General features: G+C 42.6%; 1 protein-coding gene, 1 non-coding gene and 1 pseudogene across 2 annotated transcripts; 2 read left to right on the top strand and 1 right to left on the bottom strand.

Moving 5' to 3' along the window:
* Nucleotides 1–41,629: 41,629 nt before the first annotated feature.
* Nucleotides 41,630–143,462, top strand: LOC124595804 (farnesol dehydrogenase-like). Its single transcript, XM_047134695.1, has 6 exons — nucleotides 41,630–41,776; nucleotides 63,606–63,768; nucleotides 71,254–71,383; nucleotides 80,450–80,579; nucleotides 109,059–109,205; nucleotides 143,198–143,462. The coding sequence occupies exons 1-6, from the start codon at nucleotides 41,645–41,647 to the stop codon at nucleotides 143,255–143,257; spliced, it is 762 nt and encodes a 253-aa protein (XP_046990651.1). The 5' UTR covers nucleotides 41,630–41,644; the 3' UTR covers nucleotides 143,258–143,462.
* On the top strand, nucleotides 44,262–44,336 carry Trnas-cga. The gene has a single exon. It is a non-coding gene; the product is annotated as a tRNA-Ser (tRNA).
* On the bottom strand, nucleotides 50,563–50,680 carry LOC124597532 (annotated as a pseudogene).
* Nucleotides 143,463–144,179: the final 717 nt, after the last annotated feature.

The following is a 144,179-nucleotide window of genomic DNA, read 5'->3' as shown; positions in this document are numbered from 1 at the left end:
CACAGGACAAAATTAAAACCATATGGTAAGTTTTGAAGGAAGTGTCTGGTCAGCAGCACAAGGTCGACGATATAAAGTCAGTTCGCAGTAAAAATATTTCTGATAAATCAAATATATGTACAGTATTTAACAATCATTTTCTGAGCATTCCTGGTGAATTAAATAAAAATTTAGTTTCTACAGTGAATCATATAACTTTATCGGCAAATGCCTTTCTGAGATTGATGTCTGAAATACTCATGTGTGATATAGGCAAGAGGGAGATTGAGTCAATAACTAAATAACCGAAGACTAAGGACTCTCATGGTTATGATGGAGTGCCTAGCAGAATATTAAAGTACTGTGCTGCACATGATCACCCTTTATTTAGCCATGTTTGTAATTTTTCCTCTAGGAATGGTCAGTTTCCTGAACGTTTAAAGTACTCAGTAGTAAATCCGCTTTGTAAAAAGGGAGAAAGTGATAATGCAGATAATTTTAGACCTATTTTTATGCCATCAGTCTTCGCTGAAGTTATTGAAAAGGCTGTGTATGGAAGGATAATTGATCATTTTATATCAGACGATTTGCTATCAAATGTACAGTTCGGCTTTAAAAGTCGTTTAACAACTGAAAATGCTATATTTTTTCTCTGTGAGGTACTGGATGGGTTAAACAAAAGGTTTGGAACGCTTGGCATATTTTTTGATTTAACTAAGACATTTGATTGTGTTGATCACAAAATCGTGCTCAAGAAGTTGAACCATTATGGAATATGGTGAGTAGCTCTCAATTGGTTCACAACTGACTTTAGCAACAGAGAGCAAATGAACCATTATGGAATATGGTGAGTAGCTCTCAATTGGCTCACAACTGACTTTAGCAACAGAGAGCAAAAGGTCATTATTCACAATGTTGAGAATGGCTGTGATATTGGGTACACCCAAGGTGGGGGGGGGGGGGGGGGATGCTCCTGGGATCAGTGTTGGGGCCACTCCTGTTCCTTATTTATGTAAATGATATGTCCCCTAGTGTTACAGGTAACTCTAAAATATTTCTGTTTGCTGTAGTAAAAGATGTTGTGTGCAATATTGGCTTGGTTTCAAATAGTGCAGTTCATGACCCAAGTTTATGGCTTGTAGAAAATAAACTAACGCTAAATCACAGTAAGACTCAGTTTTTACAGTGTCTAACACACAATTCAACAGAACTCAATCTTTTAATTTCACAAAATGGGCATATGATTAGTGAAACTGAACAGTTCAAATTTCTAGGCGTTCAGATAGGTAGTAAACTGTCGTGGATAGCCCACATTCAGGATCTTTTTTAAAGACTTAATGCTGCCATATTTACTATTCGAACGGTATCTGAAGTGAGCGATCGTTCGACACAAAAATTGGTCTACTTTGCTTATTTTCATTCGCTCATGTCATATGGTATTATATTTTGGGGTAACTCTTCTTATTCTAAAAGGATATTTTTGGCTTAGAAATGGTCAGTTCGGGCAATAAGTGGTGTAATTTCACGAACGTCTTGTTGACTCCACGAGTCCGGGTACTGTGACATTGGCCTCTCAGTATATATATATATATATATTGTTGTGACTTGGCAAGACAGCCAAGCCACTAGGAGATAGCCGAAAGGCACGCGTTTACGCTCACGCAGGCTGGCGTGAGGTCTGGAACAGTTAAGGGAATTTATAGTAGCAAAGAAGGTAAGTAACTACTGGAATACTTAACTTTAATTCATAATTGGTGAACATCGGTCTGACGGTACATGCATCACAAGATAAATAGCAAATGATAATGGCGCCTGGCTAGGTCGTAGCAATTGACGTAGCTGAAGGCTACGTCTCGGCAAATGAGAGCGTAATTTGTCAGTGAACCATCGCTAGCAAAGTCGGCTGTACAACTGGGGCGAGTGCTAGGAAGTCTCTCTAGATCTGCCGTGTGGCGGCGCTCGGTCTGCAATCACTGACAGTGGCGACAAGCGGGTCCGACGTATATTAACGACCGCGGCCGATTTAAAGGCTACCACTTAGCAAGTGTGGTGTCTGGCGGTGACACCACACACACACACACACACACACACACACACACACATACACACATATATATATTCCGTGACACCACATATATATATATATATATATATATATATATTCCTTACTGTCATTTCTTGTTAACAGTATTAGCTTATTCCCAAGAATAAGCAGCTGTCACTCAGTTAATACTCGGCAGAAATCAAACCTGCATTTGGATCAGACTTCCCTAACTTTTGTGCAGAAAGGTGTGCAGTATACTGCTGCATCCATTTTCAATAAGTTACCACTCGAATTTCAAGTTGACTCTTGTTGTATTGTTCTTGTTGTATTGTTGATTGCGTTTAATTAAACTTATTGACTGACCTTTTCTGGTTCATAAACATTTATTTTTATTGGGTATTACTTTTAAGTTGTAATTTCATGTACTGACAAGTTCCATGACCTTGAAGATTTGCTTCTGAATTTGGTCCTACGGAACTTGTTGTGTAACTAAAAAAAAAAAAAAAAAAACTTCTTTGCCGCAGGGTTACTGCATAAGTTACAACTATTATTGAATATTGAAGCATCATGTGAAGCACAAATTAACAAACTGTTCTCTTGTAGTACAATGCTCCACATTTAAATGAACAAATCCACCAGAAATTTTCACTATCACGTTGGTCGTGTACTGTGATTTTGATTCCTTCAGATGAGGTCACGAACTGGGCCGAGCTCTTGCTCGCTCGGCACTGTGTTACCCTGAGCGTGAGACCGCTGCTGTTTCGAGAGGGAAGACGTGCTCTGCAGAAGAGCCTCCCATACTTACTGCTGCAGCTTGTGGTGAGTCCTCGCTGATTTCTGTGCTATCGATTCGTGTTGCCAACTTTGGTGTGCCACCGCGATGTCTCTGTAGTACCACAGATTTACAACTCAATAGTGACATGTGAAAAATTTTAGACTAATTTGTAAGGGTGTGACACATTGAGGTTTGTGTTCGCTGGGATAAGCGTGCACTAACACGACCACTTACGATAAGTGGGGAACCTGGGTTTGAGTCCCAGCCGGCACAAATTTTGATGTGTTGCTGTTGGGTAGTAGGTTTGTACCTAACACCGCTGATTTCAGCAAATTCGCAGTCAGAGAAATAATTTCGAAATATTCTTACTGTTCCCTTTTGTACAATCAATATTTTCTTTAAAAGCGATTAGTTATTCCAAAAAATTATTCTGTAAGATATTATTGAGTGGAAATATACAAAATGTGCTAGGAGGTTGATTCGTTTGTTTCCATGACCAGCAACTATCCAAGAAACAGAAGTAACTGAACTTAAAAGTGTGAGCAACTCAGTAATATGCTTTGTTCAGTTCCATTTTTCATTGATATGTACCCTAAAAATTTTGAGCACTTTGTCCTGGCCATTGTCCCCTGTTCTGTTGCTGCAACAGTTGTTCGTATGACTCTGCTTGTTGTAATGAATTTAAAGTAGCAATTTTGTCTCAAAATTAAGGAGTGTCATTTTCAGAAAACAAGTTAGCAATTCTTTGTGAGGAACACCATTAAGAATTTCTTCTGTTGCATTCTCTGTAATGGGAGTTATTTTCAGACTAATATTATTTAGAGAAAGTACCAAGTCTGCTTGATGAATGTTAAGTGGAAGGTCATTCACATATACATATAACAAATAAGAGTTGACCCAAAATTGAACCCTGTGGGACACCCTTTGTCATTTCTCCCCCGTCACTGTTAAGTATCAGTCGAAGTAGGATTTTGTGAGTTACCTCTGTAGATGGACTAGGCTTGCTCAGCATTCTTCCCAAGGGTCTCAGATGGCAACTGCCTTACCTCTGATTAGTTTTATGTGGTCATTTCACTGTAAATCGCTGTCAAATACGATTGCCATTGCAAAAGTCATGGCAAATATTTTTTGTCTCGAAAATGGCAACGAATTACAAATTAAGAAATATATAAATTAGTGGTTAGTTCATATTAAACATTACATGTAGGGAGATGGATGAACACACACATGCTGCCATAAAGGTATAGCACGAGAGAAAATACGAAAAAAAAGAATGTTTGTCGTTACAAACGTGATATACTCTCAATTGAAACTGTACACAATAGTACGTTACAAACTACGCGTATTCCATGGCACCATGAGTCTCCCCAAGAATGCACAGTAACATGACGTGACGGTAGACGACAGTCCTCTCCAGGAGAATGAAGTGTGAAGAGAGACGACAGTGCGAATTGAGCAGCCATTGACAGTGGATGTTACCCGACTTGAACAGTGCTCTTACGTAATGATTGCAGTCAACCGTGGAAGGAATATGACACAATGCCACGAGGAGCTTGTGGAAGAGGTAGGAAATGCGGATCTATCGTACCGAATGGTTGCTCGGTGCACAGTAGATGCTTTCATGCGTGGCAGAGCTACAACGGCCGACAACCACCAACCCGGGCAGGCGGCCTGTCAGTGTATGTACAGGGTGTGTTCGTACCCAGATCACCCAATGCCTGGAGAATAACAGAAGGTTGGCGCTACAGGAATTACAGCGCCATACTGGTATTTAGAAGGTAAGAATCTACAGGACTGTATGCAACGAGCTAGACATGCGTACCGTGCGAGGTAGCGCAGTGGTTAGCACCCTGGACTCGCATTCGGGGGGACGACGGTTCAAACCCGCGTCCGGCCATCCTGATTTAGGTTTTCGGTGATTTCCCTTAATCGCTTCAGGCAAATGCCAGGATGGTTCCTTTAAAAGGACTCAGCCGACTTCCTTCCCCATCCCTCCCTAATCTGACGGGACCGATGACCTCGCTGTGTGGTCCCCCCCCCCCCCCCCCAAATCATCCAACCAACCTAGAAACGTTGAACCTTTTGCAAAGTGTGTGCCTCATGCGCTAAGTGAAGTGGAGAAGTGGACAGCTTACGAAACTTGTCGTGTGCATCTAGCACATTATGAGGAGGAGGGAGACAATATGCTTGAAAGAGTCACCCCAGAGATGAATTTTGGGCCAGAGCCTATGAGCCAGAATCGAGAAGCCAACACACGGAATGGTTCACCACGCGCCACGCAGACAGAAATTTCTTCGGGGTGCCTCTCCTGTCAAGTTAATGGTCATCATAGCCTGTGACATTACAGGACTGATCTTGCGCCATTTCGTCCCACACGGACAAACTATTACTGCACTGTAGTGCTGTCGCACTTTCCGGCAGCGATACCTACGAGGGGCTATTCGGGAGAGACGTGCTGGAAGTCTACACGACGCACTAATTCTCCAGGACGGACGCGTGGGGTAGCCGCGCCGTCTCGGACGTCTTGTCACGGTCCCATGTCGGAAGTTGGAATCCTCCCTAGGGCATGGATGTGTGTGCGTCGTCCTTAGCGTAAGTTAGTTTAAGTTAGTGTGTAAGCTTACGGACTGATAACCTCAGCAGTTTGGTCTCATAAGACCTTACCACAAATTTCCAAAAATTTCTTCAGGACAAGGCGAGAGCCCATACGGCAGCGTGTGCGCGGAATCTGCTTGCGAGATGGGAATGGGAAGTACTGGAGCATTCACCACATTTGCCGGACTTATCGCCTTGCGATTACGGTTTCATACCAAAACTGAAAGGGCCATTGCGTGCAACACGCTTTTGAACACGTGAATACATTACCACAGCACTGACGCGTGAGATCTGACGATTCGCTCACGGTGAGGCCAGGGGTGTTCGGCGCCTTCCCTAGCTTTGCCAGCGCGTGATGGATTCGTTGTGAGACAAGTACGAGGGACTGCAAGATGTCACAGGGTGGTGTTCCTGCCCTGTACTGCTGCAAGTGGCAGTAAAACACATTCGAAACGACAAAGTTCAATTGTCTTTTTTCTCGTGTTATATCTTTATGGCGGTGTGTGCGTTCATCCACCTCCCTCATGTAATGTTCACATATGAACTAGCCTTCCATTTGCATATTTCAGAATTTCTTAAATCGTTACCATTTTCGAGACGAAAAATAGTTGGCACGGCTTTTGCAATGACCCTCGTATTTCACAGATGTGAGTGCTCCCAGTGATGGTTAGGCAATTGTGTGATCAGACAATAATTAGTTTCTTCCGCCTGTTGACGCGCAGTACGGTACAGTTGTTTAATTTGAGGATCAACTGGCTGTTGCTACTGCGCCAGGCAGCGGTTCGCTACAGATCTCCCAGCATTTCGCTGCTGTTTTCTACCGTTGTAACTTCTCTACGACAAGGGAACAAAAAAGACGTACAGGAAGAAGGCTTTAGTGTCAGTCCTGCCACAAATCAGAATGCGCGGGAAGAAGATATTTAGGAGCGTGTACCTGTCACGGAGCGAGTGGCTGGAGATGCGAGGAGCGCTGTCGGCCGTCTGCTGGTTTCTCGCAGAAGCCTCGGCTTTCGTCAGACTTTCTACAGTCAAGCCCGGCTTATATTTCAGACACCGAAAGTATTACCCTCGGCGGCGGCGGCCCGAATCAGCATACGCGTTCGATGAAATATTCAGCCACACGTAAACGCCGACGCCGATTGCAGCTGTGTCTACGACTGTGCCCCACCGCCTCTGCGGGGAGGGTGTCATTTGCCTCTGGTAGCGGCCGCGCAGCTCATGCAGTATTGACAGCATACTGAGGTCGTGGCCATCAACAGGCGGTCCGTGACCGTCTGCAGACGCCCGGCAGGGTCTTGTGTCGTCCAGACAAAAGGCGAACGCAACCGGTATTCCTTCTTAAATTTTTTATTGGCCTTGGAAAAGACCCTGTATATCAACCTACGTAAACAACACAGGTATACGTACAGTTTGTACGTCTGGCGAACAAAACAAACTGAATATAAATAAGAAAATGTCTAAGTTGCACTTTTTTTTATTAATACGTTCCCGTTTCTGATCCACTAACCTTCATTAGAACTCTCCATGAACGGTCTACGAGCATAATGCAACCCCTGAGTTGGATATTAGTACCAAAAAGGTACATTTCATGTAATTCTGGTGTTATCCTCCCGCCGGCCGAGGTGGCCGAGCGGTTCTAGGCTCTACAATGTGGAACCGCGCGAGCGCTATGGTTATAGGTTCGAATCCTGCCTCGGGCATGGATGTGTGTGATGTCCTTAGGTTAGTTAGGTTTAAGTAGTTCTAAGTTCTAGGGGACTGATGACCTCAGAAGTTAAGTCCCATAGTGCTCAGAGCTATTTGAACCATTTTTTTTGCTATCCTCCGTTAGGTCAAGTGCCTTTTTTTGATTCCATCAGAAAGCAGTAAAGATATTCGACACGAGATCGCTGGCGGACACAACAAAGCCTCGCTGATGCCGCGTCTCCACCGGCGGCCACGACCTCTGCTCGTACAGCAGCAGAAAACCCCGAATTCTTTCAGAAATTGAACTCTCCTTTGTAAAACTGCTTCAGACGTCTGATTACTTTACAAATGAGTTAATATGTTAAATATTTGACGTTACACACGTAAGCGAGAAAAAGTTTAAAGATGTAGTACCGGTACACTTATCTGGGCTGAAAAAATGAAAATTTCAGCCGGCCGCGGTGGTCTAGCGGTTCAGGCGCTCAGTCCGGAACCGCGCGACTACTACGGTCGCAGGTTCGAATCGTGCCTCGGGCATGGATGTGTGTGATGTCCTTAGGTTAGTTAGGTTTAAGTAGTTCTAAGTTCTAGGGGACTGATGACCACAGATGTTAAGTCCCATAGTGCTCAGAGCCATTTGAACAATTTTTTTTGAAATTATCAAAATTTGCCCCAAAAAATTCTTTGTCTCTTCACCTTTGCGTACGTGAAGATTTCAGCACAAAATCTTTATTGGTTGCTGAGTTGTAGCCGGCCGAAGTGGCCGTGCGGTTAAAGGCGCTGCAGTCTGGAACCGCAAGACCGCTACGGTCGCAGGTTCGAATCCTGCCTCGGGCATGGATGTTTGTGATGTCCTTAGGTTAGTTAGGTTTAACTAGTTCTAAGTTCTAGGGGACTAATGACCTCAGCAGTTGAGTCCCATAGTGCTCGGAGCCATTTGAACCATTTTTTGCTGAGTTGTAGAGAAATAAATACCGTGAAATGTATTCGCGAACTCCGAATGGGGTACCGTCACAACTATACAAGTTACTGCAGACGAATGAAAATTTTTGCCGGACCAGGACTCGAATCTAGAGTTCCCATTTTCGCGAGCGGTCGTCTTAACCGCTTTTTTTAGCAAAATGTTTTGATCATTGTTATTCTCCGTATTTGGTCTGCGCGGATGTCAAATGACGCCTGTTCAAGTTGATCATTGAATACTTAACTCGTTTCTTTGGTTTATTTTTTATTTTATTTTTTTATTACAGAGGGCAGACAGCCCTCTAACCGAACACACTGTTCGCTTAGGCTATCCGACCCCGTTTCACAGGCAGACCCAGACATCCGTATCTCCCAACTATTGCTACCAATAGTGCTCGTAGTCGGCCGGTGTGGCCGAGCGGTTCTAGGCGCTTCAGTCCGGAACCACGCTGCTGCTGCGGTCGCACGTTCGAATCCTGCCTCGGGCATGGATGTGTGCGATGTCCTTAGGTTAGTTAGGTTTAAGTAGTTCTAAGTTCTAGGGGACTGATGAGCTCAGATGTTAAGTCCAATAGTGCTCAGAGCCATTTGATCCATAGTGCTCGTACAATTACGTGATTCCCGCACAGGGAGAGAATTATTTAGTTTTATCGTCAGATTCGCTTGGCTTCGGCATGAAATACGTTAGTGCCAAGGCAGTCTGACGAGGAAAACAAATAAGTTTCTACAGTTCAGTAGTTTTGGTACACTACATCAAAGACGTCATAAGTGGGAGGATTACCACTAGTATTGATAGAATTGGATCGCATAATTGTGCAAGCAATATGGGTAGCAGATATTGGGATATATGGAAGTTTGGGTCTGTCCGTGAAGCGTGCTCGGATAGCCAAAGCAGTTAAGGCTACCGCTCGCGTAAAGAGGGAAATCTGGGTTCGAGTCCCGGTGCAGCAAAAGTTTTCATTTGTTTCTTGTAACTTATACAGCTGCGGTGTTTTGTGAATACATTTCACGAAGTAATATAGCTATAAATCGTCAACAATGTATCGAACTTTACAGGCAGTATCAAATGTAGGCACTGCAATAATGCATAGGAATTACAGTTGCGCTCTACCGAAACTACAGTTCAGTAGTTTTGGCACACTACATAAACGGACTGGGTCTGCGGATAGGCGGCGCTCGGTGGGGGCGTGGACCGGCCTTGAGACGTACCGAGATAGTACGAGCAATTGCGATAATGCTGCGTCCCACATGGCGCAGTAGTTACCTCACCTGCCTAGTAAACAGGGGATCCCGGGTTCGAATTCCGGTCCAGTACACATTTTCGCTCGTCGCCGCTGATTCCGCTTAATACCCCGCTGCAGCTGATAACAGTGATCCCCCCTTCAAATTACAAATACTGTTTCGCAACTACGGGATCTGCGTGCTTTCTGTTCTTTCGAATGAACAGACACCATGCATTCAAATAAGAAAACGGTTGTGTTGGTATTGGTGATAATGGAGTGCAAGAAATCTACAGCAAACAGGAATTTAGGCAGCCACAACTGTGAACATGGCTAGATTGATAACACTTCACCAACCCAAGATTACATCGACAGGCCAACTTCTCCCACAGTATATTTTTCATCAACAAGCTACATGTGACTGGGAATGTGTTACATCCAAAAATATGTTCTATTAAACATAGTGGATCTTTTGCTCACCGGCGGGGACTGAGACTTTTCTGTGTCCACTGGCGACCTCGTGACAGCCAGCTAATGCTAAAGGGAAAGATGGATAGTATCCATTATGTAGAACAGCCAAGAGCAACTCTAACGACGGGGGACCAAGAGAAAAGTGCTTCATTTAAAAAGAATCTAATGCAGGGATGCTGTGTTTCTAAGGTACAGCTTGTTCGTCGAAGAAGGGATGACGGAAATAAAAGCTGCAAAAGTGTGATTAGAATTTAGGGCAACACAATATCAGCGATACAACTCGCTGATGACATTGCTGTCGTCAGTAAAACTGGGGTGGAAGTACACGACGCGTTGAACGGAGTGCACAGTGTACTGAAGACTAAATAGGGATTTAAAATAAACCAAAGAAAGACGAAAGTAATGAGGAGCAGCAGAAATGACATGAGCGGCAAAACTTAATGTCATAGCTGGAAACCATGTGGCTGACGAAGCGAAAGAATTCTGTTGCCTTGGAAGAAAGATAAGGCGCAAGGAGGATATAAGAAACAGACTAGCATAAAACAGAGAGCATTTCTCTCCAAAATTAGTCTGTTAGTATCAAACGTTATCATTAATTTGAGAAAAAATCTAAGAATATTCTTGTGAAGCTAAGAGTTATTTGCAAGTGAATTATGAACTGTGGGAAAACCAAAGCAGAAGAGAATCCAAGCATATGAGATGTGGTCAAAATGATGCTGAAAATTAATGGACTGATAAGGTAAAAAAATGAGGGAAGTCTCTTCTACAGAAACGGCGCAGACTCGAATATGCTCCATCGGGTTTACATCAGGCGAATTTGGTGACCAAGACATCAACTTGAGTCCACTGCCATGCTACTCAAACAACTGTAGCACGATTCTGGCCTCGCACCACAGACATTTATCCTGCTGGAATGTGCCATAGCCGCTGGGAAAGACAAGCATCAAGGGATGCAGGTGCCCCCGCAATAACGGTTACGTAGTCCACAGATGTGATGGTGTCTTCGGTTACTAATGCAAGTCCTATGGAAGCCCAGGTGAACGTCCCCTGCAGCGCAACGCCCGTCTGCTCAGACAGCGTGCGATGAACATTGGGCTCCGACACACTTGTGCCTGCACAAGCTTTGTACTCTACCGCCAGACGTGTCACGCATCACTTCCTGTCGTGCTTTACGCTGCGGTCGTGCTTCCGACTCCTACGTTCGGCGATGAAGAATGGACAGCCAACATTTCATCACCAGCTTGTGCTTTCACCGTCATCCAACCACCTCCTGTTAGGTTGGATTAGATTAGATTAGATTCAGTTTTCGTTCCATAGATCCAAAAAATGAGATGATTCTTGTGAGTGTGGAACTTGCCAGAAAATATAACACAAAAAACATAAAACATTTGAATATAATACTTGCTACCCTGATAATTTGTCAGTAGGTTGTAAAAATAGGTGAATACAACACAGTAAAGTGGAACAGCTAATATTTACAGAATTAATACGCTGTCAGAATGAGACATTGTTATGCACTATTGATGAAGTTATCATACACAAAATACATAATCTTGACTCTGCTGTCAAAACTGAAAACTAGCAGACATTTTTACTTAAGCTGCCCTAATAGCCTCTGTTAAGATATTCATCTATAGAGATGAAGAAGGTGCCTATCAAAAATTTTTCAAACTCTATGTAACCCTTGCTTAATGTGAAAGCACGTTTTTAATGGTTGCTGGCAATGTATTGTAAATGTGTGTTCCTGAATATTGAACCTCTTTTTGGACTATGGTAAGTGATTTTATGTCTTTATGTAGATTGTAATTCTTCCTAGTACTGATACTATATATTAAGCTACTGGTTGGAAATAGAAATATATTACTTACAACAAACTTCATTGAGGAATAAATATACTGAGAAGCATTGGTTGAAATACAAAGTTCCTTGAACAGGTTTCTACATGATGGTCTTGAATTTACACCACAAATGATTCTTATTAAACGCTTTTGCATGCTAAAAACTTTTGCTCAGTTTCATGAGTTACCCCAGACTATGATTCTGTATGACATAATAGAATGAAAGTAAGCAGCGTATGCCTTTTTTTATATTTATATCTCATACATCTGACATCATTCTCACTGCAAATACAGACTTTTTAGGCGTTTCAGTAATTCTGTGGTATGCCCTTCCCAACTAAATTTATTATTCAGTTGTAATCCCATAAATTTAATACTGTCAACCTCTTCGATCTGCATGTCTTCATATGTTATACACATCCTTCAAGGATATCTCTTACAGGTTTTGGACTGCACATAGTGGGTCTCTTCAAAGTTTAAAGACAGTGAATTAGCTTTAAATCATTTGTTAAAGTCAGTGAAAATTTGATTAGCAGCTATTTCTAAAACTGTACTTGACTTGCTGCTTATTGCAATATTTGTATCACCTGCAAACAAAACAAACTTACCACTGGCAATGTAACTCACGAAAGGTCATTAATGTACACAAGAAAAAACAATGGACTCAAAATGGAACCTTGAGGAACACCACATGTAATTAATACCCAATCAGATGAAAACTGCTTGGTCGATAGATTGATAGTGTCTCTTTATCCCCCTTCTTGTAAAGAGGCTTTGCTCCAGCAGTCTGGAAATGTTCCGCTGATAAGAGATTGATTACACAAATAATTTAAGATAGGACTCAACTCGCATGAGCACTCTTTGATTAATTTTGTTGATATGTTATCATACCCTCAAGAATACTTAGATTTTAAGGATTTTATGATGGACAGTATTTCTTTGGAAGAAGTGAGTGTCATTTTCATTTTACTGAAGTGATTTTTAAATACTGTTTTCAGATACTTCATTGCACTGTTCACCGAACCTGATAACCCAAAGCCATCGGTACCAGAAATGAAGTACTTGTTTAAGAGGTTTGCACCACTGCATGCACTTGTTACTAAATTCACATTTATTTTTAAAGCTATATGTTCCTCTTCCTTTTTGGCCAAACCTGCCTCTGTCTTCACTATATCCCATACAGTTTTTATTCTGTTGCCCAATGTAATTATCTTTTTCTCATAATAAAGCTGCTTCGATTAATGGATTACTTGCTTCAATATTTTGCAGTATTTTTTGTAATGCGTTACAAGGCTAACATTACAGCTGTTCCTCGATAGTAGATATAGTCTCCTTTGTGCCCCACATGATATCTTTATTCCTTATGCAATGTAAATGTGGGCTGGCCGGAGTGGCCGAGCGGTTCTAGGCGCTACAGTCTGGAACCGCGCGACCGCTACGGTCGCAGGTTCGAATCCTGTCCCGGGCATGGATGTGTGTGATGTCCTTAGGTTAGTTAGGTTTAAGTAGTTCTAAGTTCTAGGGGACTGATGACCACAGCAGTTAAGTCCCATAGTGTTCAGAGCCAATGCGAATGTGGACGTGCTGGGCTGTACCTAACAGCAGCATTGCGATTCAAATTCTCGCAACGCCTATCATTGGTTGGACTATTTCTATACTGATAACTCGTATGTTGAGTCTCAGTAATTTGACGATACCTATTGTCGTTGTTCTCAGCACTGCCCTGGCATAAGCTGCGATAATTCATGCCCATCCTACGGCAGCCGTGTACTATGTTCGTTTTCCTCGCAACTCGCCGCAGTATTCATACGCTGCAGAGTCACGGCTACTTCGGTTTCAACCTTTCTATCTAAGCTGATAGACAAATCGTCTACAGACGTCATAGTCTTTTTCACCTGTTCTTCAAGCGCTTGATGTGCTTCCCCTAAGGCAGTGACTCTTGAGTCTAGTTTGTTTTACGTAACAACTTCTTCGATCTAGGTGCGCATTTTATCCGATCCACTTATCTCGCGCACCTAGGAACTTATTAAGCCGTTCTGCTAACCTCTTGTCTCTTTCGGTATTTTCTTCCCATTCCTTGTCCTTGGCTTATTCTTCCTCCACACGTTCTGTCTCCCTAATCCTTTCCCTCTCTTCTCTTTCCCTTTCTTTCGCCTTCTCATTCTCCTCGCTTTCTAGCTCCCTATCAGCTAGCATTTCCTTTGCACAATGGAGTCATTCCCTACGACCTTAGGTGGTATCACATTTCCTGCCGCTACGGCGTGTTCGATTTGACCTTGGTGTCAGCTGATATGGCGCCCGTCTGTGGTTTTAACGTCTCCACATTAGAACCAGACATTAGTTCCCTAATTCAGACTTTTCAGTTTCTAAAGCTTGGAATTCTGGGCTAATGTCATCTGAATCACTAGACGGTAACTCTCTGGTATTCCGTCTCCTCTAAATCTGTAATATTGCCACCTTCCGCTCTATCCTTTCTCTTTGGCCTATCCATCTTTGATGACTTATGTACAGAGTACACACTAGATATGTAGACAAATATAACATATAAAACGCAGAAAGTAATATGACCTGAAAATGTTGCAACAAACTGAAAAAAAATCTTTTCTCCCTTACTAAACCTACTCTCTAATAACATATTGAAACAAATCTGTGAATGAAACTACCTCCCACAGCGCTGCAGTATGTGCAGCAACAAGGAATACTTTTAGAAAAAATGTACATACACAAATCACTTATTGCACGTCCTCAGGACACTAGTTTCATGCATCCTTGAAGCTTGGTGGGCATTCAACCGTCCCCTTGCCGTGAATGTTCTGCCGTATTGTAAATTTTCTCAAAATCTGGATTAGCAATGGCTCCTCTCTCTTGTAGAATCTTTATCAATCAGTATCTTGTTGCTGTAGTCGACGTGGCACATGAAAATAAATACAATGCGTATTATAACAAAGTACAAATATTTTATTACCTAAGCACACAAATATTTCTGGCCACACGGCAGGGCGCCAGTGCGTTGTTTTTAATATGTAGTGTATGTTGTGTCCTGTTCTGTACATCAAGTGGTGTACTTTAATTATTTGTACATTTGCAGTTTATTAAACTGTATGATCAGTAGGCACATATACGTATAGTTACACACCAAATGACGCCATACACACTAAAGTAACAACACAAGACTATACAGTCTTTTCCTTATATGGAAATCTTATTTGAAGGTTTGATGCACGCAATATGGAACACGTAAAGAGCAGCGTGAAGCGTCGTCTAGCTCATATGTTAACAATATATCTCAGGCTCTTTTTGTATTTCAGTTTCATTGAAAAAATGCTGCTTTAATGCCAGGGGTTCTCGTAGAGAAACATTATTGCGTGGCAAATTTATCACTTATCATTTCGGAGCAAGTTAATTTTTTTGAATCTACGTAGCTGAGACAAAAGATAGCCGCTATGCGACAACAAGAATTTAATGAAAACCGCTGTTAATCTTTGCAAATAAATTAAAATGACACTGAAGTTAAATAATATAATTAAAATGCAAACTTTGTAAGTTATTTCCGCAACTCTGTGCCGTTTAATATTGACAATATTCAAATAAGACATTGCTGCCGTGCAAATGACCGACGACAATCTGTCATAGGCTCGCGATGTACTGCTTGTTCTGATGCTCTGAAATACCAAGCTGCTAGTTTCCTAACATGTAGGCATGCTAAAGTCACATAAATAAAGGTTTTAAGAGCAAATAAACGCATATATTTACCCAAAGTGCAACATTAGTACACTTGCAATGTGTCTCACGTCTATCCTCATCCTGGATAAACACCAGAATAAATACGTAAAATCATTCGGCTGTGTCACAGTTATTAATATTTTTAACATAGAACAAGGAATAAAAGACATAATAAATCGATATTTTTTAAAAATACAATTACGTTGAATGAAACATATTTTTCCGTACATTTTTACGCACGTCGTTTAAGAATCATAAAAGTCTTAATTTATTGCGCTGTTCGTAATTCCATATGAATAAATATTGTTCTCACCAGGGCAGGCAGTGCAATGTTGACGGCAGTAGCGTGCGAACAGACGATCATCTTCGCTGCTTCTGAGGATCTTTTCCCCACGCACTGGGCCACAGGGTTGGCGGTTACTGCAGAAACGACAGGTTTTCGGTTTTATCGCTTTTTTCAATTCCAGTTGAATTGCTCAAAATAACCAGTTTCTGGAAAAACTGTTTTCGGTTTTTTATTCCTGTTATATTCTGAAACAAACGTAGAAATCGAACAAAGACTGATAAAATGTTGACTCTCTCAGTTTCAAGATACATAAAATAAAAACACGAAATTAAATAGGCAAATAAAAGAAAACTTAATCCGTTCACCGTTCGCTGCTTTTCTCGAAAAGTGATAAGTGGTTGAATACTACCAAAAATCACCGGTATTCTCCTACTGATTCTTATCTTTTGAAACTCTGTTCAAAAATCATGTTGCAATCGAGGATCATACTGTCGTTTCGGCATTAGTAATAGTGAGCGCTGTAGGGTGAAACTGAAGTAGAGCAACTTTCGTTTTAATTTATCCGCTTTCAAAATGGTTCAAATGGCTCTGAGCACTATGGGGCTTAACATCTGAGGTCATCAGTCCCCTAGAACTTAGAACTGCTTAAACCTAACTAACCTAAGGACATCACACACATCCATGCCCGAGGCAGGATTCGAACCTGCAACCGTAGCAGTCGCGCGGTTCCTGACTGAAGCGCCTAGAACCGCTCGGCCACAACGGCCGGCTTCCGTTTTCAAGGGCTACAAGCAGATAAAGGGATATTACGAGGATACAGGCAACAGATGAGCTACTTTCAATTTTTATTGTAAACTATGAATGAATTGTTAAGTTATATGACGTCATAAATTTGTTGTAGATCCTCCCGTTCTTGACATTTTCAAGGAAATAGAGCATAGCACTCAAATGGCACGACACTTCGTAAAATACTTCCAGACATGGGATGGTGCCTTTCCAACCAATGTGCGACGACAGCAACGTGAAACCACCATAAAGGGTATAACAAAAATTTTTGGCACAAGTTGCAGGGCACATTCCTCACACGTAGACGAGGAAATTACGTTATATGAACATGGGTCCGTGGCCGAGAGGTTCTAGGCGCTTCACACAGGAACCGCGCGACCCCTACGGTCGCAGGTTCGAATCCTGCTTCGGGCATGGATGTGTGGATGTGTGTGTCGTCCTTAGGTTAGTTAGGTTTAAGTAGTTCTAAGTCTAGGGGACTGATGACCTCAGATGTTAAGTCCCATAGTGCTCAGAACCATTTTTTGAACATGGGTCTGGCAACGCTTTGTTTCCACGTTATAACTCATTTTTCCAACTCATTAACCATGGGAAACACATGCGAACAGTACGCACTACCATACGACAAGTAACTTTTTTTCGCAGCTGATGTTCACTGTGCTCTCCGTGGGCATGACATCAACCCGCCGTTGTATTGAATCTCGGATGTGCTGTTGTATCCTTGGAGTATTGCGTATAGTTTCGCAGCCTTCCATAATACGAACACGTAGATTCTGAACATCCCACAAATAAAAGTCCAGTGGGCTTAGGTCCAGGGAGCGTAGAGGCCAGGCAATTGGTCCATTTCTACCTACTAGTATCCATCTGTCACTGAGAAGCCAACGGACATAACAATGAAGTACAGCTCAGCTAAAGACACGTCTGCTAAGAGATCAGGTAGAACATTCTCTACGAAATTATAGTAATTTTGTTCATTGAGCCTGGGTGGAAGAAAGTGAGGCCCTACCAAACAGTCAAGAACAAGGCCGGCCCAAACTTTGACAGAAAACCTTTGTTGATGACTTGTTTCAACAGTTGCGTGAGGATTGGCGTTTGCCGACATATGCCGATTGTGAAAATTTATAATAAGCTGTCGCTGAAACGACACCTCATCTGTGAACAGCACCGTTGCACTAAAATCGGGGTTGAGACTTTGTTGAATAAACCATTCGCAGAATAACACCCGTAGAGGAAAATGAGCTTCCGATAGTGCATGTACATGCTGTAAATGGTATGGATACAGCTGGTCTTCGTGTAACACTCGCCAGACAGTCATGTGGTCACCGTTTAGTGTTGCAGCTGCATGTCTTGTACTGACACTAGGGTCGTCGTCAACTGCATGAAGAATTGAAACTTCCCGGCAGATTAAAACTGTGTGCCCGACCGAGACTCGAACTCGGGACCTATGCCTTTCGCGGGCAAGTGCTCTACCATCTGAGCTACCGAAGCACGACTCACGTTCGGCCTCACAGCTTTACTTCTGCCAGTATCTCGTCTCCTACCTTCCAAACTTTACAGAAGCTCTCCTGCGAACCTCGCAGAACTAGCACTCCTGAAAGAAGGGATATTGCGGAGACATGGCTTAGCCACAGCCTGGGGGATGTTTCCAGAATGAGATTTCACTCTGCAGCGGAGTGTGCGCTGATATGAAACTTCCCGGCAGATTAAAACTGTGTGCCCGACCGAGACTCGAACTCGGGACCTTTGCATTTCGCGGGCAAGTGCTCTACCATCTGAGCTACCGAAGCACGACTCACGCCCGGCCTCACAGCTTTACTTCTGCCAGTATCTCGTCTCCTACCTTCCAAACTTTACAGAAGCTCTCCTGCGAACCTCGCAGAACGAGCACTCCTGAAAGAAAGGATATTGCGGAGACATGGCTTAGCCACAGCCTGGGGGATGTTTCCAGAATAAGATTTTCACTCTGCAGCGGAGTTTGCGCTGATATGAAACTTCCCGGCAGATTAAAACTGTGTGCCCGACCGAGACTCGAACTCGGGCACACAGTTTTAATCTGCCGGGAAGTTTCATATCAGCGCAAACTCCGCTGCAGAGTGAAAATCTCATTCTGCATGAAGAATTGCCGCCTCCCGCTGCGGTGTCCTCATCATTCTAGGCCTTCCCCGGTCGCGAGTTTCGGGCTTAAATCCCCCATGTTCCCTGAGACGACGGTCAGTGGCTTCAAACGTTTTCCTGTCGGGGCGCCTTCGCCCCGGAAATCTCTCCCGGTACACCTGTTCAGCGCGAGCGCCATGCTGTCAGCCAATCCGTACATCAAAAGAGCATCTGGCATCTCTGCATTTGTGTCCGCTGCCACTGCACGAGCCAAGTCTCTCATTAACTCTACGTAGTAAACCGTGTGATTGTAACTACCGTAGTCATCGCTGGAGCAGTTGATGTTACCTGTATACAAGCAGTGACGTACGTCGAATGACGACCGAGGCCTACGAGAAAGACAGGCCGTGGCGCGTACGTCACGAAGGTAGGCCTGCGCTCGCTCCCTCGCTCGCTCAAATCGGCAGACAAACTACGTTTCGACACCTGTTAACTCGTAACTAGGTGTGTCCGTACAAATGAAAACTGAATCTTCTACTAGAATCCGCTATTATGGAATCTTACTGCTATTAGTCCTATAATGATGGGAAGTCTATGGGCCTACTTATAATTTGTTACGGCTGTACTGGCGTACAATAAAATAAAATCATGCTAAAATGATTATCAGTTGCATAAGGCACCACTTCCAGCATGTAATGAGTACTGTTAAGCAGAAGAGACTAAATGTTATAAACAAGCCATTATACCATTTATTAAAGTTGTTGTTATTGTTGTTGTTGTGGTCTTCAGTCCTGAGACTGGTTTGATGCAGCTCTTCATGCTACTCTATCCTGTGCAAGCTTCTTCATCTCCCAGTACCTACTGCAACCTACATCCTTCTGAATCTGCTTGGTGTATTCATCTCTTGGTCTCCTCTACGATTCCTACCCTCCACGCTGCCCTGCAATACTAAATTGGTGATCCCTTGATGCCTCAGAACATGTCCTACCAACCGATCCCTTCTTCTAGTCAAGTTGTGCCACAAACTTCTCTTCTCCCCAATCCTATTCAATACTTCCTCATTAGTTATATGATCTACCCATCTAATCTTCAGCATTCTTCTGTAGCACCACATTTCGAAAGCTTCTATTCTCTTCTTGTCTAAACTATTTATCGTCCATGTTTCACTTCCATACATGGCTACACTCCATACAAATACTTTCAGAAACGACTTCCTAACACTTAAATCAATTCTCGATGTTAACAAATTTCTCTTCTTCAGAAACGCTTTCCTTCCCATTGCCAGTCTACATTTTATATCCTCTCTACTTCGACCATCATCAGTTATTTTGCTCCCCAAATAGCAAAACTCATTTACTACTTTAAGTGTCTCATTTACTAATCTAATACCCTCAACATCACCCGACTTAATTCGATTACATTCCATTATCCTCGTTTTGCTTGTGTTGATGTTCATCTTATATCCTTCCTTCAAGACACCATCCATTCCGTTCAACTGCTCTTCCAAGTCCTTTGCTGTCTCTGACAGAATTACAATGTCATCGGCGAACCTCAAAGTTTTTATTTCTTCTCCCTGGATTTTAATACCTACTCCAAATTTTTCTTTTGTTTCCTTTACTGTTTGCTCAATATACAGATTGAATAACATTGGGGATAGGCTACAACCCTGTCTCACTCCCTTCCCAACCACTGCTTCCCTTTCATGCCCCTCAACTCTTATAACTGCCGTTTGGTTTCTATACAAATTGTAAATAGCCTTTCGCTCCCTACATTTTACCCCTGCCACCTTCAGAATTTGAAAGAGAGTATTCCAGTCAACATGGTCAAAAGCTTTCTCTAAGTCTACAAAAGCTAGAAACGTAGGTTTGCCTTTCCTTAATCTAGCTTCTAAGATAAGCCATAGGGTCAATATTGCCTCACGTGTTCCAATATTTCTACGGAATCCAAACTGATCTTCACCGAGGTCGGCTTCTATCAGTTTTTCCATTCGTCTGTAAAGAATTCGCGTTAGTATTTTGCAGCTGACTTATTAAACTGGTAGTTCGGTAATTTTCACATCTGTTAACACCTGCTTTCTTTGGGATTGGAATTATTATATTCTTCTTGAAGTCTGAGGGTATTTCGCCTGTCTCATACATCTTGCTCATCAGATGGTAGACTTTCGTCAGGACTGGCTCTCCCAAGGCCGTCAGTAGTTCTAATGGAATGTTGTCTACTCCCGGGGCCTTGTTTCTACTCAGGTCTTTCAGTGCTCTGTCGAACTCTTCACGCAGTATCATATCTCCCATTTCATCTTCATCTACATTCTCTTCCATTTCCATAATATTGTCCTCAAGTACATCGCCCTTGTATAGACCCTTTATATACTCCTTCCACCTTTCTGCTTTCCCTTCTTTGCTTAGAACTGGGTTTCCATCTGAGCTCTTGATATTCATACAAGTGGTTCTCTTTTCTCCAAAGGTCTCTTTAATTTTCCTGTAGGCAGTATCTATCTTACCCCTAGTGAGATAAGCCTCTACATCCTTACATTTATCCTCTAGCCATCCCTGCTTAGCCATTTTCCACTACCTGTCGATCTCATTTTTGAGACGTTTGTAATCCTTTATTACAAGTATTGATCTAAAATTAAATTTTGCTGTGGAACTGTTGATCAATAAGACTTCATAATAGCAGATTCCAGTGGCAGGTGCAATTCTCGTTAGTACTTACACGCCCAGCTGCGAGTTAACAGGTTTAGAAACGCATTTTGTCTGCTGAGCTGAGCGAGCGAGTTCAGGACTATCTTCGTGACTTACGCGCCGCGGCCTGTCGTGAATGACGACAGAGACATGTAAAACAAAACACTAGCGGTGTTCAAAGTAACCACACGTTACCAAGATTGCATGTTTCTCATGATTCTAATTACACTCCTGGAAATAGAAATAAGAACACCGTGAATTCATTGTCCCAGGAAGGGAAACTTTATTGACACATTCCTGGGGTCAGATACATCACATGATCACACTGACAGAACCACAGGCACATAGACACAGGCAACAGAGCATGCACAATGTCGGCACTAGTACAGTGTATATCCACCTTTCGCAGCAATGCAGGCTGCTATTCTCCCATGGAGACGATCGTAGAGATGCTGGATGTAGTCCTGTGGAACGGCTTGCCATGCCATTTCCACCTGGCGCCTCAGTTGGACCAGCGTTCGTGCTGGACGTGCAGACCGCGTGAGACGACGCTTCATCCAGTCCCAAACATGCTCAATGGGGGACAGATCCGGAGATCTTGCTGGCCAGGGTAGTTGACTTACACCTTCTAGAGCACGTTGGGTTGCACGGGATACATGCGGACGTGCATTGTCCTGTTGGAACAGCAAGTTCCCTTGCCGGTCTAGGAATGGTAGAACGATGGGTTCGATGACGGTTTGGATGTACCGTGCACTATTCAGTGTCCCCTCGACGATCACCAGTGGTGTACGGCCAGTGTAGGAGATCGCTCCCCACACCATGATGCCGGGTGTTGGCCCGGTGTGCCTCGGTCGTATGCAGTCCTGATTGTGGCGCTCACCTGCACGGCGCCAAACACGCATACGACCATCATTGGCACCAAGGCAGAAGCGACTCTCATCGCTGAAACGACACGTCTCCATTCGTCCCTCCATTCACGCCTGTCGCGACACCACTGGAGGCGGGCTGCACGATGTTGGGGCGTGAGCGGAAGACGGCCTAACGGTGTGCGGGACCGTAGCCCAGCTTCATGGAGACGGTTGCGAATGGTCCTCGCCGATACCCCAGGAGCAACAGTGTCCCTAATTTGCTGGGAAGTGGCGGTGCGGTCCCCTACAGCACTGCGTAGGATCCTACGGTCTTGGCGTGCATCCGTGCGTCGCTGCGGTCCGGTCCCAGGTCGACGGGCACGTGCACCTTCCGCCGACCACTGGCGACAACATCGATGTACTGTGGAGACCTCACGCCCCACGTGTTGAGCAATTCGGCGGTACGTCCACCCGGCCTCCCGCATGCCCACTATACGCCCTCGCTCAAAGTCCGTCAACTGCACATACGGTTCATGTCCACGCTGTCGCGGCATGCTACCAGTGTTAAAGACTGCGATGGAGCTCCGTATGCCACGGCAAACTGGCTGACATTGACGGCGGCGGTGCACAAATGCTGCGCAGCTAGCGCCATTCGACGGCCACCACCGCGGTTCCTGGTGTGTCCGCTGTGCCGTGCGTGTGATCATTGCTTGTACAGCCCTCTCGCAGTGTCCGGAGCAAGTATGGTGGGTCTGACACACCGGTGTCAATGTGTTCTTTTTTCCATTTCCAGGAGTGTATGTTGTTGTGTGTTTGCCATTATTAACGAGTTGGAGAAAATGAGCTGTAACATGGAAACAAAGTGTTTCCAGACTCATGTTCATATAACGTAATTTCTTCGTCTACGTGTGAGGCACGTGTCCTGTAGTTTGTGCCGTACGTGTTTGTTACGCCCTGTAGAGACCAGACGCGGCAAGTCTCGCACACTGCATATAGACGCGCACCATCCAGTACACCATGCGAGACGGTAACGGGTTCATTATGGTCTCAGCAATGTTGTACCAGTTCTTGTGGCAGGTGTCTGTTGCTCGTTTCTGTCGGAATTCTTATTAAAATAGCACTGATCACTTTTCATATTTTCTATAATAACGCAATATTTCAAAGCAATGGAAATTTGACGAATAGAAGTTACTATTTTTAAAAAAAAGGGTTATTTAAAAACCAAAATTTTTTTAGCACTGCTGCTGTAGCTAATTGATATTTCGCCTTTTTTACCCGGTTATTAGTAAAATGTAAAAAAACATCCGTTATAACCGAGACCACACAGATTCAGTTAAATACCGCTTATTCGGAACTAAGATAGCGGTATAAGTTTTAACCGGTTGGTTTTTCCCGCCTCTACTGGACCACAACAATCGGCCCTTTGTCAAAGTGGCTCACGTCAGTGTCTCTCCCTATTTTCGATCTCTAGCGTCGCTAGATTGTTTCCCCATCGCTGCACTGATCCCCCATTCGTCTGTGCTCCGCTTATACACTTTTCTTACGGCGTCTCATGCCCGTGACGCCTCGAGCGGCATTCGACCTCGCGATAGGCAGTGGTTATAATGTTTCAGTCCGGCGGCGTATTTTGTAATGTTCTCAATGAGGGGTTATGTTGCCCATCGCTCGACTTACTTTACAATACCGATATTACTTACAATTTCAGCGAGCCCCTTTCTTCCATTGTTCCAAAACCCATTCTCTGCGAACACCACTGCCAGTGCTTTCTTAATCGAGAGGACGGTTTCGTCTGGGCCGTCTGGTGTTATCGCTGGAGGTCATACGCACTGGGTGAAGGACTGGGGAGTGACTAACGGTAGTCTGTCGCTGACAGTGGCGGAGATAAGAAATCTCTGCGCTCTTGACTTTATTTGCTGTATCCAAACAGATGTCGGGCGCGGGCGTTATCACCTTTCTCAAAGACCTGAAAGTAAATAAAGTGTTTACTGCCGGAGTTACCGACATGTCGCACAGATTCCCCAAAACAGTCAGGTTTGTAGAGCAGCTACTCCGATGAATTAATACGCGTATGTTGAAGTAAATCGGTAATACATTATGCTGCAATTTACGTAAAGCGGAGACTGTACTCCGGAACTATAATATACGATCCCATCGTTTTTCTATACAGCAATTAGCTCGGTTTGCCATAGCCACTAGGCAGCAAACAGAAAAAGTGATGACAAATAAATATGTAAATAAATAAATAAAGACCTCGCCACGAGGAGTCACCACCGCCAGAGTAGCTGTGCACTGGGTCGAGATTGCGTGGACCGCAAATTTTCGGTGGCTTGACGCTCATCATGAATCGTAAGGATAAAACCACCAACAGAGTTGGAAATCGATGATGTGGTCGCCGGCTGTAAGCTCCTACATGCCCCACTGCTCTCATCTATTTATACTTAGTGTATGTTTGGGATTCAATATTATCTACACCTACATACATATAATCCGAGAGCGATTTTACGGTGCATGGCGGAGGGTATTTCACATCAATATTATAGATTTCTCTTCTGTTCCAATCGCGTACTGAGCGATGGAAAAATGGTTGCTTACCTACGTACCTGTGCACGCGCCCTAATCTTTATTATCCTTCTCTTATCATACGTAAGCGAGACATCGACTGTCTGATCCAAAATATCCGAATACCCCCTACGTAATGCTGGATTGCCCACTAGATCTTAAGAGACGAACACTCGACAGTATAAAAGAAGGTGGGGAGTACCGTGTTGTCAGCAGAGAAGCAGGAACAGTTAATGGATCCGTCAGGAAAGCTCAGTGTCATCGATGTCAGCTGATTAACATATCCATCAGGGTCGTTTCTACCCATCTAAAGCTACCCAGTCGATAGTTGGTGCTGTATTCTACGAGGTTTCGGGATTGCAGCCGGATCATGTTGATTCTTTTTCCTTTATTGATTTTCAATTACCCTCCAAAGGGGGCCGGGCTGGCAGCAGCTTGGTATGCCGCTCTTCAGCCTACGGAATTTTAAAACCGCAATAAAAAGATAATAATAATAAAAGCAGGCGATAAAAACAGTGACTTTAAATTTTAGAAATGGTGGAAATTTGTAGAAGTTAAAATATAGAACAAGAGTTGGCGATGATAATTAAAAAAACATTGTAAGCATACAGGTACAATAGTAGACAGACAATTAAAGAACACAGTGACAGTCTGGTTTCTGTTCGCTACACTACGGAAAAGACTCACAACACTTAATACTCACTTAAAATACTGCACTGAAAAGTTAGCATGGAGATGACACACCACGGCCTAGGGCAGAGGGGGGCAGACAGATGAGGGGAAAAAAGGGGGAGGAGAGGAAAAAGCAAGGGAGGAGGAGGAGCCGATGGAGGGAGAGGACTCATGGGGGGGGGGGGCAAGGCGAACACGAGAGGGAGTGGGGAAAGGCAGAGGAGGGGAATGCAAAAGGACTTGGGAGTTAAAGAGAGCGTAGGTGGGGAAGAGGGAAAAACAGGATAGGGGGGAGAGGGAGATCGGGAAAAGGACAGAGGTGGACAGGGGGAGGTGAGGATCAGAGTTGACAGGAGGGATAAATGGAGTGATAGAGGGCATCATCTTGGAGGAGGAGTTGACGGAAGCCACTTTGGGAAAGGAGATGAAGGGTGTAGAGATGAAGGGTAGGTAGGAACAAGGCATGGTAGCAGGTGGGGGTTGGAGAGGAGAGGAGCAACCAGGGGATGGGGAAGGGATCAGGTCCGTTGGAGGTGTAGAGGACTCGGATATGTTTGAGGAAAAGGAGCATATGGTAGAAAGGAATCAGGTCATAGAGGATCCAAATGGGGGACAGGAAGCGATACAGAAGGTGAGGTGGAGTGCATGGTGCTCGAGGATCTGGAGACTTTGGTGGGTGTGGAGATCCAGGTGATACTGGCACAGCAGAGGATGGGATGGATCAAGGATTAGAGGTGTGGAGAATGGTAGAGAGGTTCAACCCCCATGTATGACCAGAGAAGAGTTTAAGGAGATGGAGGTGGTTGTGGGCTTTGGATTGGATAGAGCAGAGATGGGTGGTCCAGGTAAGGTGACAGTCAATGGTGAGTCCAAGGTAGGTAAGGGTGGGGGAGAGGTGGACAGGACAGGCACAGATGGTAAGGGAAAAAGCAAGGGGCCAGAAGGAGGGAGTGGTACGACCTATGATGATTGCCTGGGTCTTGGAAGGATTGAGTTTTAGGAGCCAATGCTTACACCACATCATAAAAAGGTCAAGGTGATTCTTGAGAAGGCATTGGGATTGTTGAAGGTTAAGAGTGAGGGGAAGGAAGCTGGTGTTGTTGTATACTACAGGAGTTGGACTGGAGGGGCAGTGGGTGGGTTGGGGTATATCTGCTGTGTACAGGAGGTAGAGGAGAGAGGAGGAGAGAACTGAGTCCTGGTGCACATCTGCAGAGGGGTAGAACCTGCAGGAATTGGTGTTATGGATGGGGGGTTGGGGCATATCTACTGTGTACAGGAGGTAGAGGAGAGAGGAGAGAACTGAGCCCTGGTGTTCACCCATGGAGGGTTGGAAGGTACAGGAATTGGTGTTATGGACAATGACATAGGAGGGGTAGCAGAAGATGAAGAAGGCAATCAGATGGACATAGTTGATAGGAAGAGCATAGGTCTGGAGTTTAAACAGGAGACCAGGATGCCATACATGGTCATAGGCCATTTCGAGGTCTAGGGATGCAAAAATGGTGGAGCGACGGGAACTAAGCTGGAGGGAGAGGAGTTGGTTGAGGCATAGGAGTTGATTGTCGGCAGAGAAGGAAGGTCGAAAGCTACATTGGGTGTTGGGGAGAAGGCGGTGTTGGTGGAGGTGGTGATAGATCACCAGGTAAGGATGGATGGATTCTAAGAGCTTGCTGAACACTGAGGTAAGACATATAGGGCGATAGGAAGAGGCATCAGACAGAGGCTTGTTAAGTTTGGGGAACATAAGGATACGGGAGGTTTTCCACAGGGTAGAAGCTGATGGCAAGGATTACATTTAAAGGGCGGCAAGGACTACAAGAAAGGAGGGAGGCCAGTGTTTGAGGTGGCAGTAGGTAATGCAGTGGTGACCAGGGGCATTGTTGTGTTTAGTGCAGAGTATGAGGATGATGTCCTGTGTAGTGATGGGAGTGTTAAGTTCTGATGGTGGTGTGTGGCCCAAGTACTGGAAGCTAGGGGCAAGGGGAGGAGCAGAGATATCTGCATGTTCGATCATGTTGGGGATGAGGGAATAATCAAATTGGGGATCATTTGGAATGGAAAAGGCTTTGGGTAGGTGCGAGGCAAAGTGGTTGGCCTTACTTAGGTTGTTAGGAAAGGGATGGTCATCATGAGGGAGAGGGTATTGCAGGGTAGGACAGTTCCCAGTAAGGCAGTGGAAAAGAGACCAATACTTGGAAGAGTTTATTGAGAGTGTGGCGTTGAGTTGTATGCATATCTGTCGCAAGGTATGGTGTTTCTTTGCAGTAAGCATGAAGCAGATTCCATCATGCAGAGGTAGGATCGCTAGAGTCAACAGGATTCACATAAAAGGACCACCTGTGGGGTCAAGGGCTAGGCGGTGAGGGTGGGTGGCTTTGGTTGGGATATGGGTGGCTACAGTGTCAGTCAAGATCTGGTGGAGGAAGGTAGTGTGGTATGGTAGATGTCAGTGGGAGAATGGAGGGTAAGATTGTGGCATTTCCCAGTTGACGTGGGGGTAATCATGGACAAGTTTAGGGGGAATGTCAGGTCGAGGAATGGGGCAGGGACGGCGACCGTCAGAGACAGTGAGAAGGACGGGGCCATGGTTTCTACCAATGAGGTCAAGGAGGTTGGGAGACACTAGCATCACCTCAGGAGTGGTGCTGGATTATGGTTGGGTGTGTTGGGGGAGGGGAATCAGGTCTCCCTGGAGTGTGGTGATAAACTGATCTCACCGCTGGAGGTTGGCAGGATCATCACTGTGGATATTGAGGTCTGTGGCAATCACACAGGTGGAGAAGGTGCTGTCAATGTGGGCCAGGAAATGATATGGGGTTGAGATGTGAGGGCGGATGTAGATGGTGGCACATGTGACAGTAAGGGTGGGGAAGAAGAGGCTGAGAGTGAGATGCTTGGTGGGACTGTGGAGGAGAGGTTGGAGTCAAACAGGGAGATGTTTAAGGTGACCAATAGTAACCCTACCACGCTCTAGGGAGTATGAGTTACTGGTGTGGTGGAGGTTGTAAGGGGCTGTGGAGATGGAGAGATGGGGTTGGAGGAAGGTTTTATTTCGTATGAAGGCATCCATACAGTGTTGATTGAGGGCGTGCAGGAAGAGATGTTTGTGGGTGGGCAGGAAGTAGATACTACTGTAAAGGATACTGTAGTGTTGTCGCACCATGGTAGGGGAGATTTAGACGAGGGTGGTGAGGGGGTTGAAGGTGAACTGGGTGTGGTTGTGGGAGTAGGTGGTGTAGAATGGGCAGCGAGGGGGATTTGGGAAAGGGTGCAGGGGTGTTGGAAATGGTGGATGTTTTCTAGGTCAATGGTGATGTCCTCTGCAGTAAGAGGAGGACAGAGGGAGTTGTTGGGGTGGATGGGATCATCTACTGGGTGGATGGGGACAGTGAGGTCTAGGGTGATGGGATGAGGCTTTGCTTTGCATTTATATGAGTAGGTAGGATGAGATTAATTGCAGGCATTACAGGAGGGGGAAGAGGCGAGGATGGGGCAGTTCTTGAGGAAATGTCTTTGCAGTGGGGACAGGTAGGGGGGCTCTTACAATAGGCAGTGGCATGTTATTTTCAAGACATTGTTGGCAGTGGTAGGATTGGAGGGCAGGAATGGGAGGGGTCAACTTTGTGACGTTTGTTAAATATGAGGGCTCCCTCTCTAAGAAGGCAGTCAATGGTGGAGGAGGATTCAACGAACATTCTCATAAGGTAAGTCGGCCCGGCGTCATTAAAGATGCAATGAGCCGAGTGGATTTCAAGGTCAGGGTGGGAATTGAGTTCCGCCAACCCCTCAGCCTCCGTGACCACAGGGCTAAGCTCCATGATCACGGTGGTGAAGATCGGTGGACGTTGGGGAGGTTGAGGCTGTCGGGGAGAGGAGGGTGTAGAAGGGGGTAAGGGTGGCTTATGGGCCAAAGTGGACACATGGGATTTTTGATAGGCGATTGGTGTGGAAGGGTGTTTGGGGGGGGGGGGGGGGTTGATGAGGACCGAGTCCTTGCGATGAATGACAAGGGAGATGGGACCATTGGGGAAGTATTTACGGACGGCCAGGCTGAGGGTGTGAGTGTCGAGGAATTGAGGGTCAGGATTTGAGAGGATGAAGGTGTGGGTCAAAGGAGATGTAGAGGTGGGGGATGAGGTAGTGTCCATGGGAGAGAGTGTGTCATGGGGATCAGGAGTTTTCTTTGTGCATGGGGCGGGGGCAGGGGCAACATTAGTGTGTTTGGTAGGCTTTTGGGATAGGGCAGGTTGGGAAAGGGGCTGGGGGATGGGTCAGAGGCGTTGATGTCAGGGGCAGATCTTCCCTGAGGGGCAGGTGATTCAGGGGGTGGGGTCGTGGGTGTGGCAGAGACTGTGGCACGGTGCACTGAAATTTGTGCCAGCTGGGAGCCTGTCGTAGAGGTGCAGAGAGTGGTGGGAATTCTGAAGATGACATTGGGATGGCAGCTAAGGGTGGGGGAGAGTCGGGGGAAGTGACAGCTGAAAACAGAGCAGGAGTGTGGTGGACAGGGAGGGAAAGGATAATGGGTTGAGGGGTCTGCTGATGAACTCCATGTGATGGCGGTTGGAGCAGTGTAAGGGGAGGTGAAAATGATGAAGGTGGTAGGGTGGGCCATGTTGGTGGTGGGCATGTGGGGGGTGAAGATGGCGAAGGTGGTGACGGCGACAGTGGCGGTGACGGCGCCAGGGAATAGAAACGGCGGCGGCGTCGATGACAGCGGCCTCGGCGAAGGACAGCGGCGATGGCGGCAGCTGCAGCAGTGGTGTGGTAGCCCTCAGCTAGGGGGAGCTGCGGCGGCTCGACCAGGGCGGGCCAGCAGCTCCTCCAACAAGTGGCGAAGGCAGTCCGGCGAATCCCTCCGGACAGCAGCTGGATGGTGATGGCAGTAGGGGCAGCTTAGTATCGCCGGCTGCAGACGGCGGCGAAGGCAGCAACTGGGGCAGGGCAGAGCCCCATCGGGGCGGTGGCGACGATAGCGAGGTGGCTCCTCTGGGTGGAGAATGGGGCGGCATGTTGTAACTGATACATGCCATGAAAGTTACAACATGTCTTTATCCATCTCAGCACCTATATGATCATGACCATCTGGTGATGGATATCTCCCGAAGCACCTCAAATAAAGTCATTGGTTTCCTAACTAGTAGCGTTTCATTTAGCGACCAACATTTGTACCAAATATTCTGACCTCATATTAATTTAAATGATTATGTTATTTATTTTCTTAAGTTTCCTACGACACAATCACATGTGCATTTCATGGCCTAACCAGTTTCTCGCACACAGTGGTCATCTGTAGACTAAATGCCATGCTGCAAGGGGTGTCTCTTGCATTGTACAGCAAGTGCCTTTAGTCTGCAGATGACCACCGCCTGTGTGCCATAACGTCGCAATATCTTCATAGAGACATCCTCAACCTGAAATTGCCTCCCATAGGTAATACTTGCAATGAACCTCGTCCTACAAATTCCCACTAACGCAAAGCCAAATCTCCCCCACTGAACTCCAGACGCACGGTTCCCGTCCGACCCAACAACCCCTGCAACGGAGGACAACGTAAAAATCGTCACAATAGACCTGCAAAACATTCATTTGCAGTGTCGCCATATTTTTCTAAATGTCCAGTGGATCATACGCAGGACCAGCAGCCATCTGTACCCAAGATGACATACAGTTCTTCAATCTTCTATCCACGATAGTTCAACATTCCCAGTCCTACAACAATGTGACAGGAGCGAACAATCCTTCTCGTTTGATTCAAAAAGTTCTAATCCTTACCTCCAGTCAACCATAACCCCACCTACCGTCTGACACCAAAATCCCAGCCATTAAATCCTTTCCTGATACAGTAACACGCCCTCTTCCGCAAACCGTCTGCGTCAATCCTGTCCCCATGATAATACCTTTCACACAGTTTCCAGAAGCCGTCACGTCATCCCCACATATCATGAAATAAATATTCTGTCGTCACTGTCTTGTTGTTTATTTTAAAAAAAAGAAAAGAAAAGTTTGTGTTGGGAATCTTTAAAATCTATGGCAGAGGGGAAGCGAAGTTGCGAAATAACAGTTCTTGTTGTTTGTTGTGGTCTTCAGTCCAAAGACTGGTGTGATGTAGCTCTCCATGCTGCTCAATTCTCTGCAAGCCTCTTCATCTCTGAGTAACAACTGCAACATACATCCTTTTGAATCTGTCTACACTATTCATCTCTTGGTCTCCCTCTATGATTTTTACCCTCCACGCTTCCCTTCAGTACTTAATTGGTGAACCCTTCATGTCTCAAAACGTGACCTATCAACCGATTCCTTCTTCTTGTCAATTTGTGCCACAAATTGTCCATCTTCCTAATCTTCAGAACTTCCTCATTAGTTACGTGATCTACCCATCTAAACTTCAGCATTCTTCTGCAGCACCACATTTCAAAGCGTCTATTTTCTTCCTGTGTAAACTGTTTATCGTTTATTTTTCACTTCCATACAAGGCTATATTCCATACAAATACTTCCAGAAATGACTTGCTGACACTTAGATCGATACTCGAGCTTAACAAATTTCTCTTTTTCAGAAACGCTTTTCTTGCCATTGCCAGTCTACATTTTATATCTCCTCTACTTCGACCATAAGTTTTTTTGCTGCCCCAATAGCAAAACTAATTTACTACTTTAAGTGTCTCATTTCCTAATCTAATTCCCTCAGGATCACCTGATTTAATTCGACTGCATTCCATTATCCTCGTTATGATTTTGTTGATGTTATTTTATATCCTCCTTCCAAGACACTGTACATTCCGTTCAGCTGCTCTTCCAAGTCCTTTGCTGTCTTTGACAGAATTACAAGGTCATCGGCGAACCTCAAGGTTTTTATTTCTTCTCCCTGGATTTTACTTCATACTTAAAATCTTTCTTTTGTTTCCTTTACTGCTTGCTCAATATACAAATTGAATAATTTCGGGATAGGCTACAATCCTGTCTCACTCCCTTCCGAACTACTGCTTCCCTCGACTGCCATCTGGTTTCAGTACAAATTATAAATAGCCTTCCGCTCCCTGTATTTGACCCCTGCCACCTTCAGAGTTTGAAAGGGAGCATTCCAGTCAACATTGTCAAAAGCTTTCTCTAAGTCTACAAATGTTATAAATGTAGGTTTGTCTTTCCTTAACCTCTCTTCTAAGATAAGTCGTTGGGTCAGTATTGCCTCGCGTGTTCCTACATTTCTCCTGAATCCAAACTGATCTTCTGCGAGGTCAGCTTCTACCAGTTTTTCCATTCGTCTGTAAAGAATTCGCGTCAGTATTTTGCAGCCGTGACGTATTGAACTGATATTTCGGTAATTCTCGCACCCGTCAGCACCTGCTTTCTTTAGAATTGGAATTACTATATTCTTCTTGAAGTCTGATTTATTTTGCCTGACACATATATCTTGTTCACCAGATGGAAGAGTTTTCTCCTGGCTGGCTCTCCAAAGGCTATCTGCAGTTCTAACTGAATCTTGTGTACTCCTGTGGCCTTGTTTCGACATAGGTCTTTCAGTGCTCTGTCGAATTCTTCTCGCAGTACCATATCTCCCGTTTCATCGTCATCTACGTCGTCTTCCATTTCCGTAACATTGCCATGAACTACATAGTACTTGTACAGGCCCTCTATATATTGCTTCTACCTTTCTGCTTTCCCTTCTTTGCTTAGAGCTCGTTTTCCGTCTGAGCTCTTGGTATTTATACAAGTTGTTCTCTTTAATTTTCCTGTAGGTGGCATGTATCGTATCCCTAGTTATGCATATTTCTAAATCCCTACATTTTTCCTCTAGCCGTTGCTGTTTAGCCATATTGCACTTCCTGTCGATCTCATTTTTGAGACATTTGTATTCCTTTTAGCCTGGTTCATTTACTGCATTTCTATATTTTCATCAATTAATTTCAACATCTGTTGTGTTACCGAAGGATTTCTACTAGCCGTCGTCTTTTTACTTAGTTGATCCTGTGCTTCGTTTACTATTTCATCTCTAAAAGTCACCCACTCTTCTTCTACTGTATTCCTTTCCGCTGTCTTGTCAATCGTTCTGTAACGCTCCCTGTGAAACTCTCGACAACCTCTGGTTCGTTCAGTTTATCCAGGTCCCATCTCCTCAAATTCCCACCTTTTTGCAGTTTCTTCAGTTTTAATCTACAGTTCATAACCAATAAGTAGTGGTCAGAGTCCACATATGTCCCTGGAAATGTCTTACAATTTGAAACCTGGGAAAATGTCAGAAGCACTTTACACAGGCTGCTAGGATTACGACGTGTGTAGGTGAATGAATATGTCACATTATTGTCATCCATGGTCTATAGTGGCACAACCCAGTATTTTAGGTAAAAGTATTAAATCTTTAGCGTACGTGACTGAAAGTAGCATGGAGGCCGCTACGGAATACTGCGACGACAGCGCTGGCCGTCAGCCACGCTATGTCGACATGGGCACGATGTCAGATGCGCAAGTGAGCTGCGAAACATGGATAGCTGAGCGCAGTGGCAAACTGCCCCGCGCAGCAAAAAGTGATGTAGTAAGTGGGGCGTTGCCTCCACACTCGAGCGTTGGTAGTAGATGGTCGGAGGCACAACATCGTTGTTACGGGTAGTCTGCGATAACCAGTTAAAGATGTTGGCCACTGACGAAACGTGTGTACGGATGGAGTTAACTCCCTCAGCGTCATTTAAGGGCTGAAGATGGTACAGTGACGTGAAACTGCTAGCCATACAATAAAGGAGATCATAATGAGGTCTATAGGTGTTCCATTTTATTATATACACTACTGGCCACTAAAATTGCTACACCAAGAAGAAATGCAGATGATAAACGGGAATTCGTTAGACAAATATATTATACTAGAACTGACATGTGATTACATTTTCACGCAATTTGAGTGCACAGATCCTGAGAAATCAGTACCCAGCACAACCACCTCTGGCCGTAATAACGGACTTGATACGCCTGGGCATTGAGTCAAACAGAGCTTGGATGGCGTGTACAGGTACAGCTGCCCATGCAGCTTCAACACGACACCACAGTTCATCAAAAGTAGTGGCTGGCGTATTGTTTCGAGCCAGTTGCTCGGCCACCATTGACCAGACGCTTTCAATTGGTGAGAGATCTGGAGAATGAGCTGACCGGGGCAGCAGTCGAACATTTTCTGTATCCAGAAAGGCCCGTACAGGACCTGCAACATGCGGTCGTGCATTATTCTGCTGAAATGTAGGATTTCGCAGGGATGGAATGAAGGGCAGAGCCACGGGTCGTAAAACATCTGAAATGTAACGTCCACTGTTCAAAGTGACGTCAATGCGAACAAGAGGTGACCGAGACGTGTAACCAATGGCACCTCATGCCATCACGCCGGGTGATACGCGAGTATGGCGATGGCGAATACACGCTTCCAATGTGCGTTCACCGCGATGTCGCCAAACACGGATGCGACCATCATGATGCTGTAAACAGGACCTGGATTCATCGGAAAAAATGACGTTTTGCCATTCGTGCACCCAGGTTCGTCTGTCTGTGATGCAGCGTCAAGGGTAACGGCAGCCATGGTCTCCGAGCTGATAGTCCATGGTGCTGCAAACGTCGTCAAACTGTTCGTGCAGATGGTTGTTATCTTGCAAACGTCCCCATCCGTTGACTCAGGGATCGAGACGTGACTGGACGATCCGTTACAGCCATGCGGATATGATGCCTGTCATCTCGCCTGCTAGTGATACGAGGCCGTTGGGATCCAGCACGTCGTTCCGTATTACCCTCATGAACCCAACGATTCCATATTCTGCTAACAGTCATTGGATCTCGACCAACGCGAGCAGCAATGTCGCGATACGATAAACCGCAATCGCGATAGGCTACAATCCGACCTTTATCAAAGTCCGAAATGTGATGGGATGCATTTCTGCTCCTTACACGAGGCATCACAACAACGTTTCACCAGACAACGCCGGTCAACTTCTGTTTGTGTATGAGAAATCGGTTGGAAACTTCCCTCATGTCAGCACGTTGTAGGTGTCGCCTGCGGCGCCATACTTGTGTGGATGCTCTGAAAAGCTAATCATTTGCATATCATCTTCCTGTCGGTTAAGTTTCGCGTCTGTAGCATGTCATCTTCGTGGTGTAGAAATTTTAATGGCCAGTAGTGTACATGGTGGCCGAAGTGCCTCTAACCTCAACCACAAGGACATACAAAAACACTGTAGCCAATCTCTTTGTTACGGGCGACGTGACTAGACACCAGGTTTGGAGAAACAAATGGGCAGTAACGGAGTATAAATGCGTCTGAATTTGTCAGAACAGGAAGGCATTCCGTTTGGGGACTTGGTCATTAATGAGTAGCCGAACCACGACACCGCAGAACCGCCGGACCTCGAAACGACTGGGAAGCGCCAGGAGCAGCCTTCGGTTCGAGACCAGGCTGCGTCCGCCGCCGCACCGGGTCTTCGACGGGTCTTGGTTCCTCAGTCCCGCCGGCCTGCTGCCTCACCTGCTGCCGCTGAGGCGGTGGCCCAGGGGGGATTCGGCGTCACAATGCCAGCCGCCGTTCGCCGCCTGCCCGAGTGTCGGGGTCGAGACCTTCGCACAGCCGCCTCCGCCACCGCGGAGCGGACAGCAGTGGGGCCGCCATCTGACCAGCTGGCGTGTCGGCCTGCTGCGAAGCACATCACAACTGGCCGCGGCGCTGCCTTCGCCGCCGGGCCGGGTAAAGGATGGGGCCCCTCCACGCCCACACCAACGTGGTGAACAAACCAAAAGTTCTACTTTCACCTCCGTATAACATGTTAGTTTTCAAATCGTGAGTCACAGGATGAGGGCTGTCATGTTATCCATGCGTCTGGGTAGGATTACTCATTGACATGGTCCATCATGAGACAGAAAGTGGACGAAAGCGATCGAAGGGTAGCGGTTTGTAAGGGCAGAGGGAAAAAGTGCCAAGGCAAGCGCCAAGGGAAGAAAACCTCTGCGACAGTAGTAAGGGCAGAAGTTGCTTGCTAGCTGCGATAGTGCATGCAAGGTGTGGTTATGTTAGTGCGAGGTATCGTGCATCGTTACCTTTGTCGTTGCGGAAGCTCGTTGTAGGGCTTGCTGCTGCTACTGCGTCTCTGTAACAATTCAAGGTCGTCTTACATTAGTGGGCGATCGGTCATAGATCAGTGTGTAGGGGGTGTGTGTGGCTGGTTTGCGTGCTGTGTACAGTTCGGCTTTCCTGCGATTGCCTGTTTTTCGGCAGGTCGAGCATCTGGGGTTGCCAGTAGTAGCTGTGTTACAGGGGCTCGCCAGTATTGTCGTGTTAGCGTGCTATGGACCATACATGTTTAGTTTCTTGCTAATAGTGTCTTTGGTCTACTATGTTTCCGTCTATGTTTGTGGTCGTAGTTACCAAGAGAAAGGATAAACGGGTTACGCGAGTGTCTCGTGTTACTGAACAGTCGTGTGGAGAATTTTTGGAATATCTGCAAGATGGTGTCTAGCCGATATTTCCGTTGAAGATCCGCGGCGCTTGTGTAGCGCGGAGCGTCGCATGTGATTCTGAGTACTCCGGGCCGGAATCCTGACGCAGCACCGCCGGGCGCCGTCCCAGCAGCCGACACCAGCTGCACCCTCCAGAGATCACGAGGAGAGCGTGTCTGTTTCTTGTAGAAATAAGGGGATAATAAAGTTATATTGGTAAATAGTCCACAGCGTTTCCAATAGTTCCCCACCACCTACAGTACCACCACACACACACACACACACACACACACACACACCAGAATAAAGAGGTGCCACTACAGATTAGTACATAGAGACCGATAATTCCCAACAGAAGATTCAAGTAGCACCACGCAGGAATTTTCGTTAGTGAATTAAGAGTCCAATCCGAGAGCCCACCTGGCACCCACAGGTGTGTTACGTGTACCCTGTATATCATCCCGAAACAGGGGTTCGCAGTTGTCTACATGTTCGTTCTGCAGCTAAGTTGTTCAGCCAGGCGCCGCCGTGGAACTTGCTGCAGTCCTTTCCTACGCCTAGTGCGGTCTTCGACGACCTCCTCCCATTCGTTGCAGTCAATAGTCATATTCCGTTGCTTGACAAATGTCCACAAGAATATATTTTAATAGATCAAGTGATGATGCAGACTCGACTTTCATCTTTTATGAAGGCTGAGAACTTTGCCTAGCGATGCCAACTGTTATGTCTGCGACATGCCGCACTAGTTCTCTATACCATATGACATAGCTTTATATACACCAGAAATGCGACTTAGAAGTTGCGAAACCATTTGGGTGAGTCTCTAATGGACTTCAATAAAAACAGCTGCTGTCAACTCTTGGACTTTTCATTCAGTTTTATATTTTAATAGCTTTAACACATGTATATAAACATATGTTATACTGTATGAATTGGTCAGTGAATTACGTATAATTTTGAATGTGCTCATATCACACTTGGCGCAATGCTTAAAGCGCAATGCATGTCTACCAGGCAGTTTCGTGGCAGGTACTGTCTCACCGAGTGGTGTGCGTCGAGGAAGACGGGAGTGGTCCATACGACTTGAGTGCCACCGCAGGCGACGTTGCTTGAGAGTAGCTACTGGCTGTGGCACTGGGTAGCTTCGCAACACTGACAAGGGACACTTCCATCGCGACCCTCTCAGATGTGATGGTAAGATGGCACAGTGGACAGCCCGTGAGAAACTGAAACCAGATCAAGGATGTAAACATGAAAAAGGCGTACTGAACTATGAGAAAAGAGAAGCAGAATAGATACTGTTAACGGTCCAAGCTCAAGATGTGCAACATCCTGCGAGTTGAAACAGTCGCGTTGTCGTGTTTATGAGGTCACGGTGTTGGAATTGAAAAAGGGAGATCCGAGTTCAAATCTACGTGGTTCCCCATTTTTTTCAAAAATTATGAACTGTTCATCCGGTCACTGAAGTTTCTGTTCGCTGTATGCCAATTGATGTCTCTGTCGCGGAGCAAAGTCTGTTTGCAACAGTGTGGTGTAAGGAAGGGACCTCCAGATGCACGTACCTCCTATTTGTTTCCTCCTAAGTACCACATGTTATTACTCATGCGTTCCGTTTTGGAAGTTTTGACTTTTGAATTCCTTTGTTCTAACATGGTTCACACCCGTTTATTTGTTGTTTTAATTGTTGTTTTCATTTCTGTGACACGTTTCCGCTCCATCTCGTCTACCCTCACTATTCATCACGTTTACTTGCGACAATAATATATTCTTACCACATGACTCATATTTTATAGCCAATGTACAGCATGACAAATGCCATGATCAGAGAAGGAGAACAGACACTTCAATGACCGGACAGACGGTTCATAATTTCGTGAAAAAATGGGAGGGACACGAGGAAGACTTGAACAGAGATCTCCTCGTTCGCAGTCACACACCGTGAGTACACAAACATGACGCCGTGGTTCTGACAACTCGCTCGATGTTGCACATCTTGACCTTGGACTATTCAGTGTTTCTATTTTACTTCTTTTTTCACAGTTCTTCCTGTTTTCATGCTTGATCTGAGTCCGGTTTATGACGGGCTGTCCATTGCGCCATTTTACCACTGCATCTGCGTGCGGTGCGATGGGGAGTTACCCTTGTCAGGGTCATCTCATTTGTGGCATGGTCCCTCCATGTTATGCCTAGATTATTTCTTGGACCCTATTGATTCCGATTTTAGTCATTCTGTTACATTTGCATGGCAGAATCTATCACACATCGGTGGCAGCAGGTGTAATATTTCTCGCTTTACAGCCATCATATTCGGCTACAAGAAGCTCTCTTAGAGCAGTTGAGAAGGCAGCAGTGGCAAACTGACATAATGTGTGAGGTACCGATGACAGATGGTTTGTTCGGTACGGGTATCGTGGGAAAGACCGCCTAAATCGTGGTCCTTCTCCGCGATTGGATGCTGCGTAAGGGAGTTGCGCGCCAAAATGATAATCTTTTGTTATTAATATTAGAAAAACTAAACAGTGTATCTACTTGGATTTCATGTAAAAGCATGTCTCAATAGCAGCCTTCCATTACTTCAAAACTGTTAATTACAAGCAGAATAATAAACAACTGCTAAACGTAGAGGTGGACGAAGCACTTCGTAGATTTTCGGATCGCGCCTAACTGGGATGGCGAGCGAAGTACTTCGGCTGTGAGATCAGAGGTGGTTCTGCACTCTCGGAGAACAGACATGTTGTCTGCCGCGGTCGGTATCAGCCAAGGACTTAAGTACCAACTTCTCATCATTCGAACATGTAGTTGAGAACAATGTGATAATAATTACGGAGTTAAGCAGTTCATTATTTTGTCGAAGAACGGAAAATATTTGTGACTGTAAAGTGGAATGTAATTGAGCAGTTTCTCGTATTCTGTTAATAAAATGCGAGTGGCATCCCGTATAAACAAAATGATTGGAAATTTATTTATTTCTAAAACATCAGTTCCTCGCTAAGAGTTTATTATAGCCTCAAGATAACGTATTCACGACCTAAGTGCTCTTTTCTGCACAGGGGAAAACAACTGTAGAAGATTGTAGGTTGGTGAACATTAGTTAGAACTTACACATTTCACTCAGGGCGGTGGAACCAAATAGGCACCTCACGTGTACTGCAATCATAGTACAAATAAGATTAGTGACACATCATCTGTGGTAACACAGAAGAGGTATGAAGGAGAGAAGTTTTCGGTGGAAGGGGTTTATGTCACAAACACATACACTACTGGCCATTAAAATTGCTACACCGAGAACAAATGCTGATGATAAACGGGTATTAATTGGACAAATATATTATACTAGAACTGACATGTGATTACATTTTCACGCAATTTGGGTGCATAGATCCTGAGAAATCAGTACCCAGAACAACCACCTCTGGCCGTAATAACGGCCTTGATACGCCTGGGCATTGAGTCAAACAGAGCTTGGATGGCGTGTACAGGTACAGCTGCCCATGCAGCTTCAACACGATACCACAGTTCATCAAGAGTAGTGACTGGCGTATTGTGACGAGCCAGTTGCTCGGCCACCATTGACGAGACGTTTTCAGTTGGTGAGAGATCTGGAGAATGTGTTGGCCAGGGCAGCAGTCGAACATTTTCTGTATCCAGAAAGGCCCGTACAGGACCTGCATTATGCGGTAGTGCATTATTCTGCTGAAATGTAGGGTTTCGCAGGGATGGAATGAAGGGTAGAGCCACGGGTCGTAACACATCTGAAATGTAATGTCCACTGTTCAAAGTGTCGTCAGTGTGAACAAGAGGTGACCGAGACGTGTAACCAATGGCACACCTTACCATCACGTCGGGTGATATTCCGGTATGGCGATGACGAATACACAGTTCCAATGTGCGTTCACCGCGATGTCGCCAAACACGGATGCGACCAACATGATGCTGTAAAAGGCACCTTGATTCAGCCGAAAAAATGACGTTTTGCCATTCGTGCACCCAGGTTCGTCGTTGAGTACACCATCGCAGGTGCTCCTGTCTGTGATGCAGCGTCAAGGGTAACCGCAGCCACGGTCTCCGAGCTGATAGTCCATGCTGCTGCAAACGTCATCGAACTGTTCGTGCAGATGGTTGTTGTCTTGCAAACGTCCCCATCTGTTGACTCAGGGATCGAGACGTGGCTGCACGATCCGTTACAGCCATGCGGATAAGATGCCTGTCATCTCGACTGCTAGTGACACAAGGTCGTTGGGATCCAGCACGGCGTTCCGTGTTACCCTCCTGAACCCACCAATTCCATATTCTGCTAACAGTCATTGCGATACGATAAACCGCAATCGCGATAGGCTACAATCCGACATTTATCAAAGTCGGATACGTGATAGTACGCGTTTCTCCTCCTTACACGAGGCATCACAACAACGTTTCACCAGGCAACGCCGGTCAACTGCCGTTTGTGTTTGAGAAACCGGTGGGAAACTTTCCTCATGCCAGCACGTCGTAGGTGTCGCCACCGGCGCCACCCCTGTGTGAATGCTCTGAAAAGCTAATCATTTGTATATCACAGCGTCTTCTTCCTGTCGGTTAAATTTCGCGTCTGAAGCACGTCATCTTCGTGGTGTAGCAATTTTAATGGCCAGTAGTGTACGAGTATGTATCCCTCTCTCCTTTCTCTATTTCAACTTGCCGTTCAGGCACGGACCGCAAGCCGGCGGTGCGGTGCCACGGACTCCCCTGAAGGACCCAGTGCGGCGGCAGATTTTGAGTTCCAACAATTACTGTCAAGCTATCCTGTTACACAGTTGCCCTCTAGCATCACTATGTTTACACAGTGGCTCCGCCGCTGTTCTCACTGCGATAACGGCCACGAATGCAGCCGCTAGAGGGCCTCAGCTGTGCCGGGCGGCGTGTTATCTGCTGCCGTGACGTCAGCAGAGGCGGGCAGGAGGGCAGGGCCAGCTCAGAAGCGCACAGTCAGTCGCCATGGATCGCTGGCGGGGCCGGGTGGCGGTGGTGACTGGCGCCAGCGCGGGCATCGGCGCCGCCGTGGTGCGCGCCCTGCTGCGGCACGGCGTCACCGTCGTGGGCGTCGCCCGCAGGCCCGGCAGGGTGCAGGTCAGTCGCGGGAGCGGCCGCCGCGGCTACAGCTTCAGCTGCCGACACTGCCCCACTAAGCATGCTAACTGTGGTAGCATAGAGTAGAAATATCTCTGGAGAGAGCATTCAGAAACGCAGAATTGATTTTGTGTTGTCAACATACGTTGCCACAATGCTCACGTGATCTCGGGACGCCGTAGATTTGTCCGACATCTGTCCTATAAATTTTGAATGTTGTCATATCGCTAGTAAAGACAGATTCCCTTCGTAAGTGCTGTGGATTTAGTATAGACGTTTTGCAGGCACCATAGCAGTTTACGTCTGATATTTGAAATAAATTGGGCTCTTAGCTTTGAAGAGCAAAATGAACGAGCATGACGTCACAGAAGCTTCACGTCAGCATGTATTTACGTCGTTCATGTCACATCTCGTCAAGTCGCTTAACATAGTTCTGAACGGCGAAATTGGGGTTTTGAGTCACCATCCCGAATATGCATAAAATGTTACAGTATAGTATCAGAACTGAGGAGCTAACAACGACCAAATTTGTCAGTAGCTGAAGCAAACTCTATAACCTATGTTCTTGATCAATTATGTTTGGTAAATTACTAAGAAGTGAGACAACGTTTAAAAACATCGACAATTATTTGCTAGGGAAAATATGTACATTCATACACTTCAAAGAAAGCTTCAAACGAATTAATGAAGCCTGTCAAACTTATCCATTATGTTTTTTCTTACGTAATTAATAACGTCATAAACAACTGTATTTTACTCCTACATTAAAGCTGACTTTTTTGCTTAAAATGTCATATGGTGGAATTTGCTTCGTCTACTTATGTTCTTATACATATACATTGTGGGCGTCAGTGCCGTTGTGTTATCGTAAAACCTAAATAACTTTTCACCTTCAGATATAAGACCTCGGTTGTGTAAGAAAGTGGAAAAAATATCCCAGCCGTCATGGAACATATCCAATTTGTCACTAAAACAAAGCGCTATTATAAAATAGAGATTATGAAGATACAACAGTACAAAATCCACTATTATAAGGAGAATGAGCGCGGCGGAAATAGGTTAACTTAAGATGTTAACAGACAGGTACCGTCAAAATTATCTTCCCGAGAAACCTTGACGTACCGTGCAATGGCGTGACGATCCGTTGACGACCTGTGCGAATTCCTCCATTCGAAAGGTATTGTAGAATATTTTGATGTTATGTGACGAGACGTGACGTCACCTGATGGCGGACGCGAATTGGCGTTAAACAATCGACGTCGTCCCTAGATCACGTGACAATTCCAGTTTAAAGTTGACAACATGCGCAGGACGCAATGCTCACTCCAGAGATATTTCTACTCTATGTGTGATAGGCCCGATACTTAACGCTAGGACTCGGCTGTACGTGTTGCGCATGCGCACAGGGCACTTCGCTCTTCGGTGCATGTAGCGGGCCGCAGCCACCGGAGAGAGCTGTTTATGTACCCGGCAGGGTTTAAAGCCTGTTCCGTGGGAGTGACTTTCTGGTCAAAGCCGACTGCACGTGGTGAACGCGCGTCACGTGTCTGTGCATAGTTCAGCCGCCAGTTACATCGCAAGTGGGTTAGGCACGTCAGTCACCAGTGACCAGTTCAAAAATCTTGAGAATGCTGCTGACTATGCATGCGCAGAAACAGTGGTCTGTGGCGTCGACTGCTAATATTAGAAGAGTGACCAGTTACTTGGTATATGGAAAGTATACATCGGCCATACAAAATGTTCCGACACTGATAAGCGACGTCAGTGCAGTGATTACAGTGGCAGATTCAACTAACTACTGCAAACAACAGATGTGTATTTGTACAGTTAATTGTGAGCAGCACTCCGTCTTCAGGCCACGAGTGACCTACCGGTACCATCCGACCGCCGTGTCATCCTCCGAGGAGGATGCGGACAGGAGGGGCGTGGGGTCAGCACACCGCTCTCCCGGTCGTTATGATGGTATTCTTGACCGAAGCCGCTACTATTCGGTCGAGTAGCTTCTCAACTGGCATCACGAGGTTGAGTGCACCCCGTAAAATGGCAACAGCGCATGGCGGCTGGATGGTCACCCATCCAAGTGCCGGCCACGCCCAACAACGCTTAACTTCGGTGATCTCAAGGGAACCGGTGTGTCCACTGCAGCAAGGCTGTTCCCTCAATTGTGAGCAGGCAGTGTTATTTGTTTTATTTCATTTATTTAACTTAACCTGATGGTGGCCATGAGGCCCTCTCTTACATCGGTCTGTTTTTTTTACATCACAGCTACCTTGAAATGACAGTTTTAATAAGAAAAATAGTATTAGCATGAATGAGATTCTCATTCTGGAAACATCCCCCAGGCTGTGGCTAAGCCATGTCTCCGCAACATCCTTTCTTTCAGGAGTGCTAGTCCTGCAAGGTTCGCAGGAGAGCTTCTGTAAAGTTTGGAAGGTGGGAGACGAGGTACTGGCAGAAGTAAAGCTGTGAGACCGGGCGTGAGTCGTGCTTCGGTAGCTCAGTTGGTAGAGCAATTGCCCGCGAAAGGCAAAGGTCCCGAGTTCGAGTCTCGGTCGGGCACACAGTTTTAATCTGCCAGGAAGTTTCAGTATTAGCGTGATTTTTAGTGTATGAAGTGACAGTGTGAGTAAATTTTACTGTCTATGAATTGATTAAGTTAATAGTGACAGTGCTTGTATGAATACTACATCCAGCTGCTGCCACTAATGTTCGTAGTAGTAATAATAATAATAATAATAATAAACCCCGTGGAGGCCCGGGAAAAGAATCGGCCTCCGGTATGTTCTCCCAGTCGTAAAAGGCGATGAAAAGAACAAACCACTAATAGGGCTAACCCCCCTTTTAGTGTGATTAGTTGGTTCAGGACAGAACTAAAGAAGCCTCGGACAAGCGCCGTCATGGTCGGGGACGACGCTTGAACCCTATGCCCGCCCACAATGGTAACGACACTGCTAGCCAACTGGAAAATGATTTAAATCCAAATAGAGGTGTTTTGCAGGATATGCTTCCTGCAACCACCCTAGAAGGAAAACAAAGACAGAGGATGAGATGGTCAGATGAAGTTAATCGACACCTCATGTTCTGTTATTACCAAGCAACAAACCTAGGAACCAACACAACTGGATACAGATCACAACTATACACAACATTTATTACCAGATACCCAGAATTAAAATTTTTAACAGAACAACGATTAGCTGATCAGATCCGTGTAATAATAAAAAATAACAGGATACCCCAGTCAGAATTAGAAAACATCAAACATCAAGTACAACAAATACTGGAACAAAATAATGTGCAATCAGAAGAAGAAGAAAATACAGTAATGGACTCAAACATCCCTGAGCAAACAAACAAAGAACAACATGCACCAATTAAACAATCAGAGGAAAACGAAATCTTAAGACAGCCACCAGAACAAGCACAAATAGAACACGAAGTGACACAGATGTTAGATATACAAGAAAAATTTCAGCTAACATATATAGAATACAAAGACACAAATACAGACATTAGACCATTCTTGCGTAGACCACCAAATAACCCACAAGTCGAAACAACTATAAAAACTATCAACACAGTCATACACAACAAAATAAATGAAAATACAACTATGGAAGAGTTACAACTACTGGTTTATATAGGAGGACTCACTACACTAAATATACACACTAGGCAGAGATCAGAACCAACCAACACACAGAAGAAACCCACAAAACCAGCATGGCAACACAGGCTACAGATCAAAATAGAAAAACTGAGAAAAGACATCGGACAGCTAACACAATTTATAAGAAATGAAATCTCGGAAAAAAAACGGAAAAGGTTAGGTAAAATCTCACAACAAGAAGCGACAGAGCAATTAGACGAAAAGAAGCAGAAATTACAAGCATTAGCCAAACGACTCAGAAGATACAAAAAAAGTGAAAATAGAAGGAAACAAAACCAAACATTCAACACAAACCAAAAGAAATTTTACCAGACAATAGATAACACACACATTAAAATAAACAATCCACCAAACATAACAGACATGGAACACTTCTGGAGCAACATATGGTCAAACCCGGTACAACATAACAGGCATGCACGGTGGATACAAGCAGAAACAGACACATACAAGATGATACCACAAATGCCTGAAGTGATAATTTTGCAACATGAAGTCACCCAAGCAATTAATTCTACTCACAATTGGAAAGCCCCTGGAAATGACAAAATAGCAAATTTCTGGTTAAAGAAGTTCACCTCAACACATTCACATCTAACTAAATTATTTAAGTTACATTGCAGACCCATACACATTCCCTGATACACTTACACACGGAATAACATATCTGAAACCTAAAGATCAAGCAGACACAGCGAACCCAGCTAAATATCGCCCCATAACATGCCTACCAACAATATACAAAATATTAACTTCAGTCATTAAACAGAAATTAACGACACATACAACACAGAACAAAATTATAAATGAAGAACAAAAAGGCTGTTGCAAAGGAGCACGAGGATGTAAAGAGCAACTGATAATCGATGCAGAGGTGACATATCAAGCTAAAACTAAACAAAGGTCGCTACACTACGCATACATTGATTACCAAAAAGCTTTTGATAGTGTACCCCACTCATGGTTACTACAAAGTAGATCCTAAATTGATACAGTTCCTAAACATAGTAATGAAAAATTGGAAAACCACACTTAATATCCAAACAAATTCAAATAATATCACATCACAGCCAATACAGATTAAGCGTGGAATATACCAAGGAGACTCATTATGTCCTTTCTGGTTCTGCCTTGCTCTGAACCCACTATCCAACATGCTAAATAATACAAATTATGGATACAATATTACTGGAACATACCCACACAAAATCACACATTTGCTATACATGAATGATCTAAAACTACTGGCAGCAACAAATCAACAACTCAACCAATTACTAAAGATAACAGAAGGATTCAGCAATGATATAAGTATGGCTTTTGGAACAGACAAATGTAAGAAAAATAGCATAGTCAAGGGAAAACACACTAAACAAGAAGATTACATATTGGATAACCACAGCGACTGCATAGAAGCGATGGAAAAAACGGATGCCTATAAATATCTAGGATACAGACAAAAAATAGGAATAGATAATACAAATATCAAAGAAGAACTAAAAGAAAAATATAGACAAAGACTAACAAAAATACTGAAAACAGAATTGACAGCAAGAAACAAGACAAAAGCTATAAATACCTATGCCATACCAATATTGACCTACTCATTTGGAGTAATGAAATGGAGTAACACAGACCTAGAAGCACTCAATACACTAACACGATCACAATGCCACAAATATAGAATACATCACATACATTCAGCAACAGAAAGATTCACATTAAGCAGAAAGGAAGGAGGAAGGGGATTTATCGACATAAAAAACCTACATTATGGACAGGTAGACAATTTAAGAAAATTCTTTCTAGAACGAGCAGAAACTAGCAAAATACACAAGGCAATCACTCATATAAATACATCGGCTACACCACTGCAATTTCATAACCACTTCTACAACCCTTTAGATCACATAACATCAACAGACATGAAGAAAGTAAATTGGAAAATGAAAACACTACATGGCAAGCACCCGTATCATCTAACACAGCCACACATCGATCAAGACGCATCCAACACATGGCTAAGAAAAGGCAATATATACAGTGAGACAGAAGGATTCATGATTGCAATACAGGATCAAACAATAAACACCAGGTATTACAGCAAGCATATTATTAAAGATCCCAATACCACAACGGATAAATGCAGACTTTGTAAACAACAAATAGAAACAGTAGATCACATCACAAGCGGATGTACAATACTAGCAAATACAGAATACCCCAGAAGACATGACAATGTCGCAAAAATAATACATCAACAGCTTGCCTTACAACATAAACTTTTAAAACAACACATTCCTACATACAAGTATACACCACAAAATGTACTGGAGAATGATGAATACAAATTATACTGGAACAGAACCATTATAACAGATAAAACAACGCCACATAACAAACCTGACATCATACTCACCAATAAAAAGAAGAAATTAACACAACTAATCGAAATATCCATACCCAATACAACAAATATACAAAAGAAAACAGGAGAAAAAATTGAAAAATACATCCAACTGGCTGAGGAAGTCAAAGACATGTGGCATCATGATAAAGTTGACATCATACCAATTATACTATCAACTACAGGAGTCATACCACACAATATCCACCAGTACATCAATGCAATATAGCTACATCCAAACATATATATACAGCTACAGAAATCCGTAATTATTGATACATGTTCAATTACCCGAAAGTTCCTAAATGCAATATAACACATACCGTACAGTTAAAAGTAAGTGACGCTTGATCAAGGTCCGCGTCACTCCATTTTTAACCGGACTTAATGTCTGAGAAAGTGAAGATAATAATAATAATAATAATAATAATGCAATACAGCTACTTATATGTACAACTACAGAAATCCGTAATTATTGATACATGTTCAATCACCCGAAAGTCCCTAAATGCAATATAACATATACCGTACAGTTAAAAGGAAGTCACGCTTGATCAAGGTCTGCGTCACTTTCCATTTTTGACCAGACATAACGTCTGAGAAAAGAAAGAAATAATAATAATTATAGCGGTAGATATAAAAATAATTATAAGTGTACAAAATGGATATTTTCTGATACAGCGAGTTGGGGAAACCAAATTTAAGAACACACCATCAAGTAAGAATATTGGGAAATGACGAAGATCTGGTTGGAAAGAAGGATGAACAAAGGTAGTCAGTGCTTACAGGGAGAATGCTACTCATTATGGTTCCTTCATTAGACACCTCATTAAGTGTCTCCTGAAGCTGGAGATCTTATTCAGTTCTCTAATATAATGTGGGAGGTTAGTCCACATTCTGGTTTCTGCTATTGAGGAGTTTTCGAGAAACTGGCTGAACGACGGAGTGGAATTTGCTCTAATGGGAATGAGTGTTTCTCTCATGTTGTTCAGATGAAAGCGTTAAGGTCGAGGAAAGATATCAAGCCACACTCTTCACTGATAAGACAGCAGAGATGACAGGGTGGAATGGAAGCCCCTGCACTTGTCTGCACGCAGCCAGGATAGCTGTACACATGATGGGGAAATTGATCATCACATTTGTAGCAAACACAGACATTCATAACCAGTTCCATACGCCGTGAGCTTTCCTCATAAAGACCTTGCAGGATAACATCTCTATAATAAATAATTGGAAGTGTATGAGTTTGTTCAAGTTTCTTTTTTGGGTCAAGAGGGGTGAGCTATTTAGATTTTTGTAGGGCATGAAGAGATGGTGATGCCTTCTTGCACATTATAGTTACGTGCTCAGTCCAATTTAGATTTACATCTGTTGTTATTCCTAGACTGTTCACTAAAGTAAGTCAGTTGATATTTGTCCCATTTAGGATTAAAGATGGTTGGATGGGTTCAGCTTTCACCTGCGCCTATTTTGATACTGCAGTCAGGTCGGCATTTAGACTCTCGGCAGCTGTCCTCAGGTTCGTTGGTTTTGCGATAGATTGTTTAGTAGAGGCCATGCAGCCGTAGTGTGGCAACGCTGTTGCGTAACGAATCCCAGCGGAACAACAGACTGCACATCTCTGAATCAACTGTTTAAAACATTCTACAGAAAATTTTGAAGAAGAGAATAGTGTAAGCAAAGATTGTCCCATACACCTCCCAAAGGAAAACGATGAAGTGTGGTCGCCTGCCACGACTTGACTGAAATGAAAATCGTGTTTCTGAAAAAATCACCATGGGCGGCGAGATTTGGCATTATCAATACGAATCTAGCAGAAAACGGCAATGTGCAGAAATTCACATGAAGAATCAAAGCTCTGACGACGTACCTGACATTCACGCCAATGTGACGGACGAATTGAACGACAGCCCAAAGAGATACTTATCTGACAGTTTCTCATGGATGTATGAACGTTTTGTGTGTTGTACTCAAATGAGGAGAGACTCTATAGAACACTTGAAGTGTGCAAATCATCATCTTAGATTTTCTCTATCTTTTTTATTAACCTTGTCTCGAAACTTTTTGGTTGATCAGGTATAGGACACAAAGGACGAGCTATAAAAGGGACTTTTCTTTTCAGATCATCAGTCTGGTCATTAGGTTGCTGCGGCCCGCCAAGGCATCCTTTCCTGTGAAGTCCTCTTCATCTCAGAGCACCACTTACACCAAATGTCTCTGACTATTTGTTCGCTGCATTCCTATCTACATCTTCCTCTACAATCTTCACCCCCCTATAGCTTCTTGCAGTACCATGGAAGTTACTGCCTGCCGTCTTAACGCATGTTCTATTATCGTGTCCCTTCATCTTGTCATGGTTGTGATGGCAGAGAATGCAAGAGGGAGGGAACAAATGTTAGATGATATAAACACAAAATTAGAAGATTGTGGAATGAAGGCTAACAAGAAGAAAACGAGGAGCATGGTAACTGGAGAAAGGGGGAGAAAATGCCATATGAAAATAAAAGCACTCCGTCTTCAGGCCACAAGTGGCCCATCGGGACCATCCGACGGCCGTGTCATCCTCAGATGAGGATGCAGATAGGAGGGGCATGTGGTCAGCACACCGCTCTCCCAGTCGTTACGATGGTTTTTTTTTCACCGGAGCTGCTACTATTCGGTCGAGTAGCTCCTCAGTTGGCATCACGAGGCTGAGTGCACCCCGAAAACTGGCAACAGGGCATGGCAGCCCAGATGGTCACCCATCCAAGTGCCGGCCACGGCCGACAGCGCTTAACTTCGGTGATCTGACGGGAACCGGTGTATCCACTGCGGCAAGGCCGTTGCCCGTACGAAAATAGGGGGAGAGGAAATAGAGCAAGTGAATAACTTCAATTACTTGCGAAGTGTAATAATGGATGATATGTATTGATCAACAGAAATTAGGAAAAGAATTGGAATGACAAAAGAAGGATTCAAGCGGAAACAGAAATTACTTTGCGGACCTCTAAACAAAGATCTGAGGGAAAGACTTGCCAAATGTTTCATCTGGAGTGTTGCGCTGTATGTGTGGAGACCTGGACATTGAGGAAGGAAGATGAAAGAAGACTGGAGGCACTAGAGATGTGGATATGGAGAGGAATGGAAAAAGTGAAATGGAAAGACCGAGTAAGGAATGAAGAAGTAGTAAGAGTAGTTGGAGAAGAAAGAAACATGCTGAAAGTGATCAGAAAGAGAAAACTGGGTTGGACATTGTTTGAGGAGGGAATGTTTTTTGAAGGAAGGAATAGAAGGAATGGTGGAGGGAAAAAGGGGAAGAGGAAAAAGAAGATATCAGATGCTGGACAATATTAAAGGAGACAAATATTCAGAAATGGCTAAGGACAGACAAAAGTGGAAGAGACTTAACCCATGATAAGACCTGCCGGAAGGCAGAATATCATACTGCTCATCTTGTCAATATTTTGCACGTGTTTTTCTCCTCGCTGATTCTACGAAGAACCTCCTCACTGCTTATCTAATCAGTCCACCTAATTTTCAACACCCTGCTAATAGTGACACACCTCAGTGCTTCGATTCTCTTCTTCTTTTGCAATTTTCTCCCAGTCCATGATTCACTGCTATACAAAGCTCTGCTCCAAACATACATTCTCAGTAATTTCTTCCTAAAATCAAGGCTGATGTTTGATATTAGGAGACTTCCTTCGGCCAGGAATGTTCTATTTGCCTGTACTAAACTGTTTCTTACATCCTCCTTGTTTGGCCGGTTATTTTAATTGCGTGGATCCGAATTCCTTCAGTTCTTCTATTTCGCGATTCCCAATTTTTATTTCACGTGTGCCGATGAAATAATTTCTGCCACTCCTCATTACTTTCATATTCCTTCTATTTACTCGCGATCCATATTCTGTCCTAATTAGACTGTTCGTTCCACTTAACAGCTCATGCAGTTCTTCCTCTAGTTCCCTGAGGACAGCAAAGTCTTCACCTAATTTTATCATTGCTCTCATTTCACCCGGAAATTAAATCTCATTCTTATACCTTTTCTACATCTACATCTACATTTATACTCCGCAAGCCACCCAACGGTGTGTGGCGGAGGGCACTTTACGTGCCACTGTCATTACCTCCCTTTCCTGTTCCAGTCGCGTATGGTTCGCGGGAAGAACGACTGTCTGAAAGCCTCCGTGCGCGCTCTAATCTCTCTAATTTTACATTCGTGATCTCCTCGGGAGGTATAAGTAGGGGGAAGCAATATATTCGATACCTCATCCAGAAACGCACCCTCTCGAAACCTGGCGAGCAAGCTACACCGCGATGCAGAGCGCCTCTCTTGCAGAGTCTGCCACTTGAGTTTATTAAACATCTCCGTAACGCTATCACGGTTACCAAATAACCCTGTGACAAAACGCGCGGCTCTTCTTTGGATCTTCTCTATCTCCTCCGTCAAACCACACTGATGAGCAATACTCAAGTATAGGTCGAACGAGTGTTTTGTAAGCCACCTCCTTTGTTGATGGACTACATTTTCTAAGCACTCTCCCAATGAATCTCAACCTGGTACCCGCGTTACCAGCAATTAATTTTATATGATCATTCCACTTCAAATCGCTCCGCACGCATACTCCCAGATATTTTACAGAACTAACTGCTACCATTGTTTATTCCGCTATCATATAATCATACAATAAAGGATCCTTCTTTCTATGTATTCGCAATACATTACATTTGTCTATGTTAAGGGACAGTTGCCACTCCCTGCACCAAGTGCCTATCCGCTGCAGATCTTCCTGCATTTCGCTACAATTTTCTAATGCTGCAACTTCTCTGTATACTACAGCATCATCCGCGAAAAGCCGCATGAAACTTCCGACACTATCTACTAAGTCATTTATATACACTCCTGGAAATTGAAGTAAGAACACCGTGAATTCATTGTCCCAGGAAGGGGAAACTTTATTGACACATTCCTGGGGTCAGATACATCACATGATCACACTGACAGAACCACAGGCACATAGACACAGGCAACAGAGCATGCACAATGTCGGCACTAGTACAGTGTATATCCACCTTTCGCAGCAATGCAGGCTGCTATTCTCCCATGGAGACGATCGTAGAGATGCTGGATGTAGTCCTGTGGAACGGCTTGCCATGCCATTTCCACCTGGCGCCTCAGTTGGACCAGCGTTCGTGCTGGACGTGCAGACCGCGTGAGACGACGCTTCATCCAGTCCCAAACATGCTCAACGGGGGACAGATCCGGAGATCTTGCTGGCCAGGGTAGTTGACTTACACCTTCTAGTGCACGTTGGGTGGCACGGGATACATGCGGACGTGCATTGTCCTGTTGGAACAGCAAGTTCCCTTGCCGGTCTAGGAATGGTAGAACGATGGGTTCGATGACGGTTTGGATGTACCGTGCACTATTCAGTGTCCCCTCGACGATCACCAGTGGTGTACGGCCAGTGTAGGAGATCGCTCCCCACACCATGATGCCGGGTGTTGGCCCTGTGTGCCTCGGTCGTATGCAGTCCTGATTGTGGCGCTCACCTGCACGGCGCCAAACACGCATACGACCATCATTGGCACCAAGGCAGAAGCGACTCTCATCGCTGAAGGCGACACGTCTCCATTCGTCCCTCCATTCACGCCTGTCGCGACACCACTGGAGGCGGGCTGCACGATGTTGGGGCGTGAGCGGAAGACGGCCTAACGGTGTGCGGGACCGTAGCCCAGCTTCATGGAGACGGTTGCGAATGGTCCTCGCCGATACCCCAGGAGCAACAGTGTCCCTAATTTGCTGGGAAGTGGCGGTGCGGTCCCCTACGGCACTGCGTAGGATCCTACGGGCGTGCATCCGTGCGTCACTGCGGTCCGGTCCCAGGTCGACGTGCACGTGCACCTTCCGCCGACCACTGGCGACAACATCGATGTACTGTGGAGACCTCACGCCCCACGTGTTGAGCAATTCGGCGGTACGTCCACCCGGCCTCCCGCATGCCCACTATACGCCCTCGCTCAAAGTCCGTCAACTGCACATACGGTGCACGTCCACGCTGTCGCGGCATGCTACCAGTGTTAAAGACTGCGATGGAGCTCCGTATGCCACGGCAAACTGGCTGACACTGACGGCGGCGGTGCACAAATGCTGCGCAGCTAGCGCCATTCGACGGCCAACACCGCGGTTCCTGGTGTGTCCGCTGTGCCGTGCGTGTGATCATTGCTTGTACAGCCCTCTCGCAGTGTCCGGAGCAAGTATGGTGGGTCTGACACACCGGTGTCAATGTGTTCTTTTTTCCATTTCCAGGAGTGTATATTGTGAAAAGCAATGGTCCCATAACACTCCCCTGTGGCACGCCAGAGGTTGCTTTAACGTCCGTAGACGTCTCTCCATTGATAACAACATGCTGTGTTCTGTTTGCTAAAAACTCTTCAATCCAGTCACACAGCTGGTCTGATATTCCGTAGGCTCTTACTCTGTTTATCAGGCGACAGTGCGGAACTGTATCGAACGCCTTCCGGAAGTCAAGGAAAATAGCATCTACCTGGGAGCCTGTATCTAATATTTTCTGGGTCTCATGAACAAATAAAGCGAGTTGGGTCTCACACGATCGCTGTTTCCGGAATCCATGTTGATTCCTACATAGTAGATTCCGGGTTTCCAAAAACGACATGATACTCGAGCAAAAAACATGTTCTAAAATTCTACAACAGATCGACGTCAGAGATATAGGTCTATAGTTTTGCGCATCTGCTCGACGACCCTTCTTGAAGACTGGGACTACCTGTGCTCTTTTCCAATCATTTGGAACCCTCCGTTTCTCTAGAGACTTGCGGTACACGTCTGTTAGAAGGGGGCAAGTTCTTTCGCGTACTCTGTCTAGAATCGAATTGGTATCCCGTCAGGCCCAGTGGACTTCCCTCTATTGAGTGATTCCAGTTGCTTTTCTATTCCTTGGACACTTATTTCGATGTCAGCCATTTTTCCGTTTGTGCGAGGATTTAGAGAAGGAACTGCAGTGCGGTCTTCCTCTGTGAAACAGCTTTGGAAAAAGGTGTTTAGCATTTCAGCTTTACGCGTGTCATCCTCTGTTTCAATGCCATCATCATCCCGGAGTGTCTGGATATGCTGTTTCGAGCCACTTACTGATTTAACGTAAGACCAGAACTTTTCTCTTCATTACTTCAGCATATTGAGCCTGAAACCCTTTTTAATCCGAGCACTTCTTTTTTGATCTTCCCTTTTTATTGTCCCTTCCTGCTTCTTCTACACATCATGTATTACTTTCCCTATAGCGTATATCTGTTTTTATGAGAATTTTAAACATTTTTCACCAGTTTACATTGCTGAACGTTTGTTTTGGATCGACAAATACTATCAAAGTGCCTGCATTTTTCGTAAGTCCTGCTTCCACTACGAGGTGGAACGTCAGAACTGCCTCTTGGTGTGTTTGCCTTTCCGAAAGCCGATCTGATCGTTATCTAACACCTCTTCCATTTTCTTTTCTGTGTATTATTACTGTGTATTATTTTTGTTACCAAATTTTGATGCGTGAACTTTTAAGCTGTGAGTGCTATAGCTCTCGCACTTGCTTAGACTTACTACGCTGGGGACTGCGTCGATGATATTTTTCCGACGCTGTGGTGGTATGTCGTTAGTCTACACACGAATCTGAATAGCGACTTGGCTGCCACTTCTCTCAATGATTTCAGAAATTCCAATGTGATGTTATCTATCGCTTATGCCTTATTCGATTACAAGTCTTCCAAGGCTCTGTTAAATTCTGAATCTAATACTGGACCCCCTCTGTCTTCCATATCGATTCCCATTTCTTCTTCTTTTACATCTTTCGTCTCCCTTTTAGACGGCTTCACTATGCGTTTTCAATCTATCCACTCTCTCCTGTGTGTTTAGCAATGGGATTCCTCTTCCGCCCTTTATGCTGCTAAATCCTTTGCTTTTAATTTCGGCGAAAGCTGTTTTGACTTTTCTGTATGCTGAATCTGGCTCTCCTATGTCCAATTTCTTTGGAATTTCTTCTTATTTTTCGTGCAGCCATTTTCCTTTAGCTTTCCTACACTTCCCATTTATTTCAGTATTGAGAGACTTACATCGTTGTGTTCCTGACTTTCCCTGAACACTTTTGTAATTCCTTCCATCATCGGTCAGTTGAAGTATTGCTGCCGTTACCCAAGGTTTATTCGCGATTATCTTCCTAGTACCAATGTTTCTCAGTCCAATTTCTTTTATTCTCCTTCTTAGCGATGCACATTCGTCTTTAGCTTATATGACTAGCGTGGTATTCATCATATATATATCAGAGAACTTCTAACGCGCATCATCATGACCAGTGCTAATGAAGACTGGTTTTGTATGACATTAAACAAAATTTAAAATGAAAATGTGGGTTTTTGTTGGAGTCAGACTGCTCTTATATGGCCCACACACGTTGATTACAGATGCAAGTCCGAACACGGAATTGCTTTGGAGACAGCAAGCTATTACACTGGAGAGCCAAAGTAACTGGTACACCTGCCTAATCTCGCGTAGGGCCCCACCAAGCACGCGTAAATGCCGCGACACGACGTGGCATGGACTCGACTAATGTCTGAAGTAGTGTTGGGGGAAATTGACACCATGAATCCTGCAGGGCTCTTCATATTTCCGTAAGAAACGACGGGGTGGATACTCTTCTGAACAGCACGTTGCAAGGCATCCGAGTACGCTCAATAATGTTCATTTCTGGTGAGTTTGGTGGCCAGCGGAAGTGTTGAAACTGAGAAGAGTATTCCTGGAGCCACACTGTAGCAATTCTGGACGTGTGGGGTGTCGCATTGTCCGTCGGAATGCACTATGGACATGAATGGATGCAGGTGATCAGACAGGATGCTTACGTATGTGTCACCTGTCAGAGTCGTATCTAGACGTATCAGGGGTCCCATATCGCTCCAACTGTACAAGCGCCACACCATTACAGTGCCTTCACCAGGTTGAACAGTTCCCTGCTGACGTGCAGAGTCCATGGATTCACGAGGCTCTCACCACACCCGTACACGTACATGCGCTAGATACAATTTAAAAAGAGACTCGTCGGACCAGACAACATGTTAGCGGTCATCAACAGTCCAATGTCGGCGTTGACGATCCCAGGCGAGGAGTAAAGCTTTGTGTCGTGCACTCATCAAGGGTACACGAGAGGGTCTTCGGCTCGGAAAGCCTATCGATGATGTTTCATTGAGCGGTTCGCACGCTGACACTTGTTGATGGCCCAGAATTGAAATCTTTAGCAATTTGCGGAAGGGTTGCACATCTGTCGCGTTGAACGATTCTATTCAGCCGTCGTTGGTCTCGTTCTTCCAAGATCTTTTTCCGGGCGGAGCGATGTCGGAGATCTGATGTTTTACCGGATTCCAGATATTCACGGTACACTCGTGAAATGGCCGTACGGGAAAATCCCCACTTCATCGCTAACTCGGAGATGCTATGTCCAGTCGCTCGTGTGCCGACTATAACACCACGTTCAGACTCACTTAAATCTTAATACGCTGCCGTTGTAGCAACACTAAACGATGTAACAACTGCGCCAGACACTTGTTGTCTTATATAAGCGATGCCGGCCGCAGCGACATATTCTACCTGTATACATATCTCTGTTTTTGAGTACGCATGCCTATACCAGTTTCTTTGGCACTTAGCCTAATATCCTGGAACAGAATCTCGGTTTTCTGGATGCTGTAGCATATGTAGGTGATCGACAGTACACAACAGAATCAAAGGACAGGTTTTCTGAAATCTGTAATTACCACCACTACGACGCAGACATTAGAAATTTGGCTCAGAGGTGCCTACATCCTTCCTCTGTAATGGTGCAAAAGCGTGCCGCCGCGCGACGTCACCCTTGGGCTCGACGACGCTTCCAACAGAAATGTGTCCACACGTGCAGAAATAACGCCAGAGCTCAGAACTTCATGTAACAAGTAAAGTCCCGATGGCACCAAATTTCACCACAAATCTACCCAAAACCATCGTAGGCGTGTCATATGATAGCAAGATCGTCATAGCCCCCATTAACCTACGTTTCATCCTTTCGTTTTACAGCTCTGCAATGGCGGTCGGAATCGCGACTCCCAGCGCTGAAATCACGAGGTTTTCTTGTGAACGGCCGAAGAAAACACTTCAGACACACCGCCGCTCAGAGGCCTCTGGGAGTGCGAAATGAGCGTCAATGAAACCCCCTTCCCTTTCCTTGCGACGTTGATTTCAACATATTCGAAAAGGACAGTTTGCAGTGTGATGAGCAACAGGAAGATGTTCTTAACAATATCTGATATTGCTGATATCTTCCTCACACTTCAGCTGTACTCTGAGGACATCATGGGCTAGCAAATGCATTGAGCATGATCTCAACCCTTTGGAGTGCAGGGCGACCGCAATTTGTGCTCTAGTGTACAGGTTGGAACCACTAGGGCCCGATGAAACCGATTCGACGAAATTTGAAAATGATCCGAAGCAGCAAAGGTATCTTATGTGTCTGCAGTGCTCCTGTTTCATGCCCTCCTGTGGCGTGATAATGGAGAGTTGTCACATTGTCATACGAGTGAATAAAGCAGCAGAGGGATCCCCTCCATTTCGGCAATAACCTCGGTGCCATCTCTCGACCCGCCCCCCATATTTACTGAGAATTTTAAAAGTGTGCTTTTACTGAGAAAAACTCCAAAGTACAGCTACGCACCTGCAGGTAGGCAACCACTTGATACAGCTGTCTGTAGGCCTCTGCATGATGGGGCAAATAAGGGTGGCTTGGGCGAGTGGCAACATTGACGAGGGTGGAAAAGACCTGCAGTTACTTCCAACAGGATGGAGCAGCTGCTCATACAGACAGCCAAACGTTCTAGCACTTTTACACGTTTACACAATCTTCGCACCTGACAGAGGTCAGTCTGGTCGCAGCCTGTAGTTGGTCACTCAGATCACCTGATCTGCCAGTGTGCCATTGCTTTGTGTGGGAAGCGCTCAAGTCTATGGTGTATTGCAACAACCTTCATAGTCTCCAAGGACTGCAGCAGAGCATTTTGGACTAGACTGCAGCAATTCCAGGCGTAAAAAAAAGGTAAAAAAATAAAAAAGAAAAAGAAAACAGACTTCCATCTGTCTTCAATAACCTGTTGACCAGGGCCCAAAAGTGCCAAGAGATGAATGGTGCTCACTAACTCAGTTCTCTGGGCCACTTTTATTTGCCCCAACCCATAGAAGTACTTTGCAGGTTTCAAAGAGGTTCTTTAAAAAAAAATGTTTCAAATGGCTCTGAGCACTATGAGATCATCAGTCGCCTACAACTTAGAACTAATTAAACCTAACTAACCTAAAGACATCACACAGATCCATGCCCGAGGCAGGATTCGAACCTGCGACCGTAGCGGTCGCTCGGTTCCGGACTTTAGCGCCTAGAACCGCACGGCCACTCCGGCCGGATCTTTTAAAAACTTTATACAGATGACACAGGTACGAAAGTGGTCTAAATTTCTTGGGTCTTTAGGCTGCTTGCCAGGTTTCAGTATTGCAACCACTTTAATCTTCGATAATGTTAGAAGCTCAAGAAATAAATTAAAATTTGTGCCTCAGCCTGAACTCGAAACGGGTCTTCTTGGTTACTAGGCCGGGTTTGAGTCCCTGTCGTGGCACAAATTTTAGTTTATTTCTTCAGCTTCCAACGTTATCGTAGATAAAGACGAGACTTAAATGCCTCAGGGAAAATTTAATTGTAAGGCTTATAACACTTTAGTCTTATTCCTGTTTTTAGCGCTACGGTATTGTTCCAGACAATTATTGAACAGCGGTAGGATCCATTATTTGGTAATATTCCTAAAGAATCTGCTCCATACAGATTGTGAAGATAATGTTAAAGGCAGATATACATTTTTTTTACTTTTTACTATATTTTCTTTTACTTCTTTCCTGCTTTATTTTCATCATACATTGAAAAAATATTTCAGAAGGAGTTTTGTAAATTTAATTCTTTGAATGATTATGTTTCTGTTTACCTAATATAGTCGTTATGAATGTGGCTGCCATCTTCAGTTACTCTGATGTTGTATACTTTCTTATTTGTTAACGTGTTATTGGAATTCATTTTCTGTGGACAGAGTAACAAGAGACTGTGATTTTGTATAAAGCCGTAAATCGAGGTAATCAGAGGTAATCAGAATTTCTGAAAGTGTTATGTGAAGCGAAGTGTATGAGCGACGTAGAGTCATACTGACAGGTCGAAAGAGAAGGCATCACCAAAAGTCGGGAGTGAGCAGAAGAGAGTGGAGGTGATTGTCGTGCAACGTGTATGTACTGTCACACACTGTTTTCGAGGCCACTGAAAAATATCAGTGTTTGGACAGTGCTACATCTATGATCTCGCTGTCTACCGCGATCAAAGAACTAGTGGTTTTACGTGTCGCGTTGTTCGTTTGCCGTAACTGTGTTTTGCCTCAATAAGCATAAAGCTTTGATATGGAGACCGGTAGGCTGTGTACATGCAGTAAAGATTCTGTTCTCGATTGTAGACAACACAAACTGTTTAGTGCATACCACGGACTGTAGAATAAAACAGAAAATATGGTAACAAATTTTCGTGTCGTATACTGATAAAAATAACTTGCAGTGTGATTGTATGGTGCGCTGGTTGCCGCGTAATTGAAGTGATTGCATAGGCGACTGCGCACGGTACCTATTTTTCTGTTTAAGCAACGGACTGGTCATCCACAGTAGAGTTGACTTGATTTGTTTCCGTAGTGCTCTCGGATATACTGTCAAAAGGGCTGCGGCGTGATCGTAAACCATAAAAAGGAAAACTGTGATTAATGTGTGTAGCAAACATTATGACGTCTGAATACCTCAAGCGTTAATGGAAAGAAGCGTGTTTTATTGTCATCATTATATGCAGATACGCAGATTGGAATTAATTCTGCAAACACGTAGCGTACGTATTACATTCACAACTGGCGTTCACCAATAAGGAGGTGAGCAAGACAACAGCAGTTATTGGCTTGCACGCCCAACGACCATGGAGTAACGACGCGGATGAGGACGAGTCGCCCGCCGGTAGCATCAGCTAAGTGAAAACTGTTTTGAAGGAACATTGAATAAGAGATACCACGAACTACATCGCTCTAATCAGTGATGTAAAAACGGCAATAACTTTGTCATTCATTTTACATAATTGTCAATTGCCATATTGTAAAACTGTTGAGCTTTATGTTCAGTAATATTGAGAGCAGCAGTCAAAACTTGGTTTCATTCATTTAATTATTTCTTTCCGTAACCATAATGTCTTTGTAAACCTATTAAGTTCCGACACAGCCAGTTTTGCAAACAATAGTTACTAATGTTAATGAGATAAAACAGTTTCGGTTACTTTTTAATTTTTTTTAAATTGCCAATGTTTATTTATTTATGTAGTCTCTAAGTGTTTACCTTCATTTGCATCTTTTATTGTTTCGCATTTGATCTCATGTAAATTATTGTGCTCTGCCGATGGATTTTGCGCGCTATCTGTCATTGTATTATTAGGTAGAAATATGTCGTCAGTTGTTAAGTTTGTTTAGGAGAGTATTTTATCAGTGGTAATCTGTTTGATTTGCTGTGTTGTTGTAGTTTTTGGGTACTTACTTTAATGTTTGAATGTAGTGTTCAGCCAAACTGAAGAAAAGTAGAGTATTTCTGGCTCCAGTAACTTAAAATTTCCGGACGCAGTGAATTTCGGGGTGATGGATCAGAGTTTTGTCAGTCCGAGTAATTGAACACGGTCGGTTTTGTCTCAGTCGGTGTTCGAGAGGTGCTCTTTCGGATGATACAGATACAGCTTGTGTTCATCTCTGATCCGTTATCGCCACAAGATACCGCCGAGTCCAGCCGCTTTGCCAGCCTAACTAATTTTCAAGGTGTCTTCCAGCTCATCTAAACTCATCTAATCTGAAAGTATAGGAGAGACTTCACGTTTCTTGTTCAGTACTTCTTTGAAACTTCGGTGGTCTTTTTTCGACTATTTGTTTTGCCATTTATTAGCAGCTGATGAACAACCGGATTGGCAGTAATTCTCCTTCCCGATGGCTTTTATTGGTTCATTGTTCAGAGGTCTCTGTAGCTCTCAGACTTCTGTGCTGTTTTTTTCCATGTCTAGCTATTCCATCAATTTAACCCAAGGTTTTCTCTTTACTTTACCCATAGACTGGATTATCTGTTGGTCATCTATCAAGTAGCTGGAAATGAATAACATAGGTATGTAACATTATTACATTCTATTACAGAAGTCTGGATTTCGGCACGCGAGGCAATAGTGACCCTAAGACTTCTCATAAAAGATAGGTTAAGGAAAGGCAAACCTATGTTTATGGCATTTGTAGATTTAGAGAAAGCTTTTGCCAATGTTGGCTGGAATACTCTCTTTCAAATGCTAAGGGTTACAGGGGTAAAACACAGAGAGCAAAAGGCTATTTACAGTTTGTACAGAAAATGGTTAAAATGGCTCTGAGCACTATGGGACTCAACTGCTGTGTTCATCAGTCCCCTAGAACTTAGAACTACTTAAACCTAAGGACATCACACACACCCATGCCCGAGGCAGGATTCGAACCTGGGACCGTAGCAGCAGCGCGGCTCCGGACTGGAGCGCCTAGAGCCGCACGGCCACGGCGGCCGGCTTTGTACAGAAACGAGGTAGCAGCGATAAGAGTCAAGGGGCATGAAAGGGAAGCAGTGGCGTGAGACAGGGTTGTAGCCTGTCACTGATATTATTCACTCTGTGTATTGAGTAAGCAGTAAAGAAAACAAAAGAAAAAAATTGGAGTAGGAATTGAAATCCATGGAGAACAAATAAAAACTTTTAGGTTTGCCGATGACATTGTAATTCGGTCAGAGACAGAAAAGGAGTTATAAGGACAGTTGAGCGGAATTGACAGTATCTTGAAAGGTGGATATCAAATGAACATCAAGAAAGCAAAACGATGATAATGGAATGCAGTCGAATTAAGTCGGGTGATACAGAGGGAATTAGATTAGGAAATGAGATACCTGAAATAGTAAATGAGTTTTGCTATTTGGGAAGCAAAATAACTGATGATGGTCGGCGTAGGGAGGATATAAAATGTAGACTGGCATTGGTAAGAAAAGTGTTATTGAAGAAGAGAAATTTGTTAACATCGAGTATAGTTTAAACTGTCAGGAAGTCGGTTCTGAAAGTACTTGTATGTAGTGTAGCCATGTATGGAAGTGAAACATGGACGATAAGCAGTTTTGACAAGAAGAGAATAGAAACTTTCGAAATGTGATGCTACAAAAGAATGCCGAAGAATAGACGGGTAGATCACGTAACTAATGAGGAGGTACTGAGTATAACTTGGGAGAATAGAAATTTGTGGTACAGCCTGACTAAAAGAAGGAATCGGTTGTTAGGACACACTGTGAGGCATCAAGGGATCACTAGTTTAGTACTGGAGGGAAGCGTGTGGGGTAAAAATAGTAGAGGGAGATCGAGAGATGAATACAGTTAGCAGATTCAGAGGGATATAGGTTGCAGATGAAGAGGCTTGCACAGAATAGAGAAGCCCCAGAGAGCTGCATCAAACCAGTATTTTGACCGAAGACCACGACATAATAGACACTAAATGACAGGCTTTAGGTATTAACACAAATAAATGTCAGGGTACGGTAAGAATGTTGTTAATGCCCATCTAAGTGTAACAGGCAGCTGAGGACAGCCGTCCGTGTGTTTCTGCGGCAGGAACTCGCCAACGACGCCGGTGGTGGTCGGCTGCACGCGCTCAAGGGCGATGTGAGCAAAGAGGGCGACGTGGTGGCCGCCTTCCAGTGGGTGCGCCAACACCTCGGCGCCGTCCACATCCTCGTCAACAACGCCGGTATCTACAGCGAGGCCTCCCTCACCGGTGAGCCGATCAGCGGTCTGCATTAACCAGGGACTCGCTTGCTCTGATGATAAAAAAAAACGCTATGCACAGCCATGTACTTGAGTTTCTACTGCAGTATATATAGTATCCAGTAAAATAAAAAAAACAGTATCATAACTAGCAGCATGTTTTAATGTTAACGTAAGCTAAAAAAAATGTAAATGTCGTGTGACTAGGGGTAGACAGTTCGCCGGGTGCAAGTCTTTCGATTTGATGCCACTTTGGCGACTGGCGCGTCGGTGAAATGATGATGATTAGGACAACACAGCACCCACTCCCTGAGCGGAGATAATCTCCGACCCAGCCGGGAATCGAATCCAGGCCTTTAGGACTGACATTCCGTGGCGCTGACCACTCAGCTACCGGGGGCGCACAACGTAAACTAATGTTGTCGAATGCAAATTTTTAAAGCCAATTCCACTAATGAATTCTGCCCGTGTTGTCAGACCAGTAACAGCATAGTCGCGAAGTAACATATCGACAAAGTTTTTACTCATCTTTTCAGCCGAAGTGAGCCCACTGTAACAGGACCGCTATCGAAACCTTTGGCTGCAATAAGCACAATACCTTATTTTGGACCGACAACATCATTGCTGACCTCCTGGAACGTTCTGGGCGTTAGTATCAATGCCTTGATTGTCGATTATCGCCGACAATGGGGGTTCGTGGTACTTCTTTCCGGCTCTGTTGGAGAACAAAATGGTTCAAATGGCTCTGAGCACTACGGGACTTAACATCTGAGGTCATCAGTCCCCTAAACTTAGAACTACTTAAAGCTAACTAACCTAAGGGCATAACAAACATCCATGCCCGATGCAGGATTAGAACCTGCGACCGTAGCGGTCGTGCGGTTCCAGACTGAAGAACCGCTCGGCCACACAGGTCGGCCTGTTGGAGAACGGTGGGGAGTTGTGTTGGCGAGCTTGGACCGGTCAGACGTCTAGAGCCGTGGTGCGAAACGTAATAAAGCAAATACAGTGAGAAGCGGTATTCGTTTAATTTATGAAATAGAATGTGGAAGAGGTGCTGGGACGAATATTCAAGGAATTAATTTCAGATCATTGATCGCTGCGAGCATTCAATGTTTTGGGCACAGAAGTGCTAAGTGCTACAATCGGGTAAGCATGGAAGCCATTGTGTGCTAATGACAAAAAAAACTTATTTGTTATTAATGATGTGTGAAGAAAACTTCACAAGCCAAGATCGCTAAAAAAGCATTTTATTGGATGACCGGTTTCGACAGAGTTACGCTGTCACTCAATAAAACGCTTTTTTTTAGCCAGCTTAGGTGAAGTTTTCTTCAGTTATCACACATTTCAAATGGCCCCCCAGACTGAACGAGTCAGGAATATTTATTTATTAACCTACCTTATATTTAATTTGAACAGGAGGAGCAAAAAACGAAACCGCGATACACGAAAATATGCGAAAGTACCAGACAAAGTATCAGATAAACTAATCTGTGTTGCAAATTCAGGCATGACTAATTGTTAGAATGTATTTGAGCGACTAGAGTCAATAAACGAACTCTTTTAAAATCGGCAATAAACGTGCTTAAAATGGGGGTGGGTGGGGGGGGGGGGTGTAATTTCTCCTCACTTTTGCAGCACCTACTCCATCATAAGTTGGATTCTGTTGAGATAACATTTCTTTTTATACTTGCTCTCTTAGTTATTTTCGGGAGTATCATCTTTTACTTCTACACTGATTCCCTTTAAACATTCTTTGTTTAAATTATCTTACCTATTTTAATTAAAATATTATTTTGTGAGGTCAATGATATGAGGTTTTTCATGTTAGGTCGTGTGTTTGTTTCCAATTTGTTCATTAAGTTTCTTTCTTTGTTTTTTATAGAATTATGATTTTTATTTTGCGTATTTACTACTTAATAATTGATTAAAGAGTTTATGTTTTCTTACTGCAGGCATTGTAGACTGGTAGTCTACAATGTGGCTGCTAGCACAACCTTGGTGAAACAGAAAAAAAGTATTTAGTGCAAAGTCGTGTTTCTAAAATTCTATTCAAGAAATAGTGCAAAATGATGGCTCTAGCAATGCATTTTAGCCCTCTATGTATTGCTCCCGTACGGATCGACAAGAGAAGATTAGATTAATTAGAGTACCCACAGAGGCACTTAAGTCATTATTTCCGCGCCCCACACCTAAGTGGAACGTGAAGTAATCTCTAATAACTGGGACAATGGAAAATGCCCTACTCCGTGCACTTCACAGCGGTTTTCAGGGTGTGGATGTAGATACCGAAATAGAAAATCCAGAAATTTATTTGAAGCATTTATTGTAGTACGATGCACTGCTTTATTTAGTTTTGCACTGTGGAGCTTGCGAGCGAAATACGTTATTTTCTATAGTATCACTACCGACAAGACAAGTACCGCAGCTCAGGTGGCTAAAACCGAATAAAAATGATTTTAAAATACCGGGATGTGTTTGTCTTACCACCCGTCTAAGAACTACAGAATCACAAGTCACTTAAGAAACAATACCGCGTAACACACAGTTCTGACTACCAGATGCACAAGTGCCACAAACGAGGCATTATTTGGGAAAAACCTGAACATTTACTTGAAACAATGTAAGCCAACACATGCAGTAATTACAGAGTCATGTCTCTCAAAATATAAATTGTTGTGCTGTTTCACGCACTTCTCTTATTCGTCATCGAAGTGCAAATGTGGGTCGGCCGCGGTGGTCTAGCGGTTCTAGGCGCTCAGTCCGGAACCGCGCGACTGCTACGGTCGCAGGTTCGAATCCTGCCTCGGGCATGGATGTGTGTGATGTCCTTAGGTTAGTTGGGTTTAAGTAGTTCTCAGTTCTAGGGGACTGATGACCACAGATGTTAAGTCCCATAGTGCCCAGAGCCATTTGAACCATATTTTGCAAATGTGGCGTTTCAATGAAATGATCAAAACATGATGGAATAGAACTTTCTGTGGCAGAGATCTGGTATGCGTGATCCCCGTGGCATTCCTCATGTTCTTGGCATTGCTTTTGCTCTGGTCAGATACCCTGGACACAAGAAAGTGTGGGCCGCAACGCCTGGTCCTGGCGCAGCCCATGTTTACTCTAGGAAAGGATAGCTGGGGCCTTCCCACGCGCTATTCGCGAGTGGAACAGGGTTGAAGGGATCAGATAGTGGTACCAAAAGTATCCTCCGCCACACACCATTAGGTGGCTTGCGGAGTATGATTTAGATGTAGATGGGACCCTCAAGAAACCAGGTGAAATATAACAAATTCTGGGATGGAAGAAAATCTCTGAGGAATTTGGACGAAATAAGAAGCTTGGTCAGTAGCAGTTTACATCAGTAGCGGATTATCGTATTACCTATGACCTGTGGCACGAAACAGACGAAAACTGATGTATCAGTAGGTTTAGCACAAGCGACGCTGAACAATTAAGAAGACATGCATACACAAGAAATGAATATTATCTATCTCATGTTTTTTTGTTGATGATGGTCATCACCCACAAGGCGCGAAACTCACTGAGCGGCTGGCAGGTGTTTTTGTTTTGTCAGATATCGAGCTTTTCATTTCATGTCCTGGTAACGTATCAGTCAGTTAATTTTCGTCAATTTCCTATTTAGAATTCCGTTAAATCATTGTTGTTTCCTTCTGAAGTAATGTTGTGTAAGTTACACTTGTGGATATTTTTCTGTGACATCCGAACCAACTATTAATAATTTATTTTTATCATGTTCTAACAAGATTCGAAATAATTATTTCCTTTTCATTTATGTACTTTTAAATACATAATAAAATACACTTAATCAGATACACAAACACATACTGAAATTAAATTATTCAGGAATTAATATTTATAGCTCTCGATATACAACATTTGAGATTTATGAACATCTGTTAACATCTGTGACCAATTTTGTTGAGATTCTGTATAATAAAGGCCACACAGTTGTTGTATGGAGCTGTATGGGGACAGTAATAAAAGAATCATGAGCTGAAGTCAGATGTAATATTACGAAAGTTATAAAATTCTGTCTAGATGTGGTTAACTTAATGAGTTCGATGTAAAAATAAAATAATCACAATTACCAATTCCACTAGCAGCATACGAAAACTATAATGAATCTGAGACTGTAATGGAATGACTATAACAGACTTCCATCAAATCAACGATCCAAAAGATAGAAAACCTGCTGTGCTTCCTGTTCTCAAACATCATTTAGAAATTGCAACATACTCGTTATTTTGGTTTGAGGTGCAATTAGCGGTGGCACTATGAATATGTTTATTAAGTGAGAACATTAGAGAAAGCGTTATACAGACCACTGCCTAGCAACACATGTGCAGACCCAACCAAATCCAGTGAGGTGGGGTGACAATGAAGGCAGCCACAAAGGTGAGATTCTCACTTGTAACCACGTGGCAGCTCGCTCAGCTGCTCAATGAACATTTGTAATGTATCGACCAAATGCATTCAGAGGGCGACATGAGATCGTTAATGTATATTTTATCTCCCACCCACCCCAAGCGACACTGAGACTATCAACCAATCATTTAAGTTCCTAGTTTGATGGAAAATACAAGTTACTAATGCTTTTGTTTGATTTAGTGTAGGAGATTCCATATTACTCAATTTTCGTTCTTATAAACTGCCCCTGAATCTATAAATTTGATTTTTCTTGATTTACCCTCAGTGACCACTGGCCGTCACGGCAAGAGGGTCAGTACATAATTTATTTGCCAGCTTGGCGCTCAAGAGTAACACACTGTCTAACTTTGCGCTCAGCGTGAGGACTGAAAATTGTAAGCACTACAATTTGTATTTTGTTCTGTTTATTTATTTCACCTGATCAAATTAAGGCCATCAGGTCCTCTCTTACATCTGACCAGGCTTTCACATATAGAGTATCTTTTTTACATCTTAGTTACTAAACAAATAACAATCATCAAATCATCAACATCAAATAGTAATAAAATGATGTGAGTGTCAATGAGAGTAAAGAATACTAACTATGAACTAAGAAAGTTAATACTGGCAATAATTCTCCTACTGCTGCTCCCAATTACTATAGCAATAATAATAATAATAGCAAGAACAATAAGAGGTAATAAAGTTAATACTGACAATACTTCTAGTACTGCTCCTTCCACTAGCAACAACAACAATAATAATAATAATGACAATAATAGTAACAATAATAATAATGACAATAATAGTAACAATAATAATAATGACAGTGACAGATATAAAAGACTTTATAAGTGTAAAAATACATATTTTCTGATGTAGCAAGTTCAGGGGAAGGAAAATTTAAGGACACTGCACCAACAAAGAACATTGGCAAATGAGGAAAATGTGTTTGGAAAAAAGGATGTGAGGGAATAACTCGTGCATACAGGAACAATAGTATTCATTATTGTTGCATTGTTAGTTACATCACTAGCTATCTTTTAAAGCTGAAGACGTTATTCAGTTCTCTAATATAGTGCAGGAGGTTATTCCAGAGTCGGGTTCCTGCTACTGAGGACTTCGAGAAAGTGGTTGAGCAATGAAGTGGGACAGAAAGGATTCTGCTCTGACGGGAACGGGTGATTCTGCCATGTTGTTCAGACAAGAGCGTTAATCCTGTGGTGCGCATGTCCACTGCGGTGGACAGCTTTTAATAGTCGCTTCTTTGGTGTCTTCAACCAGTCCTGAAGCTGCAAATGCACACAGTCCACTCCAAATGACAGCCCCTACTGGTGCTGTACCCTGCATGCATTTGCAGCCTCAGGACTGGTCGAAGACACCAAAGAAGCGAAACAGCTGTCCACTGCAGTGGGCCATGTGCACCACAGGGTTATGGTCGAGAAGAGGGTCGGTGTACGTAGATAAGACAACAGAAGTGGCAGAGTGTGCGGGAATCTCTGCGCTTGTCTTCACGCGAGACAGGATAGTTGTGTATATCATAGTGAGATATGATCAAAGAGTCGAACATCACAGATATGGCAAACACAACATTTACGAGGTGCGACAATAAAGTAATGAGGCTGATGTGGAAAAAAAAATGTTGCTTACCGTTTTAGTCAAGTTTAGTGTTGTCTCCTTCAAAGTAGTTCCCGTCTCATTGCACACACTTTTTCCAGCGCTTCTGCCATTGATGGTAACATTTCTGGGACTCATATTCTGTAATATCCTCCAAGACCCTCGGCACAGCTTTTTGGACGTCTTGTGTTGCTTGAAAATGGTGTCCCTTGACCACCATTTTGACTCTTGGAGCTATATCTAGTGAATAATGTGGCTGTGGTAGCGATGAAATTTGTTTTGGGGTTAAAAATTGCTGTACTGACAGAGCAGTATGGGATGACACGTTATCGTGATGCAGAATTCAATCATCAGCAATAATGGCACGGACACGAAGAACTCTTTTACAAAGTCTTTCTAAAATTTGTTTGTAGTAATATTGGTTAACTGTTTGTCCAGGAGGCATCCACTCTTTATGAACAATTCCCTTGGAATCAAAGAAGCACACAAGCATGGCTTTCACTTTTGACTTTGACATGCGAGCTTGTTTTGGTCTGGGTGATCCCTTTGAGCACCATTGCGAACTTTGGCGTTTTGTCTCTGGATCGTACTGAAAAAACCAACTTTCGTCACCAGTGATAACACGGCTCAACAATTCTGGGTTGATTTCCGTTTGCTCTAACAGATCGGCTACCACATTTTTCCATGTTTCTCGCTGTTGTGGTGTGAGATTTTTGGGGACTATTTATGCACAAATCTTTCTCATACCAAGATCTTCAGTTATTATTAAACGAACCGTTTCTCGATTGATGTTCAGTTCTTCTGCAATCATTTTCAAGAATAATCTTCGATCAGATCGTACGATTTCACTCACCCTGGCCAAGTCGACTTCTGTACGTGAGGTTGATGGTCGTCCACTGCGGCCTTCGTCTTCAACAGTCGTTCTGCCTTCACTAAACATTTTATGCCAACGAAAAACTTGAGCTCTTGACATAACCTCCTCTCCAAAAGCCTTCTGAAGCTTGCCGTAAGTTGTCGTCGCGTTTTCACCCAATTTAGCGCAAAAAGAAATGGTATACCGTTGCGCAATATTATGCGGTTCCATTTCCGTGACGAGACACAAACAAGTGTTAACTTATTACAGCACAACTCACGCCTGAGCAGTTGCATCGATGTGCCGCTTGGACTAGAAGCAGCTTACAGACCAAGGTCAAAGATATTGTGCGTACACAAGCCTGCAGGGTTGCCACATGTTGCAAAGAAAATCAGTCTCATTACTTTTTTGTCGCACCTCGTGTAACCGGTTCCGGGCCCAGAGATTCCCTGAGAAATTTCTTGCGGGATAACATCGCTGTAACCAGTAACTGAAACTGTCGAGGACCTTTCCCATTACTCTCAAAGCACCTTGTAGTATCCACTGTAGCGTACCTTTATACAACGGTGCACTGCGGCCTACGTTTGGTTCCTATGTTTCCAGAGGCCACAGAGGAGGACATGCGGCGCGTGGTGGAGGTGAACCTGCTGGGTCTGTCGCTGTGCACGCGTGAGGCGGTCAGGCTGATGCTCGACCAGGGCGTACACGACGGCCACATCGTCCACATCGGCAGGTTGGCCATCCTCACACAGATGCAAGCGGAAAATACGTCACCCTCACAGTGAAAAACTAGTTTCATATGAAGATGGTATCTGTTCTTTCGGACATGTCCGAAAGAACAGATACCATCTTCACCACATAGTTAAGGCCAACCGGCCATTGACCTTCTTCTTCTGTCCGGATGCACTCGTATTGCCCGAACTCTTACAGGACTCGGTAAGATTGTCTGCCGCGAGTAATGAGTGTAATGGGCAGGGGCACTACAAATGTAGTGTGTGGACGTTAAGTTGGGAATATGGGTCTCATGGGGAGCGTGCAAGGGATAAATCCCTGCAGTCGCACTATTCTCTGTGCCCTCGGTGGCTCAGATGGATAGATCGGCTGCCATGTAACCAGGAGATCCCGGGTTCGAGTTCCGGTTGGGGCACACATTTTCAACTGTCCCCGTTGATGTATATCAACGCCTGTGGACAGTGTAGGCTCTTGATTTAATTATAATTTCAAACTAGTTTCAAGTCGAAGAGTTTACCTGCATTCCGCCGTAGTCCCCTAACAAGCTGGTCCAGTTCCTACGTTTTTCTACCAGTGCCACAGGAATCTACATACTTTGGGTGGTGTGTGAAATCAATAGCTGACATCACACGACTCGCTGTCTATTCGCACCCGGTAATAAGTGTAATCAACAGGGGACCTTAAGTCCATTCGAGATTTCCTGAAGACTTCTTACACTGCTCCTCTAGGGAAAGAGTGTGAGTGCGGAATATCGTCTCAACTGGATTCGTGACTTGCTGTCAGAAAGGTCACAATTCGTAGCAACTGACGGGACCTAACTGGTGAAGTTATCTCTGGCATCCCTCTTGGAACTGTAAACCCTTTCCCATTCCTGGTGTATATAAATGGTTTGGGAGGCAATCTGCACATCCCTCCCACATTGTTAGCAGACGATGCCACTGCTAACCGTCTAGTGACATCAACAGAGAATCAGAACGAATTACAATACAGTGCAGACAAAATATATGACTTGTGAGAAAAAGTGGCAACTGAACCTAAAAAATAAGAAGTGCGAGGTTCTCTACATGAGTACTACGAAAATGCCCTTGAATTTCTGTTACATGATAAATGAAAGACGTCGGCCTCGGTGACCGAGCGGTTCTAGGCGCTTCAGTCTGGAACCGCTCTGCTGCTACAGTCGCAGATTCGAATCCTGCCTCGGGCATGGATGTGTATGATGTCCTTAGGTTAGTTAGGCTTAAGTAGTTCTAAGTTCTAAGGCACTGATGACCTCAGGTGTTAAGTCCCATATTGCTCAGAGCCATTTGAACTATTTTTTTGAAATGAAAGACAGTAAAAAGTAGTCGATTCAACTAAATGGTTCAAATGGCTCTGAGCACTATGGGACTTAACATCTGTGGTTATCAGTCTCCTAGAACTTAGAACTACTTAAACCTAACTAACCTAAGGACATCACACACATCCATGCCCGAGGCAGGATTCGAACCTGCGACCGTAGCAGTCGCGCGGTTCCGGACTGCGCGCCTAGAACCGCTAGACCACCGCGGCCGGCGATTCAACTAAATATCTATCGATTGCAATCAGAAGCACCTTAAACTGAAAACTGACAATTTTGTATGAAAGATGAATCTAAGGCTGCTTGTTATCGACAGGACACTTGGTTGGTTCATTTGGGGGCAGGGCTGGCCATCGGTCCCATCGGATTAGGGAAAGATGGGAAAGGAAGTCGGCCGTGCCCTTTCAAAGGAACCATCCTGGCATTTGCCTTAAACGATTTAGGGAATTGAACCGTCGTCCCCCCGAATGCGGTTTGTGTCCTAACCATCGCGCCACCTCGTTCGGTAGCAGAACACTTGAAAGGAGCAATAAGCCCACTAAAAAAACTGCTATCACTATACACTGGTATGCTCCTGCCTAGGATTCTATTTTTACCATACAGGACTGACAGATGACATAAAAAAGTTCTGGTAAGAACGGCTTATTCTATGATAAAATCTTCTCGGGCTGACAGCCGAGTCAATGCGTTGGTCTCCAGCAACGTTTCAGCAAGTTTCTTACATGCAATCTTCAGGCGCCTGAAGATGGCAAGTAAGAAAGTTGCTGAAACGTTGCTGGCGAACAACATATTGACTCGGCTGTCAACCCGGGAAGATTTTACTATCGAGATTCGCCGAGAAAGGCTGCATTCTCTTATAACGGCTTATTCTGTGTTTACAAGAAGCAAGAAGTTGTGGACAGCGTTGCAATGGTATTAATTAAAAGAAAGACTTTTCCGTTATGACGAAATATCCCCCCCCCCCCATTCCGCCACTTCCATAAGGAGCATCGCAATAGTGTAAGAGAAGTTGAAGCCGGCACAGAGAGATTTACGTTTTATTTTTAGCTAGCAGTATTCAAGTGTGGAACAGCAGAACTGTACTAAAATGGTTCAAATGGCTCTGAGGACTATGGGACTTAACATCTATGGTCATCAGTCCCCTAGAACTTAGAACTACTTAAACCTAACTAACCTATGGACATCACACACATCCATGCCTGAGGCAGGATTCGAACCTGCGACCGTAGCAGTCGCGCGGCTCCGGACTGAGCGCCTAGAACCGCTAGACCACCGCGGCCGGCAGCAGAACTGTACTCGTCGTTTGAAAGTGACGTCTTGCATCCTCTGTCAAATGAGCAGCTGTGGATTTCAGACTCACAGGATTTTTCACATAGAAGTTTTTTCGCAAGCGGCTGTGTGTGAAAGTCAGAGGGTGCAAAAGCTGGCGAATAGGACGTAGAATTTAACAACTGGTAACTCAAACCCCTCAGATTTCCTACTGCCAAATCAGTTTTACGTGCAGGTGCTGAGTCCCATACAAGGATTAAAACAGCGAGCCAGGTGGCAGTGGGTAGTCAGCTGCCAGCCGTTCCTAGTGTCCCCTCGTGCGCCATGCCCTCCTTCTGCGGTGGCGCTTCTTCTGTTCTGCTCAGGCCGAGTTTCAAAACTGTTTGTCCATAAGACATACGTAATATTTGTCACTTATTGCTTCACCCTTAAAAGGTAATTACTATGAGTAACCCTTTTGCGTCACAGAAATCAATGGCTACAACCTCGCTAACAGGTCAAGCGTAATTACGTACAGCGCCACCGTCTTACACCTTCAGTTTTCATACCTCTTCCGTTTGTGGCACGTCTCAACCATAGTAACGAACAGGCTCGTAATATCACTTGGGTTCCTGTTGACACATTTCAAACATTAAGAGTCGTTCTAGGACAGCGCACACTGCGCTGCAGAGTGACAGAATGAACGATTCACTATGGGCGCACACACCTGGGCTGTGTCCACGCGATCCCCTTTCTTCCAGCAGTGCGAGTGCAGCGGGCGCTGCGGATAACCGAGCGCGTCACCGCGCTACCTCTGAGATGCGACGAAGCGAGACTGACGCCGATTGACGACGAGGGCTGGTGAGCCGTCAAGCCTGGACGTTGTTTCCAAGCGGTTTCCAACATCCCACGCGGTGAACACCGCTCCGTCTCCGATACCCGCTACGCAGACATTTAGAAAACATTCTCACACTTTGAAATGATATTTACTTTAGACGCAGACACATGGCGTGCACGAACTCCAACCCGAGGGGATGCAGTGGGGTCAAGAAAGCAATCGGCCACCAACTACCAACAACATTACTTTGCAAAACTCCGGGTGTCTGAGAATGTGAGATATCTGAAATTAATCATGAATCAGGGACACGCTAGAGATTCAGTACTGAATTTAGTGTGCGCAACGGAATTACCAACTCTTGAATTTATCGGCCCGAGCACTGAATCTGAAGGTGGGGAACTGAAAAATACTTATCATTTAAAGGACATCGTTGTGATAGTGCACTCAAGATTTCAACAAACACTATGATTTGTTGAAAAAGAAACATGGATAATAATGCAACAAAATACGATTATGTAGACAACAACTTTAGAAAGGTATACCTTACTGTGATTACTGAAAACGATAGCTCTGAGTTGGTAAAGTTACTGAAAGAGATGGAGTTGCGTAAAATCTCGGATTTAATTCTTTGGTGGTGAGTTCAAAAAAATGGTGCAAATGGCTCTGAGCACTATGGGACTTAACATCTGAGGTCATCAGTCCCCTAGAACTTAGAACTACTTAAACCTAATGACATCACACACATCCATGCCCGAGGCAGGATTCGAACCTGCGACCGTAGTGGTCGCGCGGTTCCAGACTGAAGCGCCTAGAACCGCTCGGGGTGGTGAGTTCTTATGGGACGAAACTGCTGAGGTCATCGGTCCCTAGGCTTACACACTACTTAACCTAACTTACGCTAAGGACAACACACACACTCCCACGCCCGAGGGAGGACTCGAACCTCCGACGGGGGGAAACGCATGAACCCTAGCAAGGCGCCTCAGATCGCGCGGAAACCAGCGCGGCATCTAATTGTGCGAAATAGGTGCAGCAGCTGTTCGTGACGATCACAATGTTCTTATGAAACTAACGCCAAAGAATGCTAAAGATCTGAGGAAACACTGACGAATACTGAGCCAGTGATGGTAATCTTGCAGTTGTACTACAATATTCTCACCTGCCCTAATATGCCGGAGCTGTAAGCGACGCTTACCATAATCTTCAAGGTACTGTGAGCAGGGCGAAGATAGAGCAACTCCGCGAATTGAGGCTGTAGCCGCAATGTACCTTCCGTCACCTGCCCGTGTCTTGTGCCCTGGAACTGCCCCGCCGCGCGTTGTGGCCGAGCGGTTCTAGGCGCTTCAGTCTGGAACCGCGCGACCGCTACGGTCGCAGGTTCGAATCTGCCTCGGACATGGATGTGTGTGATGTCATAAGGTTAGTTAGGTTTAAGTAGTTCTAAGTTCTAGGGGACTGATGACCTCAGATGTTAAGTCCCATAGTGCTCAGAGCCATTTGAACAATTTTTGAAAAACCGTCAGGATGACGTGGTGAAATGTTGGGCTCAAGAGAATGAGAAGACATTACTATGACGTACTATAGATCTTGGGACACGGTTACTTTCTAAAATCGTTACAATGTGATCATGTACTGTAATGTGACAGGGTGTTGTTGTTCCCTTTCATTGTTAACCAATACTCTGATGTCTCTAAGTAGTCTTTAATGTTGTAGTACGCATTACTCATGAAGAATGTTTTTCCTGACTTTGTAACAGATGTATCTTATTAATCTTTTCCATATCCTTCGTAAATTTATTATATACTTTTATTCCCTGATAGAAAATGCCGTTTTGAGTTTTTTGGTTGTTTTTCCTTAGTAAATGTAAGTCCAAACTGTATTTTTCTCCATAAAATCGTTATTAATGTTTCTACATCTACATCTGCGTGATTACTCTGCAATTCACACTTAAGAGCCTGGCAGAGGGTTCATCGAACCATTTTCATACTGCTTCTCTACCATCTACATCGACATGGTTATTCTGTAATTCACGCTTAAGTGCCTGGCAGAGGGTTCATAGAACCATTTTCATACTACTTCCATTCCACTCTCGAATGGCATGTGGCGAAAAAGGTAGCCACCTAAATCTTTCCGTTCGAGCTCTGATTTCTCTTATTTTATGAACAATGTACTTGCTAGAAGTGTGTCTTACGAATTGTTGCCAGTCCCAGGGTGTTAAAACGCTCATATTATTCAATTTCTTCCGCTTCCTCTCTATCAACGCATGAACACTGTCAGCTTTCATGTGGATACAGCCTTTTAGTAGAAACTTCTGAGTTACGTTGTTAATTTGTGAATATTTATGCAGTAACCAGAAAAAAAACACATTATAATATTTACATTCCTATTTTGTCGAAAATACGGAAGCGTCCGATTCCGCCCGTCTGCTTTGACCCATTAAGTCACAAATATGGCGGAAACGACCATAAACCACGATTCCAACATGCGCGTATAAAGTCGGTACGTACACATTATGAGGACGAAAATACATCGAAAAACAAACACACATACTTTCCACATAAAGCCTAATGACACTAACGAGACAAGCGCGGGAAATGGGGTGTTTTTGGGTGGGGGGCAAACTAAATATAAACAAATTTAGACACACACCCCCATACAAAACCACACAAATCGACGAAAAAAACCGGCATCACAAAACTCCCCAAATACCACTAAACACAATATCATCTGGAATCGGACACTTCCCTCCACCTCCTTCCATTCCACTCTCGAATGGCGCGTGGGAAAAAGGAACACGTAAATCTTTCCGTTCGAGCTCTGATTTCTCTTATTTTATTACGACGATCATCTTCCTACGTAGGTGGTTGTCAACAAAATAGTTTCGCATTCGTAAGAGAAAGTTGGTGATTGAAATTTCGTAAATAGATCTCGTCGCAAAGAAAACCGCCTTTGTTTCAATGACTGCCACCCCAACTCGCGTATCATATCAGTGACACTCTCACCCCTATTGCGCGATAACACGGAACGAGCTACTCTTCTTTGCACTTTCTCGATGTCCTCCGTCAATCCTACTGGTAAGGATCCCATACCGCGCAGCAATATTCCAGCAGAGGACGGACAAGTGTAATGTAGGCTGTCTCTTTAGTGGGTTTGTCGCATCTTCTAAGTGTTCTGCCAACAAAGCGCAGTCTTTGTTTCGCCTTCCCCACAATATTATCTATGTGGTCTTTCCAATGCAAGTTGCTCGTAATTGTAATTCCTAAGTATTTAGTCGTATTGACTGCCCTTAGATTTGTGCGATTTATCGTATACCCAAAATTTATCGGATTTCTTTTAATACCCATGTGGATGACCTCGCACTTTTCTTTGTTTAGTGCCAATTGCCACTTTTCGCACCATACAGAAATTCTCTCTAGATAATTTTGTATTTGGAATTGATCGTCTGCTATGCACCACAAAGTAGTACATGTACTCACTTAGTCCATCACAAAGGTTTTTAAAATTTTCTTCGCAGTTGGCAAACCACTACTTATTATTCTTATGGCCCTTTTCTGCAGTTTAAAAGCTGTGTCTTTGATTTCTATCTTCGATGCGCAGAAAAGACTCCCATAGCCATTCCGTATTAAATGGTAATCAGTATTCGCCCTTTGCTTAATGCTGCAGTGCTGTTTTACCTCTTTATGCTAAGTTACATATTCTTTGAAACTTCCTGGCAGATTAAAACTGTATGCCAGACCGAGATTCCAACTCTGGACCTTAGCCTTTCGCGGGAAAGTGCTCTACCTGCCGAGCTACCCAAGCACGACTCAGAACGCGTCCTCACAGATTTACGTCCAAGGTAGGAGACGAGATGCTGGTGGAAGTAAAGCTGCGAGAACGGGTTTTGAGTCGTGCTTGACCAGCTTAGTCGATAGGGCGCTCGCCTGCCGAAGGCAAATGTGCCGAGTTCGAGTCTCGGTCCGGCACACAGTTTTAAAGTGTCAGAATGTTTCATATCAGCGCACACTCTGCTGCAAAGTGAAAATTTCATTCTGCATATTCTTTGTTTTCATTATGTGAGTATAACGTTGTTGTCGTCAACAAGGTGAACACACGTATCAAATGGCTCTGAGCACTATTGGACTTAACATCTGAGGTCATCAGTCCCCTAGAACTTAGAACTACTTAAACCTAACTAACCTAAGGACATCACACACATCCATGCCCGAGGCAGGATTCGAACCTGCGACCGTAGCGGTCGCGCGGTTCCAGACTGAAGCGCCTTTAACCGCGTGGCCACACTGGCCGGCGAACACACGTATCCCAGCCCTCGATATATGGGGTCATTCCGTGATGATGCTACAAACTTCCAAGGGTGATGGAAAAGGATAAATGTATCAAATTAAGATAAGAGACCCTCGTCCGGAAACGATGGAGACGAAAGCTAAAAACGAAAATGGTTCTGATACCTGCGACAGTGGAACACATGTACCGGTACTGTTGCTGGTAAGATTATGGGGCAGGCAACTTTCAGGAAGGTAGTACGGACCAAAACAAGGAAAAATGTTCAGTAAACATAGGCTCTCGGAATGACTATCTTCCGAGATACGAGCACTTGTTCGTCTTCAAAAATGGTTCAAATGGCTCTGAGCACTATGGGACTTAACATCTATGGTCATCAGTCCCCTAAAACTTAGAACTACTCAAACCTAACTAACCTAAGGACATCACACAACACCCAGTCATCACGAGGCAGAGAAAATTCCTGACCCCGCCGGGAATCGAACCCAGGAACCCGGACGTGGGAAGCGAGTACGCTACCGCACGACCACGAGCTGCGGACTGTTCATCTTCGATTCTCTGAAAAACATCTCTTCTACAGCAAGCTATTTGGTTTTCACGTTTTTCTAGGACGTAGTACGGACGAAAACAAGAAAAGAAGTCTGCTTAAAATTGGCTCAACAACACATGCCTTAAGAGATAAAGGCATTTGTTCAGGAGAAGAGGAATTTCCATAGGGACGAAGATGAACAACTGCTCATATGCCTCAAGGTATGCGTTTCAGAGCTCGTGTTTACTAGACTTTTTTCCGGTTTTGGTACACACTACCTCCGCCCAAACTATGGAAAGCAAACAGCTTGCAATAGAAGAGTCACAGTGTCAGAAGTATCAGAACGATTTTCACCTTTAACTTTTGATTCAGTCGTTTTTGGACCTGAGTCCGTTAACTGAAATTGATAGAATTCCGCCTCCTCTACACCCCTAGTAGTTTGTGACATCATCACGGAATCACCCTGTGTTGTCCTTCAGCATGACTCGACCCTTTGGATACGACTTTGAAGTTCACGTCCCAACAAACACTGCTCTTTAAACTGTAACTCCTAAGGCGCTTCCAGAGAGTCCACTGCACCGATATGAGCAGTAGATATCGATATGGCTGTGCGTTTACATACTGTGGACGCTGTTGTAGGCCGAATGTTTTGTTATTACCTAGTACAGTAACTCATCTGTCAATCTGTTCAGGAAATAAATTCTAATTTCGGACACTAATATAATTCCGTCAGTGAGTACAGTAACTCATCTGTCAATCTGTTCAGGAAATAAACTCTAATTTCGGACACTAATGTAATTCCGTCAGTGACTCTGTGCGTATTTACGGTCCGCAGCGCGCTGGCCCAGAGGCTGCCCGAGACGTCTGAGGGGGCGCTGTCAGTGGCTACCAAGCACGGCGTCCGCTGCCTGGCCGAGGGGCTGCGGAAGGATCTGGCAGGGCGCGGCGCGCGCACCAGGGTCACAGTGAGTAAAATGCCGTCCGTCAGTCGGCTACTAGTGGGCTATAAGCGTTATGATGTGGAACGAGTCAACGAAACAAACACGGAAAGCTAATACAGAACTAAAATAAAGATTAATTTTTTTACCTGTTGTTAGGGGTATAGGTGGAGATACTTCTATTCTTGAATGAGGACAGTGTACTGAAAAATCTTATGTCAGTATTTATTTCATTTGCAGACTAATAAGTATACACTACTGGCCATTAAAATTGCTACACCACGAAGATGACTTGCTACAGACGCAAAATTTAACCGACAGGAACAAGATGCTGTGATATGCAAATCATTAGCTTTTCAGAGCATTCACACACGGTTGGCGCCGGTGGCGGCACCTACAACGTGCTGACATGAGGAAATTTTCCAACCGATTTCTCATACACAAACAGCAGTTGACCGGCGTCCTGGTGAATCGTTGTCGTGATGCCTCGTGTAAGGAGGAGAAATGCGTACCATCACGTTTTCGACTTTGATAGAGGTCGGATTGTAGCCTATCGCGATTGCGGTTTATCGTATCGCGACATTGCTACGCACGTTAGTCGAGATCCAATGACTGTTAGCAGAATATGGAATCGTTGGCTTCAGGAGGGTAATACGAACGCCGTGCTGCATCTCAACGTCCTCGTATCGCTAGCAGTCGAGATTACAGGCATCTTATCCGCATGGATGTAACGGATCTTGCAGCCACGTCTCGATCCCTGAGTCAACAGATGGGGACGTTTTCAAGAGAACAACCATCTGCACGAACAGTTCGACGACGTTTGCAGCAGCATGGAGTAGCAGCTCCGAGACCATAGCTACAGTTACGCTTGACGCTGCATCACAGACAGGAGCGCCTGCGACGGTGTACTCAACGACGAACCTGGGTGCACGAATGGCAAAACGTCATTTTTTTCGGATGAATCCAGGTTCTGTTTACAGGATCATGATGGTCGCATCCGTGTTTGGTGACATTGCGGTGAACGCACAATGGGAGCGTGTATTCGTTATCGCCTTACTGGCTTATCACCCGGAGTGATGGTATAGTGTTCCGTTAGTTACACGTCTCGGTCACCTCTTGTTCGCATTGACGGCACTTTGAACAGTGGACGTTACATTTCAGATGTATTACGACCCGCGGCTCTACCCTTCATTCGATCCCTGCGAAACCCTACATTTCAGCAGGATAATGCACGACCGCATGTTGCAAGTTCTGTACGGGCCTTTATGGATACAAAAAATGTTCGACTGCTGCCCTGGCCAGCACATTCTCCAAATCTCTCACCAATTGAAAACGTCTGGTCAATGGTGGCCGAGCAACTGGCTCGTCATATGACGCCAGTCACTACTCATGATGAACTGTGGTATCGTGTTGAAGCTGCATGGGCAACTGTACCTGTACACGCCATCCAAGCTCTGTTTGACTCGATGGCCAGGCGTATCAAGGCCGTTATTACGGCCAGAGGTGGTTGTTCTGGGTACTGATTTCTCAGGATCTATGCACCCAAATTGCGTTAAAATGTAATCACATGTCAGTTCTAATATAATATATTTGTTAAATGAATACCCGTTTATCATCTGCATTTCTTCTCGGTGTAGTAATTTTAATGGCCAGTAGTGTAGGTATTAAGAGCAGTATGTTTTTAGATTACTTAGTAACTCCATGTACGTGTGGCACAGTCGAACCATTATGTGTATTTTCCCATTGGCCGTTGGTCAGGTGTTGAAGTGTGGATACATGGACGGAAAGCGGACAGTCTATAATGACAGGCGTAGTACACTATGCGGTGCAGTTATGACAATGCAGAAAACAGCAGGTAGTAAATTATGTGATGTGTCTGTGGAAGGATATTAGATGCAGAAGAAGAACAACTGACACACTGAAGTGGATACGTATTCTACATCTTCATTAAACTCCGCAAACCACTAATACTGTGTGATGGAGGGTACTTTTTGTACCACTAACTGAGTCCTCCAACCTCGGTAGAATGATTTTCGGTAGGCCTCTGTATCTTTTCTAATTTCTCGAATTCTCTCCTCGTGGTCATTACGAGAGACGTATGTAGTCGGAAGTAATATGTTGTCTGACCCTTCGTGGAAAGTGTTGTCTCGAAATCTCAGTAGTAAATCTCTCCACCATGCCCGACGCTTCTCTTTTAACGCCTACTACTGGAGTTTGTTGAACATCTCCGCAACGCTCTCGCACCGACTGAACGATCCCGTGACGAAACGCACCGCTCCTCATTGGATCTTCTCTATGTCTTCTATCAGTCCTACCTGACAGGGATCCCAGATAGACGAACAAGAATCCGTCGAACAAGCGCCTTATAAGGCGCTCCCTTCGTGGATGAGTCACATTTTCTTAAGATTCTTCCTATGAATCTCAGTCTGACACCTGCTTTTCCAAATACTTGTTTTCTGCGATCATTTCACTTAGAGGTCGCTCTGGATATTAACTCCTAGATGTTTTAAGGCAGATACTGTTTGTTTGCAGTGGTTTGTCATCACTAGTGTTGCTGTACTGCAGTGGATTTCTTTTCCTATGAGCGCGCAGTATATGACTGCTATTTACGTTCCGGGTCAACTCCCAGAGGCTGCACCATTCATCAATTCTCTCGAGGTCATTTTACAAATCCTTACCATCTTCTAGTGTTGCTACTAGTACTTTGTTATAGATAACCGCATCATCTGCGGACAGTTTTAAAGAAGATCCGACGCTTTATACTATATCATTTATATGTAGGCTACCGTAAACAGTAACGGTCCTATGACACTTCCTTGGGATACTCCCGAAATTACTTTTACATCTGTGGATTTTGTTCTGTTAACAGCGACGTGTTGAATTGTATCTCCTCTGATACTCGGTAAGGTCCTTTTTTTTTGCACTAAATGGGACGGTGTCAAATGCCTTCCTGAAGTCAAGGAACATGGTATCAACCTGAGCCTCATTGTCTACGGCGCTGTAGATCTCGCCGGCCGGAGTGACCGAGCGGTTATAGGCGCTACAGTCTGGAACCGCGTGACCGCTACGGTCGAATCCTGCCTCGGGCATGGATGTGTGTGATGTCCTTAGCTTAGTTAGGTTTAAGTAGTTCTAAGTTCTGAGGGACTGATGACCTCAGAAGTTAAGTCCCATAGTACTCAGAGCCACTTTGAGCCTGTAGATCTCATGGAGGAACAGAGCGAGCTGAGTTTTCCAAGATCTCTGTTTGCAGAATCCATGCTGATTTTTATAGAGGAGATTTTCATTTTCCAAAGACGTCGTAATTCTTGAGCATAAAGATGTTCCATATAAGACACCAATGATGGCTATATTCTGTATTAAGGTACTAACGATCACTACATCTGTCTCTATACCCCTAACACCTCCTGTGATAATGTCCAGGTCTTTTTCTTTTAAAAATGACTGATTAGTTCTACTCAGTAATTCCTCTATGCGACAGATGGATTTATTTCGGCAAAACAGTTTCAGTTCACGTTTGAAAACACTTCAGCTCTCTCTGAGGCATTTTATTTACATCGGTTTTCTGTCATAGCGTTTTGTAGCTGAATATTTCCGTGTCAAAGTTAGTTTCATTAAAGGGTAATGCAGATAATTTTCCCTTCTGGTGTGTGAAGAACTCTGTTTATCTGAGAGTGAGATAGATTGTTGATAACGAAGTTCACAAGTGAATAAATGTACAGCGAGGCTATGGTCAATGTTCCCAGCTGCTTAAAGAGATACCTACATGACAAACGTTTGGGAAATTCACACATAATTCTTTTGTGCAATGAATACTTTTTGCCTAAGCAATTAGTGAATAGTATCCCATAAGACGTCAATGAAAATACAGGTGGGCAAAATATGTTAAATTACTGACTTCCATATCCCCAAAGCTGGCAATTATTCTTGTGGCGAAAGTAGCCAAACCTATACGTTTTACCAGATCACTTCATGGTTTTTCAGATTTCATAAATTTGCAAGCCTAAGAGCTTACAATTTTCTACCCTTTTTGTAATTTCTTGTTGGTTTACTAAGTTAATAGGAAGTGGAATCATTTTGACTATGTAGAAATGGGTGAACTGTGCTTTCCAATGTTTAAGGATAGCTCTTCTGCCTAAACTCGTTCAGTAAGTTCAACAAAATTATCATTAATTGTTGTTAATAGTTAATTAATTATAATTTCCTCGTTGATGCTTCTTTGATTGGCTCCACAATATTGCTTGAATCATCTGCAGACAGGACTGATTCTGCTTTCTGATTTAAACAGAATGGCAGATCATCAGAAACAGAAGTGGGCCAATGATCAGACCCTGTGGGACTCCCGTTGTAATTTCTCCCTACACATAGAATGTGGCATCCTTCTTTGTATTATTCCAACAGCCTACAATTTCTTTCTGCATTCTGTTTCTGAAATAAGAACTAAACGGGGCATTTACTGATTTAAACATTCTATAAAAGTTCAACTACTCTGATATAATATTATGACTGACACAATCAAATGCCTTGGATGAGTAACAGAAACCCTCAGTTGGTGATATTTTATCATTTAAAAATTTTATTATGCGCTCAGTAAATGTACAAATAGCTGACGCAATAGAATGGCCATTCTGAAATCGAAACCGTAATTGGTTAAGTATCCCATTACTGCACAGGTTTATGGTAATCCTGAAGTATATTACCTTCTCCCAAATTTTAAAAAATGATCTAAGGAGTGACAGTCGTTGGTAATTATTGACATCTGCTGAGAAGTCGCCCTTTTTATAGAGAGGCCTAACAATGGTATATTTCACCCTGAATTAATGGTGAATTACATAAGTGACTACGAACTTTACGTATTATAGGGCCACAACTTTTTATTGTCTTTTTAGAGATATCATCCAGCACATATTAACTTTTAATTTTTAGTCACAATGATCTTCCTTATTTCAGACAGAGATTGAGATTAATATTTATTCAGTGAATGTCCTCTGTATTTTTTCTTCACTGTACTGTTTTGCTTCCTCTTCTGACCTATTTGCACCAAATATTTCATCTATTTTTAAAAGTAATTATTAAAAATATCTGCTGCACTTGAAGTTTCTGTTACAATGCTCCCACTCTTTAACAGGAATAATGTTCTATTCTGTCGCTTCTTTCCCCATTTGTCTTTTAAAGATATTCCAAATTGATTTGATTTTGCTATCTGATCACGCAGGATATGTATACTACTAGTTTTTCATAACTCTTCTTAGTATGTTACAGTACTGTTTATAATAAGAAAGTTTTTCTGAGACATTACTGTTCAATCTATTTTGCACGAGTACCTGTAGTGATAAAAGGTTTCGTTAATGCCTTGATCTTGTTACGTTTAATTATTCTTTTTAGGAAAACTGCATTCAAAAAAAGGATATAAACTCATTAAGAAATATGTTGAATGTAGAGCTAGCATTAAGCTCATTGTATACTTCACCACAATAAATATTCTTTTAAATTTTCTGTAAAAACTCCAGAATTTTTAGAATTAATCAATGTTTTTATAGAGTTTCCAAACTGTACATTGTGCTAAGTTACATAGTGCAACCAACGGTGTATCGTGAACTGACAACCTGTTTAGTACTGGATAGGTATGTGTCTCTATGACTTATGCAAGATGAATGAATACATTCTCTATAAGGGTTCTACTTCTTAAGAAACTCGGACAGGGAGATTTATGACTGATACCAAATTGTAAGTAGCCAAAGCAATTTCTAGATCATTTTTCTGTCACATTACTTCAAGAAATTTACATTAAAATCAACATACATTATTACCTTCCTTCTGTCTGACAAAAGCGCACAATAATCGTACAAATTTTTTCATGAAAATTTCCAAGTTGTCCAGGACATACATAACAACAATAATAACAAAAATATCCCCAAAAGTAACTGGCTTTTATATCCTGAGCTGTATATAATTTGTTTATTTCTACATCTGTATTTATAATCCCTTTTATGGATCTGGTAACTCCTACTTTATCCATACTGAATTTACATGTATATGTAACCAGCTTTTAACCACTTACATTCGTATTTTCTATCCCTCTGTTTATGTGGTGTTCATCCACAAAAATAACATCAATTTCATTCAAACTGCGGAGATCTTGTAAACAAATTAACAGCTTATTTACTTTATTTTTTACCTTCTAATATTTTGATGAAAGATGAATTGGGACTCCCTATTAGTTTAATTTCCTTTAATGCTATTTGTGTGAGTTCCAAATCTGACCCAGTGACTGTGCCTCACCCGATCCCCATAACCACAGGGATTGGCCTTTGAGTGTCAGTCAGGTAGCGACAGGCATGCGACTGTCTCTGTAACTTTTGGCCAAGTGGGGGGGAGAGGGGGGGGGAGGCAGCCTGGCTGCTGCTGTCCAAGGTGGACCATCAAGTGGCCCAACTATCACAGCATTGTCTCCGTAAAGGCACATATAGTCCTGATCTCGAGCACAGTTTTAATCTGCCAGTTAAGTGCACTATCTACATTATGGAGGGGCACTTGGAAAGCAAGTAATCATTGTGCCTTGTATTGGTAATACACTCCTGGAAATTGAAATAAGAACACCGTGAATTCATTGTCCCAGGAAGGGGAAACTTTATTGACACATTCCTGGGGTCAGATACATCACATGATCACACTGACAGAACCACAGGCACATAGACACAGGCAACAGAGCATGCACAATGTCGGCACTAGTACAGTGTATATCCACCTTTCGTAGCAATGCAGGCTGCTATTCTCCCATGGAGACGATCGTAGAGATGCTGAATGTAGTCCTGTGGAACGGCTTGCCATGCCATTTCCACCTGGCGCCTCAGTTGGACCAGCGTTCGTGCTGGACGTGCAGACCGCGTGAGACGACGCTTCATCCAGTCCCAAACATGCTCAATGGGGGACAGATCCGGAGATCTTGCTGGCCAGGGTAGTTGACGTACACCTTCTAGAGCACGTTGGGTGGCACGGGATACATGCGGACGTGCATTGTCCTGTTGGAACAGCAAGTTCCCTTGCCGGTCTAGGAATGGTAGAACGATGGGTTCGATGACGGTTTGGATGTACCGTGCACTATTCAGTGTCCCCTCGACGATCACCAGTGGTGTACGGCCAGTGTAGCAGATCGCTCCCCACGCCATGATGCCGGGTGTTGGCCCTGTGTGCCTCGGTCGTATGCAGTCCTGATTGTGGCGCTCACCTGCACGGCGCCAAACACGCATACGACCATCATTGGCACCAAGGCAGAAGCGACTCTCATCGCTGAAGACGACACGTCTCCATTCACGCCTGTCGCGACACCACTGGAGGCGGGCTGCACGATGTTGGGGCGTGAGCGGAAGACGGCCTAACGGTGTGCGGGACCGTAGCCCAGCTTCATGGAGACGGTTGCGAATGGTCCTCGCCGATACCCCAGGAGCAACAGTGTCCCTAATTTGCTGGGAAGTGGCGGTGCGGTCCCCTACGGCACTGCGTAGGATCCTACGGTCTTGGCGTGCATCCGTGCGTCGCTGCGGTCCGGTCCCAGGTCGACGGGCACGTGCACCTTCCGCCGACCACTGGCGACAACATCGATGTACAGTGGAGACCTCACGCCCCACGTGTTGAGCAATTCGGCGGTACGTCCACCCGGCCTCCCGCATGCCCACTATACGCCCTCGCTCAAAGTCCGTCAACTGCACATACGGTTCACGTCCACGCTGTCGCGGCATGCTACCAGTGTTAAAGACTGCGATGGAGCTCCGTATGCCACGGCAAACTGGCTGACACTGACGGCGGCGGTGCACAAATGCTGCGCAGCTAGCGCCATTCGACGGCCAACACCGCGGTTCCTGGTGTGTCCGCTGTGCCGTGCGTGTGATCATTGCTTGTACAGCCCTCTCGCAGTGTCCAGAGCAAGTATGGTGGGCCTGACACACCGGTATCAATGTGTTCTTTTTTCCATTTCCAGGAGTGTACTTATGTATCTATTTTCATGCTGTACTGATAATATTTGTGGTTTCTTTCTGTGATTTGGATTTTGAAAATTACAAATTTCTTTGGAGAGAACATGGCTACATGATTGACATTGGTAGCAGAAATTCTAGATTATATTTGCATAATATGCAATCCAGATGGAAAGATATGAACTGAAACTCACACGTATTTGTGTGTATCCTCTGTCTCTCACCCCCCTCCCTACTTCTCTATCTCTCTCTCCCTCTCATCTCTCTCTTCTCTCTCTCTCTCTCTCTCTCTCTCTCTCTCTCTCTCTCACACACACACACACACACACACAAGACAGCTGTTTTTCTTCAGTACACTGTCTGTGGTAAATTAAAGTTTTCTTGCCTTCAGTTTTGATTTGAATGTCCAAATGACCTTAGTAATGTTTTTATAGCTGTGGTTGTGTATTGCAGTATACAGTACTTTTTCAGGCATTATTTGTTCCTCCATTTATGCATGAAAAAAGACTATTAGTGTGATGGGATAGTAATTGTTTAGTTTTCTCATGTTTGATAAAATTGTGCTACAAATCACTTTGGAAGCATAGGTTTATGCTCAGTGTAATAAAGGTGTTAATTTAATACATATATCTGCCTTAACCTTTCCCTGGTTGTTATCATTTCTTCCGACCTACAGAAGTGATTTGAGTATTTCAGAAGTTATTAGTATGTAAACATGCTGTGAAAAAGTATGGGTCAAGTTTATACATACTTTGATATGTATTGCTAATCATTGCTTCGTATTATGGTGATAATTTTCACGGTAGATCCATCTATATACAACTGAATAAAACGAATTTCATCATATCAAAGGTGTTTCATCTTTATCTTTCGAAAGGCCTCATCAGTGGCCTGAAATATGTACATAGTTACGTGTATACAAATTGGTTTTACACATTAGACAATGTACTCTGTTTTAATTTACACATTAGACACTATACGTGGAGGCTGTAAACTCTTCTGTGACTTTTTGATGTGCTATAACGTAATAATAGTTCAAATTTCTACTTATGAGACTTGTAGATGCAACTCTGCAAGCGCTCTTGTTCTAAATTTAGAGCTATGCCTCAGAACAAGAACACATGTAGAGCAGCATCTACAAATATCGAAAGTGGAAATTTGGACTATTATCACATTATAGAAAACTGACAATGGCAGAGCAACGAAAGTTAAAGGTCACCTCCTGTATTCTTTATTTTCCTTCATGAGAAAGAGCAAGTGATTTTGTACTAGGTATGGTTTTGTTTGTATGGGAGATTCTCTATATAGAGTTTTAAAAAAAAGGAACTTGAGAATACCAATGTCAAACACTCGCAGATTTTTATTATATTTAGTATTTGATGGTTTTTGGTTATCCTTGGAAATGTAAATTTGTGTATTTGCTTCTTTTTATTTTTTGTCAATAATTATAAATAAGAAATTTTTACCGTATTAGAAATCCAGAATGTAAGTAATTCAAAAAGGAGAACAGGCTGTAACTCCCACATAGTTGATTATACACATGTACTACTTCAAGTACTAGAAACATCAATATGCATTTGTTTCCAGACAGTAACTTAGTCTTCAAGTGTGAGATAAAATAATCTAGAATTGTTTTCTTTTCTAGGCAACTTCACAGTGTTGTAACAAAATGGTGTCTCAAATACTTCCTGTGAGACAGATGGATTCAGATATTGCAAATGACTCAGCGCCATGCAGAGATCTGGGCAGTTGTGAAAAAGGATTCGATTCAGTGAGAGAATTCCAACGTGATCAACAAAGACTGCTGAAAATACACGTTGATTACGACCTTGAAAGAGATTCAATGATTGGCTTCTACTATGAAATTTGGGTTCCTGCAAAAACACTCCTATGATCTTTTTGCAAAAAGGAAATGGCTTATGTGTTTTTGCTAAAGCAACAGAACCTCAGTTAAGAAAGTTAACGTAATGTGTATTTTTACCAGGACATAAATTGTATTCAGTATTTCAGAATGAGGTTCTCAAGGGACTTGCTGCCGTGTTACCTAAGTCTGCATCTATATCATCCATACTCTGCAAACCACAGTTAAGTTGATGGCAGTGTGTAGTTCCCATTATTAATTTCTCCATGTGCTCCACAACTGTTTCTTTAATTAATGAAAATTCCACTCCAGTGGCTCTGTAGAACTCTATTAGTTCACAACCAGTTTAGGTTTTTTTGTTAAGCCATTCTGAAATGGATGTGAGAGTACCATACATACGATGGATCTACACGTGTATATGATTGAAGATGAAAAAAACAAGGTTTGCATATGTTTATGCACAGGTAGTCTATAAAACTGACATAGGAGAAGTAATATCCAGAAGAATGGCTTAACAAAAAAGTCGAATCCGGTAGTGATATAAATAAAGTTCTGGAGTGCGACTAGACCCACGTTTTCACTGATTATTGCCTTTGGTTCAGTTCTTACTCCTGTTCCCATTCCACTCACGTGTCTAACGCTTGATAAATGACTGCATAAATGCCCCTATGTGCGCTGCAATCAATCTGTCTTCGTGACCCCTACAGGATCGACACTTAGAAGATAGTGATATATTCTTAGATTCCAACTTAAAGCCCGTTCCTGAAACTTTGTACTTAGGATTTCTGGGCACAGTTATCGCCTATCTTCAAGCGTCTGCCAGTTCAGTTTCTTCAGCGTCTCTGTGACACTCTCCCATGGCTCAAACAACAGCGAGACCATTTGCGTTTCTCTGTGTGCGTTGAATATACGCTGTTGGTGCTATTCCGTGTTGGTCCCACACTCTTAGACAGGATTCTATTACGGATCCACAAGCGTATTGTAAGCAAATCCTTCGGAGACTGATCTTACTTTCTTAGTACGCTACAAATAGACCGAAGTCTGCCACCTGCTTCACCTACAAGTGAGTCTATGTGACTGTTCCATTTCATTTCCCTATGGACTGTTACTCTCTGGAACGTGTTTGAGTTGAGCGATTCCAGTTGTGACTCACTTATATTGTTTTCGTAAGATACTACATTTTATTCATTTCGTGTAGTGCTCACTTTTGCAATTCTAAACAGCTGTAGCAAGATGACAATCTTTGCGTCACTTCGAAGTCTTATCAAGATCTGACTGAATATTTGACTAGCTTTTTTTAGGTCGTACTACATCACGGACGACCATATCATTTGTGAAATGTCTAAGTTACCGTCCAGAAGAACGTTTGGAGAAAGAGTCAACTCAGGTTTGCCAGGCATTAGTCATTCTTCTCTAAAACCTTAGAAAGTTTTTATGTATATAGCCTGAAGGGGCGAGTGAACATTTTTACCGAGGCTGGGAATGGAAGCGGGTCTCCTGTTTACGAGGCAGGTGCGTTGGCACACTGGTTCACACAACTTAACGGATCGCTCCGTGATCCAAATTCTCAGTACCACCCCAGTTTTCTTTCAGTTCCCCCTTACACATAAGCAGAATAGCCGGGGCTCAGTCAATGTACAGGGTGATTCAAAAAGAATACCACAACTTTAAAAATGTGTATTTAATGAAAGAAACATAATATAACCTTCTGTTATACATCATTACAAAGAGTATTTAAAAAGGTTTTTTTTTCACTCAAAAACAAGTTCAGAGATGTTCAATATGGCCCCCTCCAGACACACGAGCAATATCAACCCGATACTCCAACTCGTTCCACACTCTCTGTAGCATATCAGGCGTAACAGTTTGGATAGCTGCTGTCATTTCTCGTTTCAAATCATCAATGGTGGCTGGGAGAGGTGGCCAAAACACCATATCCTTAACATACCCCCATAAGAAAAAATCGCAGGGGGTAAGATCGGGGCTTCTTGGAGGCCAGTGATGAAGTGCTCTGTCACGGGCTGCCTGCCAGCCGATCCATCGCCTCGGGTAGTTGACATTCAGGTAGTTATAGACAGATAAGTGCCAATGTGGTGGCGCCCCATCCTGCTGAAATATGAATTAATTCTCTAACATCTCCAGATACTGTAGTCCAGTTACAGTAGCACCTTCGAAGAAAAAGGGACCACAAACATTATTGGCTGAAATGGCACAGAAAGCGTTCACCTTAGGCGAGTCACGTTCATACTGAGTTGTTTCCCGCGGATTCTCAGTGCCCCATATACAGACATTGTGATGGTTGACTTTCCCGTTAGTGTGGAAAGTTGCTTCATCACTAAACACAATCTTTGAAACGAAAGATTCATCTGTTTCCATTTGAGCAAGGATAAAATCACAGAAATCGATTCTTTTAATCTTATCAGCTGCAGACAGTGCTTGAACCAATTTCAGACGATAAGGTTTCATAACTAACCTTTTTTCGTAGGACTCTCCATACAGTTGATTGTGGAATTTGCAGCTCTCTGCTAGCTCTGCGAGTCGAATTTCCTGGGCTGCGAACAAATGCTTGCTGGATGCGTGCTACATTTTCATCACTCGTTCTCGGCCGTCCATAACTTTCCCCTTTGCACAAACACCCATTCTCTGTAAACTTTTTATACCAACGTTTAATACACCACCTATCAGGAGGTTTAACACCATACTTCGTTCGAAATGCACGCTGAACAACTGTCGTCGATTCACTTCTGCCGTACTCAATAACACAAAAAGCTTTCTGTTGAGCGGTCGCCATCTTAGCATCAACTGACGCTGACGCCTAGTCAACAGCGCCTCAAGCGAACAAATGTACAACTAAATGAAACTTTATAGCTCCCTTAATTCGCCGACAGATAGTGCTTAGCTCTGCCTTTTGTCGTTGCAGAGTCTTAAATTCCTAAAGGTGTGGTATTCTTTTTGAATCACCCTGTACATAAAAGCATATCTGTATGGGACCATTAAACTCTCTCATATAGTCTCATTTCATTTGTATAAGTACCTGCTCCTGGCTTTCAGGCTGGGTCCCCCATTAACGTTCGATGCTGAGGTGCCATTCCAGAACGTGGAGAGCCTCGGCAATTATGTTCGTATGTAAGAGGGAATTTACTGTGTACTGTGCCGGTAGTGAGAATTTGGATCGAGGATGGATGCGTGACGGGGTAATCTGTACAATTGTGTGAACTGCTGTGCCAAGCTGGCTTAACGGCAGACGGCCCTGCCTAGTAAGCAGGACACTCGGGTTCGATTCCCGGTCTTGGTACAATTTTCACTCGTAGCCTCAGTCTATATACATAAAATCATACCTCTATGGGATTAGTAAAGTCTCTGAAATTGTGTCACTTCATTCTTATCAAAAAGGCTTGTGAAGTGTTGTTCTCGTCTAAAATGTCAGAAAGGTTCGAAATAAGATTCAGAAGACTGCATACAACGACAGATTTATCAAATAAAAATAAAAATTTCTGACCAGACTCCTGTTTCTAGTGAGTTTAACCAGATGCGTTTGTACAGCAACATTATAATGCTCGCAAGCCCTAATAGTGTTCTGGGCCTACTGAGTGCACTGAAGTAAAAAAATGGGAGCTTCGACAAATACTGACATTTGCAAATGTTAATATTTGCTCAAAAAATGTGGTAGATGCCAAGAGTGGCTTCTGCATTTACAATTTCAATCAGAATTTTAACAAAAGCTAAAATGATTAAACGGTGCTTTTTTGTATTACCAGTACCTAGAGAGATGAAAGGAAAAGCCGATTTTGAAGACATAAAAAACGAAGCTGTGACTTTCTTTGAGGACTATGAATTTGGTCGACATTAAAGTACCTTAAGCGGACTGTTACGTGAAACAAAATAAATTTTTCTGAAGATATACTTGATACTCAGACTAACCCATATACACCCAGAAGCTTTTGTCACGGTGTTGTATGATGTCATTTATTAGTGACCACAAATAACAACTCTAACAGTAATTCGTAGATGTCGGGTCTGGAAAGAGGTTTTTACAGTAGACCAACAGTGACTCCGTGGGCAAATATGTCGCACACTACTATGGGACAGGGATAATGAATATAAAACGTTTTTTACGGTAATCAGTGTTTATTAACAGAAATTAGATATTAGATTACATCATGAACTAATACGTAATCCTATCGAGTAAGTAAGAAACATAAAACATGATATCATTGTTCATGAAACTGTGCAAAGTATTTGTCATGCAAATGCACGAAAAATCTGGGACACGATTTGACAGTTTTATTTCCTCTTCTGTTTGACCTGTGAGAATTGTATGTTTAGCTAAATGGGCTCTTACAGAAACAAGTACAGGAGTCCTCATTTGCTGCTATGGCTCACTCTGCGTTTTAGAATTGCCATAAAGACCTTGTAACATATCGGCGTAATTTCAGAGTGTCTTCATTCGCTCCCTGTGACCTACCAAACTTTTCTCTGCCTCGTGATGACTGGGTGTTGTGTGATGTCCTTAGGTTAGTTAGGTTTAAGTAGTTCTAAGTTCTAGGGGACTGATGACCATAGATGTTAAGTCCCATAGTGCTCAGAGCCATTTGAACCATTGTTTTTGAACCTACCAAACAATGAAGAATAATTGACTGCGACGTCTACTAGCCTCATCATAATTGGGATGTACCAGTTTTTGCCTCATATTGACTCTTGTAAGCTCCGATATCAGCATCTAGTCTGTCTACTCAGCCTACAAATCGGTTGTACTGATGCACAACGTTTGTCTGACCAATAGCAATTTTCTGTTCAGTAGCGACTGAATATCGGTGTGCTTCTAATATGCGATGTACTCCTCAATTCATTAGACAGCAGTGTAACCCCGCAGTTGTTCCATGGTACGCCATAAGCCTGCCGTTGTGGCCGAGCGGTTGTAGCCGCTTCAGTCTGGAACCACGCTGCTGCTACAGTCGCAGGTTCGAATCCTACCTCGGGCATGGATGTATGTGAAGTCCTTAGGTTAGTTAGGTTTAAGACGTTCTAAGTTTAGGGGTCTGATGACCTCAGACGTTAACTCCCATAGTGCTCAGAGCCATTTGAACCATTTTTTTCGTACGGCGTATATACTCGTATCATCGTTTGTGTCCAGCCCGTAGCCATAAAATCCTCTGGTTTGTTTTCTACAAAACGTGACCTCCATTGGTGGACATTTGTCTACTCCATTCCGACAAACAGCTCCAGCAGTTGTCATATTCTTTCGCTGCGAAGCAGTTAGTAATCCTTGGGACGTAAAGAGATTGTCGCAATACAGAGAATATTGTGAGTCTGGATATTCATTCTTTATTTGTCAGTCTGGTAACAACATGTTCTCCAAGGCCTGTAAATCGTGCTTGAGATCATCCCTCACGCAATTCAACTTGCAAACAGTACGCTAAACGAGTTGCTGCAACATGTGCTTTGAATCCGAAACGGATTTCCGTAAACATGCCGTTTTCAGGTATGACGTCCATAACAGGGTGTCACTGATTCGTCAGTACTAAAGTTTTTCTCAATTGGAGCATACACGAGAAATTTTTCGTTCATGATGTCGAACAATCACCAAATTTTAGCCATTTTGTCACTTACGCGTAAACTGTTATCTGCGATATGAAAATACCCGTGTATCTCTTCGAACCGGTTACGTCTCGTGATTTGGCCACTAAATCATTGTGGGTATCTTCGTTGGTCTCCCAATAATGCACGTCTAGGTAAAGGCGCGTAACCTCTGAGAATCAATATACCTAAAAAGCAGTACATTTCATCTCCTGACTGACAGAAACTAGTGTTATGGTTTCCAACGGCGTACATTACCGTGTGCCTTACAATGTGTTGTATGACGTCTTCGTTGAAAAATATATCAGTGAACTCGATTGGTTCACTATCTGTATTGAATGCAAGCACTACTCGTGGAAGTGGCGGTGACCATTCGCCCTGCTGGGGAAGCAAATCGCTCTTTGTTGATAATTCTTCCGGGTTATATTGCCGTGATCCATGGAATTCTTTGTCAATTTGCGTGGCCTGGAGTTATGCCGTCTTTTATGTCGTAAAGAAAGGCCAGCAGAATTATTGTCAGACGTGTCGGATTACCCAGACTGTTCATCAGTACGATGATGTCGCCACCGTGACCTGTGTGAACTGGTCACAGATGTCGTTGGGATAGGTTCACAGATCTGAGAAGTAGTGGTAGGACTGACCTCAGTGATGGTAGTAGGGGGACTAAGTATGTTTCAGTACATTTTGTTAGTGCAGGGTGCCTACATCAGGGGCAGGTATGCACTCAGGGGCAAACCTACTGTTCTTCTTTGATTGACAGGTACTTAACCTATTGTTCTCCTCTGATTGACAGGAACTTAACCTATTGTCCTGCTAAAAGGATCGTTCCTTTTGACTGACAGACGCTTAACCTATTGTTCCCCCTCCCCCCTCCCAACCCCCTCCCTCCTCAGAAAACTCCAACCCACCCCTCCCCCTTGCTGCTACAGGTACACTTTAAGGTCTGAGTTATTGGAATAGCCCCTCTCACTCATATCAGTTTGACTGACTAACGTCAATCAAAGGAGAACAATGGGTTTTCCCCTGAGTGCATATCTGCCCTTGATATAAGCAACCTGTACTAACAAAATGCACTGAAAGACACTTAGTCCCCCTACTGATGGTTGCGTCATGATAATACTTTTTGCGTTGTAGTACTGCCATCTTGGCTGGAACGAGTAACTGATTTCCTTTCAACCTATTTATGCCATTACAAACCTCCGGTGTTTCTGTCTGATGTTGTACCTCTGCGAGGTGGAGCCATGTAAACATCTATGCCTTGGACATCTTTATCTCACCTACACCCTCCAGTAATTCGGTTATTTCATTAGTAGTAGGCACGTTACTGGACCTAAGAAATAAAATAATAAGAATGTCAAGCATAATATATTCTCACGGGGTAGTTACAGATCCACAAATATATTTCAACTGATTTCAATTAGAAAAATAAATTTTCTAAGAATAATTCGTATTTAGGTCTTCAAATCACATATATAATTAACTACAGCAGAATTTGGCCAAGAAATAACATAATACATATGAAATGCCTACAACTGTATGCACTCGGTCCCAAACTTTTTTCAAAAATGGACTTGTACCAACGTGCACTAATAACTATTATCTGAAATTATTCATCTACATCTACATCTGCATGATTACTCTGCAATTCACACTTAAGTGCCTGGCAGAGGGTTCATCGAACCATTTTCTTACTACTTCTCTACCATTCCACTCTCGAATGGCTCGTGGTAGAAAGGAACACCTAAATCTTTCCGTTCGAGTTCTGATTTCTCTTATTTTATAATGATGATCATTTCTCTCTACGTAGGTGGGTGTCAACAAAATATATGCACATTCGGAAGAGAAAGTTGGTGATTGAAATTTCGTAAATAGATCTCGCCGCAAAGAAAACTGCCTTTGTTTCAGTGACTGCCATCCCAACTCGCGCACCATGTCAGTGACACTCTCACCTCTACTGCGCGACAACACGAAACGAGCTGCCCTTCTTTGCACTTTTTCGATGTCCTCCGTCAATCCTACCTGGTAAGGATCCCATACTGCGAAGCAGTATTCCAGCAGAGGAAGGACAAGTGTAATGTAGGCTGTCTCTTTAGTGGGTTTGTCCCATCGTCTAAGTGTTCCGCCAACAAAGCGCAGTCTTTGTTTCGCCTTCCCCACAATATTATCTATGCGGTATTACCAATTTAAGTTGCTCGTAACTGTAATTCCTAGGTATTTAGTCGAATTGACAGCCCTTAGATTTGTGCGATTTATCGTGTACCAAAAATTTATCGGATTTCTCTTAGTACCCATGTGGATGACCTCGCCCTTTTCTTTGTTTAGTGCTAATTGCCACTTTTCGCACCATACAGAAATTCTCTCTAGATCTGTGACCTCTCTGAGAGGAAATCACGAATCCAGTCACACAACCGAGACGATATTCCATATGCACGCAATTTGATTAATAGTCGCTTGTAAGAAACGGTATCAAAAGCCTTCTGGAAATCTAGGAATTTGAAATCGATCTGAGATCCCTTGTCGACAGCACTCTCATTACTTCATGAGAATAAAGAACTAGCTGTGTTGCACAAGAACGATATTTTCTGATTCCGTGTGGGTTATGTATCAGTAAGTCGTTTTCTTCAAAGTGATTCATAATGTTCGAGTACAGTATATGCTCCAAAATCCTACTGCAAATCGAGGTCAGTGATATGGGTCTGTACTTCAATGGGTTACTCCTATTTCCTTTCTTGAATATTGGTGTGGCCTGTGCTACTTTCCAGTTTTAGGATCAGACCATTCGTCAAGTGAGCGGTTGCATATGATTGCTAAGAAAGGCGCTATTGTGTCTGCATACTCTGAAACAAACCTGATTGGTATACCATCTGGACCGGAAGACTTGCCTTTCTTAAGTAATTTGAGTTGTTCAAATGTCTCTGAGCACTATGGGACTTAACTGCTGCGGTCATCAGTCCCCTAGAACTCAGAACTACTTAAACCTAACTAACCTAAGGACATCACACACATCCATGCCCGAGACAGGATTCGAACCTGCGACCGTAGCTGTCGCGCGGTTCCAGACTGTAGCGCCTAGAACCGCTCGGCCACTCTGGCTGGCCTAATTTGAGTTGTTTCGCAACACCTAAGATATCTACTTTTATGTCACTCGTGCTAACAACTGTTCTGGTTTCGAATTCTGGAATATTTTCTTCGTCTTCTTTCGTGAAGGAATTACGGAAAACTGTATTTAGTAACTCCGCTTCAGTGGCACCATCATCGGTAACATTTCCATCGCTATCGCCCAGTGACGGTATTGACTGGTTTTTGCCACTGGTGTACTTCATCTACCCAGTCGGCGCATGGACTGTAGCTTGTGCCTATTTCCGTCGTGTCCTTGACGCAGGAAATTAGGCTGCAAACAGCTGCGGCCCCACCTTCATTTCTACTTCTGTTGCTGTAGGAACCAGAAAGCTCGGTGCTAATGGACTGGCACATGTGCTGTGCGGGTTAGCCTATATGCAGGCGTCCTTGCCAGGTTTCAGCAGGGTCGTTTTCGAGCCGGTGTGAATACATAGGTTAATGAATATTAATATTACACAAATATTTTTATGTTTCTTATATAAAGTGTACTTGTTGAAATGATGGTTTACATATTTTTGACAGTTGTATTTTCGTCACTTGTTTAAACCTTGTCTAGAAGGTCTGCCAAACGAACAAATCTTTCGTAGTACTAAAACACCTGCTTTTCCAATTAAATAAATATAGGGAAACAGGTGGTGGTAGTGTTTAGCATTACGACAGCACTTATTCATAAATGACATGCATACATTTTTGAAAGCTTGTTCACGTACTAGTTACTTCCAGAACACATACAGATAACTGCTGCAGTTCGGTAGAATTGATAACAGGTAGCTCCTCTGTGGCGCTACTAAAGGGCATTAAAAATACAAGTAATTCGTTTGCACAAAAAATTTTACCCTCACAAAATGGTTGTAAAACTGCCACTATTGATTTTCCCTCAACTATGACCTCATCCAGCGTGAAAATCGTGCATTTTACCACTACATGAAGCACAAAACGTTGTGAGTCTGATTCAGATTCCTTCTGTGGATCACTAAGAATACATGAATTATACCCAGCGACACTATGTAAGCTCCAAGGTAGGGATGGCGGTTGTGGCTGATACAACAGGTTTTCGGTTACACCTGTTTTTTTTCGTCCAGTTTAACATGACTGTTGAAATCGCTCAGAATAACCGGTTTCTGAAATGGCCGAGTTTCTGTTTTTTATTTTCGCAGACATTGAACGAAGATCGAAAAATACTAAGACTCACTCAGATTTTTGCGTTATACGTTTCCGCATACGTAGAATCAAAATATCAGACGAAGTAGGCAAGTAAAAGGAAACATAATACGTCTACTGTTCACTGCTTTCATCGAAAAATAACGAGGAGCTGAATACTGTAAAAAATTCACCAGTATTCTCCTACTGATTACGATTTTTTAAATGTCTGTAAATAAACTACGTTCGTTATAATCGAGGATCATACCACCATTTGGGCATTACGTATAGTCAGTGCTATAGGGTGCAAACTGAGGTCGAAGAACTCTATTTCTCGTGTTATGTTATCCTTTTCTTAGGGCTGAAAGCAGATAAACCCATGTTATGTAGACATGTATATATATACATATATCTTTAATTTTTAGCAGGAATTTGAATAGAACTGAGTTTTTGCTGAAAAAAGCAAACATGCTCCATCAAAAAATTCAAATGAACAATTGAGATAGTAGGCAAAATATAACATTTGCCAGTAACAATTACATGACAATAGTTAAAATTTTGATAATGAATTAACGCAATGTCGAATTTTATCGTCCACTGTGTTCATAAATACTCGCTCTACAATGTTTTGATCTGTAATCTGACTCCTTTCATTAGAAACGGTCATCATTCAAAGACGATACCAGTATTTCAGAAGCCGCAATACCTCTTGCCAAACTTGTTTCTAAAAATTGTGAGAAAATGAATCGCCTACAGCCATCCTTATGATCTTGTTTATTGTGTAGCTACCAGTTTCGGCACTGCAGTGCGCCATCTTCAGGTCGTAGTTGATGCTGAAGGGGTTATTACGATCCACATATATATTGCATCAGTGGCCAACATAACTGGATTACGCAGGCTATCTGTAACTGTGATGGCCGAGTGGTTCTAGGCGCTTCAGTCCTGAACCGCGCTGCTGCTACGGTCGCAGGTTTGAATCCTGCCTCGGGCATGGGTGTGTGTGATGTCCTTAGGTTAGTTAGGTTTAAGCAGTTCTAAGTCTAGGGGACTGATGACCCCACATGTTGAGTCCCATAGTGCTTGGAGCCATCTGATTTGTAACTGTGATGTCAGCATACCAACTCAGCTGGCAGTTGATGGTTGGAGTGCTGACATCACAGTTACATATAGCCTGCGTAATCCAGTATTGTTGGCAACTGATGCAGTATATGCGTGGATCGTGATAGCCCCTTCAGCATGAACAACGGCCAAAATTGGTAGCTACACAATAAATAAGATCATAAGGACGGCTGTAGGCGATTCATTTCCTTACAATGGTGAACGGCCGTGGCCCCCAAGACCTCCAGTCAAAAGGATGGACATACAAAAACTTCTTTTTAAAAAGGTTTTATGCTAAACCAAACATTTTAGGACATTGCTGTGGTAACCTGATATATCGGTTTTATACCTGGTCATCAGTAACAAAGGAAAAATATCTGGTATAACTGAGATGAAATGTTGTTGTTATGGTATTCAGGCCTGAGACTGGTTTGATGCAGCTATCCATGCTACTCTATCCTGTGCAAGCTTCTTCATCTCCCAATATGTACTGCAGCTTACATCCTTCTGAATCTGCTTAGTGCATTCATCTCTTGGTCTCCCTCTACGATTTTTACCCTCCACGCTGCTCTTCAATACTAAATTCGTGATCCCTTGATGCCTCAGAACATGTCCTGCCAACCGATCCCTTCTTCTAGTCAAGTTATGCCACAAACTCCTCTTCTCCCCAATTCTATTCAATTCCTCCTCATTAGTTATGTGATCTACCCATCTAATCTTCAGCATTTTTCTGTAGCACCACATTTCGAAAGCTTCTATTCTCTTGTTGTCCAAACTACTTATCGTCCATGTTTCACTTCCACACATGGCAACACTCCATACAAATACTTTCAGAAACGACTTCCTGACACTTAAATCTATACTCGATGTTAACAGATTTCTCTTTGTCAGAAACGCTTTTCTTACCATTGCCAGTCTGCATTTTACATCCTCTCTACTTCGACCATCATCAGTGATTTTGCTCCCCAAATAGCAAAACTCATTCACTACTTTAAGCGTTTCATTTCCTAATCTAATTCCCTCAGCATCACCCGATTTAATTCGACTACATTGCATTATCCTCGTTTTGCTTTTGTTGATGTTCATCTTATATCCTCCTTTCAAGACACTGTCCATTCCGTTCAACTGCTCTTCCAGTTCCTTTGCTGTCTCTGACAATTACAATGTCATCGGCGAACCTTAGAGTTTAGTTTCTTCTCCATTGATTTTAATACCTACTCCGAATTTTTCTTTTGTTTCCTTTACTGCTTGCTCAGTAAACAGATTGAATAATATCGGGAAGAGGCTACAACCATGTCTCACTCCCTTCCCAACCACTGCTTCCCTTTCATGCTCCTCGACTCTTGTAACTGCCATCTTGTTTCTGTACAAATTGTAAATAGCCTTTCGCTTCCTGTATTTTACCCCTGCCACCTTCAGAATTTGAAAGAGAGTATTCCAGTCAACATGGTCAAAAGCTTTCTCTAAGTCTACAAATGCTAGAAAGGTAAGTTTTCCTTTTCTTAATCTAGCTTCTAAGATAACCCGTAGGGTCAGTATTGCCTCACGTGTTCCGATATTTCTACGGAATCCAAACTGATCTTCCCCGAGGTTGGCTTCTACCAGTTGTTCCATTCGTCTGTAAAGAATTCGCGTTAGTATTTTGCAGCCGTGACTTATTAAACTGATAGTTCGGTAATTTTCACATCTGTCAACACCTGCTTTCTTTGGTATTGGAATTATTATATTCTTCTTGAAGTCTGAGGGTATTTCGCCGGTCTCATACATTTTTCTCACCAGATATAGAGTTTTGTCAGGACTGGCTCTCCCAAGGCCGTGAGTACTTCTAATGGAATGTTGTCTACTCCCGGGGCCTTGTTTAGACTTAGATCTTTCAGTTCTCTGTCAAACTCTACACGCAGTATCATATCTCCCATTTCATCTTCATCTACATCCTCTTCCATTTCCATAATATTGTCCTCAAGTACATCGCCCTTGTGTAGACCCTCTACATACTCCTTCCACCTTTCTGCTTTCTCTTCTTTGCTTAGAACTGGGTTTCCATCTGAGCTCTTGATATTCATACAAGTGGTTCTCTTTTCTCCAAAGGTCTCTTTAATTTTCCTGTAGGGAGTATCTATCTTACTCCTAGTGAGATAAGCCTCTACATCCCTACATTTGTCCTCTAGCCATCCCTGCTTAGCCATTTTGCACTTCCTGTCGATCTCATTTTTGAGACGTTTGTATTCCTTTTTGTCTGCTTCATTTACTGCATTTTTATATTTTCTCCTTTCATCAATTAAATTCAATATTTCTTCTGTTACCCAAGGATTTCTACTAGTTCTCGTCTTTTCACCTAGTTAATCCTCTGCTGCCTTCACTACTTCATCCCTCAAAGCTACCCATTCTTCTTCTACTGTATTTCTTTCCCCCATTCTTGTCAATTGTTACCTTATGCTCTCCCTGAAACTCTGTACAACCTCTGGTTTAGTAAGTTTATCCAGGTCCCATCTCCTTAAATTCCCACCTTTTTGCAGTTTCTTCAGTTTTAATCTACAGTTCATAACCAATAGATTGGGGTCAGAGTCCACATCTGCCCCTGGAAATGTCTTACAATTTAAAACCTGGTTCCTAAATCTCTGTCTTACCATTATATAATCTATCTGAAACTTGTCAGTATCTCCAGACTTCTTCCATGTATACAACCTTCTTTTATGATTCTTGAACCAAGTGTTAGCTATGATTAAGTTATGCTCTGTGCAAAATTCTACCAGGCGGCTTCCTCTTTCATTTCATGCCCCCAGTCCATAGTCACCTACTAAGTTTCCTTCTCTTCCTTTTCCTACTATCGAATTCCAGTCACCCACGAGTATTAAATTTTCGTCTTCCTTCACTATCTGAAGATGAAATAAAAACCGAAAAATACCGGTTATTCAGAACTATGACACTGGTATCGGTTTGAATCAGTCTGTTTTTTCCCATCCCTACTCCAAGCAGTATCCGGGATGGTTCCTTTGAAAGGGCACGGCCGATTTCCTTCCCCATCCTTCCCTAACCCGAGCTTGCGCTCCGTCTCTAATGACCTCGTTGTCGACGGGACGTTAAAACAACACTAACCTAACCTAACTAACATAACAAGGAGTATACGGAGGAACGCGCTTGCTTCCGTAGTCTTGTTGACGTGTTCTAACAATTGAGTAGTTGGCTACTGCTTACTTAACGCAACCCGCTTGTGAGCACGCCGACCTGGAAAGAAAGACTTGTCTGACGCTGCTGGTACGAGGTGACTTCAGAGGGTAAGCTGCACATGTCGTCTCCACCCTAGGAACCATGTGTACCAGGAGTGGCACATTGTTAGAAAGGAGTACGCACTCCAGGTTTCCTGCAGACAGGGTTCTGCTGCCGTGCGGCTAACAGGTGTATCACAGTGTTTAAATGTGATGGAGGGACAACTGGACGCGTACTACAAATTTGAAGTACGAGGGACACTAAGATTCTTGTCGGTAAAATGTGTGAGTTGGACATAGATTCGCAGTGTAATTCTGGCGGTATACGGACCAAGCGCAGTGTCGTTGTGAAATGGTGCCAACAACTTGGCTAAGTCGCGCACGTGTGGGCGATGCTGGTTGGGAAGTAAGGCCATCGACGTCGTCGTCAGGCGACAATGTTCGGGCAATGGCAGCAGTCGCAGGTTTGCCGATGACGAGAACGCTTCTCGAACAGCTCCGTTACAAAGGTGCGGGTTTCTATCGCCGAGGAACTGGAAGAGTGTTAGAACGTTGCGACCGTCGGTTACAGAGACTTGGTGACTACGTTGAAAAATACCACAGGGACATGTACGAGAGGCGTTCAAGGAGTAATGCAAGACGTTTTTTTCTGAAAGCAGGTTGGTTTTTGTTCAGGATTCCAATACACCATGTTATTTCCCCCACACATTTGGCTACAAAATCCTATTTTTCAACATAATCTCCGTTCAACGCGACAGCCTTACGCCACCTTACTGGAAGGGCCTGTATTGCCGAGTGGTACCATTCTGTAACCTCCCAACAGATAAATAAATTCCGTAACCTACCAATAAAAAGGGACTAACCTCCCAATAAAAATGTGACTCATATAAAACTTTTCAAAAGAAATCTCGTAATGTAACCTTTCAATAATTAACTGACTGTGACTCTAAACTGGTAAATCTGGACGTCAGCAATGCTGCGTTATGGCCCTAAAAAATTATGCTGAATAAACTGAAAATTCTTACCTCAGTGATGTCGCCGAATAACGTATATATATTTGCTCCTGTAAGAAATTTTTCTGGCACAGCCCAGTACAGTGCTGGCCACTATATTCTCCCTTATGTATGAAAAACAGCTGATTTTCTTTACGATAAATGGCATGACTATGGATAGAGAAATTAGTAAAAACTTTAAATTCAGATGAATGACTGTCAAAAGTTATCTTTATGAGAAAGATTATTATTGCAAGATTTTTGAAAAGTATTTACACGGGACTTTGGTATAACAATAGTATAAAAATCAGTTGTAGCAATTAACATACGTCCGCGGCAATAAAGAACAACAATATTTTGCGTTTACCTTATACTACATCGCTCAGGCACCGCCATCGTTCTCCACAACCGGCCTTGGTAATTCCATAACTCCACTGCTCTTCTCGAGCTACAAAACACGACTCCATTGTCCGAACTCCAGGACACAAGTGCTCTCGGTGTGCTATACAACTCGACAACTGCTCTCTACGAGCGACCTGGCCCAACCGCCCGACTGCGAGCTACTACTACTACAGCTGCCGACACTGCTCTCTCTTCTGCGATTCTATTGTAGCTTACATATCGCAGGCAGCGCGTGAGCAATCCATCGAAGTTACATCTGCTCAAGTGCGCTAACAATAAATTCCTTAGTCATGGACCTCTTACAACTCTACTGGTCAACGTTGCAGGCAATATCTTGCTGCATCAATAGCCTGTCCATCATTCAGGTACTGCTTCCCGCGGAGTGCATCCTTCCCTGGGCCAAACAGACTGAAGTCGGAAGTTGTGAGATCTGGACAATAGGGCGGATGAGTAAGAACAGTCCAATGCAGTCTTGTCAGCTGCTCTCGGTTACGCAGACTTGTATGAAGCCTTGTGTTGTCATGGAGAAGGAGAAGTTCGTTTGCATTTTTCTGGCTAAGAACACGCTGAAGTAGTTTCTTCAATTTCTTGAGGGTAGCACAGTACACTTCAGACTTGATCGTTGCACCGTGAGAGAGGACATCAAACTGAATAATTCCTTCAGAGTCCTAGAAGACCGTCGCCACGACTTTATCGGCTGAAGGTGCGGCTTTGAACTTTTTTTTTCCCGGAGGAAAAGTGATGTGGCGCAGTTCCACGGATTGCCGTTTTGTTCCCCGTTCGAAGTGATGAACCCATGTTTGATCAAATGTGAGGATGATCGACGAAAAATTCTCACAATCAGCCGTGTAATGAGCGAGCAATTTCGCACAGAGGGTTCTTCGTTGCTCTTTATGGTCTTCTGTTAGGCGGTGAGGAACCTAGCGGGCTCACAGCTTTTGAGTACCCCAACTGGCGGACGAATATGTCGGCAATACCACCGGGACATTCAGCTGAGCAGGAGGGTGTTTGATGGTGATCCGACGATCTCCTCGAATGAGAGTGTCCGCACGTTCCAACACTGCAAGAGTCACAGTTGTGCGACCTCGTTGCGATAATGACTGACGCCTCGCCCGACGACTCGCTGTGCTTTTGTTCACTTCCAGGTCTCCGTAGACATTCTGAAAGCGCCTATGAATATATCTGCGATGCTTTTGTTTTCCGCCAGAAGTAGCTCAGTGACAGCTCTCTGCTTGGAACGCACCCCGTTACAGACCCCATTTTGCAGGCTACATATAGGGCCACCACTGTCGCAACTTCATGAAATTATAGGGACTGAAGCGGGAATATTCCATGATGTCCCACAACAAATTCAGCATTTCTGAACCGAAATTGGCCGACAAAAATATGTGTCGCTTTACTTATACACTCCTGGAAATTGAAATAAGAACACCATGAATTCATTGTCCCAGGAAGGGGAAACTTTATTGACACATTCCTCGGGTCAGATACATCACATGATCACACTGACAGAACCACAGGCACATAGACACAGGCAACAGAGCATGCACAATGTCGGCACTAGTACAGTGTATATCCACCTTTCGCAGCAATGCAGGCTGCTATTCTCCCATGGAGACGATCGTAGAGATGCTGGATGTAGTCCTGTGGAACGGCTTGCCATGCCATTTCCACCTGGCGCCTCAGTTGGGCCAGCGTTCGTGCTGGACGTGCAGACCGCGTGAGACGACGCTTCATCCAGTCCCAAACATGCACAATGGCGGACAGATCCGGAGATCTAGCTGGCCAGGGTAGCTGACTTACACCTTCTAGAGCACGTTGGGTGGCACGGGATACATGTGGACGTGCATTGTCCTGTTGGAACAGCAAGTTCCCTTGCCGGTCTAGGAATGGTAGAACGATGGGTTCGGTGACGGTTTGGATGTACCGTGCACTATTCAGTGTCCCCTCGACGATCACCAGTGGTGTACGGCCAGTGTAGGAGATCGCTCCCCACACCATGATGCCGGGTGTTGGCCCTGTGGGCCTCGGTCGTATGCAGTCCTGATTGTGGCGCTCACCTGCACGGCGCCAAACACGCATACGACCATCATTGGCACCAAGGCAGAAGCGACTCTCATCGCTGAAGACGACACGTCTCCATTCGTCCCTCCATTCACACCTGTCGCGACACCACTGGAGGCGGGCTGCACGATGTTGGGGCGTGAGCGGAAGACGGCCTAACGGTGTGCGGGACCGTAGCCCAGCTTCATGGAGACGGTTGCGAATGGTCCTCGCCGATACCCCAGGAGCAACAGTGTCCCTAATTTGCTGGGAAGTGGCGGTGCGGTCCCCTACGGCACTGCGTGGGATCCTACGGTCTTGGCGTGCATCCGTGCGTCGCTGCGGTCCGGTCCCTGGTCGACGGGCACGTGCACCTTCCGCCGACCACTGGCGACAACATCGATGTACTGTGGAGACCTCACGCCCCACGTGTTGAGCAATTCGGCGGTACGTCCACCCGGCCTCCCGCATGCCCACTATACGCCCTCGCTCAAAGTCCGTCAACTGCACATACGGTTCACGTCCACGCTGTCGCGGCATGCTACCAGTGTTAAAGACTGCGATGGAGCTCCGTATGCCACGGCAAACTGGCTGACACTGACGACAGCGGTGCACAAATGCTGTGCAGCTAGCGCCATTATACGGCCAACACCGCGGTTCCTGGTGTGTCCGCTGTGCCGTGCGTGTGATCATTGCTTGTACAGCCCTCTCGCAGTGTCCGGAGCAAGTATGGTGGGTCTGACACACCGGTGTCAATGTGTTCTTTTTTCCATTTCCAGGAGTGTATATATTACCTTTATATATATATATTACCTTTATAGGGACTGAAGCGGGAATATTCCATGGTGTCCGACAGCAAATTCAGCATTTTTTGAATCGTAATTGGCTGAGAGAAATATGTGTCGCATTATTTATTGAACTCCCCTCGTATCTGTTTCATTCGGCGTTCAATATAAGTTGCTTGCCCCGTCGTAATAACGTGGAACTTACTTTTTGAGGTTCCATCGCAGTCTTGTACATGTTGAAGTGTTTACCCTGCTCCTACTGTGCTGGCGGTGCCCTCCCCGCTGACTCCACCCCCTGTGGTGCCGCAGGTGATCAGCCCCGGCCTGGTGCTGACCGACGTCTTCCAGGACTTCAAAGTGCTGACCCGCGAGGCGGTGCTGTCGCGGCCGCACCTGCGTCCTGAGGACGTGGCCGACGCGCTGCTCTACGCCCTCAGCACGCCCCCGCACGTGCAGGTAAGCGCAGCTGCGCCGGGTACCGCCTTACCGCCTTTACTTCTCTCTGACCACAATACACAGCACGTCCTTGGAGCGAAGAACTGATTTAGAAAGGCACAGGCTGCAACTAATGTACAATGTGGTATCACAAAGCTCCCGAAATATACCTGTTACTTTCTTATCCCAGGAATCATGTAGCACAATAAATCGTAATGACGTGGAACGACTCATTTTACATTCACATGACTAACTAACTTGTATGTATAGCTACATACTGAACATTTATAACCTTTTTTCTTTTATTTCATTTACTGATTTATTTAAATATACAGATCTAAGCAATTCCTACCCAACACTTTTTACATATTACAATGATACAAATTCTCTTACGAAATAGAAGGCGTAGTCAAGGAGAAACTTCTTCAGTTTTTTTTAAATTATACTTTGCTGTCTTTCAGACATTTTATATCACCTGGTAAGTGATCAAAAAATTTTGTTCCAGCATTGATCACTCCTTTTCGTGCTAAAGATAGTCTTAACTTCGGGTAATGAATGTCTTGTAATTATGTGCATAATTGTTCCTTTTGAACTGTAGTGAATTATTTACAACGAAAGTCATGAGGGAATAAATATACTGTGAAGCAGTAGTCAGAATGCCCAACTCCTTAAACAGACTTCTACAAGATGATCGTGGGTGAGCACCAAGTAATGTTCTTACAGCACGTTTTTGAGCAATGAAGATTTTTTTTCTTAATGGTGTGTTAACTCAGAACATTATTCCATACAAGACTACTGAATGAAAATACGCAAAATATGTCAACTCACCGATTCGTCTCTTCCCAAGATTTGCCATGACTATAAGTGCAAATCTGGCTGAACTAAATTGCTTTAGGGGTTCCACAATGTGCTTTTTCCAGTTTAAATTATCGGCAGTATAGATGCATAACGATTTTGAAGTTTTCACCTGCAAGGTTCGCAGAAGAGATTTTCTGTAAAGTTGGGAAGGTAGGAGACGAGGCACTGGCAGAACTAAAGCTGTGAGGACGGGGCGTGAGTCATGCTTGGGTAGCTCAGTTGGTAGAGCACTTGCCCACGAAAGGCAAAGGTCCCGAGTTCGAGTCTCGGTCGGGCACACAGTTTTAATCTGCTAAGAAGTTTCATATCAGTGCACACTCCGCTGCAGAGTGAAATTCTCAATCTGGAAACATCCCTCCGGCTGTGGCTAAGCCATGTCCCCGCAAAATCCTTTCTTTCAGGAGTGCTAGTTCTGCAAGGTTCGCAGGAGGGCTTCTGTAAACTTGGGAAGGTAGGAGTCGAGGTACTGGCAAAAGTAAAGCTGTGAGGACGGGACGTGAGTCGTGCTTGGGTACCTCAGTTGGTAGAGCACTTGCCCGCGTAAGGCAAAGGTCCCGAGCTCGAGTCTCGGCCCGGCACACAGTTTTAATCTGCTAGGAAGTTTCAAAAACTTTCTGGTTTCCCAATGGTACTGTAATTCTGTCAGAGACAGCAAACGACTTGGAAGAGCAGTTGAATGGAATAGACATTGTCTTGAAAGTAGCATATAAGATGAACATTGTTGTTCTTGTGGTCTTCTGTCCATAGACTGGTTTGATGCAGCTCTCCATGCTACTCTATCCTGTGCAATCATCTTCATCTTCCAGTACCTACTGCAACCTACATCCTTCTGAATTTGCTTAGTGTATTCATCTCTTGGTCTCCCTCTACGATTTTTACCCTCCACGCTGCCCTCCAATACTAAATTGGTGATCCATTGATGCCTCAGAAAACGTCCTAGCAACCGATCCCTTCTTCTAGTCAAGTTGTGCCACAAACTCCTCTTCTCCCCAATTTTATTCAGTACCTCCTCATTAGTTATGTGATCTACCCATCTAATCTTCAGCATTCTTTTGTAGCACCACATTTCGAAAGCTTCTATTCTTTTCTTGTCTAAACTATTTATCGTGCACGTTTCACTTCCATACATGGCTACATTCCATACAAATACTTTTAGAAACGACTTCCTGACACTGAAATCTATACTCGATGTTAACAAATTTCTCTTCTTCAGAAACGCTTTCCTTGCCATTTCCAGTCTATCCTCTCCACTTCGACCATCATCAGTTATTTTGCTCCGCAAACAGCAAAACTCATTTACTATTTTAAGTGTCTCATTTCCTAATCTAATACCCTCAGCATCACCCGATTTAATTCGACTACATTCCATTATCCTCGTTTTGCTTTTGTTGATGTTCATCTTATAACCTCCTTTCAAGATAATGTACATTCCTTCAACTGCTCTTCCAGGTCCTTTGCTGTCTCTGACAAAATTACAGTGTCATCGGCAAACCTCAAAGTTTTAATTTCCCCTCCATGGATTTTTATTCCTACTCCGAACTCTTCTGTCGTTTCCTTTACTGATTGCTCAATATACAGACTGAATAACATCGGGGATAGGCAACAACCCTGTCTCACTCCCTTCCCAACCACTGCTTCCCTTTCATGCCCCTCGACTCCTATAACTGCCATCTGGTTTCTGTACAAATTGTAAATAACCCTTCGCTCCGTGTATTTTACCCCTCCCACGTTCAGAATTTGAAAGAGAGATGAACATTTATAAAAGCAAAAGAGGTGTATTACAATGTAGTCTAATTAAATCAGGCGATGTTGAAAGAATTAGATTAGGAAGCGAGACACTAAAAGAGATTACAGATTTAAGTATTCGAAAGTCTTTTCTGAAGGTACTTATCTGGAGAGTACCCTTGTATTGAAGTGAAATATTGACAATAAACAGTTCAGTTAAGACGAGAACAGAAGCACTTGATATTTGGTGTTACAGGGGAATGGTGTAGATTAGATGGCCAGATCACGTAACTGATAAGGAGGTACTGGGCACAGTTGGAGAGATAAGAAATTTGTGGTACCACTTTACTAAATGAAGAGATCAGTTGATAGGACATGTTCTGATATACCAGGGAATCACCAATTTCGTATTGGAGGGTAGTGTTTGGGATAAAAATCGTAGAGGGAGACCATGGGATATAAGGAGGTTCAAAGGGATCTAGGCTGCAGTGGTAATCTGGAGGTGAAGAGTCTCACACAGGATGGAGTAGCTTGCACGAATCGAACCAGCCTTCGGTCTGAAGACTAGAACAACAACATTTAAAATTATTTATTATGTGCATCTTGTTATAATGCACCACCACCTTCGAACGATCCCTTCAGAGTGAATAAACAGGTCCCAACGATACTGCCCCTTTTGAAATGCAACCCGGAAATGTTTCTTTGTAAATGTGTTTAGTACCCTCTTTGATTCCGTTTAAATCATCTTCCCTCTAGCAAATAGTTGCCGCTTCAGCTTGATTTTTCGGCTTGAGGAAGAGGAGGAAATCACACGAAGATATGTGTTGTGAGTATGGCGGGTAGGGAAAAGTACTGTCATCCTGTCTGTAGTAAAATATTTCTGAACAATGCAGGCCTTAGGCGGTCATTGATTGTCTCGGAAGAGCATCCAGTCGTTCGTAAGCCATCTCCATGCAAATGCCGGGATGCTTCCTTTGAAAGGGCACGGCCGATTTCCTTCCCCGTCCTTCCCTAATCAAATGAGAACGATGACCTCGCTGTCTGGTCTCCTCCCCCAAACAACCCAACCCAATCCTCTTTCGAAGCGTTTGCCATTGGCTGGTGATGACGTAAGCCATAGTCGGCGCACGAAATGCACACTATTTAACCCGTGGCTCCAGTCATCAGTCAGTGTACAATCGTGGTATCTCGGAAAATCCTAGGAGCCGCCAGCACCAACCAAAAGGTTAAACCATTCGGAAGGACGACGGTTCAATCCCGTCTCCAGCCATCCTGATTTAGGTTTTCCGTGATTTCCCTAAATCGTTTCAGGCAAATGCCGGGATGGTTCCTTTGAAAGGGCACGGCCGATTTCCTTCCCAATCCTTCCCTAACCCGAGCTTGCGCTCCGTCTCTAATGACCCCGTTGTCGACGGGACGTTAAACACTACCCACCACCACCAGGACCAAAAAGTTCGGAAGATGGCTTGTAGATAAGCCGAAAACGGTTAACAAAGAAATATTATTGCGATCTCGACTGTTCATTTTTAAAAATCACACTTAAGTGCCTGACAGAGGCTTCATCGAACTACCTTTAGACTCTTTCTCTACTGTTCCACTCTCAAACATCGCGTGAAAAAAACGAACACTTAAATCTTTTCGTGCAAGGTCCGATTTCTGTTATTTTATTACGATGATCATTTATCCCTGTTTACATGGGCGTCAGCAAAAATGGTTCAAATGGCTCTGAGCACTATGGGACTTAACATCTGTGGTCATCAGTCCCCTAGAACTTAGAACTACTTAAACCTAACTAACCTAAGGACATCACACACATCCATGCCCGAGGCAGGATTCGAACCTGCGACCGTAGCAGTCGCGCGGTTCCGGACTGAGCGCCTAGATGGGCGTCAGCAAACACTTTCGTAGTCGGAAGAGAAAGTTGATGATTGAAATTTCGTTAAAAGTTTTCGTCTTTGTATGACCGCCGCCCAAACTCGCGTGTCTTATCCATGGTACTATACCCTATTTCGCGGCAATACAAAACGAGCTGCCCTTCTTTGGACTCCTTCGATGTCCTCGTTCGGTCCTATCTGACAAGGATCCCACAACGCGAGACATTACGTCACAGGAAGATGGATAAGTGTAGTGTAGGCAGTCTGTTTAGTAGATATTGTAAATCTTGCAAGTGTTCTGCCAATGAAACACAGCCTTCGGTTCGCCTTCTAGGCAACATTTTCTATTTGATCGTTCCAATTTAAGTTGATCGTAATTGTAATTGAACTGGCAACATTTGGATTTGTGTGCCATATCGTTAAACCGAAATTTAGCGGATGCTTTTTAGTGCTCTTAAGGATGACCTCATACTTGTCTTTGTTTAGTGTCAATTGACATTTTTCGCAGCGTACAGATATCTTGTCTAAATCATGTTGCAATAGGTTTTGACCTTCTGATGACTTTGCTTGATGTAAATGACAGCATCATCTGTCAAAAATGTAAGAAAGCTCCTCAGATTGTCTTCTAAATCGTGTATATAGGTTACAAACAGCAGAGGACGTATTAACACTTCCTTTGAGGGTGCCAGATATCACATTTGTTTCACTCAATAACTTTCCTTCAGTTACTACGAACTGAGATTTTTCTGAGAGGACGTCTCGAATCCAGTCACACAACTAATGCCATACTCCGTAGGCAAGCAGTTTCATTAGAAGGTGCTTGTGGGGTGTGGTGACGATGTTCGATTTGTAGGACGCTCAACTGGCGGTCATCAGCGCCCGAACAAAGTCCCAATTGTTACACTGTCCAATCTAGCCACTGACACGAATCATGATCATGATGATGATGATGACATGATGGGATCAACACAAACACCCAGTCCCCGAGCAGAGAAAAATCCCCAACCCGACCGGGAATCGAACCCGGGACCCCGGGATGCAGAGGCAGCAACGCTAGCCACTAGACCACAAGCTGCGGACGTGGGGTAAGGTGCGAAAGGCTTCAGGAAATCTACAAATATGGAAGTCATTTGAGATTTCGTTTCAGACGAATGATGTTTTCTGAATCCGTGCTGGCTATTCGAACGTAGTATAAGTTCCTTATTCCTCAGATCGACGTCATTGATATGGGTCCGTAATTGAGAGGATTGCCCTATTCTTTTCTTGAGTATTGGCGTGACCTGTGCAACTTTCCAATCTTTAAGTACGGATATGGCTCTGAGTACTATGGGACTTAACATCGGAGGTCATCAGTCCCCTAGACCTTAGAACTACTTAAACCTAACTAACCTAAGAACATCACACACATCCATGCCCGAGGCAGGATTCGAAACTGCGACCGTAGCGGTCGCGCGGTTCCGGACTGAAGCGCCTAGAACCGCTCGGCCACAGCGGCCGGCCTAAGTACGGATATTTCGTCCAGCGAGTGGTTGAACATGATTGCTAAGTATGCAACTATTATATCAGGATACCCTGAAAGAAAATTAACTGAAATACAATCTGGATCGAAGGCGTTGCCTTCTTTAAGTGATTTAAGTTATTCGATATGCCCATGACATCGACTGCTAAGTTACTCAAGTTGGCAGTTGTTCTCGATTTGAATTCTGTCTTCGTTTTCTTTGGTGAACGAGTTTCCGAAAACCCTGTTCAGTAAATCCGCTTTAGTGTCACTGTCATCTGTCTCCACATCTACATGATTTCTTCACATTTACCCAGTTCTTTGAAACAGCTTTAGACTGTTTCTCTATCATTTCACTCTCTAAATGAACACTCTCTAAATGAACACTTAAATCTTTCTGTACGAGCTCTGATTTCTGTTATTTCATTACAATGATCATTTCTTCCATTGTAAGTACGCAGTAACAAAATATTTTCACATTTAGAGGAGACAACTGGTGATCGAAATTTCATGAAAACATCTCGCCGTAACGAGAAACGCCTTTGTTTTGATGAGTGCCACCCCATTTCACTTATCATATCCGTAACACTCTCCCCTATATCACGATAGTAAAAAAGGAGCGGCCTTTGTTTCGACTCTTTCGAAGTCTTCCGTGAACCCTATCTGGTAAAGATCCCATAACACACAGCAGTGTAGGCAGTCTCTGTAATGGACCTGTGGCATTTTCTAAGTGTTCTGCCATAAAAGGCAGTCTTTGTTTTGTCTTTCCCACAACGTGATTCATGTGATCGTTCCATTTTAAGATATTTGTGATTGTTACCCCTTGGTATTTAGTTGAATTGAAAGGCTTTAAATTTGTGTGTTTTGTCGTGTAACCGAAATTTATCGGATTTCTTTTTGTTCCCATGTGGATGACTTCACAGTTTTCCTTATTCAGAGACAGCTGCAACTTTTCGCACTACACAGATATCGCGTATAACTGATTTTGCGATTTGTTCTGATTACTCGTCTAGACTCTAAGTGGCAGTATCATATGCAAACAGTCTAAAGTGCTTCAAGTCTCGCTTGAATTCTCTGATTTTTAGAGTACTGAAGGAGCGATCTGTTTACTTGTTAAAAACATTCAACAACCTATATCGCAACCAACCTCTGTGGCCGAACGGTTCTAGGCGCTTCAGTCCGGAACCGCGCTGCTGCTACGGTCGCAGGTTCGAATCCTGCCTCCGGCATGGATGTGTGTGATGTCCTTGGGTTAGTTAGGTTTAAGTAGTTCTAAGTCTAAGGGACTGATTACCACAGATGTTAAATCCCATAGTGCTTAGAGCCATTTGAACCATATTGCATAAAATATTTCTCTATTTAAGACAACCAGTTCCGACAGTATTTGTGTCATCCTCAGATCTTAAAAGCCACTCTGTTGTGAAACATGTTCATTTTCCGATGAACCTCACCTAGAGTTGTCAAGTGGACAAAAATCAGCACGTTATAAAAGGTCTAACATGACTAAAATAGTTAAAACATAAAGCACCTTTTTCAAGAGGCTATATATATATATATATATATATATATATATATATATATATATATATATATATATATATATATATATCGCTTATACAGCAGCAGGTCTGTTTACATGTGCTGGACATATTCTAAACAGTGAAAATCCACTTTAAACAGCATGGAGGTGCAACTGACCATCGTCTATTAACTACTACACCATTCTTCCTATAGAAATCTCTAACAATTGAACTGGCGTAGCGAATATCTAATTCCCCTCCTACCAGATGAAACTTACGTTACACTCTTGATTCCTGATCTATTCCAAGATCTAAAACTGCCATCCCATATGTATGTATGACCGGACTTGTGATACCTTTAATCTTCATACTTTCTTCAGTTTTAGACACGTCCTGGCTTCTCTCGACACGCTTGAGCTGATTCTACATTGCGTATTCTTTCTCAAGTCGTCAGTTTCACGTTAAATGCCCTGATATGCCACAGATTCTACTCTTAACATTACTTCTACATCTACATCTACATCTACATTGATACTCCGCAAGCCACCCAACGGTGTGTGGCGGAGGGCACTTTACGTGCCACTGTCATCACCTCCCTTTCCTGTTCCAGTCGCGTATGGTTCGCGGGAAGAACGACTGTCTGAAAGCCTCCGTGCGCGCTCTAATCTCTCTAATTTTACATTCGTGATCTCCTCGGGAAGTATAAGTAGGGGGAAGCAATATATTCGATACCTCATCCAGAAACGCACCCTCTCGAAACCTGGCGAGCAAGCTGCACCGCGATGCAGAGCGCCTCTCTTGCAGAGTCTGCCACTTGAGTTTATTAAACATCTCCGTAACGCTATCACGGTTACCAAATAACCCAGTGACGAAACGCGCCGCTCTTCTTTGGATCTTCTCTATCTCCTCCGTCAACCCGACCTGGTACGGATCCCACACTGATGAGCAATACTCAAGTATAGGTCGAACGAGTGTTTTGTAAGCCACCTCCTTTGTTGATGGACTACATTTTCTAAGCACTCTCCCAATGAATCTCAACCTGGTACCCGCCTTACCAACAATTAATTTTATATGATCATTCCACTTCAAATCGTTCCGTACGCATACTCCCAGATATTTTACAGAAGTAACTGCTACCAGTGTTTGTTCCGCTATCATATAATCATACAATAAAGGATCCTTCTTTCTATGTATTCGCAATACATTACATTTGTCTATGTTAAGGGTCAGTTGCCACTCCCTGCACCAAGTGCCTATCCGCTGCAGATCTTCCTGTATTTCGCTACAATTTTCTAATGCAGCAACTTCTCTGTATACTACAGCATCATCCGCAAAAAGCCGCATGGAACTTCCGACACTATCTACTAAGTCATTTATATATATTGTGAAAAGCAATGGTCCCATAACACTCCCCTGTGGCACGCCAGAGGTTACTTTAACGTCTGTAGACGTCTCTCCATTGATAACAACATGCTGTGTTCTGTTTGCTAAAAACTCTTCAATCCAGCCACACAGCTGGTCTGATATTCCGTAGGCTCTTACTTTGTTTATCAGGCGACAGTGCGGAACTGTATCGAACGCCTTCCGGAAGTCAAGAAAAATAGCATCTACCTGGGAGCCTGTATCTAATATTTTCTGGGTCTCATGAACAAATAAGGCGAGTTGGGTCTCACACGATCGCTGTTTCCGGAATCCATGTTGATTCCTACATAGTAGATTCTGGGTTTCCAGAAATGACATGATACGCGAGCAAAAAACATGTTCTAAAATTCTACAAGAGATCGACGTAAGAGATATAGGTCTATAGTTTTGCGCATCTGCTCGACGACCCTTCTTGAAGACTGGGACTATCTGTGCTCTTTTCCAATCATTTGGAACCCTCCGTTCCTCTAGAGACTTGCGGTACACGGCTGTTAGAAGGGGGCAAGTTCTTTCGCGTACTCTGTGTAGAATCGAATTGGTATCCCGTCAGGTCCAGTGGACTTTCCTCTATTGAGTGATTCCAGTTGCTTTTCTATTCCTTGGACACTTATTTCGATGTCGGCCATTTTTTCGTTTGTGCGAGGATTTAGAGAAGGAACTGCAGTGCGGTCTTCCTCTGTCAAACAGCTTTGGAAAAAGGTGTTTAGTATTTCAGCTTTACGCGTGTCATCCTCTGTTTCAATGCCATCATCATCCCGTAGTGTCTGGATATGCTGTTTCGAGCCACTTACTGATTTAACGTAAGACCAGAACTTCCTAGGATTTTCTGTCAAGTCGGTACATAGAATTTTACTTTCGAATTCAATGAACGCTTCACGCATAGCCCTCCTTACGCTAACTTTGACATCGTTTAGCTTCTGTTTGTCTGAGAGGTTTTGGCTGCGTTTAAACTTGGAGTGGAGCTCTCTTTGCTTTCGCAGTAGTTTCCTAACTTTGTTGTTGTACCACGGTGGGTTTTTCCCGTCCCTCACAGTTTTACTCGGCACGTACCTGTCTAAAACGCATTTTACGATTGCCTTGAACTTTTTCCATAAACACTCAACATTGTCAGTGTCGGAACAGAAATTTTCGTTTTGATCTGTTAGGTAGTCTGAAATCTGCCTTCTATTACTCTTGCTAAACAGATAAACCTTCCTCCCTTTTTTTATATTCCTATTAACTTCCATATTCAGGGATGCTGCAACGGCCTTATGATCACTGATTCCCTGTTCTGTACATACAGATTCGAAAAGTTCGGGTCTGTTTGTTATCAGTAGGTCCAATATGTTATCTCCACGAGTCGGTTCTCTGTTTAATTGCTCGAGGTAATTTTCGGATAGTGCACTCAGTATAATGTCACTCGATGCTCTGTCCCTACCACCCGTCCTAAACATCTGAGTGTCCCAGTCTATATCTGGTAAATTGAAATCTCCACCTAAGACTATAACATGCTGAGAAAATTTATGTGAAATGTATTCCAAATTTTCTCTCAGTTGTTCTGCCACTAATGCTGCTGAGTCGGGAGGTCGGTAAAAGGAGCCAATTATTAACCTAGTTCGGTTGTTTAGTGTAACCTCCACCCATAATAATTCACAGGAACTATCCACTTCTACTTCACTACAGGATAAACTACTACTAACAGCTATGAACACTCCACCACCGGTTGCATGCAATCTATCCTTTCTAAACACCGTCTGTACCTTTGTAAAAATTTCGGCAGAATTTATCTGTGGCTTAAGCCAGCTTTCTGTACCTATAACGATTTCAGCTTCGGTGCTTTCTATCAGCGCTTGAAGTTCCGGTACTTTACCAACGCAGCTTCGACAGTTGACAATTACAATACCGATTGCTGCTTGGTCCCCGCATGTCCTGACTTTGCCCCGCACCCGTTGAGGCTGTTGCCCTTTCTGTACTTGCCCAAGGCCATCTAACCTAAAAAACCGCCCAGCCCACGCCACACAACCCCTGCTACCCGTGTAGCCGCTTGTTGCGTGTAGTGGACTCCTGACCTACCCAGCGGAACCCGAAACCCCACCACCCTATGGCGCAAGTCGAGGAATCTGCAGCCCACACGGTCGCAGAACCGTCTCAGCCTCTGATTCAGACCCTCCACTCGGCTCTGTACCAAAGGTCCGCAGTCAGTCCTGTCGACGATGCTGCAGATGGTGAGCTCTGCTTTCATCCCGCTAGCGAGACTGGCAGTCTTCACCAAATCAGATAGCCGCCGGAAGCCAGAGAGGATTTCCTCCGATCCATAGCGACACACATCATTGGTGCCGACATGAGCGACCACCTGCAGATGGGTGCAGCCTGTACCCTTCATGGCATCCGGAAGGACCCTTTCCACATCTGGAATGACTCCCCCCGGTATGCACATTGGTTTTCTTCCCCTCTCTTGCTGCCATTTCCCTAAGGGGCCCCATTACGCGCCTGACGTTGGAGCTCCCAACTACCAGTAAGCCCACCCTCTGCGACTGCCCGGATCTTGCAGACTGAGGGGCAACCTCTGGAACAGGACAAGCAGCCATGTCAGGCCGAAGATCAGTATCAGCCAGAGACAGAGCCTGAAACCGGTTCGTCAGACAAACTGGAGAGGCTTTCCGTTCAGCCCTCCGGAATGTCTTTCGCCCCCTGCCACACCTTGAAACGACCTCCCACTCTACCACAGGTGAGGGATCAGCCTCAATGCGGGCAGTATCCCGGGCAACCACAGTCGTAGTCCGATCAGGGGATGCGTGGGACGAGCTGGCCGTCCCCGACAAACCCCCATCCCGACCCCCACAGTGATGCCCATTGGCAACAGCCTCAAACTGTGTGACCGAAGCCAACACTGCCTGAAGCTGGGAGCGAAGGGATGCCAACTCAGCCTGCATCCGAACACAGCAGTTGCAGTCCCTATCCATGCTAAAAACTGTTTTGCAAAGAACGTCTGAACTAATCTACAGAGAGCGCAAACAAATCGACAAAATTTACACGGTTATTAAAATACAAGATTGCCTAGTAAATGCAGTAATGCTGCTGCTTGCGCACTGCTGACACTGCTCGGCGGCGGAAGGAGACTAAGCGAAATTACACTATTCAGGCACTAAAACACGATGCTACACTCTCAAATACTATAATACGCCCGAAATTTATGAATTAAACAATGCAAGAACCAAAAACACGCAAAGAAATTAAGAATTAAACTATGTAACAAATGAGTGAGCTAGGAGTATACGACTTGCTGCTCAGCTGCTTATCCAACGGCGGCAGGGAGCACACTGACTGCGACCAACCGACACTGGCCGTTCAAAACAAAACAGTAGACAAACGACTACGCGAATTTACACTATTCAGGTACTAAAACGCTATGCTACAACTCTCAAATACTATAATACGCCCGAAATTTATGAATTAAACAATGCAAGTACCAAAAACACGCAAAGAAATTAAGAATTAAACTATGTAACAAATGAGTGAGCTAGGAGTATACGACTTGCTGCTGCAGCTGCTTATCCAACGGCGGCAGGGAGCACACTTCTGCAGTCGTATACTCTACATGTCCATATGAAAAATACTTAAGGGTGCCCTTCGCCATCTTGCCCTGATGACATTTATCAGCAAATTCTTTTCCCTTGATGGACATAATTCTCGACTCTTCTGTCAAAGCTACCTCAACAACCTCAGTGAAGGTGATGTTTTCGCTTGTTACACCCACAATGTTGTCTGTATGTGCTCATCATAGATGACCTGAATTAATTTTCCTACTAATGACAAGTATTCCGCTAGTTCTGATACTAGCATTGCACTACGGAGAGCTTCACAAAACAGCTGATGAAGTGTATCTATTTTAGTGGCCCAATCTACAACCGATTCTCACTTTGTCTGCCTACTAGAAAACATATTACAAGCATAGTAATACAAACTATGTTTATATGCATAATTTTCCAACAAATTATTTTTTGCCTCTTCCTATGTGGAAGATAATTCATGTAAGAGCAGTTTATTTTGTGCAGGACCCTGAATACGGGTTTTTTGACGAATTGTAACAATATTGGATGGTCTGCATTACATACTAATTCAAAAAAAATGTTCACATTATTGACAAATTCATTTAACGCATAAATTGTACCAACAAAAGCATGGGAATTGAGTTTAAATCAATCACTGTTACTAATGTTACGTACTACTGTTCCGCCGTCGGCAGCTGCATTGTTCGACGAGGCCAAGACCTACTTTTGTCAGCTGACGTGTTGTGCAGAGGCGAGGTGACTTGCTGCTGAAAGTGGAGTCTTGTGCTAAGGTGAGGTGAGCAGAGCTGAGCTGAGGTAAGATGAGTCGAGCAGAATGTGACTGTGTGAGGTCCACAGCATTATGTTGCCCTCAGCTGTACTGTGCCACGCCATTGCCCACTGCCACCTGCTGTCTTATGGTTGGCCACTGCTACTACTGAAACCTGCGAAGGTGCCACATGACCTCCATTGCTGAGTCGCATTGTTGACACATGTCGTTGTCCTGGTGGACCTTCCTGGACCACACCTTGAGCTCCCCACACCTTGAGCTCCATCTTGTCGTCACTCAGGCTTTGCCGTGGCCCTGCACTGTGTCAATTTCCGGACCTCTGCATCTTTCTTCTGCTCTTCGCACTCCATCTGTTCTTATTGGATACCAAGTGCTTCTTCTCATTTGAGTCTCACAGACGTCAGTACAGTCACAACATCGGGCTGAGTATGTGCGAATCCCCTATCTGTCTCAAAAATCTTTAAAGAAATATTCCACATCTGACACAAGAAAATGTTTACATTTGTCATGTCCTGACACAGTGTAGAGGAAAGACGGTTTTGAGTCAGTGTGCAATCTCCGAGCGGTGAGGAGCATATGCAGAAAGACAAATTCTGAGTGAAAGAAGTTATGACGTGGAAAAACGCCGAACACTGCCACATGGCACCTACGAGAGACGCGGATTCTAGAACACAACAGGATTCTTGCAGCAGGAGACTTATGGAGTGCAGAGATCTGATAAACATTTTTTATTAGAAATCAGACTAATTGCTACATTGAAGGCTAAGGTTGCACAACAGCAGTCAGTGTCTGGATTCATGGGGGTGGGCGCTAACAGAAGTAGCGAACACTAACGGCATGTTAAGTACAAACTCGAGAGCAGCACTGCAAGTGAGAAAACAGGCATGTTGGCGCTTACTGAGACTGGCCAAGAGGGCCATGGAGTCGGTGCAGCAACGACCTGACTGAGAACTCACTCTGAAGACAAAAACATGGGTTACTAAAGAATCGTGGTGGAAAATTGTTACTGTCTTCCTGTAGTCGACCCACCAATCCACCAGCACTTAATAAGCTTTGGTCGATCTGGCGATCCACTCTACACCTCCAGGGCGCTTCTGGCCAACCACTTTTAGATTGATAGTTCCTGGCAGATTAAAACTGTATGCCCCCCGAGACTCGAACTCGGGACCTTTGCCTTTCGTGGGCAAGTGCTCTACCATCTGAGCTACCGAAGCACGACTCACGGCCGGTCTCACAGCTTTACTTCTGCCAGTATCTCGTCTCCTACCTTCCAAACTTTACAGAAGTTCTCCAGTTTTAATCTGCCAGGAAGTTTCATATCAGCGCACACTCCGCTGCAGAGTGAAGATCTCATTCTGGAAACATCCCCCAGGCTGTGGCTAAGCCATGTCTCCGCAGTATCCTTTCTTTCACGAGTGCTAGTTCTGCAAGGTTCGCAGGACAACTTCTGTAAAGTTTGGAAGGTAGGAGACGAGATACTGGCAGAAGTAAAGCTGTGAGACCGGGCGTGAGTCGTGCTTCGGTAGCTCAGATGGTAGAGCACTTGCCCGCGAAAGGCAAAGGTCCCGAGTTCGAGTCTCTGTCGGGCACACAGTTTTAATCTGCTGGGAAGTTTCATATCAGCGCACACTCCGCTGTAGAGTGAAAATCTCATTCTGGGCACTTTTAGATTCCTCCCGTTCTCCTACTCAATAGGTACAGATACTTTTGAACTTTACATCAAGAAACTCCCAAGTTTGGTAGCAACAGCATTCAGCTGAAAGCTAAACGCCACTGCCACTCCTATTATGGCCAGCAGCAACAGTGTTTTATGTCACTTGACCGCACCCTCAGTCCTTTTATGAGTGGAGACTGCTGTAGTAGCACTCTAACTTGTGTAAATATACTGGTGTTTCAGTTCTCAGGAGCAAGTATCAAGCTTGCTGCCTCTGCTAATATCTGCCTTTTCGTGGCCTTCTTCTACTGTAACGCCTTAAACATAATCTAATCGGTGGATGGAGTTATCAGTTAATTCTCTGAAGTAAAACTTCTTCCCTGGACATCTGCCCAGAGCGTCTACAATTTGCGAGACTCTAATGTTACTATTTAGCTCCAGTAACGTAAGCGCTACCACTTTTGCCTGCTCTCTGCGTTGTGTCTCTAATTTCCTATCTTGGAGTGCCCTTGATGGCTTCTAACCACCCTAAGCTTAACAACATACATGACATTACCTCATGAATATACAACAGACTGATAACTTGTGCTAACCCAAAACACACTTCTTAATAAATATGACTATATCAAAGTATCTACCAAACATGAGATTCCCAACAATTAAGACAAACGAATTACCATTCACACAGTATTCTAGGTACGTAAATGTAAGGAAAAAATTGAACAATAAGCTTGATGACAAGTTATCACTAAATATAGAGTGGGATGCTAGCTTAGAGTCGTGCAATTCAAAGTTGGTGTGGAAACTGGGCCCCATATATGAAATTGTTGATTAACCCCTTCAAAATAATGAAGTAGGACCATTAAATGAAACAAGAATCACAATTAATTCGGTTTTTCCAATTAAAGAAAACATTTGACAAGCAATGATATTATTATCATAGTAAAAACTTGCAGTGTCTGATAAAAGAGCCTGAAGTAAGATTCAAATAACCATGTAAATGAGACAAATGCAATCGCCAAGATTTACTGTGACTGTGATGCCATTATCAGAAAAGGCAAGCAGTACTACAGAAGGTAATTTGTTGAAACTGTGGTCAAAGCTGAAAGCAAGCTCGTCACTGAATCTGAATGCAATGCTTCAAAGTGATGCTTGGCCTGAAGTTAAGGAAGTTGATATATATTGCACTTTGTAGCGTACTTTTCACAAATTTTAGTAAATCGTATAATTTGACTAAATGCCACAAAAATAGGTCAAAACACAGCAAAATAGCACCAGAGAACGAGACATTAACAAAACTTCAGAAAGTAATAACAAAAATTGGACATTACATGTGCATAATTAAAACTACTCATTTTTTGTTAATTTTCATCATATTTCATCATTTCTCGGATTTGTTCATAATTTTTTTGAATATTTCCACTATTTTTCAAGTTGTTCATCACTTGATTGAAAACTTTTTCTAAGGTCCGATCATTCCTCTTTCATTTTCCAAAGATTTCTATAAAAGTGGTAAAATTTGAAGCAAAAATGTCCAAAAATGTTGCAAGAACAATATTTTCAAACTAAAAATCCAGTATAATGTAATTCATTATAATCACCTTCTTTTAACTTTGTATCTCTGTTTAATATTTCCGTTTTCAAAAAACTGAAAATCCCATCCACTTATCAATTGCAAATATTTGTCTGGCAAATAATTTTAGATTCATTATTAAGACCTGTACAAACTTTTTCTCAGTATATCGTATTGTCCACCCTTAGTAGCTGAGTGGTCAGCATGACAGAATATCATACCTAATGGCCCGGGTTCGATTCCCAGAGGGGTCAAAGATTTTCAATGCTCAGGGACTGGGTGTTGTGTTGTCCTTATCATCGTCACTTTATCCCCATTGACATGCAAGTCGCCAAAGTGGCGTCAACTCGAAAGACTTGCACCAGGCGAATGGTCTACCCGACAGGAGGCCCTAGCCACATGGTAAAAACAAAACGTATTTAGGTATTCACATTCAGTAATAGTATGTAAAGCAAATGGATGACAAATTTATTAGTTCACTTTCCAGCTGAAATGGACATTAAAGTTTATACCTGACTTTTGAACTCAAATGGACAACAAAAGTAAATGAATGTAAATACATAAACCTACAACCAGTCACTTTTGTAATAGTTATTTACTATTCCATGAACCGGTTTTTTCGAACCTTTTCAGGTACATCTTCAGATGGCTTTCTGGATGTTACATTACTATTTCTAGTATAATGGGTAAACGAACCAAATTACACGTTATCCATGCATTTTTTAAGAATATTCACGATTTTTTCCAAACTTTTTCAAGCATTGTCATATTTTTTCAAACATTTACCAAGTGCTGAACAACAAAATCGAAGGTGAATAATAAAAAAAAAATGTCAACAGATGTAAATGAAGGTAAATGAAGTAAACGACAGTAAATGGATTAAAAATGAAGGTATATGAAAGAAAAATGAAGGACTATGAATAAAAAATGAAGGTGTCTGAATGTAAATGGCTTTTTCTCTCAATAACAAAAAATGTACAGCAAAGTGAGTTAGTAAACAAACAAAAAATGAACACCAAAAATCATTCACTATCAAGTAAACAACAATAAATGAAAAACAAAATATCATGGATCATCAAATAGACAATAAATTCTGGACAACCATAAATAATGACACTGAAACAAACAATAAAAAATGGGCAACAAATACCATGTATCATCAAAAGCATAGCAAAAAATGGATAACAAATGTGAGCAAATGTTAACAAAGTTAAATGATAAAAAATTAATTTTATCCATGTTTTGCAACTTGAAATGTGACTGTACTCAACACACTGGAAGTATGGATTAACAAACACCTACAGTCATCATACACAGTCTGGTATTGTGAACATTTCTGCAGTAATATATTATTTTCCTTTTGAATATATCGTTTTCATTAAAGAACCAATGGAAAGAGGGTCCTGCCATGGGCAGTAGCATATCAAGTTTTCTGGCAGACATATTTCTCAATCATCTGGCAAGTAAGTTCTTTTATGGAACAAAAGATGAGATTGAAGAACTACTAGCAGCATTCAGTTCTTTCCATAAAAACATAAAATTCACAATAGATCATGAGGACAACAAAAGCATAAATTTCCTGGATCTTGAAATTACCAACCACCAACAAAACGTAAGTCCAGTTTACACTGAAAATGCACATATGCAGACATAACACTGGACAACTCGTCATGCCATCCGACCACACAGAAACATGCTGCATTTAGGTTCATGCTATGCAGAGTACACTCTCCTGATTTGGAAGAAAACACACTGAAGAATGAAATAGATACAAGAAAGAGGATTGTCATACACAGTGGCTATACAGCCAAAACAATTGACACTTCAGTCAGACAAATACACAAAAGTAAGACAACGACTGCCAACACTGTGAAAGAAGTGAAAATATTTGCCAGAAACCATAAGTGGGTCCCACATTACAAATATCGCTAACCTCTTCAAATAAACAAATGTAACAGTCGCATTCTCAACTAATAATAAGTTAGGAAACTTACTCGCCCATAACATAAAATCAAATATGCAAACATACACCAACAGTGGAGTGTACAAAGTATTGTGCCCCAGTCGATCTGCTTACTATGTAGGGAAAAGAGGCAGAAACTTCAAAACCCATTTTCAAGAACACGTTAATGCTTTCAGGCTCAACCACTTAGAAAAATCAGTCTTTGCACAATATGAGTCGAAAACGAAACATTTCATCAAAATTCTAGAAAACCATTTGATAGTACTACCTATTTAAGCCAGTGGTAAGACACTAAAATTTTTAGAACAACTGGAGATATACCTCCACAAAATAAAAAATACAGAATCTTTGTTAAATGAACAAACAGATCACGCAAACCACAGTTATTTAACTAATTTTAAAGACCTATTCTAAATTTGTTTCCTGAATATGTCAATTGTTTAATAATCATAACTTTAGCACAACAAATAAACTGATCTTTGATTAAACCATGTAGAAAAACATCTGTGAAGTGTTTACAAACATGTGTCTGCAAATCTGCTTCTTAAATAAAGTGATGTGTACGAAAACGATGGAGAAAAGAATCTATGCTGGTGCTAAAACGTTAAAAACGCTTTTATTAGATTATGTAGTAAGTTTATACTGTTCATCTTTTCCACTATTTCATACATATTTTCCCTGTTTGACTTACAATATTCATAGCCTAACACCAAACCTTTTAATTACAGGAATATGCATATCACTTCATTCAAGAGAAAAAAATAAAGTATGTTTTAAAACAAATTACACCTGATGACAGACACACAGGGTCCTAAACGCATTGTGTACTTAATACAACACTAAAAGTTGTGACTGAAGGCGTTTGTAAGTTTATACTTCCATGATAAAAGTTGATGTGAATGAAGGAAAATAAAATAACAATAAAGAATTGTGGTAAATAGTTGAAAAATGACGTAAATGAAAGAAAAAGAAGGGGGACAAATGAAAAATTGTAGTAAATAAACGAATAATAGAAGTACATGAACATAAATGAAGAAAGAATTTGTGTATCAGAATAGAAAATGGAGAATGGGATATTAAGTAAAATGATAGCAAATGAATGAAATGTTAAGGTAAATGATGGTAAATGAATGTAAATTATTGAAAAATTAAGGTAATTGAAGGTGAATTAATGAAAAGGAACAAAAAAGGTGAATGATGGTTAATAAATGTAAATGAATGAAAAATAAAGGTAACTCATATTTATAAAATTGAGGTAAAGTAATTAGTCATTGAGGTAAATAAATAAAAAATTGTTGTAAATAAATGAAAAATTGAGAATGAAATATTGAGGTAAATGATGGTCAATAAATGAAAGATTGGGGTAAATGGTAGTAAATAAACGAAAAATCGAGATAAATGATGATAAATAAGCTCTCAAGCGCTCTGGAGGCAGAAACCTGAAGTGCAGCTTCAGCCGAACAAAACTTTATGAGTTTTTCTACGTATCTGTAGTGTGTCGTGACCATATGTCAATGAATGGAGCTACAGTGAATTTATGAAATCGCTTCAATCATTTGTAATAGCCCTGTATATTAAATCGACAAATATTGGGAAAACACACAGTAGACAAAAAAATGTACTAAATGCAATTCGTTGAACCAAATGAATGAATTTGAGAGAAAGTTAGACAAAATAAGATCATCCTGTGAAATATATATAACTAAGGGTCACCTTAATAGACATTATTCGAACAAAAGCACTAATGAAAGATGACATACAGAGTTCTTTGGATGACATTGGACAGGTATTAAAAATTGTACTAAATATGAGATGAAAAAAATATAACAGAACATGTGAAAAAGTTTGGAAAACTGGAGTCAGTTTGTATGACATTTTTTAAACAATGGTTTTTTTGTAGATATTATTTTTAAAGTTTTAGTAACTCACAGAATAATTTGAACAACAATGACACTTATAAAATAGTAAAAATAAACTGAAAAAGACATACTAAATGTTATATACAATGAACTAAATGATAAGAAATTAACAACACTAATGAAAGTTATAAAATATATTCAGTGTGTAATTTTAAAAGAATTAAGAACCTTTTGGAAAAATCATGGAAAGCTATATCAATTTGTGGAGCATGTAGAAAGTTAAGAAGATCATCAAATATAAATAAATATAAATATTTTATGAAATTTATATGTCTTTAGACTGGAGAGATTAAAAGGTAATGAAAACTGATCTATATTTTTAGTGTATCAGGATTATGTTCGCTATTTTTATCATCTAAGAAAGTTTGTAAATTAATGATGGTAAATGAAGATTAATAAATGTAAATTAAAGAAAATTAAATATAAAATAATGAGTAATGATATAAATGAAGGAAACTGAATATAAATTAATGGAAAACCAAAGACATACTTGAATTTATGAATATAAATGATTATCAAAAACATTTAGTTACATGGCTCAAAGATATTTGGCTCCCTTTTTGAACAGAAAAATGTCCTAAATAGTTCATATTTTGGCTTCTGTGTATCTTATTGAAGTCCCTAAATATTTACCCCCTGAAATTGTATCAAGAAATAAAAGAGTTTATATTACAATTACCAAAATACATTCCAAAAACAAATAAGTAAAGAATGTAGGTAAGTCATCGTAATGAACATAAATCAATGAAAAATGTATGTAAAAGAATGAAAACTGAAGATAAATGAATATAAATCAATGACAGTGAGTGTAAGACGTTTTGTATAGTTCAATTTTTTCATCAAAAACCAGAAAAATTAAAACTCATTCACTTTGGAGCCATTGGAAGGAAATGAAAACTCATCTACATTTGTTATTGAATTATACTTATTTTCTCTTATGATAAAAAAAGAAGAAGCTGTGTAATTTTAAAATGTTTTTAACTAGTATTGTTTAATATCAGATAGAAAATATTTTGAATATAAATTACAAAATGGAAATGGCCATAGGGTATGAAAACAAACGAAAATTAGATAAAATATAAAAAAATTATAATGTTGAACAAAAAGTATTAACAATAAGAGTTTTTCGATTAAATTTACTGTGTCAAAGCTGAACTAACAAATATGGTAAATGTATCTGAATTCATTAAGAATAATAATTATCAACTAAATTGTACCACATATTTGGTGAATATTTGTTTTCCATTGTTTGAAGTTTTTTGGTTCATTTTTAGAGCAAAATTACACTACAAAATGAATTCATTTATTTATATTCATTTTTCACTCATTTATATTCACTTATCGTTACTTAACTGCTTTTTTAATTATTCACTTTCATTTACCTTAAAAATTACAGATTTACATTATTTTCCTGTATTTAATTGCTTTACCTCCCATGAACCATGGACATTGCCATTGGTGGGGAGGCTTGCATACCTCTGCAATACAGATGGCCGTACCGTTGGTGCAACCACAACGGAGGAGTATCTGTTGAGAGGCCAGACATACGTGTTGTTCCTGAAGAGGGGCAGCAGCCTTTTCAGTAGTTGCAGGTGCAACAGTCTGGATGATTGACTGATCTGGCCTTGTAACCTTAACCAAAACGGCCTTGCTGTGCTAGTACTGCAAACGACTGAAAGCAAGGGGAAACTAAAGCCGTAATTTTTCCCGAGGGCATGCAGCTTTACTGGATGGTTAAATGATGATGGCGTCCTCTTGGATAAAATATTCCGGAGGTAAAATAGTCCCCCATTCGGATCTCCGGGTGGGGACTACTCAAGAGGATATCTTTATCAGGAGAAAGAAAACTGGCGTTCTGCGGATCGGAGCATGGAATGTCAGACCCCTTAATCGGGCAGGTAGGTTAGAAAAATTAAAAAGGGAAATGGATAGGTTAAAGTTAGATATAGTGGGAATTAGTGAAGTTCGGTGGCAGGAGGAACAAGACTTGTGGTCAGGTGAATACAGCGTTATAAAGACAAAATCAAATAGGGGTAATGCAGGAGTAGCTTTAATAATAAATAGGAAAATAGGAGTACGGATAAGCTACTACAAAAGCATAGTGAACACATTATTGTGGCCAAGACAGACACAAAACTCACACCTACTACAATTGTTCAAGTTTATATGCCAACTAGCTCTGCAGATGATGAAGAATTTGGTGAAATGTATGATGAGATAAAAGAAATTATTCAGGTAGTGAAGGGAGACGAAAATTAAATAGTCATGGGTGACTGGAATTCGAGGGTAGGAAAAGGGAGAGAAGGAAACATAGTAGGTGAATGTGGATTGGGGGAAAAAAATGAAAGAGGAAGCCTTCTGGTAGAATTTTGCACAGAGCATAACTTAAACGTAGCTAACACTTGGTTCAAGAATCATAAAAGATGGTTGTACACATGGAAGAATCCTGGAAACATTAGAAGGTATCAAATAGATTATATAATAGTAAGACAGAGATTTAGGAACCAAGTATTAAATTGTGAGACATTTCCAGGGGCAGATGTGGACTGAAGAAACTGCAAAAAGGTGGGAATTTAAGGAGATGGGATCGGGACAAACTGATTAAACCAGAGGTTGTCGAGAGTTTCAGGGAGAGCATAAGGGAATAAGTTACAGGAATGGGGGAAAGAAATACAGTAGAAGAAGAATGGGTAGCTTTGAGGGATGAAGTAGTGAAGGCAGCAGAGGATCAAGTAGGTAAAAAGACGAGGGCTAGTAGAAATCCTTGGGTAACACCAGAGATACTGAATTTAATTGATGAAAGGAGAAAATACAAAAATGCAGCAAGTGAAGCAGGCAAAAAGGAATACAAACATCTCTAAAATGAAATCCACAGGAAGTGCAAAATGGCTAAGCAGGGATGGCTAGAGGACAAATCTAAGGATGTAGAGGCTTATCTCACTAGGGGTAAGATGGATACTGCCTACAGGAAAATTAAACAGATCTTTGGAGAAAAGAGAACCACTTGTATGAATATCAAGAGCTCAGATGGAAACCCAGTTCTAAGCAAAGAAGGGAAAGCAGAAAGGTGGAAGGAGGATATAGAGGGTCTATACAAGGGCGACGTACTTGAGGACAATATTCTGAAAATGATAGAGAATGTAGATGAAGACGATACGGGAGATACAATACTGCGTGTTGAGTTTGACAGAGCACTCAAAGACCTAAGTCGAAACAAGGCCCCGGAGAGTAGACAACATTCGATTAGAACTACTGTCGGCCTTGGGAGAGCCAGTCCTGACAAAACTCGACCATCTGTTGAGCAAGATGTATGAGACAGGCGAAATACCCTCAGACTTCAAGAAGAATATAATAATTCCAATCCCAAAGAAAGCAGGTGTTGACATATGTGAAAATTACCGAACAATCAGTATAATAAGCCACAGCTGCAAAATACTAACGCGAATTCGTTACAGACGAATGGAAAAGCTAGTAGAAGCCCACCTTGAGGAAGATCAGTTTGGATTCCGTAGAAATATTGGAGGCAATACTGGCCTTACGACTTATCTTAGAAGAAAGAATAAGGAAAGGCAAACCCACATTTCTAGCATTTGTAGACTTAGAGAAAGCTTTTGGCAATGTTGACTGGAATACTCTCTTTCAAATTCTAAAGGTGGCAGGGGTAAAATACAGGGAACGAAAGGCTATTTACGATTTGTACAGAAAGCAGGTGGCAGTTATAAAAGTCGAGGGACATGAAAAGGAAGCAGCAGTTGGGAAGGGAGTGAGACAGGGTTGTAGCCTGTCCCCGATGTTCTTCAATCTGTATATTGAGGAATCAGTAAAGGAAAAAAAAGAAAAAACGGAGTAGGTATTAAAATCCATGGAGAAGAAATAAAAACTTTGAGGTTTGCCGATTACATTGTAATTCTGTCAGAGACGTCAAAGGACTTGGACGAGCAGTTGAATGGAATGGACAGTGTCTTGAAAGGAGGATATAAGATGAACATCAACAAAAGCAAAACGAGGATAATGGAATGTAGTCGAATTAAGTCGGGTGATGCTGAGGGAATTCGATTATGTAATGAGACGGTTAAAGTAGCAAATGAGTTTTGCTGTTTGGGGAGCAAAATAACTGATGATGGTCGAAGCAGGAGGATATAAAATGTAGACTGGCAATGGCAAGAAAAGCGTTTCTGAAGAAGAGAAATTTTTTAACATCGAGTATAGATTTAAGTGTCAGGAAGTCGTTTCTGAAAGTATTTGTATGGAGTGTAGCCATGTACGGAAGTGAAACAAAAGCGATAAATAGTTTGGACAAGAAGAGAATAGAAGCTTTCGAAATGTGGTGTTACAGAAGAATGCTGAAGATTAGATGGGAAGATCACATAACAAATGAGGAGGTATTGAATAGAAGTGGAGAGAAGAGGAGTTTGTGGCACAATTTGACAAGAAGAAGGGACCGGTTGGTAGGACATGTTATGAGGCATCAAGGGATCACAAATTTAGCATTGGAGGGCAGCGTGGAGGGTAAAAATCATAGAGGGAGACCAAGAGATGCATACACTAAGCAGATTCAGGAGGACGTAGGTTGCCGTAAGTACTGGGAGATGAAGAAGCTTGCACAGGATGGAGTAGCATGGAGAGCTGCATCAATCCAGTCTCAGGACTGAAGACCGCAACAACAACAACAATCACTGTACCTTGATTTTTTATTGATTTATGGTTATTCTTTATTGACTTATTTGATTTACTACCATTTAACTTCATTCACACACACACACACACACACACACACACACACACACACTCACACACACACACACACACACATATATATATATATATATATATATATATATATATATATATATATATATATATATATTTATTTACCTTCATTTACCTTCTTTGTTCTTTCATTAACATTTATTCATCCTCATTTGCCATTATTTCTCATTAATTTATGTTCATTTACCTTCACTTATCATCATTTTTCATTAATTTGTATTTATTTTTCTATGTTTTACTTCTATTTTCAGTTAATTTATGTTCAGTTTCCTTTGTTTAACATAATTTCTCATTAATTTATATTCTTTCATTATTCATCTTCATTTACCATAATTAATTGCCAAGTTTTCTTAGATGATAAAATTATGAGAATGTGAACTTGCTGCATCAGTAAATATAGATGATTTTTCGTTTCCTTTCAATCTCTCCAATCTGGAGAGGTGTAAATTTTATAATATACTTTTATTTAGTTATATTTGATGATCTTCTTAACTTTCTACAAAATCCACAAACTGATGTATCATTCCCTGATTTTTTACAAAAGGTTCTAAATTTTTTATATGCTTACACAATGAACAAATTTTCGAACTTTCATTGTTGTTGTTGTTATTAGTTTCTTGTTGTTTAGCTCATTGTCAATTACGTTTGGTATGTCTTTTTAAGTCTGTTCTCATTATTATTGTCAGTGTCAATGTTGTTCAATTTATTCTGCTTGTTACCAAATTTTTAAAAATAATATCTACAAACACAATCATAGCTTAAGCATTTCTTACCAACTGGTCTGATTTTAGCAAAATTTTTCTCATATTCTGTTATAGCTTTTTAGCTCTCATTTAGCACAATTTTTATACCTGTCCAATACCATCCAAAGAACTGTGTATGTCACCTTCATTATAGATTTTCTTTGAATAATATCTGTTAAGCTGACCCTTTTTACACATAAATTACAGACCACTCATATTTTGTCTAACTTGTTCCTATATTCATTCATTTGATTAACCACATTATATTTAGTACATTTTTATGGTCTGCTGTGTGTTGTCAAAATAGTTGTCTATTTAATATATACAAAATAAAAACCTATTATTATTAGTATCAATTTTTGTTGTCTGAAGGAAACATTCATTTACAGTACCTTAGCATCATTTTTCATTCATCTATCTTAATTTTTATTTATTAACCTTTTATACATGTAGTTTTTATTTTTTTATTCATCTGCCTAAGTTATTAATTCCTCTATGTCAATTTGTAATTCACTTACGTCATCTTATTACTCATTTATCTCAATTTCTTAGTCATTTATATCAAATTTGTATTCATTAACCTTCCTTTTTTGTTCACTTACTTTGGTTTACCAACATTTATCTTAATTTTTCATTTATTTACATTCATTTACTATCATTTACATTGATTTTACATTAATTTACAATCATTTACTGTAATTTATCTTTTTTACCATAATTTTCTTCTGCTTTGCATTCTCAATTACCCATGTATTAACCTCAATTTTTTACTTATTTACCACAATTTTTCATTAATTACCCTGAGTTTTGTAACATCTTCCTTCCTTGGCTTAATTTTTTATTCATTTACATTTTTTTAGCATAGTTTACTTGAATTTCTGGTTGATTTACCAACATTTACCTTAATTTTTCACTCATTTAACCACATTTAACTTGAATGTTCATTCATTTATGTTATTTATCCCTATTTTGCATTTATTTACGTTTCTTTACCATAATTTACCTTTCTTGTATATGCATGTTATTAAATTATCGTCATTTACCTTCATTTTCATTAATTTCCCTTCATTTACCAATGATTTTCTTAAGCTTTCATTTAGTTATGTCATTTACCTTACGTTCTAATGCTAAATTTTCTGTTCTTATACATGAATCTTGTATTTAATTGTGTTCATTTATCTTCCTTGCTTCAATATTTCGTTTATTTACCTCAACTTTCATTTTTCCCCTTCTGTTTTGTTTCATTTGCTTAATTTTTCGTTCAGTTACCAAAATTCTTTCTCACTTACTTCAGGTTTCTATTCATTTACTTCAATTTTGTATTTATTTTCCTTCATTTACATCAGTTTTTATTCTTTTACCTTTATTTATCTTTGTATTTAAATAATTGTCCATTTGATTGCACATGAATTTTTGGTGTTAATTTTTGTTGTCCTTTTGATGGTTATTATTTTTGTTACCCTGTTTTTCTGTTTGTTTTATGGTGCATAACGTTTTGATCTCCATTTGTTAATCCTTTATTGTCCACTTTTGCTGTCCTATTGATGGTACATGACGTTTTGATGTGCATTTGATGTCATATGATTTTTTTGTTGTCAATTTTTTGTTTTCCATATGTTGTTGTTCATTTTTTGTATTGTGTGTAGTAGCTCATTTTGTTGTCAATTTTTATTATCTTAGTGGAGGAGCCATTTATGTTCATTTACCCACAGTTTTTAATCATTTGCCTTCATTTTTCATTCATTTAACTTCCTTTTAATTCATTTACAGTTATTTACTTCATTTACCCTCATTTACACCTGATGCCACATTTTTTATCACTCCTGTCCATTTGTGTTGTCCAGCAGTTGGTTAATCAGATGTTAAATGTTCGAGAAAAATACGACAATGCTTGATAAAGTGGTGAAAAAGTTTGTAAAAAGAGCGAATATTTTGAAAAATGTTTTAAAAAGGGTTAATTTAGTTCGTTTAATTTCACTGTCCATTTGAGTTAAAAAGTGTGCTAAAAACATTAATGTCCATTTCAGCTGAAAAGTGAGATAGAAAATTTGTTGAACTAATATGTTCCAGTATTATGAAACTGTTTAAGAAACTCTATTATGTTTTATGTAACATTAATGGATGAGATTACCTAAATACAAAATATGGAGGAAAAATTTGTATGGATCTCAACAATGAATTTTAAATTATTTTGTCAAAGAAATTTTGAAACTAAAAGTTAATGAGGTTTTTAGTTTTTGAAAATAAAAATATTAATTTGAGATACAAAGGAAGAGAGAAACAAGGTAATTACAATGAATTTCTTGATATAGAATTTTCAGTTTGGAAGTTATTTTCTTGAAATGTATTTTTTATGTTTTTGCTTGAATTTTCATGACTATTCCTTGAAATTTTTGAAAAGTTATAGGGGACAATTGGCCATTTGACGACATTTTCGAAGGAAGTAGTGAAAAAATTTTAAAATAAGAAAATATTCAAAAAATGCATGAAAACATAGGCCAAAATTATGAAGTATGATAATTATCAATAAAACTGGTAATTTTTATACATGTACATGAGATGGCTATTTTTTGTTATTGTTTACTGATCTTTTAATAAAATCATGTTTCTAGTGCAATTTTACTGTTTTTAATAATTTCAAAATTTGTGCAAAGTGCACTAGATACCCGAATATAAATCTACTTAAGAATTTCCATATAGTGGCAGTATTATCCCTCATATCAAGTTGAGGTCGCAGCTCAATCTCACTGTCGTAAATTTTTAGATGGAGGCTGAAGTGGCTGTAGAATCAGTCATTGGTGGCACACAATTGTCCCTCGCAAATAGCAAAGTGTTGATAAGCCCAAAACCTCTCTACATCCCTCGATAAATCGGCTCTGGTGGCGTTGCAGCCCAACTCCTAGGGACCATGATGATGGGGTGAATGCTCTCTGTGAAGTAATTTTGTACCAACTGTTAAATAAAAGGAAAACTCGTATTTTCGCTTTTTCGTATTTTACAGTCAACATTGTCAAAAGCTTTCTGTAAGTCTGTAAGTGCTAAAATCGTGGATTTCCCTTTCCTCAACTCATCTTCTAAGGTAAGTCGTAGGGTCTGTATTGCCATACATGTTTCTGCATTTCTCCAGAACACAAACTGATCACGGAGGTCAGCTTTTACGTGTTTTTCTGTTCCTCTATAAACAGCTCATCTTAATATTTTGCAATCATGAGTGATTAAGCTGATCGTTCTGTATTATTCAGAACTATCAGCAATTGATTTTCTTTGGGATTTAAATTATTACATTCTTCTTGAGACTGTGGGCATATCACCTGGATCATACATCTTGCACATCATGTGGAATATTTCTGTAATGGCTTGTTATTCTTAAAATGTCAATATTTCTGATGAAATGTGGTCTATTTCAGGGACCTTTCGGAGTACTGTTAAATTCTTTTTGCAGCATCATATCTCAGTGTGTTGTCTTCATCAATTTGCTCTTCCCTTTGCCTTTAAGTTCATTTCCCTTGTGTAGTCCCCTCTATACACTCCTCTTATCTTTCAGCTATCCCTCCTTTGCTTAGCACTTCCTTGCATTTCAAGCTCCTGATACTCATACAAGTTCTTGTCTTTCCTACAGAAGTCCCTCAAATTTTTCTGTAGGTAGAATATATGTGTATTGCCCAATCCTGTACGCTTCTACAGCCTTGCATTTATTGTCTAGCCATTACTGCTTACCCAGTTTGCATTTTCGGTTAATTTGATTTCTTAGGTGACTATGTTCCTTTCTGCTTGCTTCATTTATTGTATTTTTATGTTTTCTCCTTTCATAAATTAAATTCAGCACCTCTTGTGATTCCAGTGTGTTCTTCTAGGAATTGCTTTTTTCCTACCTATTTTATCCTATGCTGCTTCACTATTTCGGCTCTCAATGCCAATATTTCGTCATCTACTGTATTTCTTTCTTTTGTTTCAATCACTTGTTATCTAATGCTTCCTTTGAAAGCCTCAGCAACCTCTGGCTCGTTCTGTTTATTCAGCTCTCATGTCCTTGACTTCCTACTTTTTGGTAATTTCCTAAGTTTTAATCTGGAGTTCATAACCAATTAATTATGGGTAGATGCCACATCTGCCCCTAGAAACGTCTTATAGTTTAAAATACGATTTCAACATCTATGCCCTACTATTATGGAATGAATATAAAATTTTCCAGTGTGGTCAGATCTCTTCTGAAACTACAATTCAATTAAAGTAATGTACAGGCAAAACAAAAGTAGCGCAAATTGGCAATGAAAACATATAGTCTGCTATTCAGTTTTAATATTTAAGTGATTTGAAGACAACCACTGTATGGAATTGAAATAAATGAATAGATTGAAAAAATTGTCTGGAGTACATTTTGAAAACTAAATATGGTTTTCAAAGCAAAGTTTTCTATATATCTGAGATATGTGGTGAAACATGGATGTTTAATAAGAAAACCTTTCAAAGAAGTGTCAATTTCTCAGTGAGTTACTGCCAGAGACAGCAAAACAAAAAAATTGCCCAGAGAAGAGAAATTATGACTGTAATGAAAATTAAATAGAAACGAACGGAAGATGTAGCCAGGTGAACGTGTGGTAGATCTGCTGGATTCCAGGAAAGAAGTAAAGACTGAGATGATTGCTTAAAAAAAGGTGGGCAAGGGCGTTAGGAATTAAACAGGAGCTGCACAGATACATACAGTTGGTGCTTGAAATGTACAGAAGATTGTAGAGGAGGCTCATACTGAGCCATGTAAGTCAAACCGCCGACTATAATTACAGTGTTGATGATGATATGAATGACTTAATAGATACTTTCATTTGCATCTAAGGTGGCCTGTTCATCTGTCGTAAAGGTTTACAACAGAAACTGTAGTAATATATACACCCCCTCACAAAAACGCCGAAGCACTCAGAAGGGGAGCAGGAAATGAAAAGAAATTTCACAAGACTGAGAGCATATGTAATGCTGTTTCAGTGGTTATAAAACCGAGTCAGACTTACAAAGAACTTAGCAGCATGAGCCTACTTATCAGTATGATACTGCATACCCTCTGACATGGATGGACACACTGATTCAGTTGGGAAGGGCGTCATACAGCCATTGTGTCCTCTCTTGAGGCAAGCTGGCCCGCAGCTGCTGTAGCTGGTCCTTGATACCCTGGATACTCGCCCTGGGATGGAGTGATTGTCTGAGCAGTTCCTGCACATCTTCTATTGGGGACAGATCTGGGCATCCTGCTAGCGATGGGAGTAGCTCAACAGCAAACACACAGTCATAGAGTCATGTGGCATGTGGGGACGAGTACTGTTTTTTTAAAAATGGTACCATGGTACTGTCCCACGAGGGACAACATGTGAGGATGGAGGATGTATGTGGCATACCATTGTGCCAGCCAGTTCCCCCATTCACTACCAGTTGTCACCCTACAACATGGTGCCAGGAATAACACCACTGTCTCGAAAACATTGGAAGCATGGGAACTCTCCCTAGGTCGCCACCGTACTCACCAATGATAGTCATCCTGGGTAGCACCTATGATTTATCACTGTACACCGCTCGAGATGCAGCCATTTGTGATGTGATGATAACAGCAGCCTATGCATGGAATGCTGGTTCCCTAGTCTGGCTTTTGCTATTCATCGGCCAGTGGTGCATGTATACACAGAAAGTTGTATGGATGGCAGGAGCAGACATGAAGTGGCATCGATGTGCTTGGTGCACTATATGGTTGTGCCCTCTTGTGGTGGTCAGAAGTGGTTGACTGGAAGCTTGACAACGAGCATGCATGTCCTCACATTCTCATACGGTCCTACATCAGGTCACTGTCTCATCTGAATGACGTACAAATCTCTATATTGCACTATTTAAACAGCGGTCCAAACAGAGACCCACAGCGAGGCCTCTTTCAAACTCTGTCAGGTGCCGATAATGCTATCTCACAGGTGTACACGTCATTTCCATGTCCTCCACAGTGAACAACATTCAATATCTGACACTGTTCACTCCCCTTATATATTCTATAGATCTGGTAACAGAGGACACTAAAGCTCCGTGGCGGCCTTTCCGTCAGCCACAGAGATATGCAACCCCAATCATTTACATAGCCATCAAATGTGTGTACCTGTATGATGTTCCACTGACATCCAACCATACCTTTGGGTGCTTCACATTATTTGCCAGGTAGTGTAGCTCGATCATGAAAATTTAGCAGCATTGCACAAAACTGACAGATAACCCTTAATGTACAGAAGGGTACAATTGTACAGTACATAAGGTATATAAATGTAATAATCTCTGTTGTGCAACTGACAGTGCTAGTATAGCCAGTCAAATATCTATGAGAAACAGTGTTTATATAATTGAAAATGAACTACTGGATGAACTTTAGGTTGGATGTGTAGGATGCTGAAACAAAACTCCATGTCAACAACACAAGTGTCAGCATCCTACACATCCAACCTAAAGACAGAAACTGGATGTCCTTGAAACACTCCAAATATGCATATACCAAAGAAAAGAACCTGAATTCATCTTAAATGACAAAAATGACAATATTTACATTAGTACCATCTCTGTTTTCAGCAACTGCCTATATAATTAAATTTGCAATGCACATACACACAAACAAACACATGCACACAAACACACACACACACACACACACACACACACACACACACACCTTAATATTTACCATAAATACTTAGTTATGTTACAATGACATCCCCCAAATGACCAAGGGACTCATCTCATTTACAAATACATCATCACACCAACAGCTTGTACCCCCTGACAGCTTGAAACTATATGCACATCAACTAATGGCACAAACTGTACATCCATATGCATATTTTAAAGCATTAACCAATGTAGTACCCCAACCTTTAGGTAGTTATTACATGTAACAGACATAATCCTAAGAACCTCTGCTTTGGAAAGTTTGCTCTCGTCCAATCACTCCCTCCATCCTCTCTCTCTCTCTCTCTCTCTCTCTCTCTCTCTCTCTCTCACACACACACACACACACACACACACACACACACACACACACACACTTTCTCTTTGTCTTCCTCTTGCTCTACATCCAGCCTTTAATTTCTATCTGTGATTCCTGATCAGAATTGTTATTTGTGTATAATTTACCATTGTAGCCAACATAATTGTTGTACTTAAAGGTTGTAACATGTCACCTGGTTATATAAATGGATATGAAGGTCAAGCTATGTTAACCTGACAAAATCTGATTTATATACCACATCAAATATTTATTCCAACATATTTATTCAACACCTGAAAACTAGGATCTCCAAAATCCTTTAAAATTTATTCTGTAATAATGTTCTTATGATGTATATTCTTTGTGCTTTGTGATAATGTTTCTCCTCTGCTATATGATCCTTGCACGAGATAGTTTTCCTGTGACCACTGGAGGTACTCTATTTTACTTATTTTATTTTTACTGTTAGATGCACACCTAGTTTTTTGTCAAAAGAAACCTAAAATCGTGTTCTGAAATAGTGTTTTGTTTCTCCCACTAGACTGTGCTACAAGTTCCTCCAAAAAATTGTAACACAACACACTCACACTGTCATACCAACAAATGTAAATCCACTTAATGATGCAAGTTTAAACCTTTGAAACGCATCATGGATGTAAATAAACAGTGACTGGTAACAGTAAACTTGTTGTTCCATTTAATGTCAATAACAGTCACAGTAAAACCTAACCTAAAATGTTTGTATTTCTTCATTGGCTGTTTCAACTCTCGCCATTGTATAGACACAATGGCCTGTGTAGCTTGAAGATTTATTTCCTTCCTATCTATTTCCCACCCCACTTCCTCTCCATTCCATTCACCCCACTTGTTCATGAAAGCTATATTCTATTCTAAAGCTCCTTCACTATTTGTAAATTATTCATTGCACTATATTGACATCTAGAGCCAGCTAGTTCCATTGCTTGATTAAAATTCAATAACATTATTCTATGTGGCTCTTAATTATTTTAATGATTATGTTGTCTAACAACATATTCATGAGACTTACAACACACTTCTTTCCATGTCACATTTGAAAATGGTACGAAACTAGTCATGTAAACAATTACTTTCATCAACAGTCTGTGAAAAGATTTTTTCTATCAGCTGATGTATGTAATTGTTTTTACAGGTCAACGAATTGGTGGTGGAGGCAGTTGCACAAGGGTCCCAGCCCCAAACACAACTGTAGCAGTTTCTTGTGGACAGGTGAACGAGAAGTGGCTCATCATCTTGACCATATTCTTATTTTCTTGTCGACAGTTCTTTGCTAAGAGGGATACAAAGTCCTTCATTTGCTTTTACTGGTTACAAAAAAGCTCAAATAGAAATAGATTGTCTGTGAGAATAAAGATTATCTCCATCTCTGGAGCTTTGTAAACCACAGGTGTGAACGATTTTGGTGTATCATTTATTTGATCCTAAGGAGAAATACTTTTTTTAACAAAATCTGTCTAATCAGTACATGGTTTCCTTCTGCTTATTTTTGCATTAAGAACAATTTAAAAAGCAAATACCAAACCCGAAATAGAATATTGTGGAAGCAGCTTTGGAAAATTGCGAGTTTCTTGTGACTATAGGTCTGCACAGGTTCAAAGATTACATATGCATGGTCAAGAGCTAAAGGACTGTGTCGGTATTATGATTTTCGTCTATTTATATTTCAAACCATAGATAATAATTATTACTAGTTAAGACATTATTATCAACCATTCCTTCCAATAATTATGACCAAAAGTTGTAACTTAAGCAATGTGTCAAGAGTATGACAGACTATGTAGTACTAAAGTGTGATCATGACTGATCTCTATGTTTTTAGTTCAGTGATTTCCAATCTGGTAAATACCCTATGAGGAGAAAACGAAATTTTCTGAGGGTTAAAAGCATAAGGTTTCGATTGTGTCTTGGTCCCAAAACTAAATTATTTTGTAACGATCTTTACTATTATCACAGTTTTGTAAGACTGTAAAACTGATAACATAAGCTATCAATAATTAGTTTCTGTTTCAAAACTAGCATCAGGGCACAACACAACGTGGTGGAGGTTATGTTGTGTAAAAGGAACAAATCATCACCATCTCCCTAACATGGTCCACCCCACTACAAACATACAC

The sequence above is a fragment of the Schistocerca americana genome, chromosome 2 (assembly GCF_021461395.2).
Source record: "Schistocerca americana isolate TAMUIC-IGC-003095 chromosome 2, iqSchAmer2.1, whole genome shotgun sequence".
Classification (NCBI taxonomy): Eukaryota; Metazoa; Arthropoda; class Insecta; order Orthoptera; family Acrididae; genus Schistocerca; species Schistocerca americana.
Note: the sequence above shows the minus strand (reverse complement) of the source record. Positions and strands in the feature narration are given on the sequence as shown.

Excerpts from the sequence above, each read along its gene's own strand:
- LOC124595804 (XM_047134695.1), top strand. The coding sequence starts at position 41,645 with ATGGATCGCTGGCGGGGCCGGGTGGCGGTGGTGACTGGCGCCAGCGCG. Across the intron at positions 80,580-109,058 it reads GCGCGCGCACCAGGGTCACA|GTGATCAGCCCCGGCCTGGT; the intron begins GTGAGTAAAATG and ends GTGGTGCCGCAG. Across the intron at positions 109,206-143,197 it reads GCACGCCCCCGCACGTGCAG|GTCAACGAATTGGTGGTGGA; the intron begins GTAAGCGCAGCT and ends TTGTTTTTACAG.